Source organism: Zosterops lateralis (assembly GCF_965231275.1).
Source record: "Zosterops lateralis genome assembly, chromosome: 17".
NCBI lineage: Eukaryota > Metazoa > Chordata > Aves > Passeriformes > Zosteropidae > Zosterops > Zosterops lateralis.
This window is the reverse complement of record NC_139777.1, coordinates 9090418-9231050: the sequence shown is the minus strand read 5'-3', so window position 1 is coordinate 9231050 and position 140633 is coordinate 9090418. Positions and strand designations below refer to the sequence as shown.

The window sequence follows — 140633 nt, the reverse complement described above, 5'->3', positions numbered from 1 at the left end:
TCTTCTGTCTCGCCCCAGCCCCTGATGTCAGGTCACTGCTTCCCTCCCTGCCCCTCTGCCAGGGTACAGGGACACCCACCTGTACTAGAGCCACCTCCTGTGGCAGTGCAGGCCTGTCCCCAGTGTCACAGACAAGTTCTGGGCTGTACCTGAGGCTGCACAAACCCTGTGTGGCGCTGGGCACTGCAGGCACTGAGGGTCAGTGGGGAGGGCAATATGGGACAGGCATGGGGTGCAACAGAGGCTGCTTGGGCTTTGACCCATCTGTCAAAGGGTGAGATTCCTTCCCCTCTGTCCCTGCTGCCCTCCCTGCCAGGCCTGTGGTGACAGCGAGGACACTGCACTGTGAGTGTAGTCTTGGGTGAGATGGGCCTGACCCTGAGGCCCCATGGGCAGCAGGAGGTTCTCAGATCACATCAAGGGTTTCCAGCCAATGGAGTCCTAAAACTCAGGCATCGTAGAGGGACTGTGAGATGCCTTTCCATGAAATTTGATGGTCCTTCAGCAACAGCTTCCTCTTGCTGTCTCACACTTTACCCGTGGAAGCAAACAGCCACAAGTGAGGGCCTGGTCCCATTTGGAGATGTTCCCACCCCAGAGGCTGGTGGCCCTGGATGACTCCAGTCAGTCTGCACCTGCTGGCTTCAGACACACACCCAGCCCTCAGCATCCTAGTCTTTGCATGATGCTGCCCAAATTTAACCAAGCCTGATTCCCAGCCATTAGCTGACAGCCATGGTTTCCCAGATGGTCCTTGTGCACAGAGAACTTCTCTTTGCTTAGTCCCTTCTCAAAAGCCCCTGTTCACCAGTGTCTTGCTGCTCTGTGGTGCCCAGGACCGGTGCCCAGGCTCTGGAGAAGCTGCAGGAAGGGGCCTCAGCTGCAGGTGGGTTCCAGAAGCAGGTTCCAAGAGGGCCTAGGACTCCTGGCCATGCAACCTGACCCAGGCCAGGCAGAGGGATTGCCCTCCTCCTCTCAGTGTTCCTGCAGCTGAATGCCAGTGGCAGAGAAGTACTAGTAATGTCTCTGCCCTCTTCCCACCTATTATGGGAGCTGCTTGTGCTGCTGAAATACTCTGCAGACCCTATCCCTTGCTCGCTCTCCCTCAGATGTCACCATCAGGCTCATCCTGCACTGCATCACCAGGAGTGTCTTCCCAAACTGAATTCCCCTCTCTTATTTCCCACCCCATTCCCACTGCATGTCCTTGATCTCTCCTGTGTGATCCCAACCCTGCCAGTTAAATGCAGTTGAGGTTCATGCCTCTGCACATCTAAGAGAGATTAAATTGAGCCAAGGAGCCACCCTGAGCCCTGGCCGTGTCCAGTGGCATTGGCCATTGCCCTTCAGCAAGATCCACAGTCCACAGAAACTCTTTAGGCACAGTTTGTTTAGGCAGTAAGATTTTGGGAATATCATGCCTTGATTTGTTTCATTTCCTCTTTATTATCATTGTTCACTTTACACTGGTGCTTTATCTTATGAATATTGATTCTTTTGCCTCCCTGGTTAGCAATTGTTTATTCCACACTAACGTTTTCTGTTCCTACATTTTCGCACACTCAGGTGATTTATAAAGGTAGTAAAACAAAGATCGCTTGTTGCAGTGAACTCAAAAAGCTTTGCTGTGCCAAAGGGTCTTGGGAATAATAAATTAAATCTACCTTGAGTCAATGTCATCTCTGCTGCATTCACCCTCAGATGGAGTCATCCAGAGCCACACCATCCACCAGACAACTGTCTGCCCAAAGCTGGTGCAAGGAGATTCCCCTCTCTATGTGTGCCATTCATCACCAGCAAAGCCAGAGGCTCCCCAGGGAATGGGCACAGCCCCGAGGCTGCCAGAGCTCCAGGAGCCTTTGGACAGCACTGCCCAGGATGCCCAGGGTGGGACTGTTGGGGGTCTGGGCAGGGCCAGGAGCTGAACAGGATGATCCCTGTGGGTCCCTTTCAACTCAGGATAGTCTGTGATTCTATGATTCTATGAAAGCAGGGTGTGGCTAGACTCCTGGAGAATGGCCTCAGAAACTCCCCCTCCATTTCACCCAATGTGAAAAGGTCCTGCCAGCTCTGAAAAACATCCTTGCAGCATACTTGTCCCCCAGGGCCTGGGAACCAAAGGCTGCTGGAATTGCTGTGCACCTTCAGGTGAAATCCTGTCCTGCTCATAGTTGGAGCTGCTGCCCAGGAAGGAGCCCCTCCAGCACCCACAGCAGGCTCCCGAGGCTCTCTGCTCCCAGTGACTCCACAAGCTGGTTTGGAGTGTGTGCAGACAGCTCCACTCACACTCATTCTCCAGCCAGGGCCATGCTGTGACTGCTGAGAAACAGGAAAACAAATGCAATTGCTGAAGAAACAACCCTGACCACCTGTCACTGCCGCACTGCGTCCTATAAGGTCGCCAGACCTTTGCTTACTGGCTCTGAGGTCCTCCATGCTCAGAAACCTTAATTCCTCTGTCTTTTCCATGTCAGTGGAGCTCTTTATGTCTGTCCAGCCATCAGCTCTGGCAGTCTCTATCAGCACAGAAGGGAACTGTTCTCTTCACCTGTAGGCTGTGTGCTGATGTGAGGAGCCCCAAGCAGGTCTCTGGTCAAAGGGCATCCCAGTCCATTTCCAATGCAGCTGGGTGTAAATGGGGTTTCTGGGTGTAAGCTGAGCCAGGGGATACCCCACTCTGGATCACTGCTGCAAAGAGGGTCTAGAGGAAGGACCCTCCTCACTGGGTCAAACTGAAGCAAGCCACTGCTACTCTGTGGTGGTCCTGGGCCCCTTCCTGCAAAGGCTGTAGGAAGGGTGTCACAGTACCTGGTGGCCACAGGGTACAGGAGGCCACACAGCCACGCCAGGAGTGTTCCTAAAGCCAAAGGATGGTGGAAGGGAGGAGGGGGAGCCCCAAGACACAGCACTTCTTCCAGCTGATCCAGAACAAAGCACACCCAGCAGGCACAGTCACCTCCCAAGGAGATGACAGACAGGGTGACGACAGGTTTTCCACATTCCTGCTGGGCCAGCAGGAAGATAAATCCCTTTATTTCCTTTTCTGTTGCTTTGTGAGAATGGTGACCCAAAGGACCAACCAGCCACCCTTTAGCCCCCAGGTACCCGTATCTGGGTGTCAGTGCTGGAGGATTTAACACAGTGATCAAGAGCAGAAAAAAGCAAACCTGCCTAGAGATTAGTGCAGCTGTGCTGGACAGCACAGTGTGGCTCTTGTCCCAAATCTGCACTCACCCAGTCATACACGTGTAAAGCAGAACTTACTGTATCAGTAAGGGCTGGCTGTCAAAGCTGCCATCCCAGCTGGGACAAGCTGGTGTCTGTGATAAATTAAAGGTGATTCAGGCTGTGCTATCAAAACCTTTTCTCACTGAAACAACTTAGATTTTTGCAAGAAAAATAACCAGAAGAAGGAAACCTACAGTTTCCTTGAAGTGCTGTCACTGCAAAGAGAAAACTCAAGAAAATCATGAGAGTTGAGTGGCTTCTGAAAGTTTTCTGGTGACTTTTTATCTCGCAATCAGGCAATCAGGGAATTCCAACTGTGGACAAAATTTATAATTTCAAAATTTTTTGTCATTGTTTTCACTGATCACAGAGGAGGCAGAGTACATTTGTCCTACTGGCCTCTCTCAATGGATAGCTGGAAATGCAGCAATGCCTCTTTTAAAGAGGGACATCACTCCCAATTTTCAGAGCTGGGAATGACCCCTCTCCACTCTAGGACAGGGACATGGTGCAAGTGTGAGTGCTTGTCTGTTTGAGGACCATCCAGGAGACTCATCTTCATTTCTTCTCTCTTTGTTGAACAGGTTGAGCCCAGTCTTCAGAGTCTGACGTGGGAACTGCCCAGTGCCCACAGTGGCTGAGCACAGTCTCATTCACTGCCAGGCTGCAAAGCTCTTCCTCATTTCCACATCCCATAGGTGGTCCCCTGGATGACGGAGGACAAAGATCAGGGTTATAAATAAAATTCATAAAGCTTTGGCATTTCCATATTGAACCACACCAGCACCTGAAGCAGTGTCTTTCCACACCACCCCCAGGTTTCACTCCTCATGGAAACATAGTCCAAGGGTTCTGTTTCCATTTGGTGCAAACCAGTTGCACAGTCTTTGGAGCTGCCATTAAACAAAGTCACTGATTTCTTTGCCAAGAAACCCACCAGAAGAGACAAGGGGGTTGCCTAGCCTTGCCTGTTCATGCCCCTCTCCCCTCACGCAGAGTCCAAAGGACCTGTAGTACCACAGCAGGTGGAGGTGCTGCTGCCCTAGGACTGAGCAGCCACTGTAAATGATCATTACCTTCAGCGTAGGCTGGGCATGGATCCCACTGAGCCCACACTGCTCCTGCACAGCCCATCTCCTGCTCCAGGTGAACAAACCAGATTAGCTCTGGTATGTCCCTGGCAGGCACACCCTGACACCCCTGAAACAGGGGGTCTCAATTACTGTCACATAATCTCCCTTTGATAGTCATTCTCAGCACATCCCCTGTCCTGCTAAATGCCCCATAGTCTCCTTGCTTATCTGAGCTCCCAGCTTGTAGCTCCTGTCAGCCTCACAAAGGAGGCAAGCCTGGAGGGAGCGGGATGAATACTCATGGTCACTGTGTCTGGAAGGAGAGGAGAGGCTCTCAGCACATCCACAGGTGAGCAAGACGTTCATCAGGAAATTCACGTTCAGGGTCTTATTCCTCTTACAGCTATAAATATTTAACAACAGAAACTTTCAAGTGTCTTCACAATGAATTACAGTGCCAGGAGGGTCAGCTCCAATTGCTAAGCCCAGCTCACCACTAGGATCAGCACTGCCAGCAGGAGAGCCTGGGTGGCCCCGAGTCCTACCAGGACTTCCCAAGCACCTGCAAGGACAAGTGCCAAAGTGAAAAAAGAAACCAAGGGTGTGAATGTTGTAATATGGAGAGAGGCTGCAGGGACAGCACAGATGTCCAAGAAGATTAAAATGGAAGAAAAAAATCCCTGTTGCATTAATATAACAAAATCCATGGTGATAGGAAGATGGGGAATCTGGAAAGAGGACGTGTACCATTTCTCAAGGGCAGCAGTTTGGCAGGCAGGGCAGTGGGAAAGGAGCTGGACCCAGAGATGTGCAGGCAATGCCACAGTCCCCCTTCCACCAGGCACTCTCCTACCTTGAGGGCAAGATGAGGAGAGAGGCAGCTTCCTATGGCTTGAAATACCATCTACAGTTGAACACACACACATATCACAGTACAGCTGGTCTGTAGCTGGACAAGACAAATCTGGCCACAACACAAACCCAATTCAGCTAACCTGGTTCATTCTAGAAAAGAAGTAGAACAAGTCCCTGGGTGAACAACAATAGGATAAATTTGAACTCAGACCCCTCAGCCAGCCCTGCTCAAGCCTAGATGCAGAAACACCACTGGCCAGAGATCTGGGCACAGAGAGATCCCAACCAATCAGCTATCTAAACCTGGGAAATTCAAACCCCCTATAAAAGAGGTGGCCATAATAAACTCAGTTGTGTTTGTTGAGGATGCTCACTGAAGTCATGTCATTTCTGTCTCCAACCAATGACCCCTAATGTAACACATACACAGTGTGTTGCTAATTGTCTCTACCATTCCTCAAGGAAAGCTGAGATCCACAAGGCATATCCAGAGTCCATACACCAAGAAAAAGCATTGACCATCATTCAAGGGAGATAGATTCCCAGGAACATTGGTTGACACCCCAGCAAGAATATAAGAGCAGTTACATCCTTGGATACTGACAAAAAGGAGAAAAAAGGGTCAAATTCAATATATCACTGGATAACTGAAGAAAAACTTGAGGTTTCTTAGCGTAAATTAATGTGTCAAGGCTGAATTTGCAGGGTAACATTCTCCAGTGATATCAGTCCTTGGCAGAGAAGCAGCAAAGCTGATACAGAATTGAATTAATAAAGAATTAAAGGCTAGGAATATTATCAAGGCCAGTCAGAACAATGTTATGGAACACAGCTGCTGCCCAGGAAATCTGTTCTCATTTGCAGGGGAGAGCACCCATGTGGCTGATAGGATAGAGAGCCCAGGCACAATCAGGCTTTACAGATTTGGATCAAAACCAGGTCCAGCCAATGCTGGTAAAGCCCATTTGTAAAGATGCTGAGTGCTGGACAGAAATAGCAGATCTCCAAACAGGCAGGGAATTCTCATTGAATAGGAGTGTGATGGAGGGAATTTTGTGAAGGACAGCTCTAAACACTGGAATCGTCGGGAAGGAGGATTGTTACCCCTGCACTTTGAGGGGTGACAAGTTGCAACATGGGTGTGAACCCTCACAGAGGACAGCAGGCAGCAGCAGCAGGGTCAAACATGGAAGGCTCTTTATTATCTGACTCCGATTCTACTTATATACACTTTGTACACAGGACCGAGATTGGCCCAAGGGGGTCACAACTTCGTGACTCCATTGGTCATTATGACCATCAGTCAAATTCTCTCTCAGAGAACAACTATGCAAAACATACAGATAAATTCTAAGAATACAATATCGTTTACATGAAGCAGCATGGGAACAGTGCTGCAAAGACTCAAACACTTGAAAGCAAGAAAGTCAGGGGCGACAGAGGATGATGAGCGAGAGATGGAGATGGACATGGACATGGACATGGATGTGGAAATGAGATGGAGATGGAGATGATGGAGGTGATGGAGATGGAGATTGGCCAAAGGAGAGCAGTTTGCCTGTTAGACAAAATTTGCAAGGTGCCAAGTAATATCAAGTATGAAGTAGTAAGGGAAAAGATCCAACTCAGAGCCAGCTGGGTCTGTGCAAACAACCCATGCTTGGATGTAGTCAGGTCATAAAATCCAGCATGAGGACAAAGCAGTAGTTGCAGCAAATTCCCAGTGCTGCAGCCTCCCAGCCCAGGTACAGCAATCCCTCCTCTGCCTCCCAGCCTGCAGAAAACCCTGGATAGGCAGGAGCTTTACTTTCCCCAAGTCTACCTGGGTTTCCCCATAGTTTGCTGTTCATAGTTTTCATATTTCTCTTTCAGGGATCAGCAGGTTGATTGTGTGAACACGTGGCCTGGCTTTGCTCTTTGTTAACAATCCTGCTGAAATCCGTGGAATAAAGGCCGCTGAGAGAGAAAATCCTTCTCCCTTGCCCAGATTCACCTCCTGGCAGCAGCTGCCTTGTTTTGCTCTGGTCTCACCCTTTGACAGCACTGGTTGCATATTACTGCTTAATTATCATCTTGTTACACAGCCCTGGCACATTTTACATGGCCTGTGCTCTGCTCGCATCACTGGAGGAGCAAATAACAAATGGCTCTGCATGTCTCACTAATCAGACTAAACCCAGGATCACCATTCTGGTAAGAACCTTGCTGATGAATAGGCATGAACTGCAGCTTCTGGGGATCCCAAATGTTTTTATTTCCCCTCCTGGAGCTCTGGGCACAGCTAGGCTGTTTCAGGAGGACAACAAAGCGTATTTGACATAGAGCAGTCTCTGGGGCACTCAGCAGAATTCACTCTTGACAAACCATCCATGCACGGGAAAACCTGAGCCATCCTTGGAGGAGGACCACAGACAGAGAGGATCTGGATGTCTGTCTTGCATCAAGTCCACAAAACAAGCACCCAGGACAATTCCAGGGCACATAAAATGCAAACAACCAATACTGAAAATAGTAACAATGGTCGAAAAGAAGAACAGCAAAAAGAACAAGAACAAGAATTTCAACAGAAGCAGCCCCTCACTTCCCACTTTTTCACCCTTTCTCCCACCCCACTGTTGCCCTCCTCTTCCTCACCTAAGGAGGTTTGCAGTGTGGGAGTTGATTAAAGCCACATGCCTGCCCCTGCAGGATCATGCCAAGTTCATCCTGTCCACTGTAGTTTATGACTGCACCACACTGAAGTGGATAGACTACAGGAATAAAGCTTTACAAATGTTTTCAGTGAGAAAGTGATCCACATAAAAATACATCAAACTATTGATAGTTCCCCTACAGAAAAAAGCAAGGCTGCTATTGAAAAATGTAAGTAATGTGATTTCTAACACCCAGGCAATGTAAACAGAAATTGAAATTTTGCATAAATGTATATAAAACTTGTATTCATTGATGTGATTGATATTAAACAATAGCAATGCATTTGACAGAGAGATGTCATGATAAAACACCATGGATATGACGGCTCACAGCAGAATTTTATGTTGCAGTTCAATTTTAAACCCCCATCTGTCTCTGCAGATAAGACTTCCACGCTGCCTCGGTGTCTCTAAAGGCTGGCCAAGAGCGTCCTTGACACGGGATCAGTTTTCTCAGCCCTGGCATGGCGTGGAGGCACAGGAAACAGGAGCCTGTTCATGTCCATAAAACACACAACAGGGTGTGTGACATGAGGCTGGAGGATCTGAGCTCCCCTGCTGCATGGGCCACACCACACAGCTCTTCAGCCTCTGCTTAACCTCAGAGAAGTGCTCAGGTCTCACAAAACACCAGGGGTGACAGTGAGCTCTAGGAACTGAATTTTACCTTGGGATGTTCATGGAAGGGTTGATGTGGCTGCTCATGATTGCTGATGCTCCTCTGGCCTTCGCACAAAACCAGTCAAAGCTGATTTTTTTTTTTTTCTAATTCAATTTTCATCCCACAGTTCATCACTCAGGGCCAACTTCCATATAAATGTAGTTCTCTGTCCCCACACAGGCAGCAGCTTGGTGCTGGAGATGTTAATTCTACAGCTGCGTTTGCCCATATACTGTGAAATTGCAGTCAAATAAATGGCTGTGTGATCCAAGTGACAAAGAGCAAAGTCTGTGGGAGTAACACCAGCTCCACTGGGCAGGGATGAGTGCAGATCCTGTTATACAGAGGACCCTAGGAGACAACTCTTCACCCAGCTCTGCTGGAGTGGACTTGGACTCTGAGACCCCTGTGGGTCCCTTCCAGCTCAGGTTATTCTTTGATGAGGGATCTCGATGTGAAGCCATAGGAGGAGCAGCTGAAGAGTGCTTGGGTTTGTCCAGCTGGAGAAGAGGGGATTGAGCTCAGACCACGCAGGCTTCTGCAGCTCTTCCTGAGGGGCAGCTCCAGTCTCTGCTCTGGGACAGGGACAGCACCCAGGGAAGGGCTGGAGCTGGGCCAGGGCAGGCTCAGGCTGGAGATCAGGAAAGGCTCTTCCCCCAGAGGGTGCTGGCACTGCCCAGGCTCCCCAGGGAATGGGCACGGCCCCGAGGCTGCTAGAGCTCCAGGAGCCTTTGGACAGCACTGCCAGGGATGCCCAGGGTGGGATTGTTGGGGGGTCTGGGCAGGGACAGGGGCTGGGCTGGATCATCCCTGTGGGTCCCTCCAGCTCAGGATATTCTGTGTTCTGTGGTTCCATTACTCTGCTAAAACCCCTCTCTCACCCACACAGAGCTGAGTAGGAGATGCTCTGGGGTGGTTGTTCCAGCCTCTTCACCTCTGCAACCTGATTTAATTGACCTTGTCCCTCAATACCTTCTGCCACTCACCATGTAGGGCCCCATAAGTCAACCTTCCATGTTCAATGCATCCCTGCAGTAAGGCAGGAACTGTCAATGAAGAGAGCACATTGCTTTTCATTTTCAGGTAGCTGGTTACATGAGCACAGGGCCTCCTCAGCATGTCACCTTCTCTTCCTCCTCCTCTTCTGATGACAGTCTGAAATTTTCACCTTAGGGCCAGTTTGTGATGATTTCCAAGATCCCAGGGTGGCTGGGGTTTCCTTATCTGAGCTCGCTGTGTGATAAGACCAATCCACTTACTCCAGGTAACATTAGTGGCATGAGGCATGGCAGAGACTTTCACTTTGAACACCCAGCCCAGCCCAGCACTGATAGTTGGGGTGCCAGAAGGAGCTGTGCTTCAGTGCTAATAGCTTTTTAGTGTCCTCAATGTTATGTCATAAACGAATATCCCACAGTGCACCAACAGAGCGATCCTGACTCTTCTCCCTGCTCTCAAAAGGAGCACTGTGATGGGCACAGAGAGGATATGTATGAAAATAGAGACAGGGTGAGGTACCACACCCACATTAACAGACCAAGCAACATTTTGGCCAGCTGCTCTGTACCTAATACAACAAATGCTTAGATCAAATTTGTTTCCTACTCATTCTGGCCAGATCTGTTGTTATCTCAAGCTGTCACTGTCCCACACTGGGCACCAAAGAAGGCTGTTGTGGTTTAGGACTGGTATTCTCCAACTCAGTGTTCCCACTGACACACTCCAAACCACGTGCTGCTTGCTCACTGCCCTCTCCCATTTTCCCTCCCCTTTCCCTCTGCAGGGGAATGGAGCGGAAAATTGGAGACACAAAAGGCAAAGATTACAGTTTGAGATAAGAACAATTTACTGGAAACAGCAATGAGATAAAAAAACAAACAGGAACAGCAACAATCTTAACAAAAATGTGCACAAAAGAGAGAGTGATTCACATGCCGGAATGCTCACCATGGACTCTGAGACAATGAGCAAGGGCAAAAGGCTTCCTCCCTCTGTTTTTTGATTGGAAGCCACTTCCTTCTTCTCAGGAGCCCAAGAGAATCCTTTGCTGGTTTATTTGAAGATTTCTTTGTCAAATCATAAAATACTTTGGGTTGGAAAGGACCTTTAAAAGCCACTTGGACCACTCCCCTTGCAATGACCAAGGATATCTTCAGCTAGACCACATTGCTCAGAGACCATCTGACCTGGCTTTGGAGGTTTCCAGGGAAGCTTTTGAAAGCTACAAGCATGGAAAGTAACAATCTAAGGAGAAAAAATGGGTATGGCCAACTCACCCAGCACAGCTTTCTTAGCAGGTTCACAGGCCCTCCTGCCTGCTGGCCAGGGATTGCTGTCTGGAAAGTTTAAACATTATTTTGTGAGCAATTTTCACCCCATAGACTGCTGCAGACTGTGCTCAGTGCTCCCTGAACTCAGACATGGGGAGGACAAGTCCAGCCGCACATTTCTTCTCCTCTCACATTCCAGCTTGACCTCAGGAGGAAGTATAGAATATGTGTAGGTGTCATGGAATCATAGAATAGTTCAGGTTGGAAAGGACCTTCCAGCCCCCTGTCATGGACAGGGACACCTGCCCTTGGAGTAACCAGCCCCATCCCACCTGGCCTTGGATTCTTTCAGGGATGGGGCAGCCACAGCTTCTCTTGGCAACCTCTGCCAGGGATCAACCACTCTTCTAGTGAAGAATTTCCTCCCAACAATAAATCTCTCCTCTGTCGGTGTGAAGCCATTCCCCCTTGTACCATATGTATGTAGATACAAAGAAATATGTATGTAGAAACTGTAGAATATTCTACAATAAATAGAAATGCATGAAGTTTATGGGACTTCAGGGTTTTCTTCTCAAACATCCTTTAATCTCATGGCCCTATGAATTGTAGCAGTTCTGGCCTGGAGTGTCCTGCATTATTTGTAGGTCAGAGTGGAATCCTTTAGGCAGTTGTGCCTCATCTTCTCCCCATACCAGAGCTGTGGCTGTCTCCCAGCAACCAGAGGTAAAGGAGAAAATCCTTATCCCAGCCTGCTGAGGCAAGCCTGCAAGAGGAGGGAGAATGTGCCATCTCCTGCCATGGGAAGCATCACAACCTAAACACACAGGGGATGAGCCAGAACAGATTGGATCCAGAATGTGGAGGCTTCCCCAACAGCCCAGAATGTGCCAGCAGGATTTCAGTGGTCTTCCTCACCCACCACAGCAAGGATCAGCATCTAGGGATTTTTTTTCACAGGTGTCAACATGCAGGTGCAGTTTATCATGGGGGTTTTATCATGAGCCTTTTGTTGAGGCAGTTCCCTGGGAGCAGAGGCAGGAGTGTGGATACACATCCTCTTCTCCATGATGTGTCACACAGCTGGGCTCCTCCTACTCTTCCCTGCCCTGCACAAAGCCAGTGTGCTCCTGCTCTGGAAGAAGTAAAACAAAGAAGAGAATGGAGCTCTTCATTCATTTGTGATGGCTTCAAGAGGAACAAAAGCCTTGGCTCAAACTCTCAATGCCAAGAGGAGCTGAGCTCTTGGCACGGCAGAGACTTTGGACCCAGCCATAGCTGGAGAAAGAGAGTCAGAATAATGCCTCGAATGATGGGGAGGAAGGGGCCACCTGGTAGCGCATGGGTCGGGCTGAAGAACTGCCAGCTGCTCTTCCCTGGCCCTGCAGGGTCTGTGTGATTGATGGCATTTGGCGTCTTTCATCTGCAGCCATCCAGCCAGGCTGAGCAGAGCTCCCCTCCGCCAGCCCAGCCAATATATCTGCTAAGCAAAGTGACTCACCAGGGTCTGCTAAAGAAAATCCATTTTTCACTGAAGCCCAGAGAGCCTGTAAGGAGCCTGTCTTTGGCAGACGAGCTCAGGGAAGAGTTAAAGCACAGCATCAAGCTTTCAGCAGAGACAAAAAGTTGTTCTGCTTTTTTTTTTTTTTTTTTTCCCTCGCTCTTAAAAAAATGCCTCATTTTCACTTCAGTGAAGCTGGAGAGGCAGGAAATAATACAAAGGCTCTTTACAAAGCCCGGCTTCTTTCTTCTGTGGCATCTGTGCTGAAGTATCTGTGATGGTAACAGCCTCTGCTTTCTCTTCACAGGACTCAGATTCATCAAATATTCCCTCTCTAGAGGCTGTGCGATGGTGGGATTCCCTCTCCCAGCTCCATTGCTTTTCCAGTCACACTCTGAGCTGCTTACAGAGCTCAGGCAGAGAAAAAGGAAAACCTATTCTGTTTGCTGCTCCCAGTGAGAAGAAGGGGCTGTGGCCCCCCTCAGCCTACCCAGCCCCAAGGAAGCTCTCCCATGGGCCAGCCAGATACAGGGGGCTTGGTGACAGCACTGTCACCCCCTCAGATACACTTGTCAAATTACCATTTTCCAGGCATATTTTAATCCGCTTTGGATTGCTCTAATCTAAATAATTGATCAGTGCTGAGTCCTCTCTTCACTTGACAGGAGTGGTGGGAGCTGGTTGTGCTCCCTGTGCAGCACCTGCCCCTGCCAGCCCTGACACAGGCACAGCATCACTGCCACAACCCCTGTTCCCTGTGTCCCCTCAGGACCCCCAGGCCCAGCTGGTCCCAGGACCCCAGCAGATCACTGTGCTTCATTTTGTGGGTTCATCCCAGGGACCATGGGCTGGCGAAGGTGAGGGCTTCCCACCTTTCCCCACCATCCCCAGGACCCCCCACCCTACACCTGGTCAGCAGCTCTGCTCCAGCACAGTGACATCTGTTTGTGTGGCTGGTGTCAGTGACCTGCTCAGAGAGGAGCCATCCCACTGTCCCCTCAGCTCTGCGGGCAGCATGGACCCTGAGGGCATGGCAATTCCTCAGCACATGCCACTGTCTCTATTGTCACTCATGCCCCAGGGAGAGCCTGGGACTCACATGGGCACAGGGCCATTCTGCTCCTGTCCTGCAGCCCCTTCCCCTCTGCAGGGCCTGGAGCTCATCCCCCAGGCCAGTGTGCTTTGGGCACCCCTGGCAGGGACCAGACAAGGACCTAGGGATGAGAGGGGACAGTGTTTGTCCCAAAGTGACCATGCCTCTAACAAATGGGATGCAACACAAGAGTGGGGAGGTGTCACACCCCAGGCACAGGAAGGTGCCAGGAGACCAAGGAACATTCCAGCACCTTTGTTCAGAGTAGGGAAGCAGCCCCAGGGTACCTTCAGGTCCTACATAGCAGCAAGGGCATGAGATGACCTCAACAGCATCTGCTGGACCTGCAGAAGCGCAGGCAGTACTGCAATGTCCTCCTGCTGCCCAGGACATGTAAGCACACACAGGTACACACTGGGAGCCACTGGCTCTGCTCAGGAGTGCAGGAGCTCCCTGACCACTGATCTAGTTAGCATGACCCATGATCTGGTCAGCATGAGCTCTGGGTGCACCCTGTGCAGCTCTTGCCCTCGGGAGATGCTTTCACTCAGGTGTGGCAGAGAAGGCACCAGGCCCAGCTCTGCCCTGGAGGCTGGGCAGTGCTCACAGCAGGATGCTCATGATGATGGGCTGATGCTGCTGGGGGGTTTCCTAATCCCTCCTTTCCCCCTCTGGCCCATCACTACTCTGGGAAGTCTTCTCTCAGCACTGTCACGCTGACCCCAAGCACTCCAGGAGATTGCACTTCTGCTGTTTTTCTTCTAGAGATACCATTTTTGTAATGAAAGTGCTACTGTTTTCACCTCTCCCTGGTGCAGACACACTTTGTTCTCTTTCATGTTTTAATTCTCAAGTTCCTCTCCAGTATTTCCACTGTAAAAATTGACTCAGAAAAGCACATTTCACCTCCTCCCACAGGTCCACACAAGAGCAGTTTCTCTGTCCAGGTGGTGGAGAAGGACACCCCATGAACCACTGGCCAGGCTTCCCACTTTCCAGCAGACCTGGAGCACTGCTCCTGTTCCCAGGCAAGGAGGAGACAAGACATCCTGCCCCAGGGCACCCTGCATATGTATCCAGGGACAACTGCTCCAAGCAGGAAGAACCAGGGGTGGGCCACAGAAATGAAGGATGTCTCAGGAGCCATGTGAAGATGTGAAGAGGGTCCTCACTGGGGTGATGGCAGAAGGGACACATTGGGGGTCAATATGTCCTGTCTTCTGTCTGTAGCTCCTCCCTGCACCTCAGGAGCTCCAGGTGCTGCATTATCCCCATGGAAGTAGCAGCTGGAGCCACAAAAAACATGGATGATGGCTCCAGGCTTGCTGGCCCAGCACCTGCATTCCTGCCTGTGACCACATGGGCTTGGAGGGCCAAAGTGGCTCTGGCACAACATGAGCAAGGAGGCTTTCAGGGTCAAACCAGATGGGAAAAAATGGTGGAAATAGGAGCTTTTGGATCTGCACACCTGCTTCCTTATTTACCCATTCTGCTTGATTTTGAAATGGATAGAGATCAGAAAGCAATTTAGGAAAACAAATAAATGAAAAGCAAAACCAATTTTATTTTTTTCTGAAGAAAAATATCTTGGTTTTTAGCTGTTGTGAAAAAATATTTGGATTTGCGCTCACAGCTTTCCTTTGGGCTCAGTGGGTCTCCTCTGAATGAGAGCAATCAGCCCCAAGGGCAGGCAGACTGGGGAAGGAGCAAGAAGGGTTTCTTCAGAAGATTTCATCTCACAAAAAGAGTAGGGATGGACCCAGTGATGCCCAATCCATGATGAATCCCCAGGAAGATTCCCACACAAGGCAGCACAGTTCTGCCATCCAGGTGGCACAGAGAGATCCTCAGCTGGGTGGAAAAAGTGGCTGCAAAGGGTGCAGCACCTGAGAAGGTGTTTCAGGAGTCCTCCAAGGGTGGGAGCCCACACCCTGGGGAGCAAAAGCAAGAATCAGGCAGCCCCAGCCATGTGCCCAAAAGAAACAGAATCTCAGAGTGCTTCACTCCTGGTTCATCTGTACCACAAGCCATGTCCTCCTGCAATTATCTAACACAGCAACAGCACAAATTATTTACATATTTATGGAGTATTTACCCCAAACCTCATAATACTACAAAAAACTTGATCATACAGCTGGTAATTTAAATGAAAAATTGTTATTCATATATTTTCATTGTAATGTCACATGTCACAAAATATTACAGGTTCACGGGGCAGCCAGGGCTCTGCTAATAATTAGAATACATTACCACTTTGATGAGGCATTTACACAAAACTGCAGAAACGTCTTAGAGCTGCTGAGATGTTCCCAGCACCCCAATTAAAAAAATGTCAGAGGCTTTTATCTACTCTACTGATTGTGCACCATAAATCCCACCTTTTGCCTAATTTCAGACACTTGGCACACAGCAGGACATAGGTGTTGTCACCTCCTGATCCCCCTCAAGTGCCTTGGGGTTCAGGTGCTTTGGGCTCAGCACAGCCAGTGCCTCTGTGGCACCAGGTGTGAAAAAGTCTCAGTGCTCGGAGGGGCTTTAGGGACAAGAGCCGTGGCAGAACCTGTGAGGGACCTTTCTTTGGGAGGTGCAGAGGGACTGGTGTGCCTGCAGACCCAGAGTGGGAGCTCTGCAGGGCAGAGATGGCCCAGAGGATGGCTGGGCAGAGGGCACAGGGTCTGTGGAGTGCAGTATCCTCATGGTTACACACCAGCCCTCTCACCTCAGGCCCCTGCAGAGCCTTACTGCCCCCTCCATCCCATTTCCCAGCCTCTCTACTCTACTCCAAGTACTCAACTCCCTCCTACCTCACCTTCTACAGCTCAGCCCATCCTGCTGGTTCCTTCACATAAACCTTTCACTGGCCATTCCACTTTCTGATCCTCAATCAGTCCCTTCAGCCTCCTTCCAGGTGTATGTCCCCAACCCTTAGTCACTCCAGCTCATCAGGCCCCACAGTCCCACCAGCAGATAGCCCAGGTGCACCTCACCTCAGATACCAGCAAGGGCATCAGGGACAGCTCTCACCCTGCTCCCAGGTGCTGCCATGCCCTCCTGGGCCTCATCTGGGTGCCTTTGGGGAAAGTGGAGATCCAGGAAGGAGAATCCAGTCCTGCCTGAGCCCCTCAGTGCTGGCAGGGGATGCAGTGGGACTTTCCCTGGGGAGCTGAGGGGTGTAGGACACCCATGACACCTCAGCTCTCTGCTGACCAAGCACAACTACCCCACCACAGCAAAGGTGTATGGCCCTCACTGGCCAACACAGGCAAACAGGCCTAGCATCTCTGTTACATATAGGGGTTTAGGTAGAAGAGGAAATACATCTTCCATTCACTCACTCACTCACTTATCCCAAGGCTGAGGGAAGCTCTGTCTCTGCACAGGTTGCTCACTCAACCCAGCTTTTGGGTCAGCCCAGTCAACAACCGTCTGCAGCCCAGCCCCTGAGCAGCCAGCCCAGATTCTCTCAGAAACAGGTGGTCACCCAGCAGCTGCACCACACAGGGAACAGAGACCTTCAGGGAGAAATAGATGGAAGTGTTGTCACACCTGGAAGGAGCAATTACCTTGGCAGGCACGGCAGCAATGAGCCGTGAAGTTATGACAAATCCCCCACAGCGCCGTCCAACAAATAACCAGAAGTTGAGAACACAGCAGGGAAGTCCCAGATGAACAGGGAAAACTCACTCTCATCTCTGGAATCTTTCAGGCCACTGGTGTCTTTAGGGTATTGGTTTTTCCTGATCCCATGGGAAGCCAACACAGGGCCCTTGGGAGCAGCATATCTCTGCTGGCAGCACACAGCTCATGCCAGGCTCACACTCACAAACACCTGGAGGCCCGGGCAGAATAGAGCTGGGTGCAGAGAGAAAGGGATGAACTACAGGTAATTAAAGCAGGAAGGAAATAACCAGCCAGGGCAGGACAGAGTTTAGGGTCCACAGAACTGTGAAATCCCAAAATAGTTTGAGTGAGAAGGGACCTAAAAGCCCATCCAGTCCCACCCCTGCCATAGGCAGGGACACCTTCCACTATCCCAGGCTGCTCCAAGCCCCAGTGTCCAGCCTGGCCTTGGGCACTGCCAGGGATCCAGGGGCAGCCACAGCTTCTCTGTGCACCCTGTGCCAGGCCCTGCCCACCCTCCCAGGGAACAATTCCTGCCCAATATCCCATCCAGCCCTGCCCTCTGGCAAGGTGAAGCCATTCCCCCCTGCCTTGTCAAGGATGTCCAAGGTTGCAAAGCCAAGAGGTTCCCACAGCTGGTCTCAGCTCAGCTGGTGGCTTTACATTGCTGTAAGTGACATCTGCAGGTGTATTATTACCTGCTGGCAGCAGGAACAGCCTGGCAGGAGTGGTGGGAAGGAGAAGGGGGTTCCTCAGGCTGTGCAGAAATGGGCTGAGAGCCTAAAATTCACCTGTGGCTGCTGGGATGGTCAGTGGTGAGCAGCACACCCTGTGCAGCTGCACTCAAAGGGAATGGGTGGTGTTGCTGGAGGGGACTGGGGTGACAGATGAGGACACAAGAAAGCACAATTTGGCAGCAGGAGTGAGGCCCTCCCCATCCACCAGTGCCAGCTTGTGGAATGGTCCTTGTGCCCCTGGCCCTGCACAGCCATCCTTGGCCCAGACCTCAAGCCTGGGAGGGTTTGGAGATAATGCCAAAGGTCCATTGTTCCTTCCATGTCAGGAGAGAGGTGATGCAGCAGCTCCTGGAGGGCTGCCCAGGAGGGTACTGGATGCCAGAGCCACAGTCAGAGAAGGTGACAGCCACTGGCTGTGACCCCATGGGGCATCAGTGACTGGGCAGGACAGAGCTGACAAGGGCTCAGACAGACTGGGCCTCCCTGGATCGTAGCAGGGTTGGGATAAAAATAAACCTTGCAGTAAACATCTGAAGGGAAATGTGAGTTCAGCAGTGTCAGACAGTGAGACTCTGCTGTAGCTAGGGCAGGGACAAGGCTCTTCAAGGGATGAAGCTGCAGATCTGCCCCAGCACACCCAGCTCACCTTGGCCTCTACAGCTTTCTGTGCTCCCCCTGTTCCTCAGCTATGCTCTCGTCCCTCCTCCTGGCTGAAGCTCTTCATCCTGCTGCCTTTGTGCCATAGTCTCAAAGCAGACCACAGAGCATTGTCACTTGGAGTTGTGCCTTCTGCAGAATTTGTTACCCTTTAATTGCACATTGTGAAAGTACACACAGGACTAATCGTATCACAAGGAATTTTGGGTCAGAAAGAAACAATTACATGATTGGCCTCTTAAAAGCAAGATGCCTCTCAAACACCTGAGTAGCACTATAGCAAGAGAAAAAACTTTCCCAGTCATTCAGGTGTAGAAAACCCCATCTTTAGGAAGAGAGAAGTGCTTTATTTTGGATCAAAAAGGATGACCCCAGGGATCCTTACCAAAAGCTGTAAACTACATCATAAAAGTGAAATAACTTTTACCCGGGCTCACAAAAAAAGAAAAGGCCTTCCTTTCAAGAAGATTCTGTGCAGCTTAAAAATGAGTCTTATTAAAATGAATCCATTTCATAAGCATGCTAACATCTTTATTCCTCAAATGTTAAGTAGAACATTTAGAACTGGAGAATGTATTTCTGAACACCTTCCTTACATCTAAATTCATGTTTCTGCATAAAGGTCAAAGCTTTTCTGGATATTTTTTCCTTGATAAGCTCCTTCAGAGGTGTTTATTTACAAATTATCTACTTCCACATGTAAGCCTCATATAATAACTCCCGTTTCTTTTGTTCTGAGTGTGGGAGATGGAGGTGTACAAGTGCAGCAAGGCCATTTGATGTCATAATTGGATCTCAAAGCAGGTACTGTCTGAGTACAGAATGGAGCAGAAGTGGGCCCAGCCCTGATCCAAGCAGAGCTGTGGATGCCTCACCTGGCACACAGACCTGTGGTACCTGGGCTGTCTCCTTTGGGTGGCAAAAGCCCCTCAGCCACCTGTGGCCTTCCCCTGTTGGTCACAGATTCTCTCAAGGGGGACAGTGATGCTGCCCAGTACAAACACAGCAGGACAGGACTCACTCCCAAGGACTTACATTAAAAAGACAATCACAGCATAAATTGGTCTGGCAAAGACCCTTGAGATTGAGTCCAACCTATGACCAACACCGCCATGTCAACCAGACCACGGCACAGAGTGCCACATCCAGTCCTTCCTTAAATACCTCCAGGAACAGTGACTCCACCACCTGCCTGCCCAGCCATTCTGTGAAGAACTTCTTCCTAATGTCCAAATGATGTCTGCAATGAGTGATGATCATTCTGTTTCAAAACTCTCTCTAAAATTTCAGTTTCTCAAAAACAGTAGTCATGAGAACAGAGATTTGTCCATGGCTAAAGCAAAGTGTCAACAGCTTTAAATTCCTGATGGCCTCAAGGGACGTTAGAGAGAGTGGACCAAAGGAGAGAGGTGAACAATGCAGATGCTCTGGGACTCTCCCAGCACAGCAGAAGCCGTCGGGGTGATGTTGCACATGCACAAAGGTGCTCTGTAACCATGAGCAGGTCAAAGCATCCAGCCAGGGAAAGGATGACAGAAATCACCATTTCCTTTGAGCTCACACAGTTTAATTTTTCTGGGTAAGCAGTGGCTAGACAGCTAAAACAGGGAACATGGAAAGGAGTCATGACACCCCCGGGTTTTAATGCCACACAGCACATTATTTCCTCAGCACTGAGAGCAATAGGAGGCTGTCAGTGTTCTGGCAAGGAATCAGAGTTAATGTATTCTCATAATGAATTTAATGGGATAATGAAATGCTGTTGTAATTGAAGGTATTAACATCTTCTCCTGTTAAATACCAACTTGCTTAGACCATGTGTTCCTTGAGAAAAGACATGTGCTAATCTTGGTAAACACAGAGAAATAGTGGGATTTAATGCAGGTTTAGGACTCTGTATCCAGACATTCGGTGGGTTTCAATACTACTCCTTTGAGTGACTTCTTTTAAACAACTTATTTAAATGCTTTCTTTGATTGCATTGGATTTAACTGAGATTAATCAGCTTTACATATGCATATACTATTTAGATTATGTGAGATATGTAAAGAGGATTCTCCAGCCATTGAATTTGGCTATTATGCCTATCTCTAAGCTTTTTTAATTGTGTAAAGTGGTAAGGGGGAGCTCACCAGGAACTCAGGAAATTATGTGCTTTGTCCCTGGATGGCAGAGGACAGAGACCCTCCAGGCACACATGCTCTTGTCCCACACATCTCAATTATCAGCTCCCAGGAGAGCTAATGACTGCAGCCACTGTTTACCATTCCTGTTCTGTCTCCTTTCCTCAATAATTAAAAAGTCATGTTGATTAACTGTGATTGTTGTACCTGCCTCAGCTGTGGTGGATAATGGACCAACTCAATGTCTTGGGATCAGCAGACATTGAGGAACACTCAGCCTCTGGGCATTCAGGTGCCCCTTGGCTAAATTTTGGCCTTTTTTTTAAAGGGAATTATTGCCAGCCAGTCAGGAGATCCCTGTGAGAGCTGGGCTTAGGGCAATGGTCCCAAGAGCATCTACCCATGGGATGAAGGGGAAGCCTTCAGAGGTTGACTTCACTCATCACATCTGCAGCCACACAGAGCTTTGGAGTGTGGGAATGATGCTGGGGGAGGATTTCCACCAATTCTGGGTAGTCCCTTCCTGTGTGTTCCACCTGCATCCTCCCAAGCTACTGGGGAGGTCCATGACCTGCAGGTACAGCCCAGACCTCAGCAGCAGCATGGGGAGAGCAGGAGATACAGGAGTCCTTCCAGCAGCAGATTCAGTTCAAATATTGCCTTTGATGCCACGATCAGAAGGGGCAGTTATTGATGTGCCTGGAAAATAAAAATAAAAATGCATTTTTGTAAAAGAATATAAAAATCAAGACATGCATTTGTCCAGGTCTCACAGGGATATGCTGTGTCCTCATGGGGAGTTTCCAGCAGAGAGATCACAGCAGAATCCCAGGGCAGCATTTCTTCCATCCCCCCCAGCTGGAGCCCAGGAGGAGAGAGAAGGGTTCCTCATTCCAGCATGGAAATTATTCCTTTGGTCTCCCTTGGCCCCTTCCTGCTCAACCACTCCCCTGGCAGCCAGGAGCTGCTGAAGGAACCCAAGGCTAAAGGAGCTGCCTGCACCTCATTTACAGCTCTGTAATTATTTTTTTGGGTGGCAGCAACGTGGGCCATTCTCTAGAGCCCGGGACTGGTCTGTTCCCCACTCTTCAGTTCAACACCACATTCTGCCAAATTGCAGTATTTCTGTAGGTCTGTGCTTAAATAAATCCTAAAAAATGTTGGAGGAATAGAGAGGTGCAGGAAAAAAAGCTACAAAGTTGATTTAAAGACTAGGAAAACATCTTCCATGCAGAGATTTAAAGGCTCCAAGCTAGTTAGCTTTTAAAGAAGACTGAGAAGTGACTTCATCATCACATCTAAACCCCTTCAGGAGGAGAAAATATCTTGCAATAAAGACTCTGTGACTGCAATGCGAAAGGCAAAACAAGAGCTGGGAGCTGAAACCAGCAACATGTGAATTATAAATTAGACACGTTTTTGGAAGGAAAATGTTTATCCACACTGAAAGTAGCCTGAAGAGATCTTTCTGAAAGATGCGTTTCAGTCAAACCCAAGTCACTGGATTCACTGCATGATGAACCTGGTGAAATGTAATGGCCTGTGATTTACAGGAAATCAAGTGTGATGATCTAATGCATCTCTCTGGGTTTAGTCTCTGTGAATCTATTAAATAAAATCATCACACAATCTGCAAGCCAGCAACAAATTCCTTCTTCTTGGCACACATGTGAAGATGAGGAGATGGTTGGAGCTTTCCTGGAGGCACATCCCACTCTGGAAAAAGACAGACAAATCCCTACAATGTCCAGACAGGAGGCTGGGGGTAAAAGCTCTTTTCTACCTTGTGTCAGCTTAGTGCAGTTTGAGATGGGTGAATATATGGCTGAGATCAAAGACCCAGAGAAGCTGTGGCTGCCCCTGAATCCCTGGAAGTGTCCAAGGCCAGGTTGGACAGGGCTTGGAGCAGCCTGGGGTAGTGGAAAGTGTCCCTGCCCATGGCAGGGGTGGCACTGGGTGAGTTTTAAGGTCCTTTCCAACCCACACCAGTGTGGGATTCTGTGATTCTCAGGCTTTGGAGGTTTGATACCCCTGGTGCAGGGGAAGGCAGCGATAAGCTGGGGATGGGCAGCAGCTCAGCAGTGCCCCAGCCCCACTCAGGAGCCTTCCTGTGGGCAGAGATAGTGCAGGGACTCTGATAAGGCACTCAGTGAGACTCTCAGCTCAGGGCTGACCCCTTTCAGGGATGAGGACTCTGGCGACAGCTGAGCATAAATAGGGGTGCACAGCCCCAGTTCCCAGGTGAAGCAAGCACCAGGATCACCACATTTTCACAAACATGACCCACAGTAGTGGCACAGTCTCCTACTAACTCCAGGGCAGTTCCAGAGCCTGGTAAAGACTGAATCCCACTTCCTCTCTCTGCTCTGCACCCCACTAGGAGCACTGAAGAAGAGAAGCTAAGCTAGCAAGCCCTTCCCTGGGTGAGTGGCAGAGGACATTTCTGCTATCCTGTCCTCTGGAAGACTTGGGTTTGCTTAGTATTCACAGCACAGCCCAATTATTTATAACAGTTATTTTTCATTTCGAGTTTCAAGGTATAATAAGGTGGTTATAAAACTGATTTAGGGATAGAAAAGTTTGATTATAAAGGGAAATTATTCGAAGGTTTCAATGGAAGGAATAAGTTGTATGAAATAATGGTGCTGTTGGAGGGAAGAGATGCACAGAATCAAAATCCTTTTAACTGTTCCCTTGCCCCAAGCATGGCCATCCCACAAGCCCTCATGTTCCAAGAGGAGGGCTTACATTTCCCAGGGAAGAAACTCACATTCCCACTGTCTCTGAGCCTATCACAGAGCAGAGACAGCAGGAGGAAATACTCCCAGCAAAGGGAAACCAGCACAGCGGGATCTGGAGTGCAGGTTATCGGGGGGAAGGACAACTGTAGGAGGAACCTTATGATACAACACTTCATCTCAGGAATCGATATATGTGATGGAGTGGAAGCAGGCAGAGGAGCAGACAGAGGGCTCAGCCTCCCTACACACAGGATGGGAAGGAAGGGACTGGGTTGAAAGACAGAAAACCCCTGATTTTTTGCTGTGGTGGGACCTGTTTTTTTCAGTAATAGCACCTCCTGAGGAGCAGAAGAGGCTAAAAAGCCATTCCCACCCCTCCTCATACTGAAGGCCCTCTGCTCATACACAGCTCAGAGCACTGGAATGGGTGGTATAGACTGTCCTAGTCCACGAGGAGATCCCTGCTCTTCCCTGCCCAACTCCCAGCCTGCAGCCTCCCAGACCTCATTCCAGCTGCACCAGTGCTGCTGCAAGGTACTTGGAACGGGGCAGAGCAGGTTTGGTTTACTCTGTAAATCAAACTTTACATATTTGTCATTAAATAAACTTCCATTATAACAAAAAAATGTTGCTTGCCGGCACTGTGGGAGTTGTTGTTTTGCAGTGGCTTCATCCTTCCTGACATGGTCAAAGTTCTGCAGAGAGAACACTTCTGCCCTGCTGCTGAGAGAAGCTCTGCAGGACCCAAAGCCTTCATCTGTAGCACATTCATAAAGTCACAGAATCATGGAATGGTTTGGGTTGGAAGGCACCTGAAAACTCATCTCAATCCATCCTAGGCACAGGCAGGGACATGTTCCATCAGAGCAGGCTGTTCATGTCCATCAGACACTCATCCTGCAAAGCTACAGTGGGAATGTGCAGTTGTATGCCTGCCTTCACCCTTGGCAGTGTGATAAATTTGGGGTAAAAATTTGTGTATGAAATAATAATAATCCGATGTATAATAAGAACAATGTTAATAAAATGTAAAATCCAGTAGGAAGCAAATCGTTCCTCCCCAGCCTGCACAGCTTCAGTTGCGAAACAGGACAAGGATCATCAGACTGGACAAAGACTCTGGCCAACCTTGATAAGAATCACTTCCTCACCAATGCAAGGAGAATTCCTTCTTGACGATGATGCAGATTTCATCAACGCCCTGGCACGATATGCAAACTGAAATCAACATAAGACTGGCCTGTATAATTGGCATAAGAAAGAACCTTCCCGGAATGGAACAACGGGACTTGACAAGATCCGGGAAGGCCATTGAAAAGAAATTCGGACTATTCAGCCCACCCTGGACACCTGGACTGCCTATGGGCAGAAAAATCCTATAAAACGGTAGACTGAGAACTGCACGGCATGGATTTGGGCGTCTTGTACCCTGGTGTGCGGACCCCTATCCACCCGGCGCAGCGCTGATATTTTCCTATTTTGTGGTTTTCTCATCTTGCTGGTGTTCGATATTGTGTTATTAATAAATTGTCTTTTTATTAATCCGATATTTGCCATTGCATTTATAACAGCAGGGAGAGGCAGACCCTGTGTTAAGTCACCCAACAATGCCAAGGGGCTCCCCAGGGTTGGACACAGAGCTGGCTTGAGAGACAAACGTGGGGATGCACCACTGCTCAGGATCCCCAGAGCTGAGCAACCTTTCCTTAGCCAGGGCATTTGCCAGGGACAAAAGCAGCTTGGTTCAGCTCTGCTCCTGAGAAGTCCAGTTCATCCTCCTCCTGTACCTCCTGCTCTCTGCAGGGCAGTCGAGGCCAAATCTGGCCTTCAGGCAGGAGATTGTCTCAGCAGTCTGGGCTCTGGCTGCAGCTTCTGCAGCCACAACAACCTTCCCAAGTGCCAGGATGACACTGAGCAGCAGCAAGAGGTAGGGGGAATGGGAGGTCACAGCAGTGCAGGAGGAGATGGGGAGCATGAAGCTGTGCCAGGGGAGAGTTAGGCTGGAGATCAGGAAAGGCTCTTCCCCCAGAGGGTGCTGGCACTGCCCAGGCTCCCCAGGGAATGGGCACGGCCCCGAGGCTGCCAGAGCTCCAGGAGCCTTTGGACAGCACTGCCAGGGATGCCCAGGGTGGGATTGTTGGGGGGTCTGGGCAGGGACAGGGGTGGGATTGGATGATCCTGGTGGGTCCCTTCCAGCTCCAGATATTCCATGATTCCGTGAGCGAGACAATGAGCAGGACTGAGAGGTTCCAGCCCATCTACAGCCACCTGCTCCATCAAAACAGTCTGGGAGTGAGGTCCAGAGAGTGGAGCAGGAGCAGGCACAGGGCTTGAATACAGACTGGGAAACACCACTTCCAGCAGTGCTCCAGCTCTTTGGGATGCAGATAACCACAGCCAGCAACTTCCCACTCGGAAAGGAGATAGAGGATTCATCAAAGAATACAAGTCAGCATGACTGTTATTAGACAGAGATGATAAAATTGCTAATAATGAGGCAGGGAAGACAGGCACAGAAATATTTATGTGCTGTGTGGAGGGGAGCCTGAGGATGTGCTGGGTCTCCATGAGAGCCAGAGAGAGTTTCCCTTGCTGCTGTGGAGGGTTTAACGCAGCTTCTTACTGGGAAGCACTTCCAAACTAATCACAACAGACAAGGTACCCCAGCACCCTGTGAGCTAACAAGGAGATATTTGGCCTTTATTAATTCTGACTCTATCAGAGACAGCAAGGAGCTGAAGGAGATGGGGAGAACCCTGACATTTTATTTTGCTGAACCCCATGAATAAAGTAGGTCTGTCATCTGAAATCAGTCACAGAAAATAACAGGAAAACCAACACAAGGTTCAGCTGATAAAGAATTAAATTATAGAATTAACACCAACCAGTGTAATTCCAGGCATGCAACTTGTTCCTGGTGGGCTGCATGGGAAAGGGCCGGAGCTGTGTCATTGCTTTGAGATAAAACTGAGGAACAGCACCAGCAACCAGCACAAGGACCTTTTGCTTTTAGAAAACAATGGGGTGAGCCTTGGCTCAGTGAGATCTGACATGCCCTGCAGCTCTGGGGGTGCTTCACACAAGCCCTGGAGCAGCTCCTCACCCTGCCCATGTTGGGGTTGTCCAAGGGCACTGTCCAAGAGCACTGCCTAGGACTGGACAAACAAACATTAAAGATGGCTCTTCATAGTAGAGGGAAATTAAGGATATGATAAATTCATTTTTTAAAACAATCAGATCTCAAATTTCCACTATTAGACGGGATGGGGGAAAAAAGGACATGGGATAATGTGACAGATTGGCCATTTTGGGGAAATTAACACATTTATTTCAACTGCGCTGACAGGCAAAATTCACTTTAAATTACATAACATGGCAATATGTCTTCATCATCCATTACCTGGGAGTGTGTAAGTGAAAAACTGTCACCAGAGAGGCAGCCTACACTTGTCTAAAGGTTCAGGAAACCCGGCTGGTTGGTGCTGCAGACAGGAACGTGCTTGGGGAGGCTGCCCAGTGTCACAGCACGGTGCTGCTCAGAGCAAAGCCCCTGGAGAAGGGGGGAAGCCTCCTGCTCTCCTCCTGCCCCACCGTTTCTTTTGGGCCATCTCCCATATTCACTGGATCCAGGGCATCCTTATTTGAGCATTGGCTTTGCAGGAGCTGCAGCTCTGCTGGAGCCAGCCAGCCACTGTCCCTATGGTGACAAGCTCAGGTGAGCTGTCATGACCAGGAGCTGGTGACATCAGGCATTTCTCCAAAAAGCCACTGTATTCCGAAATTCAGGAAGGTTTTCTTCCACGGTGTGAGTCCCATCTGACAGCGTCTGGACTCTCCTTTTTCCTTCCAGTTACCAAATTCTCCCATCATGGAGGTTTTTTACTTGGAAATTGCGACTATTTTGTCGAGAGCTACAGCTGGGTCTTCCCCTACATCATTTCTCACTCCCTGTCTCCCTGTGTTTCCTCCTTCTCAGATCTCAGTCACAGCTCTGCCTTTTATCAGAGACTCAGCCCTCAAAATTGCAAGATTGACTCTTCTCTCTAGAGCAATCACCAGTAATCCTATGATTTTGCCTTCTTTGTGTGCCCTCTGCTCAAAGGCCTCTCACTCATGGGGTTCATTTTCTGCATGGACTGTGCACCCCCCAGTTTTCTGTGCCACAGCTGGGTGCACTTAGTCTTCAGACAAGTCTTCTGCTTGACTTGTCTGAAAAATGTGAAACTCTTCAAGATCTTCAGAGCAAGCAATTGTCAAGAAAAACTGCCTTCAAACTTTCTTTTTTTTTTCCAATAGCTGCTTCTTGAGGCAGAATGAGCAGGGAAAAATGTCTAAGCATGCTCTCGTTTGAATTTTTTCACAGGTTCATCATTTGGGATGCTCTTAATTGTACATAATTTCTGCATATGCTCCTGATACAACAGGAGATGAAAGATGATGAGCACCAAAAAAAATGAAAGTTCAAAAAAGGTTTGAGCCTGAAGTCCAGCAAAGGCTAAAACATGGTGTTGGAGAAACTTCCTTATAATCTGCAGAGCAGAGCCCTGGAATAGGTGGTCAGAGAAATCCTCCTAACCAGAGGTTTGTTAATGGTCTGTTAGGTGAGCACCCATTGACGTGATTCACTTTGGAGAGGAGATGGACAGATGGGCTGATTTATTCTTCATCCTGGTTTTCTGTATTCCATTTCATCTGGCAACTGAAGTTTATAGGATCCCTGTCAGATATGTGTTCTCAAAGGGAGGGGAGACAGGGAGGTTCTTCAGCTTTACATCAATTTTTATTGAACAAGTTGAAGAACCAAGAACACTGAGGCAAGTCCAAGATCCATGTACCATGTCATGTCCTGTGGCTCTTTCATTTGAGTGATGGGGATGGAGGGTGGTCACATCACTCTCTGTGTGCCAAAACTGGCCGGGGCGGGGGCTAACTTCATTGTAGGGATCAGGAGGGATAATTCACAGATTCACAAAATGGTTTGGCTTGGCAGGGACGTCACAGCTCATCTCACTCCATCTCCCTGCCATGGGCAGGGACACCTCCCACTGTCCCAGGCTGCTCCAAGCCCCAGTGTCCAACCTGGCCTTGGGCACTGCCAGGGATCCAGGGGCAGCCACAGCTGCTCTGGGCACCCTGTGCCAGGGCCTGCCCATCCTGCCAGGGAACAATTCCTGCCCAATATCCCATCCAGCCCTGCCCTCTGGCAGTGGGAAGCCATTCCCTGTGTCCTCCAGCCCTTGTCCCCAGTCCCTCTCCAGCTCTCCTGGAGCCCCTTTAGGCCCTGGCAGGGGCTCTGAGGTGTCCCTGGAGCCTTCTGTTCTCCAGGTGAGCACCCCCAGCTCTCCCAGCCTGGCTCCAGAGCAGAGGGGCTCCAGCCCTGGGAGCAGCTCCGTGGCCCCCTCTGGGCTCCTCCAGCAGTGAATGAACACAGTGGTTGTTCCGTGCTGTGGGAGCTGCGTGAGCAGTCCAGTACTCACAGGTTTTATCCTTGTCCCAAACAACACCTCCCCCTCTACCTGAAATTTGCAGACATCATTTTGCTCCCACACTTTATTTCAGATATGAAAGTAATTAGTGAATTCATCCTCAGAATGTTCCATAATCTAAATTTTCATTTCAAATAAAACTTTATAGCACTGATGTTTGCTGGAGAAACCTGCAGATGTGAATCAGAGGCGGCAATCTCTTCCCCACACCTGAAGGCAGCCTGAAATAATTGTTTCAAAAAAGCTCTCAACTGCCTATTAAAGGGACAAGGCAATAATTTTGAAATCAAATAACATTAATAATTTCCCAGCTGATTTATTGATCACAATATTCAGACTGTGCTATCTCAAAACACACAGGGACAAACACAGATCAGAAAAACATCAAGGGCTTCCTTGTTGCCTTGTGCTCCCAAAAGAAAATTCTGTGATGCTTCCTGCAAAAAAATCCTTTCACTAAGTTGCTTTCCTGCTTCTTTAAATATATTCCAGCAAATATTTCCCAAGTCTGTGCCTTTAACAGCCTTCAATCCAAGAGTCTATAAATGATATTATCTTTGCTCTTTTGGAGACTTTAGAGAATTTTCCTTCTTGCATAACTTTTAATTACGATAACTTCATTTGCACACATAAAACCAGTGTTTCCACCATTCTGAGATGACTCTAATTGAACAAGCAGACATTTTACCTTAACTTTTAAAATTCAACTTCACTACCGCCCCACTAGAGAACTAAAAGAATTATTCCAAAGTTCACAACACCCACCTTCCCATGGCCGGGGAATTAGAGACATCCTGATGTGTTTGAAATTAAATCAGACACCTATTGGAGCATAATGCTTTCAGGTGCCAGCACTAAATACTCTTTCATCATGCTGGTTGTGAAGCCATACCTGCTAGAAAAGCAAAATCAAAGAATAAATAGAAAGGAAGTGGCTCATTGCCTGCATCAGATTAACCAGTGACCTACTTGAGGAAAGCCAGGCCAAACGGGATGTACTGATTTGCTAAAATGCATTGACAGAACTTTTACAAAATCACTCTGGTTCCCCCTGGACCATGATTCAAGATCTGAGCTTAGCTTCTTCCCTCTCCAGGCTGGATTTGTTTACTGAGCACTGGGGGGTACCAGCTTTAAAGAGAAGGGTCTGATCTGCTATTTCCAGCACCTCAGGCTCAGCACCGTGTGCCAATGTCCCTGTCCATGCACTGTCACTAGCTCTGGGGTCCTGGGGGTGCCTTTGAAGTACCTTTTGATACCATTTCTCTGAAGTACAAATGCTGCTTTACCTTGACACTCTTCCTCTTCCAGATCCCACCATCCGGGACTGAGCCAAAACTGTATCCCATTATTTGGGCTCCACGGGATGCTCAGTCTTTACTAAATCCCTACTAAATTCTGAGTCACGAGGTCATAGAATCATAGGATCATAACATGACTAGGTTTAAAGGGACCTTAAGATCATCCAGTGCCAGTCCTGCCATGGGCAGGGACACCTTCCACTGTCCCAGACTGCCCCAATGTCCAATCTGGCCTTGGACACTTCCAGGGATTCAGGGGCAGCCATTGAGGCTCTGGGCACCCTGTGCCAGGGCATCACCACCCTGGATGGAAGAATTAGGAAGAATTTATTCCTAATCTCTAATATCTAATATAAATCTAATCTCCAGTCTCTAATCTAAATATTTTTCAGTTTGAAGCCATTGCCTCTTGTTCTATCACTGCACAACCCAGCACTGCTAGGACCATGCAGCTTTGCCTGAACCACAGCCCTTGCAGTGGTTCATACTGTTTCGACCCTCACCAGTTCTGGACAGGCAGTTACCTTTCCCTAGCCATTCCCTACTGTCTCTGATGGCTCTTTTCCACCTCCCCTCATGGCAGCCCCACCAGCTCTATACTCCCAGAGATGCATTTAAGTCCCCCCACTGAGTTCATTTGGAATAATTTGGAATTGGATGGGGCTTTCATACACTGAGTCGTCCTCCCCTGTTCCATGTTTTGGGGCTCCCAGATTTTGTCCCCTGTATCTGAAGCAATAAAGAGAGAGGACGTTTGGAAATACCCAGGTCCAATCTCCCTGGTTGCTTTCAGCCAAGACAGGCTGAGAAGGTTGTGCAGAGCCAAAAAAAAAAAAAAGGCTTCCTGAGATATTTCAGTCTCTCAGCACCCCAAGCTTTGTTTGGGGCAGCCAAAGAGATAAAATCACCTTTTATAATCATTATGGTTGAAACCCAGCACCATCCTTAACCCAGCACCACTGTGTTCATCACCAAACCATGTCCCCAGGTGCCACATCCAAATATCCTTTGAACATTTCCATGGATGATGACTCTGCCACTGCCCTAGGCAGTTCCAGTGCCTGGCCATCCTTTCTGGGAAGAATTTTTTCCCAATAACTAATCTAAAACTCCTATCTATATTTTAGCTTGGGATCTCCTTCCCCTTCTCAGATCAGCCTGAGAGTGGACAGACGTCCCTGGCCCCCATGTCCCTTTGTCTCAGGCACTACCAGCCCCCTCCCACGACACATCCACAAGGGCCAAGAGTTGCTCTCAGACAGCTCCCATAGCACCCAAATTCACGAGCTTTTGGGCACATTTTCTCTGCCCAGCTGGGGGTTTGGGCATCAGCTGCATCCCCAGTTCTGTCTGCCAAACATGGATGGTCCTTGGCTGCCTCTTAGGAGCACATCCAAAACCAGCCCTGCAGCCTAGCAGGGATTTCCTTGGCACCTGATGCCCCACCTTTAGTGGCCATGCAGCACAAATAAACTCTGAAATGGAGCCAGGGAAGGAACAGAGATACGGGGCTGGTTTAGCAGGAAAGTGGAGGCTACACAGGGATGCAGGAAGGACAACGTTCCCTGGAAGAGGAAGGAGCAATGCCATGGGCTGGCAGGAACAGGGTGAAAAGAGACAGAGGGAACCTCTGGGGAAAGCTGCCTATGAAATGCATTGCTGGTGAATGACAGCTGCAGAATAAAGAACTTTTCAAAATGCATGCAATGTGTGTATCACTGTCAGATCTGCTGTGGGGATTATCCAGTCAGTCATTGAGTCATGCTTTGCCCTTTATTGTCTTCATTGGGTGGATGTAGGTGCACCAGCAAATAAATTAATTTACACATGTGGGGGCCCACAAGTGTGTGTTGACATGAAGGGGCAGGGGCACAACTCTGAAGGAGCAGAAATGCTTTGCCATGAGCTCTGTGATCCTGTCAGACCTGAGAATAAAGGAATTGGCTACATCCAGCAGGCTTTGTTCCATGTGCAGCCGCCTCCTTTCTGTCATAGGTTTCGTTATGATAATGGGATATTGATATGATAATAACACCTGGATGCATTTGGGGCCTTGGGTGTGCCTGATGCTTTGCAGACCCCAAAGGGGACAGTGCCCGAGCAGTTCAACTTGACAAGGAGGCATTGGTGCTGCCGGCTCCCCAGGATGCAGCAGGGTGGCCAGTGCCTGGAGTCATGCAGGGGCAGGAACAAAGCCTGTCCTTTTGAGAAAGACCCATGAAACCCACACAGGACCGGGATGGAGCATTCCAAGGGCACCTCATGGCACACAGATACTGTGCAGCAAACATTACCATGGCAGGGGCAGGCGTGACAGGCACTGGGGAGCACAGGGACAGCAAAGAGCCCCAGCCAAAATGACACAGGAGTAGGGTCATGTGTGGTCATGGAAGTGCTGCTTCCCACTTCACCAGGCACTCTGGAATGCAGCAAAACCATACAGTAACTTAAGCTGCTCAAGGTCTATAGGATCACCCCAACAATTTATCCCACAGCTCAGGTGCATGAAGTAAAGTCAAAATTCATGTTGGGAAGACACAGTACCCATTGCAATCACCCATCAGAGAGAAAACAAGCTCAGCTCCTTCCTCCTACTCTAATCCCTCAGGAGGCAGCAATAAATCCCAGGATTTGGCTTGTCATGTAAGTTTGCAGCATTTTTTTTTCCCTCCTGTATTTTTTTTTAATCTTAGTGAACATCAATGCCAGACATTTGGGATAAACAGCCTTGCCAGTTTCCCAGTTCTAGAATGCCTGTCTTATCTCATTCCAAGTATAGCCTGGACTGTTAAAAACTCAGACATGAGAAAGCTTGGTGGAGACACTGCAGGTGCTGCATGAGCTGCATTTCTGTCCCCTTTTATGGGACACCATGGTTTTGGGACACATCCACACCACCTCTGTCAGCTGTGCAGCTGAGGTCCAGAGCAGACCTGCCCCCCTCCTTGGCTCAAGTCTCAGAGGCTCAGGCAAGACCAGATGAAATCTCCTAAGTGAGCTCCTTTTACCAAAGGAAACAAGTCCAGGGTGCAGCCCCGAGCTGCTGGACACAGCCCAGAGCTGTCTGTGGGGTGCTGGAGCTGCCTGGGCACAGCCTGCACCACAGGCTGGTGAATGCTCCAACTAGATGCTTTCTCCAGAGTCATCTGAAGTCCAAACAGCAGCAGGTGCAGAAGAGCAGGAGGGATCAAACAGTGACACAAGGGGCCAGCACAATCCCCTCACAAGCAGAGACTTTGTCCCTATCAGTTTTTGTGGTGCATCAGGAAGGATTTTGCTGCCCTGTATTTGAAGGTCACTCAAACATCACTAAGCAGAAACCAACACAAACTCTCACAAAAAGCAGCAACCAGGAGCCAAAAATCTGCTTTTGCTGAAAAAGGATGCTCAGACACCAAGGGTGACCCGGCACTGAGCACACTGCAACCCTGGAAGGACTGAGGAAAAGCCTTTAAAGCAGCAGAGAAAACAGGTGCTCTGCTCTGCAAGCCCAAAAACATCCAGCACTGCAGACTTCACTGAAGACACGAGCCACAGCTGCCTCTGTAACTCTGCCTTTAGTTACTTTTAACTGCACCTGTCCCCTCGACCTCTCATTTCAACCCATGCTCTCTGCTTTGGGGTATATGTATTTTTTAGAGTAATACAACTATGTTTTAAGCAGCCTAGGAGACAAGATTAGGAATAATTTAGCTGCTGTCTTTCATACCTCTTTGAACAATGGTAATGTCAGATGCCCCAAGTATGAACCTGAAATTTAACACAGTGGTAGATCATCTGTAAGGGAAAGGCAGTTTACCTTTTGTTGTTTTATTTTTTCCCTTATTCAGTGTCGCAGTCAACATCTAAAGGCATTTCCCATAAATCAAAACCTGAAAAGAAATAGGAAGCCACAAAAAATGAGCGAGATGTGAAAAACCAGCCATGTCTGTGGTTAGAGGGTATTTCATAATTCAGAAGCCCCAGGAAAAGTGAGTTCTTATTACCCAAGCAGTCCTAATTCCAGCATCCCTTGACTTTAGAGGGCTTCACTCTTCAGTCAAGGCAAGCACTTGTGGCCCATACTCTGAACAGAGGACACCTCCAGAGACTGTCAGCTCTCCACAGAGCATCAACCCTCCACAGGAAGAAGCAGGAGGGACTCATGAGCAATTGACTTTGCACCTCAGTCCTCTGGAAGCCAAGGGGTCTGACTTATAGGGTTCATGAAAGGTACCTGATTTATTTCAAAACCATTTATAGTTCATATAAAGCTTTCAGATGGGATCAAGTTTAGTATTGTTTTTATTCCATTTTATCATGTCTGTATACTGTAAATGTAAATGTTAGGCCTGAGCTCAGCGGGTGTAAATCAGGGGAGCCCCCTGGAAGTGAGCGATGCTGCATTGACTTCCACCCACTGAGGATTTAACCAGTTCTCTCTTAATATATGTCCTGATAGGCACGTTTTTATTTATGGTTGTATTAACTGGGGTCTGCCAGGCTGCCAAATAAAGAATTGCTATCCAGGGGGCAGCAAAATGCTGCTCTTGGCAAGGTTGTTTTCTCCCTCAAAACAACCTCACTGGCTATGAGCAAACTTGAGTGTGGACTGGGAGAGGCAGGATGGGAAGGGAGGGTGGAAGAGGAAAATATGAGAGACCATAACAGGGGGAAAGAGAGAGGGAAGAAGGCTGGGCATGGATAGAGGGATGTAGCAGAGCCCAGGAGGGTGTGAAAGAGAAGCCAGGCAGAGCTCAGGCCCACCATGCCCATCTCCCCCCACCAAGCACAGAAGGTCCAAGGCACTGGGGACTGGGGTAAGGCTGAAGGGGACACAGGCACTGTGAAGAAGAATAGAATGTGGAGGCTGCAGAGAGGAGTGTGAGGGCTTCAGACTTAAAAACATGTCAGAAACGTCAAGAGGTGCTTTAAAAGGGGGGTCTCATCAGACCCTGTCCTCCCTGTGCCACAGACACCTTTTTTCCAACCCTCCCTGCTGAGCTTGGGTGCCCATGCCAGGCTCCAGGGAGGGAGCTGTCTGGGGGCAGCAAGAACAGCTTTTTCCTGAGGGAGCTTCAAACTAGCAAAGGGCAGGTTTAGATGACACATTAGGAAGAAATTCTTCCCTGTGAGGGTGGAGAGGCCCTGGCACAGGGTGCCCAGAGCAGCTGTGGCTGCCCCTGGATGCCAAGTGTCCAAGGAAGTGTCCTTGGAAGTGTCCAAGGCCAGGCTGGATGGGGCTTGGAGCAGCCTGGGCTAGTGGAAAGTGTCCCTGCCCATGGCAGGAGTGGCACTGGGTGAGTTTTAAGGTCCCTTCCAACCCAACCATTCTGGGATTCAATGATCGGGTCTTCCTGAAATGAGTCACCAAACTAAAATCTTCTTTGCTTGGCTTGGCTCTCTGGTGACATAAATGCTAGTGGAGCACCTGAAAGGTGTCACCCGCAGCCCTACATACCCATTCCCTGGATGCAGGGATATGCATATTTATATATAAATATATACGCAGGTATATAGATATAGATGGATATAGAAACTTTTATGTACATATATAGACCTTTTCTCCTTTGCAGCCCTGGACACATGTGAGGTGTGACCCACTCAGCAGAGTTCCAGAGTAGACAGAAAGGTGAGCCCTGGCAGAGAAACGACAGTGAGGCAGCACCACGAGCAGTGGCTCAGCCCATGTGTCTTGGCAGGGGTAACCACTGAGAGCCTGAAAAGAGACACAGAGGCTGAGAAGTGACATTTGTTCACCTCCCAGACCTGGGGCAGGATGCAGATGCCTCAGACTCCCTGTTGCCCACAGGACCTGGTGATGCTGTTGTATACAGGCAATGACACAGACTCTGACTTCAGAAGGTTGAAAAGGACTCTTTTATTTTTGGGATGTGTCTCTTTTGTATACTATTTTACACAGACCAGTTTGATTGCTGACAAGAAGACAAACTTCTTTGATTACATTGGTCAGAACAAAGGGACATTAAGAAGTCCCTCCTAGGGAAAAGAACAAAAACATAGGTACAGTTTACAAAAACATGTTTCTTGTTTACAGAGAATTCCCTGGGAAAGGAATTTGAGAAAACCAAAACATTTCAAGCATAAAACCAGGACTACGGACCTGGTTCTTTGGCTAGGCTCTCAAACAGCTGCAGACATTTCTGCCATCTTGATCCTTTTGGGCATCCAGGTCCTGGAGGCCACAGGAAAATCCAGCCCATCTGATCCACTGGAAAATCTCATCAGTAAACATATCCTCTTCTCTTGCTCAGGGAAAGCTGTGGATCTTGATTTGGCAGAAATTTGGAATAATTTGAAATACTGATGTGGAAGGAAAAGGTCTCACATGTGCAGCAGATCCAGCAGAATCCCCACAGGTGGGTTTTTTTGAGATGACTGTGCTGCTGATAAATTCTATAGGCAGCAGCAGAACATGACTAGAACACCAAAACTATTGAAGTGAGCTGGTGTTGCAGCACTGTCCGTGCCAGGACAGAGGTTTCTCTTCTTGGCCCTGACACTGCACCCTGTCCAGGTATTTGGCTGAATAGAAACCGCTGTCCTTCAAATAAAAGCTAAAACAGAAACCTTGGCTCCTCACTGACATCAGAGCAATCAGGATGGTAATGTCTAATCTCAAACTCCTCTCTTTCAGTTTGAAGCCATTCAGCCTTGTTCTGTCACTCCAGACTTCTGTAATCAGTGTGTCTCCATCTTTCTTGGAGGCTTCCTTGAGGTACTGGGCAGCCAGCAGTAGGTAACCACAAGAACAAGCTGGGGAAAGCAGGAACTCACCACCGGAGTTCAGATACAAGCCCTGTCTTGCTCAGGGGTGTCCTGAAGCTGTACATCCCATGATCCAGGAATATTCCAACCCAACAATCTCAGCAGCACGTCGCTTACTGTGGCTGGTGGAGGCTTCTGCTGGGCTGAGCTTTGCAGAGGAGCCCAAAAGACTCAGGCACACAAAACTCACTGCAGCATCAAACAAACAAACAAACAAACAAACAAACAAACAAACACAAACGTGAATTCATGCCTATCACTTCCTGCACCTATTTTCTAGGATTCCTCTCTAATTGAGATCGATCCTCAAACATTTTTCCTTTTCTGGATGTTGGTTTTCTGATCTCTATATACTGTTATTCCCAAACTACAAACATTCTTCTGCCATTTTCCTTTCTCAGCCTGGAAAGCAGGAGGCTCAGTTGTACTATCTGAAAGATTAGGCAAATACAGAGGGTAGGAATATTGACATGGAAGCTGTAGTCCAATCCTGCATGCAGAGGGGCATGGCTCTTCCTGAGCAGGGCTCTGAGGACAGCTGGCACCTCTGCACTGATCTTCCTCACTGGGATGCTCCTCCTACCTTGTACTTCTGGAGAAGCCTCAGCAAGTCCCAAGGATGCAGGATCCATGATGCTCAAACTCCCTTTTGCCTGTGCCAAGGCCCTGCTGATAGGCTGGTGCTCACCTTCCATGCTGCCAGGCTCACAGGAGGGCTGGCAAATTTGCCAGCACTTCTCTTCAGCAGGAAATTCTCTCCTGTAAAACAGTGGTTACAAGAGGAAGCATGTCCCAGCTGGCTGAGATAAGGCTCATGCTCAATAAACCAGGCATTCTGCACACACCAGTGCTGTGCTGGGAGATTCTTGGGCAACTGAACCCACTGCAGCCTCCCACCCCACCAGAATGGTCAGGAGAGGTTGGACAAACACTTCATGGACAACAAGGTGCTGCTCCATGTGTGCAGGGCTGGTCTGGGCAGCCCTGGCTCGGAGGTGATGGATACTTGTGTGCAGATGGCTGCAGGTGTGTGCAGGAGGGAACAGTCATACATGGGAGCAGAGGCAGCACGTGTGTAAATTTCCCATCTGTGTGTGTTTGCAGGTGGAGCAGAAAACAAGCTGAGCACTATAAATGCTAGAAGGAGTTCACACAATTAATGTTTTTCATGAGATGTAATTTATAGACCTCTCCCTTGATGTTCTAGGAGGGTGTAAATATAGGAAAGCAGCCCATAACTTAAAGGCAGGAATGTGCTAATTAAGTGTGGCAAAAGAATGCTAATTAGGAGACGGTGAGTGGGAAGGGCACAGACATGGTCTAATCCCAGGAAGCCTCCCTGAGTCCCTCCATCCTGTCCTGGGGATGCAGTTGCTGCCTGGGGTAGATGCTCCAGCAGGGCTCCAAGGCCACTTCCCTGCAGGGCTGCTCTCATCCTACTGGGGGATAGCCAGGAGGTGATGGGGTGCAAGGCACTGCCACGAGCCTGATCAGTCAGGTCAGCATGGGGGACACTTCTCCCCAGGATTCGTAACAGACAGCCCAGAGATTCCCTCACCAGGGAAGTTCAAAGCCAAATCCATCACTGGGAGTTCAGCTCTTTCCATAGAAGCCCCTTTTCCTAAACACACCCCCAGGTGTTATCCAGGTTTTGGGTAACTCAAAGCTTTAGGGAGCAGGGAAGTTCTGAACTGTGTGCAGCATTTGGAAAGGGTTAAGGTTTGTTGGGGTTGTATTTATCCATATCTGTCCTAAGAAACAAGTTGTTCTTCCAAAGCCTTGTAAGGATGTCCCAGCTTTCTCTTAAGCAGCTACAGATGGACCTCAGCAGGTATCTCTGGGAGCTTCGAGGGAGAGGAGTTTTCTGCCTGAAATACTGAGGAATCCCCACTCTAAAGAGAGTAAGACTTCTCTTGCAAGACACCCGTCCCTGAGTCATCACAGAATCATGGAATGGTTTGGGTTGGAAGGGACCCTAAATCTCATCCCATTCCTGCCCCCTGCTATGGGAGGGACACCGTCCACTAGACCAGGTGCCTCACACCCACATCCAGCCTGGCCTTGGACACTGCCAGGGATGGGTATGCTGTCACCCCTGTCACCCAGCTGGCTTATCAGGAGTACTGACGATTTCAGACCCTTCTCCTACCACAGCAAAGTCCTTGCTAAACAAAGTCACATCAGCAGAGGATGTGACACCGCCTGTGTTCTGTACTTGGTACTGGGGCTTTTCCTTCATTGTGTGCTGGGAGTTTGTCCCTCTGGAAGGGAAGTGGTGGCTGCTCATCCCCACTGCAGCACAAGGAGGAGGTGACACCGCCCCAGCCAGTGGGAGAGATGCGAGTCCAGCGCAGGCACCGCGCCCATCCCGGGCTGCTCCCAGCCCATTGACAGCTGGAATTACTGTCATCCCTGAGCTGTGGGAGCGCCTGGCCATGAGAAGAGCTGCTGCTCCCGTCTGCTGACTAATTACCAAATGAGGCTGCTGACTAATTACCTAATAAGGCTGGTGGCTGTGAGGAGTCGCACGTTGAGCTGCCAGAGCTGGTTGCAGCCCGGCTCTAGGAACACAAAGGAAATCAATGACAGAGGGAGCTGCAATTTCCCAGGATTTCAGAAGGGCTATTTTTCCATCTATTACAACATGTGAACAATGGTCAAGTGTGTTACTTCTCCATCCACAGGCCTCCCAGAAGAAAGGGATTACAATTGTATCATTAATATCACAGTGACCTGGCAGCAAGTTGACAGATTTAATCTGGTGACAAGATGAGTGGCATTGGAATTCTTGAATCTCTCCAGAAAATGAAAAATGGGTTCTGCCTGCTACTAGTAAATATTGCTGCTAAGTGAATAAAAATTCAAAAGGGAAAAAGCAATTTTCCTTCTGTTCATATTGTGCTTAGTTCTCAATACACTTCATGCAAGAGAGTCCCCTGGCTGATGGATTCCTCCTAGATTATATCATGCCTTTGAATTTATATGCCCCAGCTCTTTAAAAGACTGTTTGCCAAGGCCTTAGCATTCCGTGTTAGTCTGGTAACTGCTGACATTTGAAAGATGCTGTTGAAGAAAAATCCAAAAGGTTTTTTTTCCGTAAGAAAAGGAGACAGACCTAGCAGGTAGAGGGAGATTAAAGATTTAGTCAACAGCTGAAATCAAAGTTTTCATGAAGTGGTAATGTCAAAAAAAGTTTACAAGGCCTAATAGAAGGGTTGTGTGTCATGAAAACCCAAATTAAGTTTGGGTTTTTTCCTTCTAGCACTCCAAATGAATTTTTCAAGGCTCTGGCTTCCTTGAAACACAGGAGCAGAAACCCAAACACAGCCCAGTGAGAGCTGGCAGAGGCTCTGCTGGGATCAGGTGTGGTGAGCAGGTGGGAGGAAGACTTTGAACTCCAACCCATTGGCCTCCAAGGAACACAGAGAAGTCCCACAACTGGCCACTGGATTTGTATTAAATATCTGCCATAAAGGCTCTTGTCTGCCATCAAACACCAGAAAATGCAGCGAATTGCCACAGCTTCATCTGCTCTGAGTGAACATTTGTAGCTCAAGGCATCACTTTGGTCTCACAAACCATCTTTTGTGGTGGCCATGGCTGGTGTGGGCTCCAGCGCTGACAGCATGTTATGCTTCACCTCAAGTGGTTTTATGTTAAAGGATGGAAGCAGCAGAGCAGGGCTCTAGACTACTGCCAGCACCTCCAGCCAGCACCATGCCGTAGGGCTGAGAGGGCAGAGGGCAGAGATGGCATCCTCGCCCTGTCACCAGGGGCTGGGGGACGTCACCAGGCACAGCTGGCATGGCCTTGCAGATGGGACAGTGGCATAGACCAAACGCAAGGCAGAGCTGCTGGGTCAGAGCACACGCTGGTCTGGGTGGGCCGAGGGAGTGGCCCAGCTGGTGATGACAGGAAGGAATGGCCACCATCCCAGGGCTGCTGAGGGGAGCTGGGCACTGCTCTCACGGGAGGCAGTGACACTGGCACTGAGGTGTCCCCCTGGACATGCAGCTGCAGGAAGGGTGACATCCTGAAATGCCTGTTCCCAAGAGTGGGTGATGTCCAGCATAGACTGACCCTCCTACACCTTCCTACACCCCCCTGCCATGGGTCAGCCTCACCACCAGCACCAAGAGAGAGCTCTGCCTCACTCCCTGCACAGACCATCTCCACATGTGTCCCCTTTCCTTGAAAACCACCAGCATTTCACCCATCTCCTTAATCCACAGACCATGGTCTTCACCAACCAAACCATGGCCAAGAGGCCCAAACTTGGGCCCATTCCTCACCTCTGCAGCAAAGCTCTGCCCTTCCCAACACCTCGTTCCCTTCCTGGTCTCTCCCTCTCCCATCCCATCCATCTTCCTGACCATACAGCAAGAGGTAACACAAGGGTGAGCACCAGGTGGTCAGTGCCAGGCTGTGCTGTCTTAGGGTTGCCATGGGAGAGGAACTCAGCTCTGTGTCTGCACCTCTCAATTGTTCAACAGAAGATAAAAAAGCAAATCAGATTTTCACATCTGTACCCTGTACACTTAAAATTGCCACCAAAAGGTGCACTTCAAACTCTTGACTAAAAACCTCATCAGCAGCTGTGCTTTACTCCTGTCTTGGCCTGGGCTGTCCCAGGGAAGATGTGAAAAACTTTTCTACTTAAGATAAATGAATCTGCTCCAAAAACTACTATTCAAAGAGCAAGTCCAAATCTGAGTAATGCCTCCTAACCTCCGTAACAAGTTGACCAATTTTAGTCAAACTTTGCAAGAAACATCTAATTAGCTTCCAGAGCATGCTTATGAGTCCTCAGAGCTCTACGGCTGGGTGAAATGTTAAAAATAGGATCTCCATGGAAACCTCTTTAGCACTTACGGTGAGAAGATGTGACACTGGTGTTGCATTGTGTTCTGTGACCTGTAGTATGACACTGGGTGTCATGGGGAAAACTGGAGGGATAGAATATCCTAAAGAGAAGTTTACCTATCACTGGGTCTGGCTGCTCAGCCAAAAGGGCCTGATCCCTGCAAAATCAGGTCCCATTTGACCCCCAGGCATGAATCCCACACATCCCACTGGGCATCCCCTTCTCCAGGGGGAACACTTGCCCTCGTGGATGTGGTATTGCTTCTGATGTGTGCTGAGTTCTCCCCTGGGGCAGTGGGACAACGCGGGCACTGCACCACATGTGCAGCCCCTGCTGCCTATCTTCTCAGCGCAGTCACAGACTCCCTCCCACCTTCCTGCACGGATCCCTCGGGATAATGGATTCACACTCAGAGCAGTTATCACCACCCTGGGTCTTTATTTAAATGCAGAAGATCATGAGAACAGCTCATTGCCAGAGTGGTGACATCAGTGCTGCCTATGCTCTGCAGGAAGGCTTTAGACACTCAGAGTGCTCCTACACAACAGGTGCTGGAAATTGCTCTTAATTTCTATATTCATTTATTGCTATTTTCTTCAGAAGGGAAAATAATTGTGTTACTTGCCCAGAAAGTCGCAGGACAGCAAGCCCATGAGTGCCATGGGCATGAGGTTGCCGCAGCACTGACGAGCAGTGCCTGATTCTAACTGCTTTTAACAAAGCTATTACTTACTAACTCAGCCAGCCTATTCATGTAATTCCCTATTATGCTCAAAGAGTTGACACTGTAAACACTTCCAGGCTTGAATTATGCCCATTGGGGCTGCTGCCTACTCAACACTTGTCTTCCTCAATTATCAGAAGGACAGGGTAGTTTTGGTGAGGCTTTAGGGTGAGCAGCTTCCTCTCCTCACCTTTCTTGACTCTTGGCATCAGTGCCCCTGTGTTCAGGGATGTTCAAGGATATGCAGTGATTCACTGCGAGCTGTGGATGTTAATTCATCACCAGCCTTCCAGCCCCTTGAATCCCTTGTTTCCAGATATCATTTTCCTACTCTCAGTGTGTGTTATTTAAATCCGTGGCAATGCTGATATGGCAATTGTGGAGACCCCAGCAAACGGCTCCAGTGGCCTCTTACCTAAGCACCTTGGGGAACTCCAACTGCAGAGGAACCCCTGTCTTTGATCTCCAGATAAATATCCCCACTGCTGGGAGGAGTGAAGGTGAGCCAGCCCAGCCTCACCAGCATCTCCCTGGTCTGGGAGCCACTTGAAGAGATCCATCTCTCAGAGCAAATCAAGTCAGCAGTGATTGCTCTTGTTGAGACACTCACAGCAGTTTTGTCCCAGTGCCAGGACCATGGCAGGCTTGAACAGCTCAGAATGTTGTTTGGAGGCCTGATCCCATGTGAGAAAATAACTGTGAAAAAAAGGAATGGCAACTGTTCATGCTTTAACATCAGAGATAACAGGTCCTGCAGAAGAGATTGGCCTCTACTGCTGGGAAAAGGTGGAGAGAAGCAGACCCCAAAGAAGAAAACAGCTGAGACAGCCAAGTCAGTGTCACCAAGTGTGCGAAGTGAGGAAGACAAGGCAGCTCCACCTGCCCTCAGCACCCTGCAGGAGGAATCCCTTGGCCAAGCACATGCTAAGCCCAGAGGGCCCCTCACTCCAGTGGAGGTAGAACAGGAGCCCATTGTGGAAACTGACCCCAGCCCCACCAGGTTTGGAAAGGACGAGTTCAGGAGCACTGAGGTTCCAGCAGTATGGAGGGAGGGTGATGTGCAGGCTCTTTCAGAGGGTCTCCTGCTGCTTCCCACAGTCCCTGAACCTCTTCACTGTCCCCAGGAATGAACCATGCTCTCCCTGCCAACCCGAGGGTGTCATGCAGCTGAGTGTGGCTGAGGCTGTGCTGGCCTAATTACTGACAAGAGATTTCTGGCACTGGCTGATTGTTTCTCTGCTGCTGACCCCAAACCTTCTTCTCTGTGTTTCTTTTGGGCTGCTGAATTGGAGCTGCCCCACTGCCATTTCTTTCCTTCTGCAGACGGGTAATTGCCAGCGACACCTTTTAAATCACTTTGGGGAGGTTTGATGAAACAAACTAGATGGAAATCAAATTTCAAGTAACTGGTAGGAAATTGAAAAGAAAAATGTTTATGGAGCAATTTTCTTTGCTTCCTCGAATGGTAGAAATTGTTACTGTCACTCATAAATTATTAATTTCAATTTGCCTTCTTCTCTTTTCAGGTTACAGCTCTCCAGGAGCTTGGGCTCTCACTGAAGGTGGCCCAGAAGTGCTCAGGTGATGGAGGTAGGCAGCACCTCCCTTACGCACCGGGACAGAGTGTCCCTGCCGTTTGGAGGGGGTCAGTCCTCAAATCAGTCCCAAGGGGGCTTTTGTTTGTTCACCCTGGTAGAACCAGTCCCGTGAGAAGTAGGCAAAAACACACTCAAAGCTGGGAACAGGCTGGGGGTTGGACTTGTAGCGGATGGAAATCCACCTCTGGAGTGGTTAACTTGGCTCTGGGATGTTGAGCTGGAAGGTGGGAGGGAAAGTAATTATCAGAGTGAAAGTGGCTCAAGGACTCCTGTAATTGTTGTAGTTGTAGAATTACTGGAATGGGAGCCAGGAGGGACTCTGGAGAAGCAGATAGAATTACACTCCTCCCCAATGCCATGGCAGACAGAGAGACCCACCACCAGAAGTGACTCACTGGGTGTGACAGGAGAACATCCCCAGCAGGTAGGTGAATTGAGAGCAAAACTAATTGGAAAGGACACAACATTGACAGAAAAATAGCAGTGAAAACAAGGATTTTTTTTCTTCGAGGGCAAGAGCCATAATTCCATAATCAAGTAAGAGGACATTTTTGGCCAGATGCTCATCCTCCTCATTAATGAAGTGAAAGCAGATATTAGAAATCAAGGAAAAAAAGCAATATATAACAAAATGGAGTGAAGGGGGAAAAATAGATAACCATTGATTTTGAATTACAAGTTATGAAATACAGAAAATTCATATGAGAAGCTACATTCATCAGTTAAAAAGGCATGATGTAGGGAATGAATGGCAGTAAGGAAGAAACTGAAATGGTCTGTGAACAAAACAAAACAAAAACAAACAAACAAACAAAAAATAGTGCAGAGGAATAGGTGTTTCTGGGCTGCCTTGGTGTCTACACCACAAGAGGATGCTGAAAACTCACCAACATTTTTAAGATCAAGGCAGATGTTAGACAGCACTGAGTGGGACTGGTGACACTGCAGGCAGACCTGGAGAGGAGCATCCCCAGTACATCTCAGACCACTGGGGAAACTGGAGCATCCCAAAGGAGATAGCAGGGTGGGTAAGGCTCCTTCTGAGCACCAGGCATGAGCAAAGACAAAGACAAAGGAAAGGGATCCAGGAGGCAGCTAAAAGGAAGTTGGAAGATTTATGCAAATCAGTTGGGTTTTTTTATGGAAAAGAGGTCTTGTCAGCCTTCATTTCACTCACAGAGGAGATTCCACACGTGGCTGCTGGAAGTGGCTGAACAGATGTGATGTGCTCCAGCCTGTGGAATGTGCCTGACTTGGAGCTGCATGGCTGATTAGAAATGAGCACTTGGCTGCATCTGGGAGACACACGTGAAACAGGGAACCAGGGAAGAGCCCAGGCAGCAGTCCCTAATGGGGAACTCTCATTAAAACTGTGTTTCTCTTAATGTTTTGGAGCAGGAGGTTCAGACTAGTCAATATTTTCATCAGTTATTCAAACAGACATATTAAAAACTCATTCATAGAAAATCTGTGGCTGACACAAATCATGGAGTCATTGATAAATCTCCTGGAGCTCTCAGCAGAGCTGGGGACAGGCTGGGATCTCCCAAGACCCCAAGAGGGATCTCCCTGTCCCAAGTGTGCTACAGCCTAGTGCTTCATCAAGGAGTCCTAAAGGGCTGGACATGAGTTCTCTGATTCCTTGTGAGTGCATGGGCTGGGACAGAGGGAGAAGGGCAGTAATGTCACCTTTGTGTGTGCTGAGCCCAGCCTGGCTGTGCAGAGCCATGGCATTCAGGGGTGAGAGGGATGGGAAAGGAGGGAGTGGAAAGAGCTCCACATGTCTCTCTTGATAAATAGAAAGTCTGTGGGCTGGTTCAATCATCCCACACAAACACCTTCCTGTGGAGGAGACACTTGGTGCTGGAAGGAGCTTTAACTAGCAGGGAAATGTCCCAGTGAGTGGGAAAGGGAAGCAGGAGCTTCCTCAGGTCTCCACCTCTCCTGGGGAGAGATGCTGTCCTGGGGATGCTTGAACTGAAAGCAACTGACACGACTCTGTAGGAGGCCTGAGTGGGTGAAATGCAATAGGCTGTGACTTGCTGGAGACCAGGAAGCCACAAGGATCCTCAACTGAACTTGTGTGTCACTTTTTTCTACTCCCCTGCTGGGAACACTTTGCTTACAAGGGTTCTTGCCCAGCAAAGCCTCACCACCACTCCAGGACTAACTCCTTGGGGAAACTCCCACATCCCTTAAAGAAATGACTATTCACCACAGCTTAGAGGCCAAAGTCCCATTCATAATTGCATTTTTCTCCAAGAAAATAAGGCATCTTGTACAGATGCACTCAGGCAAGCCTACCAGCAAGCTGATGGGCAGCCTTCTCAGGCTGAGGGCAGTGGCAGCTGAGTAGAGGACTTGTCACCCCAAACACCCTCCAGGGATGGGCTGCCCCTGCACTCAGAGCATCTGCAGGTGGGGCCATGCCTCCAGAGCTTGCTGCACCCCAGATGTCAGCAGAAACCTCAGTCAAGTAAATGAATTTGTCATAGGACAGCAAAGCTTAATGCTGCTATCTCTGGATGTGGCATCAATGAGAAACCCCCTCTGGAGCCAGGCTGCATCCCAGAGTGAGAGCCTGGGTCAGAGATCCATTAGATCAGAGGCAGAGGGAGAGGTCTGGAGAGCCTGAGAGCAGCAGGACCTCTGGGACCAGCCCAGCACTCTGTCCTGAAGGCCATCACAGGGGACATGAGCTGGACTAACAGGAGAAACAGCTGAGAGAGGTGAGAGCAGCAGGATTTGTGGTTCTGGGAGCTCTCCTCACAGGCTGGATGATGCTGGAGAAGAATCATTTGAGCAAAGATTGAGCAAGGACTAGAACAAACCTAAGGGGTCTCACAATGGCACACAAACCCCTGTCCACATGTTCTGCATATCTTCCCATGCCCTGGACTCTGTTCTGGACCAGCCTGGCTTTGCATCACAGCAAAGGGACAGTAATAGCTGTCTCTGTCGCCAGACAGACCACTAGAATAGTCCATCAGGAATTGCTGCATCCCAGCTCCTGGCCAGGAGGGTACAGCAAGCTTCCCTCTCTTGTGATTGGAACTTCCCATCTGCTGGGTCAGCTCCAGGCTGGGTTAAGACCAAAACAGATGTGACCTGAGGCCATGGGCTCAAGATTGAAAACAGCTCCAGATGGAGACAACAACCAGAATTCCCCTGACAACCTGGAAAACAATCTCTCCATTACAGACACAGCACACTGGTGGTCTCTTTTCACAGGGAGTCAAATGCACTCACCAAATATTTGCAGAAAGCTCAGCTATCAGAGCACTTCCTGTATTTTTAGCTCCCAGTAGCCTTATCTCCCACAGCAAACAGTGAGCATTCAGCAAAATCCCTCTGCTGCAGCCTCCTTCAGGGAGCAGCGCTGATGTGCCTCAGTTGTCCCTGTTCTCCACAGGCCCAGCTTTCCCAGCAAGGGTGGGAGGCTGGTCCTCACTTCCCTGTGGAGCAGCACCTCCAGCAGCATCCACACTGGAGCTTTGCCTGTAGTCTAAGTCTTGGTTTTGCTCAACAAATCTCTCTGCTCCTCTCAGCAGTATCACCCTGTGACAAACATGGTGCTGCACACAAGCAGCAGCCTCTCCAGGTGTCCTGTCCTGGCCAAGGAGGTCAAGCTTCTCCAGGGATGTTCTAGCTGTGCAAACTGAGCACGACAGTGCACTGATGGGGTTGAAGGGGTGCATGGCCTCGAGACAAACCTACCCAGAAAACAGAGGCCCAAGGACACCTGCCATGAAGGAATCTGCGTGTGATGCCCCTCCATGGTCTGAGGGCAAATGCAGGTGGCTGAAATCTCAGTTTGTGCTGATTATATGGTTTAAACCAGGAAAATGGAGCCACTAGAAGAAAGGGGCAGAGCTGAACTGCTCCTGGAGAATATCAGGCAGAGCTTGGGGCCTGGAGCAGCTCAGCAGTGAAGAGAAGTCAGACAGCCTGTGAGTGCTTCTTGGAGAAGGCACAGGCCAGAGAGGCCCAATGATGTGATAAATGATCTAGAAAAGAGCGACTCATAGCATCTGTTCTCCCTTGCCTCAAAATCCAAGGACACCCAGTGAATCTGGAAAGCAGCAGTTCCCATGGGGGGAGGCAACATCTTCTTGCAGAAGGTGCCTGTGGGCCTCTCAGTAGCTGAAGACACTTTAGTTCAGAATTTAGCAAGACAGAAGCAGATCTTGTAAACCTGCACTGGTAACAAGATTATTCACGTGCTGCTGAGCACAGCAGTGGGGCTGGCAGAGACTCTGCCTAGTACCTTGGGAGGAAGCCAGTCTCCAACTCTCAGAAATCAGAATTATCCCTCACATGCGACCCCTGGTGCTCCATCTTCTCCTGCAGCATCTGGCCGTATCCCCTTCATCCTGGAGGTGAGGGGATCCAGCAGGACGATGAGGGGGGTGGTGACCAGCATCCAACACATTCACCCTTCATGTACAGCACCTACAGAGTCACTGAGGCAAGAAGGGTTCTGAGTGCCCTGGACACACCCAGCCTGCTGCTGGGGCCAGGCTGACCCTGGATTTTGGGTCACAGGCTCCATCCAGCTGGAGGTTTGGAGAGCAGAGTCTTGAAGCAAATTATGACAAAGCTATGTGGCACAAGGGATGAGCCCCTGACAGATTCCTCTGCATTACTTCTCACAGCCAAGCCCAGAAGCTCCAGCAGAACCATGGAGTGTTATGGGTTAGAACGGACCTTTAAAGGCCTAGTGTGACCTCCCTGCCATGGACAGAGACCCCTTCCACTATCCCATGTTGCTCCAACCCCCATCCAACATGACCTGGGACCCCTCCAGGAATGAGGAAGCTGCTCTAGGCAGCTTGTGCCAGGGCCTCCCCACCCTCACAGCAAATCTACAGCAGGAGATCTCTTCAGCCCTGCAGCAGGACTATGTTTCCCACCTTCCCAGAGTGTCCCAAGCTCAGAGGGGCATTTTCTGCCCTCTGATGGGAGATGTCCATCCCCACAACAGGACTGCTCCTGTCCTGGGAAGGTCCATTTCATGGAGCACTCCCTACCCTAATGCTCCTCACTGCTCCTTCCATCACTCAGAAAACACTGCTGAGATACAAAAGTGCTTTTAGACATGAGAGCTCTGCCAGAAAGTGCCACTTTTTAATTAGCCACCACTTGGCTGCCTTCCTCACATGCCTGCAGAGGACATTGTCATCTAACCCCGTCCAGGGACACAGCCTGGTGATGTGGGTGGCAGTCCCCACTCTCCTCACAGCCATCCACAGGCTCTGAGGCTCTGAGGTTTGTTCCAGGCTGGCCAGGAAGAGCAGGAGGAGCAGATCAGCAGCACCACCTGAGCTCTGGATCCCGATCACTGCAGTGATTGATCCCGGACTGTGACAAACAAAACCATAAATTCAAATTAAATGACAAAGCCATGACAAACAGCAGAGTCAGGCAGGGCCAGCATCTCCTCCCACAGGCACCGAGCAGGTTAATGGAGGCTCCCATTCTAATGCCTCCAAATGGCACTGCCCTTCAGAAAGAAAGAGGAGAGCCAAAACCAGTGCACAGGGGATGGAGGACAGAGATGGCATTTGTAGGAGGGGGGTGCTTAAAGCACAGAGCTGGAGAGTGATCACCCTCTTTCCCATTCCATCTCATCCACAGGAACCATGCAGATTCCTTAAAAACTCCTCAGATGAGAAAACAACACTTTATTGCTTCACCTGGACTATCTTTAGCTTAAGGAATAGATTTTGTCACTTCTATCCAAAAATGTTTGTTCTCAGAGCTCACAGAACACTAAGCCTCCAGCAGGACTGGCCAGGCAGATTCTGGAGATGTCTAACTTCCCAATCTGCTCTGTGCCCAAGGTTATACTTGCTCCAGCTGATTTCCAGTTTGAGGAGATCCTGAGCCTTTCAGGACCACTGAGAAGCAGCTGACCTTGTTGGCACAGCTCCAGCTCTAGATAGTTTCCCAGCCAGGCAGGACCATGATGATCCAGAAGCCTCTAGCCCTGTGGGTGACCCATTTGGGACCATTGTTGTGCCCAATCCCATGAAAAAAGAAGTGTTCATTGGAACAGGCTGCTGCCTGTGGCTATGGGTCCCAGGGCCAGGTTTACTGAACAGGTCAAAAACCTTGGCCCCTCCATCTCCCCCACACATTCCCCCCACTCCTTCCTTGCCTCCAGTCCTGCTTCACCTCAACCTCCAGCATCCCTGTCAACTGTCAGTCCCAACTGTCCTCCCTTGTCATTGCTTCTCCTCATCTCTCATGTAGTTCTGGAGCTGCATTTAGACAATTCCATGTTCACAACTATCCTGGCCAGGCAGGTCACAGATGCACCACCAGCAGTACCAAAACCTGTTGGGACCGTGACATACCAATCTGCTGTACAACCTGCTCTTCCAGGTGATTGTGCATCCACTCTTGAGCTGGGGACAGGGTTTTTCCCCAGTTCAGGAAGACCTAAAGGACATTATCCCCCAAGTGTAAGCTCCCTGCTGAATGAAGTCATTAGTGTGCATGCACACAGGCACCTCGCAGCCTGACCTTGCCTTTGCCAGCCCAGTATTTCACTTGCTTCTCCTCGTTTCAAGAACATGGACAGGAATTTGCTTCCAGACCTGGGGGCAGTTCAGGCTACACCTCACCTGAAGCTGCAAAGCCCAAGCCATGGATACATCACCCCCCTGCACCACAGGCCTCTTGCACCCCCTCAGCACCCTGTGAATAATTCATCACATGCCCCAGCTCTCCTCTTTTTCTGTTCTCAAATTATCCATGAGCAGATTGTGGCTTTCTCAAAAGAATTTGTTACTTGGAGTCATTCCTGTGAACATTTCCAAGGCTGTGGCTCATTTGCAAGCAGTAAATAGCTACAACAAGGGCGTCCTTTGCCGGCCCCACCAGGCTCCAGCTCTTTGGAGGGACTTCTTGCCTTCCCACCCATAGGATGCTGTCACAGGAAGTTGCTCCTGTCCCTTGGGCTCAGGGCTGTGTGGGGACTCACCAACACTGGGCTTTCAGCTGGAGGATCACAGGCAGCCCAAAACCATTAATGATCCTCTGAACACCACACTAGCTCCATGAGCCTTCTCAGCCCACTTCCAGGCAGGCACATTCAAGGAAAGAGAATTTATAGGCAAGTAATGAGGTGCCAGTGAATGCCTCAGGATGCAGAGCTGTGGGAAACTGTGTCCTGTGTTGCTGTTTGGTGGAGTCTTTCTTGGGATGTGCCTAAACCCAGCAGATGTTTGAAGAGATCTCAAGTAGGCTCACAGCTGGTGATGTGGGGCTTTGCATTTCCTTCTCTATGTATCATCTGCACCCTTTGCAAAAGTTTGGTGGAAGGAAATACCCACTTGTTGCTTTTGTGTCCAAAGACTGGAACAGAGCTGGGGAAGGGTCTGGAGCCCCAGGAGAGGCTGAGGGAACTGGGAAAGGGGCTCAGCCTGGAGAAAAGGAGTCTCAGGGGGGCCCTTCTGGCTCTGTGTAACTCCCTGACAGGAGGGGACAGCTGGAGGGGTTGAGCTCTGCTCCTGGGGAACAAGGGATAGCATAAGAGGAACAACTGCAAGCTGTTCCAGGGATTAGATTATGTTAGACTGGATATTGGGAAAATTTCTCCACTAAAAGAGTAGTGAGGCACTGGTACAGCTGCCCAGGGCAGTGGTGGAGAGCCCATCCCAGGAGGGATTTACAAGACATATAGATGTGTCATTTGGGGACATGGGTCAGTGGTGAACACAGTGGTGCTAGGTTAATGGTTGGACTCAATGGTTGATCTTAAGGAGCTTTTCCAACCTTAAGGATTGTGTAATGCCATGATTCCAGATCTCTTCGCAAGCAGGTTTTGCTGCCCACCCATGGGGCCCTTGCAGTGGTGTTCTCCAGGGCTGCAGGGGAGGCTCGGGGAGGCTCCCAGCTGTGCAGGCTGGGTAAGGACTCCCTGAGTGGCCACAGCCCTTCTGTTCCACCACTGGGGAATAAAACTAATCTTCTCTTAATACAACACATTCTCATGACAACTCACTAAAGGGGCAAAAACTACTGTCATAATAATGCACTAACCTCTATATTTATTTCCACTATCTGACCTATCAGTGAACTGCTGAATTACTTCTCTAATTAGTTTTCCCATTTGTGAGGGATATGACCTTCCCCTCCAGAGAGAAAAGTATAAATGAGAAGTCATTTCTTGAAGGTAATACCATGAAAGCAGCAGTCATATCAAGGATAAACAAGGATACAAAAATCTGCTATTATAGCACATTTTCCTTCAAGACTTAACAAATCTTCTCCATTTCCAAAATGGGGGGAAAAATAAAAAGGAGTTTGAATATAGGCTGCTCTTACTCCCAGTCTGGGCTGTGTATTAGTTTCAAGAGAGAGTATCTGACTGCAATTTATTTCATGAATGTGGTCCCTAACTCCAAAGAAATTCCCAAATCAAAGCCCCAATTCTGCTTGCCTTTGGGCTCAGAAGTGTTACAGAGCCCTGTTGGCACCAGCATTGTGTTTCCAGCCCTCCGGCTGCTCCTGGCTATGTCATGTGCTGTTGCTGTGAGTGACCTCCAGGGAAAACCAGGAAAACCTTCCCAGCTCAATGGTGCTTTTCTGTTCCTCAGCACTGAATGTTTTCCCTTCAAGGCCTAATGAGCATCCCCACCTCGTGTCACTGAGGCTTCCACACTGCAAATAGGCTGAAACATCTCTTGTGCATGAGAGACACCTGGATGGGATTATTCCCCGGGCCCTGCACTGGCAGCGGTCATTGCCGTAATCAGGGTTCACTACAAGTGACATGGGAGTAGTTCTTTGCCTCCTTCCCTTGAGCCATGCTCATAGGAGACATCATTCTATGCAGGATGGCAAAGTACAGTTGTGGGAATGGCCATCCAGGAGGATGGAGACAAGAGCACCACACCTGCACCCTGGAAATGGTTGAGTATTTTCTACCTTTGGCACAGCTTTATCAAGGAAATTCTGAACAGGCTCCATCCCATTCCTTACTCAAGCTGTTCTGTGGCACAGAGCATCCTTGACCCTGGGGCAGGGAAGAGTTGCCCAGCTGCTGTTTGGGTCCTGCTGTCACACAGCCCCAGGAGCTCAGGGACAGGATGGTTGTAGATGTGCAAAAAGCCTCTGCTCTCACCTGAGGACATGGGCAGGGCTGAGCTGGCTGAGCACAGGCTGAGCACAGGCTGTGGGAGCACAGTCTGCTGGGAGTGAGGAGTGTCCACTCCCTTCTCCACACCGAGGAAATTACTCCTTTTCTGGAAAAAGGAGAGAAAATCACTCTCCGGGCAGATTGTCCCCCACTGCTCCCAGCAAGGTCACCTGAAGCACCCATGGCCTCCAGCAGCAAAAGGCAGCTGCTGCCAGCTCCATGCAGAGCCAGCACCAGGGTGGGAGTGGATTTATACTCCGTGGGGAGTTGGGCACCACAGAAAAAACATCTCTAGAGAAGAGTCAGGAAAAGACTCTCGACAAGCCAGAACAATCTCTTTGCCAAGGCAGGGGGCCAGAGGGGGGTCAGTCAGTGACTTGGGAGGTCTAGTCTCCTGTCCCAGACTGAGGGCTTCATCCTTGAATGGCACAGGGAATTCTCAGTGTTGTGCCTCTTCCAGGAAAGTCTCCATGGCAGCACAATGGGTGCTCACAGCCAGGTCCATCCATTTGGCTTTGAACCACTTCTGCCAGCCAGGAATTTCCTAGGAAGTGAACAGTGTCTTGCCTGACCTTGCAAAGAACTAAAAAGCAACTTTTCCCTGATGCTTCTCTGGATGCAACTGGAACCAGCAGCTGTGACAGTACAGCAAGAGCAGTCCCCCCCTCAGTGTACTGTCACCTGTCTCCCAGCTGCCTCATCAGCTCCCGGCTGACACCCTCTGACTGCTCCAGCATATGGGAGTCATCAGCAAAGCCACATGGCTTCAGCACAACCCCAGAGCAGGGCAGGCTGAATGGGCTGAAAGGACATGGTCACCTGCCTTTGCCTCTCCTGTGCCTGCCCAGTCCCATCCCATGTGGTGTTTTGCTCACAGTGTTTAGATTCCCCCTTTCCAAGGGCTTGCAGGGATGAGAAAGGACACTTGGGTGGGAGGATGTTCCCCAGAGAGAGCTCTGTACTTGGTGTAGTGGAAGAAACTCATGCCTGCTCTCATGTCCTGTCCACCCACATGCCCACATGTCTGGTGCATGTCATATCATGCCATGTCATGTCATCCATGTGTCTCCCATGTCAGGAGCAAAGGCACCGAGGGATCTGTCCCTGGGGCAGTCTGCAGGTGCCTCAGGAGATAAGGACCCTTTCCTATCTGCGAGCCATCAGAGCAATGATCCCAGGGCCCCTCACAGCTTCCCAGACTCTCCTACTCCCCTGGCAGCCCAGGACCACCCAGCTCAGCACTTTGTTTCACCCCTTCCCAGTGAACCCTGGAGATGGCTGAAGGAACCCACACATGAGACCAAGATCCAGAGAGCTGCTGTGTCCCCACTGCTCCTCCTACCCAGAAACCTGAGCACCCCCAGAGCAGCGCAGGAGCAGGAGAATGGAGGGATTCTCCACCCAGCTCTCCAGAGACCAAAACACTGGGTGTGGGCTGAGTAAAGGGCATAGCCCAGGAATCTGAAACTGAACTTGCAGGAAGCAGGAAGAGCAGATTAGCAGCAGCAGCAAAGTGGAGGTGGCTGGGCAGCAGCAGAGCATAGGTGCAGAGGGGATGGTCCAGCCCAACTTGCACAGATCGTGGAGCTCTCATCACTCCTGGAGAGCTTTTTATGAGGTTGTAAATAAAACCATCCGTGCAGCCTGGAGATGCAGCCATTTGGATGCCACCTTTTGACCTGTCTTGGTGACATAGCCTGGCAGCCCCTGTTACTATTGGGAAGGTACCATGCAGACTGGAACATGTTCCAAGCACTGTAATTGCCCAATAAAACCGTGTTTCTTCACTATCCAGTTGAATTAGTGCCTGCAATATGTTTGAAAGCTTTATAGCCCAGTTAATTGTGAGGCAGTAACAGGAAGGGGCATTATGGCTTTAGGAACATAAGTTGCATCTGTATTCAATGATACTAAACCGTAAGAAGCCTCCATTCGAATAAAGCAATGGCTGCTGTAGTGCCTATAAAAGTGATGATGGCTGTGTTCAGCAGACATGCTGAGCTCGAGTGCAGCCAGGAGGAGGGACATGGTGCCTGGGGCAAGGACACTGCCCAGTTCCTGCAGCAATTCCTGGGGCAAGGACACTGCCCAGCTCCTCTGGCCATTCTGGTCCATAGAGCCAAGAGTAGCCACCCTTGCACCCCAAGACCTCTCTATGTGCCTGTTCTGCACACAGGCTGTTATCCCAATCCTCCAGCCAACACTGTCTCGTGTCCCATGTTGTCCTGGGTTGCAGTGTAGGATGTACGCAAAGTATTTATTCTATCACCATCTTCATGAACTGTTGAAACCAGGTGGGCTAGTGTTTTCCCAAGCCCCCTGCCTCTTCTGCTAATGGCCTTTGGAGTGTCTTCTGCTAATGGCCCATTAACGCCTGGCTCATGACTCACAGGTAACTCCCTCCAGGGGTTATCGCTGTTTAATGGGCCATCAAGGACCCACTTCACATTCCTCATCCTATTATGAGATGCTCTGCCCAGGGGGAGGAGCCAAGCATTCCCACCTGGATATAAGCTGGTATGTGGGACAGTGCAAGGGCACTTACCCACTGGATTCCCAGAAGACCAGAGCTCCCAGACCTTTCTACAGGATCACTGCTTCAGGAAGAGCCCCTCACCTGGACTGCTTCCACCATCCTGCTAAAGTTGTATTCTGACTCTGTCAGTGGTCCTTCGTGTTATTGCATTTATTTTATTTTATTTTTACCTTTTTACCTTTCTTCTTATTAAATTATATCTCTGACTTGGAGCCTCTCATTCGTTTTGCTTTCAAACCACAACACATGTCCCTTTGAAGGGAAAAGCCACCACCCCCATTCTGGCCTCTACACAGCTCACAGCTTCCCTGTAGGCTCCCACCACCACCCTACCCATCCAGAAAAGTGGGACTGAGGACCTGCCCATGCATCTTCTCATATGTGGTGTGAATGGAGAAGCTTCTGTGGGTGTAGGAATCCAAGCATGACTGTTCCTAAGTGAGATACACTCTTTGTTTTCATTAGGAGGACATGGATTTGGGGCTGGGGAGGGTCCAGGGCAGCAGAGCACTGACAACAGCCCATGGTGATCCTCATGGACTCAAGGACAAGGTCCTTGCTTGGCACCTGCAAATAGTTCTTCTTGAGAACCTCTCCTTTCTCCAGTCACAGGAGCATCTGGAGTAGCCCCTGGATGGATTAGGGAGGAAGAAGCTGTTGGTGACTGTTCTTCAGCTCACCTTCTGGATCCAGCATCAGGGGAAATTAGACTATTGAGGGGGAGAGACTACACAGCATCTCCCACACCTCAAAGGCTTTTTGGAGAAATATCTGGGCTCATTCTTCTGCTGACAGGATGGAGTTTCAGCTGTGTCATGGATTCTCCCATATCTTGGATCTTACCCCAGAGTCCAGTTCACCAGACAGGACCACTGATCCAGCACAGCTCCTGGTGACAAAGACAGATGGCTAGAAGGACCAAGAGGGGCAGCAGCAGCTCTGGCTGATGGCAGAGGAGCTGTGGTAACTTCACTGGGTCTTAACAGTCCATCCCACTCTCTCCTGTGCACCCTGGGATGTGCAGCCACCTGTACGGGCACTGTGCACCCCAGTGCTTGGACACACAGGGGTACCAGGAGGGCAGCAGAGCCCGAAAGGATTCAAGGCTAGTAGTGGCTATGGACAGAGAGCAACAGTCCCATAGTAAAGCACAGAAAAGAAATCCAAGGACACAGAGAAGGTCTGGGCCAGCAGCACTTCTTGCTTCCTTTAGGGGCTTGGCCATCCCTGGAGCAATCATGGGGTCATGTATACCATCTCTGAGACACCCACACCTGCTAGGGGTGACTATTTGTGACCAGCCTGGCATGACTCATGAGCCTCCAACAGGATCTCAACAAACAGAGGACCAAAAGCCAAGAGCCAAGGTCAGGCCAAGAGCCCTGACTGGATGGAAACCCCTGAGAGCATCCTCCCCTGCAGAGCAAAAACCTTGACCCTGTTCTTTGGGTGGAAAAATGTGAGTATTCAGCACCTGCAGGAGTGAGTGACAGGCAGGTGACAAGCCTGTGACTCCTACATTGTGTTTGCAGCTACATCAACTGTTGAGATCGATTCAACGTGCAGCAGGGAAGTGAGTTGCCAGTGAGTTCATTTAGAATTAGATATGCAATCAACAGAAAATTAATACAATTAAGTTTCAAATTGTCATTTAATAAAACACCTTTTTGCAAATGGAATATTAAGTGGGATGTAAATGCTGCGACACTGCTGGAATGTGCTGCTCTCAGCAAGGGAGGAGTTTGTGCCCAGGAACTGTGCACACAACACCCCCCTCCACCACTATAACTTGTTAGACAGACTCTAATTATATATTTATAGTTTACAGAAGTTTCAGCTAATTGCATGATGGCTCTCAGAAGGTGCTGTAAGGCCCTGCTGCTGTTGTGAGGCGTTGGTTGTTACTGACATACCTGCAGCTGAGAGTGCTCAGCAAATCTGCTGAGGAGCACAAGCCTCAAATCTCCCTGCCTGACACATTAACTGCATGCAGGGATATTTCCATTGATAGTTCAGCCAGAAAAGGAATAGTAAATCCCCCAGTTTTTGGTTTCTCTCATGGATTTGGAGAGAGATTGCCCCAATTTTCCAAAGTGATGTGCACAGGCTAAGCCAGGAGCCCATCCATGAGAAGACAATGATGGGACTCCAAAGGCTGTTCCCAAAACTACTACAAGACCATTCCCAGAGAATTTTCTTGGGCCATGGTCTGAGCACTGTTTTTTTGGGCGAGCAGGCACCACAAGGGATATGCAGGAGGAACTGGAGGTGCACAGGAGCATGTAGCTTCAAAGGGATGAGGATGCAGGCAGAGCCAAGGGAAGATGTGGAGGAAGGATCACAGTCCCAGCAGCCCTCACACACCTCAAACCTGCAGGATTTAGCTCCCACCATCTCTTAGTCCCCCTCTCCACTGACCTCAAAGCACAGTGGGCAGGGACCCAAGGCTCCCTGATCTCCCAGAGTAGATCATCAGTGACACCAAATCTGGTAGGTCCTTAATTAAGCTATTCGGGCACATCTTTTATTTCTGGTCTGACTCATCCTAGTGGCTGTTTGTACTACGGGCTCTTCTCTGTGTGCTGCTCTCACCCAACTTCCTGTCTCCCACCTGCACCACTCTCCCAAAGTGAGGGCTCCTGCTCTGCAGGCAGCTCACTGGAGCACCTGCCCCTCACTGCCCAGGCTGAGGCAGCTTTTCCAGCCACTCTGCCCTTCCTGCAGCTCTCTTCTGTTCATCTCCTACTTCATCAACACTTCTGACAAAGTGGGGATACCGTCCTCAGCCAGAGGATACAGTCACTCACCCAGAGCTGGGAATGGCACCACAGCGACTTGGGACAAAACTGGACCGCTGCAGTGAGGAAGGGAAGGTAATTAACAGCAATTGTTTGCTTGAAAGATGCACTATTGAATTTCACTTGCACAGCCTGTGCAGGGCTCTGTGCTAGCAGGGAGCACCTCAGAGTGCTGGTCCTGCTGGACAGAGATCAGCACTGTAATGCATTCAGCATTTCTGGGAGCAGTAACTCAGAGCCCTCTCAGAACCTGTCTGTGATCACACACCCCAACCTAGTGGGTGCCAGGGGACCACACAGCAGCAGGACCCCAGAACATCAGCATCCTCCAGAACAATAATAAAAATACAAACTGAGACTCAGAGAAGCTTCACCACTGCTGTGGGTTTATTACACAAATCCCAGAAAGAGTTGCAGCTAAACATGTTATTAGGTTAAATAAAAATAAAATGCATTCTAGAAAATGTTTTGAAATTTATCATGTAATTAAGCTATTAATTTAATGGTCTTTCTTACTTGGATTGGAAATTCACACAGGTCCTCATATCACTCCAGTTATTGAAAAGCGCGCTCATCATACGCAGTCATTATGCATTTTCATTAACATTTGATGAACAATAACTGTGAGAAACGTAAAATATTGGTTTTGTCCTTCAGCTGTAATGGCCATATGGAGACAAGCTGTGCATTCAAGTCAGCAGTTGCAGCACATCCTCGTTAATAATAGCACTTGCCATTTTTACTGTTTACAGCACAAGTGCAGCCCTTTAACAGAGGGGAAGAAGGGTTTAATCTGTAAGGCCTTTGCAGTGATTTGTAAGAGAGCTGTTGTGCCCACATTCCTCTGTGATTCAGGGTGAGCTATAATTACTCAGTATTCTGGACAGTTCTCCTACAAGATGTCAATTTATGTATAAGCAGAGCAAGGTGGTGACTGGGGAGAACTCAGGCCTCCCTCCTGCACACACACACAGAGTTTCCTTAGGTTTGCAAGGAAAATATTTTCCAAGGTGATGGAGTGAGGTCCTGCCCTGGAAGCAGAGCTGCTGAGCAAGCACGTCTCCTCAATGGTAGCCACAGTATCCTTGCCACTCCTCACTGGCTTCCACAGGCACCATGTTCTGCTTGTGCTCACCAGCCTGGGGATGGAGCATCTCCTTGACTTCCCCCCACTTCAGCTGCCCGTGCTCATTCCTGCTCTTGCTCTGTGGCTGACAGGGAAAGGACCAAGGTGCTGCATTCAGAAGAGGAGGCTTGGGTGATAACCACCATGCACAAGGTTTGTGTACACACAGAGTGCTCTGGGACAGCTGTCAGCAGCAGGGAGGTGACTCTGGTGGCTCTGGTCTCTGCTGCCAACAGGCTCAGCTCACGTTTGCACTGGGCTGAGCAGACCCACAGGCATGTCCAGCACCAGAGGCTGGATGAGATTGCTCCAGGTACTGCTGCAGCTCCCACTGCCCCAGGAGGTCCCAGCTGTGCCCAAAGACAGGGGCCAGGACACTCGTGCTGCCCATAGCACCCTCCCCTCGGGCTGAATTTTACCACAAGTCTGGAGTGCAGGGCTGGGAGCCTTCCCCAGTCAGTTCCTGTGTCAGCAGTGCCTGCACCTGCCATCCGCAGAAGTGCTTGTAGTCTGAGAAGAGACCACAGCCATCCCTTGGAGGTGATTTTCCTCATGTTCCAGAGCATCCCAGGAACTGAGGCAGAGCAGTTCTGTCCAGCAATCAAGCAGTCATGCACAAAAGACCCCCCTGGACCAAATTCTTCCATTCAGTTCCAAGTCTGAGGAGAGAGGCAGTTTGCATCAGAACTGCTCCACAAATCAGAGGAGGTAGGAGAGTAACCAAAATCACAGCAAAATGTGCCACCCTCCTGTTCCCCCTCCCAAAAACCACCCAGATCTCCTGCCTCAAGGAGGCTCAGGAGCATAAAAATCACACACCAGGAGTCCCAGGCTGCAGCAGGAGTGGGCAGGAGAGCCTGCAAAGTCTGGGGATAAATGTCCCAGGTCTTGGATGCATCTGTCTCACTGTGCAAAGCATTAATGAAGTTTCTCCCAGGGCAGAACACAGATTCAGACACAACACTTCCCCTTCAGCACTGAGTCCTGGGCTAATGTCGGCCCTGCGTGGATTTATGGCTCCCTGTGCTCGTAAATGTCGGCACGGCCATGATGGATGCAAGAGCTGGGAAGCGCTCCCCCAACTTTGGGACATTTCTTTATTTTTTTCTGATCTTTTACAACAGCCATAAAACAGCTGCTGATTAGTGACAGGTCTTAAAACTTTAGGCAAAAGCTGTTGAAATCAGCTTTAAGTGCTTAAGCTTCTCCCAAGCAGAGCAGCTTAGCATTTCCCTTTTGAGGTCATGTATGTGACATGTGGCCCTCTGAGCCACTGCTGTTCCCAGGGCAGGACTGGGCAGGACTGGGCAGGACTGGGCAGCCCTCACAGCCCACTGGGTCAGGGGCCAGCCCTGCCCTCCCTCTTGGCACAAGCAGCAGATGTCCCCAGGTTCACACTTGTGGCCCTGGGTCCCACGTTATCCAGTCTGTGCCAGAGAAAGGGCAGAGTCCACTTTTCTCTCAGGCTTTGGCAGAGATGTGAGGGGCAGGGCAGGACATCTCACAACGATGTGCATTTCCACCTCTGCCAGCAGGGCAGAGTCCCCTCCAGCATCCCTCTGGGCTGGCACAGTACCCATGGGGTCTGGCCATTGCTTCTCAGTCCCGATCCAGTGGTCACAGATGATGGACAGAACCAACAAGGATGTGGAGTGGAGGCAGCTGAAGAACATTCCCAGCAGAACAGACTCCACCGTCTTGAGAGAGTGGCAGGCCTGGTGATGACTTTGTAGCCAGTGGGCTATTGCTATTATGTTTTCTGAGGTATTCATTATGTCTGGATTGCAGAGGCCACAAACTTGCAGAAAAATTTGCACAAAATAACAAAAAACACGGTTTCACACTTTGGGATGGGAAATTGTCTTCTGGTTTTTCTGACTGCCCACAGTTTTCTGGCTTCCTTCCATCTCCCAACCCATGGCTGAATGCTTGTCCCCATCCCAGCCTCCTGCTGACCTTCCCCTGGCTTCTGCTTGGGGCTGCAGGTGTGGCCTCTCCAGGCTTCCACAGCCCCTGCAGATGTGCTTTGGACCATGCATCCCGGCCTCCTTGGCTCCAGGGGTTTTGCAGGATACACAGTGCCTTTTCCCACTTCCCATCATTACAGGCAGCAGATTGTGGTGGATTGGCTCCAGCTGGACACCAGCTGCCCACAAAAGCTTCTCCATCATTGCCCTCCTGAGCTGGAGACAGAGGACAGGAAATATAACAAAAGGCTTCTGGATTAAGATAAGGGCAAGGAGAGATCACTCACCCATTACTATCACGAAACAGACTTGATTGGGGAAAAATTGATTTATTGCCAAACAAATCAAAGTAGGGCAATAAGAAATAAACCCAAATCTTAAACCTTCTACCCACCCCTCCTTTCTTCCTGGACTCAACTTCACTCCTGATTTCTACACCTGTTTCCCCCAGCAGAGCAGGGGAACAGGGTTGTGGTCCCCATCACACGTTGCCTCTGCCACTGCTTCCTCCCCAGGGAGAGGACTCCTCACTCCTCCTCTGCTCCTGTGTGGGTCACCCACAGGGTCACAAGTCCTGCTACCACTGTCACCACTGGGCTCAGCTTTGGCCACTGGCTGGTCCATCCTGAAGCCAGCTGGAATTGGCTCTACTGGACATGAAGGAGGCTTAGAGCAGCTTCTCATAGCAGCCACTGCTGGAGCCTCCCTGCTACCAAAACCTGCCCATGAAAACTCAGTGGATGGATGGATGGATGGATGGATGGATGGAGGGATGGATGGATGGATGGATGGATGGATGGATGGATGGATGGATGGATGGATGGATGGATGGATGCATGGATGCATGGATGCATGCATGGATGGATGCATGGATGAATGAAGGGATGAGCAGACAGACTAACTCTGGTTAGAGAACAAGTGTGGCATTTTGGATACATTTCCTGTGGTGACAACCACTCTTTAACCCACCCCTCCTGCCCTCCCACTCTCCCTTCCCATTACACATTCAGACTCAGACCTCGTAGGTTCCCATCACTCCCTCCAGAAGGAGAGGGCTCCATTTCCCTGTGGGATCACTGCTTGGACCATCTGTCCCACACTGGGCTGGGCACATTCTCTCCCTGCTGCTGCTTCTCTCAGGAAGAGAAGTTAGTGAAGATTTATCATAGCACTAAACCTCAAATTGAGCACATTTGAAAGAAGAACAATTTATTCATCAAAAATATGGCTTCGTTTTATCTGCAATTATTCTCAAGTTAAGGCTCCATTCAGCAAGTATTTGACTAAATAAATAGCAATTTTTTATGCCTAAACCATCCTATTTTGACATTCCACTGCACAAACAAATGCAGGAGGACACAGCCCACCCAAAGATCATCTGGATACTTTTTTTTATTCCAAAGTGCTGTTCTGGGGTGGCAGGGTGGGAACAGCTCTTCCAGCCTCTGATCAGTACGAAAGGACCAGTTGGGTCCTGTGGGGCAGAGCCATCACCAACAGCAGTTCATTGGTTTTGAAATTAAAAGAGAGAATCTAAAAAAAAGATAGATGGCTGCACAAACATGAACAGAACAAACTTAGGGGGATGTTTTTCCATCAGCAACATCCCTCAGGAGGGCATCCCAAGGAAAAAATCAGACATACTGGACTGGGGGAAGTTACTAAAAAAGAGTATATGAGGTGCACAGCAGCTAAACTTCCTGCTGCAGAGGAACCACAGGACAACAGTAAAAGGCCAATATTGCTGAATCAGGAGCACTTTAGTGTCCTGAAAATCAAAAAGGAATCCTATAAAAATGGGAATGAGAGTATAAGGGTGAGTATAAAGGGAAAGCTCAAGCGCACAGGGGCAGAACAAGAAAGGGTAAGGAGCAGAGAGCGTTACAGCCAGTGAGGGGCATAAAAGGCAAGGAAATAAGTTCCAGAAATATGCTGGAAGTGCAATGAAAAGAAAAATGGGTCAGCATTCGTGTCTTGTGATGGAAAGAACCAAAGGGATGACACAGAGACACAAACAGTGACTTCCTCACCATGGCTGCATAGTGCAAGCCTCCAACCAGTGCCCAGAGCCATCACCAGTGGCAAGAGAAGCTCAGTGCATTGAGTAGTCAGGGCTCAAGAGAAATCACCCTGAAAAGTGTAAGCAACCTCTGAACAATTAGCAGCAGATTGTGACAAATTTTGAAGGCTTAGGGAATCCTGGGGAAGTACAGAAAAAACACTTTTTCTGTGAAAAATAAAAATACATAAATGAAGGAAATTAAGAGTTTAGGGAGATACAGATCAGCCAAGCTGGCTTCAGTTCCTTTAAAAATTTTGGAACAAATTATTGAACAATCCATTTTTAAATATCAATACTGTGATAAAAATAAAGGATAAAAACCAACACAACTCTACCAGGGAAAAATTATGTCAGGGTGATCTAATTTCCCTCCCTGAGAGGGTATTTGGTCCAATGGAGGAAGAAACAATGGATGTGATCCATTATGCAAAGCCTCTAGTTCATTCCCAGGAACAGGCAGGGAAGTACAATCTGAGTGAAGGCATGGAAAATGGGTAAAACTGAGAGCAATAGGTGCTCCAAGAAAAGCTGGGGGGTTGAGAGCAGAGGCAAAGGGGATGGCAGGGCTGTTCTCATGGTCGGATCCCTTTTATTTTCCTCCAGCAGGGCTAGTGGGCATGTCCATGACAAAACACAGGGGTGACACCTCTGTGGATCCCCAAGACACCAGGGACTTCCAGCCCCTCACAGACACTCAGTGGTGCCACGTTTCCCTTGGGAAAGAGGATAGAAACTTCTTCAAAACATCTGCAAGTGAAAGCAATTCCTCTTGACTGGACATTTCAAGTGATGGGAGGTGCATGGCTTTTACATGTATCTGCATCTATCTGTACGTGCCATGCACCAATATAGATAATATAGATATAGATGTACATACAGATAGATACAGATACATGTTCAGATGAAAATAATCTATTATTGCTATTTAATTCTGGTTCAGGCACTGCAGCCCCACTCTGAAGCCTCTTGGCTGTTCAGCAATGACCAGCAGCAGTGTCAGCTCTGTCACTCAGGCTGAGGCAGCACGAGGGAGATGCACGAGGGCATCTGCCCTGTTGCAGTGAGAGGGGATGCTGCAGGATGGGGCTACCAGTTCAAACCAGTTTGGAACAGACCACCAGGAACCTCCCTCACCCCAGAGAGGAGAGGGGTGAGCTCCAGCTCCTCCTCCTCCTCCTCCCCAGAGCAGACAGTTCCAGAAAAGCCCCCCCAAACGCTCCTCTCTGGGCAGCTCCAAACAACAAAAAATGTTTGAACCTACCCTATGACCTTTTATTTCCTCCTTTTTTTTCTGCCAAGACCTGAGAAAATACCCCATTTTGAGAACAAAATAGTGCAGAAAACCAAAATGACACAACCTGGGAGTTCAGTGTCATGCACAGCCCCCAGCCTGAAAAGGTTTGACAGTTTGTACTGGGAAGAAGGTGTGATGCTGCAACGTTTCTTCAGAGAGGAAAAAGAGAACGAAAAAAGGATGGCTTTTATTTTTAGAAGTTTTAGCAGCCAAATTGTTGTCAGGCCGTCTGTGCTCTGCTGAGCAACACACAGTGTTGGGCACAGCCAAGAAGAGCTTTCTCACAGAGCAAAATGTCATGATAAAGCCTGGTTTCACCAGAATCCCAACACCCTTCATGGAAAAAATTTGAACAAATTGTATATTGTTTATCATATTTTTTTTTGTTGCCAGCTTCTGCTTATGGGTGGAGAAATACGATACTGGGCCTGAATTGCTGGTTTACTTGGGAACATGCCACATTTCCCTTTGGTGTTCTCCAGTGATGCTGGACAGCTAAAAGAGGTCTGGGATTTTGGTTCTCTTCCATCTTCCACCATCACCCAGCTTTTCCCTTCATTGCTGTTCATCCTCTGCAACTAGAGATGCTTCCAAAAGAAAACAAAACTGGATTCTTATTTCTCTTTGTTTCTCTGGCCTTGGACATTTGTCCATTGTTCCAGGGCTTGACACTCTCAATACCAACTCACAGTTCTCTGAGGTTGGGGAACCTCTGGTCCAGCACCATCCCTGCTCAGGCAGGATCACCTAAAGCTGGATTCTCCATGCTATAGCCCCCAGGCTTTGGGATGTCTCCAAGAGAGGAGAGCACTGCTTCTCACTTGAGTGATTTAACCATTCTCACAGCTCTTCTCTGGATTTGATCCAGTAACCTGCATCAGTCTTGTACTGGGGTGCCACCTCACCTATCTGTAAACCAAACTGCTACCCCAGTAATTCCTGGCACCAGAGAGCCAGGCTCTGAGACACTCGACTGTGATTGCATCCACACCTGTCCAGCTGTGATGTGGGTCAGACTGGCAGATGTGCACATCGCAGGGCGGCCAAGGGGACTCTGGTGTCTGGGAAAGGGCAGCCTTTGCCCCAGCCCAAGGATGGTTCTGTGGGTGCCAGGAGGAAGCAGGGACAGGCAGGGGCTGCTGGAATTTTGCTGAGCCCATCCTTGACACCAACGCATGTCCCAGGGATAATTTGTTGCATCAGGCTCTTCATAAATGCCAAGTCAGTGTGTGATGGATGGGCTGGGAGCTCCTCCCAGGATCTCTCCACAGCAGTTCTCAAGCACAGCAATAAAACTCCATCGCCAGCTGGGCCAGGATGAGGTGTATGTGGGACAATCTGGAAAGAAGCCTTTCTGGGGAGCCCTGCACCAGCCAGGCACCCCTGGGGCAGAGCAGGGACAAGGCTGATGGCCTCACCTTGGTCTTGCTGGGCACTGCTTCATGCACACAATCCTTTCCTCCTTCCACCCGCTGGACATGTGTGTACCCCAATAAACACCCTTCTCTGCCCGGATCTCCCTCCCATGATACACACACACTCTGCACAGCCCTGTGTGTGCCCTGCTCCCCAGCAGCCCCCAGCATCCCACACGGGACTGGCTCTGCTGGGGCTGGATGACAACACGCAGAGAAGAAGCTGCCATGTCCCATAGCACGTGAACAGGGTCCTCAGCCCACCTGGCCCTCTCAGCACCCTGCAGGAGCCCTGGTGCAGGCAGGCAACGAGGGAATAGGTGCAGCCATCCAAGGGCAGCCTCAGTGCCACCCACCTGGGATACCCAGCTTGAAGCTCCTTGGGGGCCTTGTCCAGTCCCTGACACCTTGCAAATTCCACCCCAGTACGGGAGAGCTGAACACCCCTGCCCACTCCTTGCCCTGCTGCCTGAAGAGCCCAGGCTCAGACTGGAGGATACATGCCAGGACACATCAGCTAGAGAACAGCTGGACAACTGGACTTTATTAGAGAACAGCTGGATAACTGGAGTTTTCATGAGAACTGGAGGGCCCCCAGAGCTGTGCTGAGGGAGAGCAGGGCAGAGTCTGGAGAAGCCTGCGGGGCTCAGGCAGGAAAAATTCACGGGAAGCAGCCGCTTCCAGAGTGGGCCAGACCAAGGGCTGTGGATGGAGATTTCCAAGGGAAAGGGGCAGGGACAGCAGGACGAGGCCGCTGTGCCCGGTGGCAGCCGGAGCTCGCGGTGTCCCCGGGAAGGCTCCGGGAGCGGCGCCGCAGCGCCACCGAGCGGCCGAAAGGCGCCACCGCCTCGGCCCCTGCGCGTCCTCCCCGCTCCCGTCACGGAACCCGGGAACGCTTCAGGGACCCGCAAACCCATCCCGTGCCACCCCTGCCGTGGGCAGGGACACCTCCCACTGTCCCAGGCTGCTCCAAGCCCCAATGTCCAGCCTGGCCTTGGGCACTGCCAGGGATCCAGGGGCAGCCACAGCTGCTCTGGGCACCCTGTGCCAGGGCCTGCCCACCCTGCCAGGGAACAATTCCTGCCCAATATCCCATCCAGCCCTGCCCTCTGGCAGTGGGAAGCCATTCCCTGTGTTCTGTCCCTCCATCCCTTGTCCCCAGTCCCTCTCCAGCTCTCCTGGAGCCCCTTTAGGCCCTGGCAGGGGCTCTGAGGTGTCCCTGGAGCCTTCTGTTCTCCAGGTGAGCACCCCCAGCTCTCCCAGCCTGGCTCCAGAGCAGAGGGGCTCCAGCCCTGGGAGTATCTCTGTGTCTTCCTCTGGACTCCGTCCAACAGCTTCACCAGCACATCCAACCCACAGCCAGCTCCAAGCTCACCCTCTTGGCAGCTCCCAGCTGTCCCCTCAGCACAGGACAGCCAGGAACTGCTGCCACCACCATGTGCTCCACCCAAATCACGTCCAAGCTGCACTGCTGTCTCAGGTGGGCAATGTGACCCAAGGAGTGGCAGGAACATCTACTGAGGATCACATCTGCATCATGGTACTTTAAGCACCTCTGCTCTGGGACAAAAGCACATCCATCTCCCCAGGGATGAGCAGCTCCCTCCTGACCACACACAGACCCTTGTGCTTCTTTGGCCTCTCGTCATCCTCTTCATGGAGGAATACAGTCAGCAAAGCATGGAACAAAAGACCTGCACAGGCAGGTTGTTGGAGCTTTATTTCTGTTTCTGGGTAAGAAACACAAATTTGTTCTCTCCAAAATCCAGGGGAAAGGAGATGCCACAGTGCTCCCTGGAGGGAAGGAGAGGACAGCAACCCCACACCAAATTCGGTGATGACTCCTCCAAATTTATGGCAGAGCAGGTTCATCTCTCATTTTCAAATTGGTTTTAACCTTGAACTTGCTGCCTCTCTATTTTTTTGAAAAAAAAAAATTATATATATATATATATATATATATATATATATATATATATATATATATATATACACCCTGAGCATAAAGACATCTTTTTAGTAACACAAAAATGCTTTTAACCCTTGGAATGACCCAGATCTAATCCCCTTGTTTCTCCACAGGTGAATTTTGAGGCCTTTGGCTCAGCACTTGGGGACTTTCTCAGTGACTCAAGGGGTCCCCAAGGAATGCTATGGGGTCCTTCCTTGTGCAGAGCAGCCCAAGACTCAGCATAGCCCATGAAGGTCCTTCTGCAGAACTCCTAAACCTTGCAGGGATGGCTAGGCATCTTCTGGCAAGACCTGAGTGGAAGAATTCACAGGAGGGAGGTGGAGTCAGAGCAGTCTTCAGCATGTCCCTTGTTCGAAGCGTCCTCATGTGCATCCCAGAGCCAGCCAGCAAAGCACAGATCCAAAGTAGCTCTTTGCTTTTGGTTTCCAGAGCTTGCGAGATCCCAGGTCTTCATTTCCATCAGGCGATTTATCTGGGCTGTGTCAGGGTTGTTCTGGCGGTACCACAGATGTGCAATATCTGCTGTGGACAAGCAGCTAGAGGATCAAAGCCTCTGGGTCACCTCCCAGAGTGGGGTGGGCTGACAGGACAGCCATCCCCGCAGGATTTAAGACCACTGCAGTGTCTTCTTCTGAAATATCCACAGTTCCAGAGATTTAAAAATAAATAAATAAATAAACTTAGGGAAAAAAAAAAAAAGAAAAAAAAAACAAAAACTTGGGAAAACCCAAAACCAGTCACATGTGGTGCTGTTAACATCACCTCTTACACTGGCAGAGCCTGACCTGGCTGGAGCAGAGCTGCTCTCCAAAGCACAGAGCAAAAATGTCAGCACAAGGAACACCTTTGCTGGGTCTTTCTGCCAAGTCCCACCTGGATTCTGTCCAACTCTACCCTTTTGGCCTGAAATTTTCCATCCCTGAGTATTTTTCTTTCCAAGTTCCAGTGCAAAGAGCCACAGCCAGAGGGATGAGAAGCAGCCAAACACCCCGAGATCTGCTGGGGGGATGCTGCCCTTCACTGGCAGATGAGGCTTTGGTCAGAGAGCTCACTTTTTCCAGCCATTTCAGCAGCTCTAATGAGAGAAAATTACTTTGGCCTGCCTTAAGAAAAAAAAAATATATATATATATATCTGTCATTCCAGATGACAGTGGAAAGCTGTCATGTTGCCAGCTTGAGGAACAGGGACTTGGGAGTGTTGTCTTCTCCTGTCCCCAGGAAAATCTGTGGACATTTGGCTGATGATGTTGAAAAACCATTTGAGTACTGACAGAGTTCAGGTGTGAGTTCTGGTGACAGCTGCCAGCACTGCTGTCCCAGGCCCAGTGTCCCCTGGCTGTCCCTGGAGGATCATCCTCCAGAGCTCTGGAGGGGCTCTGCCCTGTGGGACAGCAGGAATGGGGCTCAGCAAGGTGAGCCTGTGGATGCCATGGCCTGAATCCCTCTAAGGAGGGATGCTCCCTTTGATAATTCCTGGGCCAAATAACTAAAAAATTATCCATAAAACTTCAACTGAAAGAAACTTTGAATGAGTAAAATGAACCCACACAACCACTGGAGTGAAAGGTTCAGCCTTTAAATAAGTAAAATATAAAGGGTGAAAAAAAAACCTATGAATAGGTCAGCAAGGATCTGCAGCTCATGCAGTGAGCAAGGACTTGTGGGTTTGGATGTGGAGTTCAGGGCTCTCTGAGCACCCCCTGGCCCTGTGGTGCCCATCCCAGCTCTGGGGCAGGGACTGTCTGGGATCACACGACAGAGCCCACAGGGGATGTGGAGGAGGAGGAGGGAGACACAGCAGACATGGAGCCTGGATGGGAGCAGATGAAGATGGAGAGCTGTGTCCAGCTGATCTGTCAAGTGACAGATGGCCTTCACTCTGGCCAGGGAGGGAGGCAGGGCCGGTGCTGGCAGCTAGCCACTGCAGCCACTCTTCCCTTTTTCTCCCAAATTTCTCTCAGAAGGCCCCTGTATACCCCCAGGGGGCTGTGCTCAGCTGCACAGAAGTTGTGGTGCTTGTGGGAGAGTGGAGGACCACAGGGCTCCCGAATACCCTCTCTCCATCTCCAAGACATGACAAGATAGTCCTGACACAAGAACCCAAACTCAGAGAGATGAAACACCCTCAGAAAATAAATCTATTTTCAATTCTATTTTTTTATTCTCTTTTCAGCCTTTTTAGGAACTTTGCATGTCATCTCTGGGGCAGGAGAATTAGGGAAAAGCATGAAGGTTCCCACAAAGTATTTGTCCATATAAAGGAAGAAGGTGGGAAAACAAAACAAAAGAATAAAGAAATAAAGAAGCCAGAACAACTTTTTCCCTTCTTTACAGACCGTCCAGGAGCACTAGGGAGAATGAACATTTTTCTTCACATTTTGTTCCACTGGAAGAGAAGTCCAAGTGCCCCTCAGTGCCACTTGCAATTACATACACAGAAAGTTAAGAAGAAAAACCAAGTGACACAAAAAACAAATATCCATCTGCTGTGAGCTGGGAACCAACCTGAACCAGCCTGAAACCTCCTTTAGCCAGGAGCTGTCTCTGGCAGGGATCATACAGGCTCTGTGGCCACCAGACCCTCACTGGAGCTGCAGCTGCCCTTGAATCAATCAGGTTTTTCTGTGAGACAACCCTGTTTCCAGAGGCTCAGTAATTAAGAGCCTATTTTTAGAGAAATAAGCCACCACATAAATCAATAAGGAGCAGCCAGCTCCTCAAGGGTAAGGGGGGTTGGAGTTGCCCTGCTCCAGCCTCAGGAGCTTGTCCCCAGTCCCATGATGTGTGGTTGCCCTCAGGTGCTGCATGTCTGCCCCATGTCCCCACCTCGCTGGGGTCCCACAGGGCACCTGGGACCTTTGGCCCCATTGGCCTTCCCAGGGATGCTCCTTGCAGGCAAAGGCTGCAAAAAATAGAAGGGGCCCTTAGGAACATCACCTGGGAGAGGTTTGGGAGGATGCCACTAGGCAGCTGGACTAGGAGCAGCTGGTTCAGGTCTCAGCAGCAGCTCCTGGGGGACAGGAGGGACACAGTCATCCCCACCACACACTCCTGCTGTCCCTGCCAGGGCTGTCTTCTGCCTTCCACCATCTATCCACACCCCTGGTCTGCCCAGGAACAAGAGCCAAGCAGTCCCTTTCCTGGGAATGTTCCCCCAGCACGAGGTGTTTAAATCATTTACAAAGGGCTAAAATGGAGCTGGCTCCCTTCCAGGCACTCGGGCATCCAGGCTCTGTAAACAATTCACCCGCCAAGGAAATCAGCTGGGAGAAAAGGCTTTTCATGTCCATTTCCCAGGCCCCGCTTCCACTGAAACCTTCCAGCATGATCCTTTCTCAGCTGTCATGGCAGCAAAATCGTTTCAGGTCTTCACCAATGTTCCTTTTCCCCCAAGCACACTTGTGGACATCTCACATAACTCCCTTCTGCCAGTGGATGGAAAAAGAGAAGGACTCTCTGTAAAAAATATAATTAAATTATGTGCTAAGTCTGATGTGTCTTTCTCTGCCTTGGATAGGTTCCTTTTCAGAGGCTTTTTTTTTTTTTTTTTTTTTTTTAATAGCATTGACTTTTATGGAGACAGGAATTCACTGGGTATTTTCTCATGGCTGCTGAGCAACACCCAGGAACTCGCAGGAAGAATCAAGAGGACACATATTTCTTGGGCTGCAAGTGATTCACCAAAAACATTGGGATGCAAGTGGAAAATGCCAGGGACCAGAACACAGCTCATCTTTCAAAATCCCAACCATGCTGGGAGAGCAAGGTCTAGGCTGGCCAGGAGATCAGCTGCAAGAGGAGCCACCCAGCATCTCTTTCCTCTGCAGGGTCTGTGACAGCTCTCAGCTGCTCTCTCCAGGGCCCCCAACCCAAAGGAACCCCCCAGGAGCTGCATCTCCCACCCTGTGAATCCCCAGGTGACCAGCAAGTTCCCAAAACTCCTACTCTGGTCTCACGGAGGCAGGACACAGAGTGCTGCACCACCACCTGCCTGTGCCACACCTGGATGGGGATCCCCCCTAACCTGCTGGAGCGGCTGAACCTCCTGTGGCCTCTGCAGCACCAAGTGCAAGGGGAAGGATGCAGTTCCCTGGTTTCCCAGCTGAGAAGGAAGGCTGGTTCCTCCACCCTGCTGCCAGAGTGTGGTCCATACTGTGGCACAAGTCAGAGCCACCCCCAGGAGGGTGACCCTGAGGCTGACAGGGTGCTTGCGGGGATCAGAGTGTACCAACTCATTGTCCAAACACACCCCATCCTAAGGCTGGGTGCTCCTGTGCACCCCACAGGGGTTTTATCCCTTCAGAGTGGGCAGTAGTGCGTCTGGAGTTCTCCCTAAGGAGTTGCACAAAGGGAGATGTGTGAAGAAAAATAACCCCCTACAAGATGAGAACCCACACGTGGCTGCAATTTGGGAAGTGCTGTCGCCATCCTCAAGTTCACCTTCTCCTGGGTTTTGCCAGTAGATCCATGTTGGACTCTGACCCACCCAGCTCCTGCCACTCCAGCACCTGCTGCTCCAAGGAGCACCTATGGCAGAGCCAGATGCCAGCTGAGGATCCACCCTGCTTCCACAGGGTGCAGGTGTCCCTCCTGCATGCTGGCCTGTGGCAGGAGTGATTTGGTAGTGCAGGTGCTAGGCACAAGTCAGGCATATGGTCAGTGAGAAACCTGACAGAGGAGGACCTGAGTCAGCACTCTCCAAGGAAACCTCAGAAGAGCAATGCTGGAAGCACAGAGTGCTGAGGCAGCAGGGCTCACAGAGCTGTGGGACAGTGAGTACAGAGCCCCTGCCCTATGGTTGGGGCAGGTTTGCACCTAGCCTGGCACTGGGCTGGAGGAAGAGGAGGGTGAGGAAGGCTGGTCCCACACCAGGGAGCAGAGCCAGCAGCTTCCAGGTCATGTGCCCCAGCCCACTTCTGCCATGAGGCAGAAGTAGCGATCATCCCACAGCTCTTCCCAGGAGTGGCTGCTGTTACTCCTTGCCATCTGTGATGTCTGCGGTGTCAAAGAAGCCTCTGTTGAGGGCTGGCCCATGAAATATGCATGGCGTGGCCTCTCCTTCTAAACTGCATCTCCTCCAGTGCCAAATTCCCTCCTCACCTATTTGTCTCACATTCAAATGTTTGTTCTTTCTGTGGCTTCTCAAGCCATCCATAACAGCTTCTCCTGGATTTATTCCCATCACTGGTGCAGGCAAGAGTGCCCAAGGAAGTGCTTAGATGTGTGTTGTCCAGCCTCGGCCACGTCCCCCACGTGGGATATAGCAGCACAGTTGTGTCTGTGATGTGTGTTCCAGCCATGGGCTGGACTGAGCTTTCCATGCCAGCTGCAGTCACCTTGAAGAGGGACCAGCCCCTCTGTGCCAGCAGCACCTGCCTGGGCATGGTGGAGACAGAGACAGTGGCTTTGAGGGCATAATGTCACAGCTAAGGGGAATTGGGAGATGGGGGGTCAGTGCTCTGCAAGGCCACAGTGACCCACGAGGGCTTGATATGGTCCTCACAGCAGCCTGGAGCATCCCTCGTTGGTCTCCCTGCCACTGACAGGGCTGCCAGCTCCAGAACTTCAGCTGCTTTGGGTACCACCATCCTGAGAGAAACCCCATCAGATTTCCCTTCCATCAAAAAGAGGCTTTTTAACATCTCATCTCTGAGCTTGGGTCTGAGACTAAAGTTTCTTCAGAAACTCAGACTTGGTTTTGCACCCAGCTGGATGGTGCAGGGCTACAGCTCTGCTGGCACAGCAGGCAGCACTTGAAAGCTTTCCCTGCTAAGACCAGACAAGTGTTTCTCAGGGGTGACTGGTGCCATTAGGGCCTTTGAAGGGAATTTCCTCTGTGGCAATTGGCTGAGAAATAAAGTTTGAACTGCGTCCCAAGAATTCACATGTGCAGTCTGATCACGGCAAGGAACTTTGGATGAATTATTATTATCTCTAAATGGCACAAAAAAGTTAGCACATGGAATGTTTTGAAGGAAGTGGATGCTTTTCCAGTGCTTTTTACCCAGCTCTGTCAGAGGCAATGCCACTGTCTGGCTGTCTCCGTGGAAGAACAAGCTGTTCCCAAAGAAAACCTTACAAATGAGCTCAGGGAATCCCCGTGGTTTCACTGCCGGTTACAGCAACGCCACTGTTGGGGAGGGCAGGCAAAAACAATTGGAGTAACTCATTTTCCCATCTCCTCCCTGCGCTGAGCATTCCCAGCACAAGATGTCACTGAGGAGCTGGATTTGGACATCTCTGCATCAGCCGGGACTCATCCTCCGGGAGCCACTGCAAACGGGGCTGGAGAGGTGGGCATGGAGAAGGAACGTGGGCACAGAGAGAAGACGTGGGGATAGAGAAGGGATGAGGGCACAGACAAAGTAGCTGCGATGCTGCTATGAAACAGCCCTGCGCAAAGGAAGGAAAGTACCTGATCTCCCAGGCCAAGACTCTGGAGCACTTCTGGCCAAGAAGGTGCTCGGTGATCTCTGGAGCTCAGCACTGGGTGTATCGGGTAGGAACAGCTCAGGCAAACGCCTGCCAGGAGCAGGAGAGGCACTCACCCTACCTGGGAAGATCCCGAGGTGCCCCAGTCCTCTCCAGGGCTCCACAGAGCAGGTGAAGCCAAACAGCCCCAGACGAGGGAGCCAAGTCTGCTGCCTCAGGCAACCCAAACAACCACGGGCCCCGACCAAATGAGTGAGGATCCAGCTGACACTCCCAAACGTTCATGCACACATCAGGAGGAGCAACTACAGGGGCTTGAAACATCTCTCCCACGACAGGTCCCTCCGTTCTTAGATCCCTTCTCCAAGTGTTTCCAGCTCCACAGGCTGGACATACCACAGCCTGCCCCAGGGATGGCTGTGAGGGAACAAGCACGCTTTGAGGCATCATCCCTTGGTCCTCCCTGGGGCTGCCCTGAGCAGTCAGTAGCCCCTGGCCCTGTAGGGCTGGCCCCGGTCCTCCCCACAGATCCCCCTCAGGGACCACTTCTCTTGGGACCTATATAATTTTCCCAAGGGCTCCTCCAAGGGCATGAGGGCCTCTGCCTCACACCCAGCACTGCTCCAAGGAAGAGAGTTCCCTTCAGGCCCCACCCAGGGCTCCCCTCGAGCGTCAACTGCCCTTCCAGGCCCTTCCTGGGGCTTCTGGGGAGAGAAGTGGCCCGGAGACCGGCTGCTTCAAGGGGATGGGAATGGAAGAGGCGCTGGGCAGGGGGCTGAGGGAGCAGGGTGTGCTGGGCAGAGGCCCCGGTGACCTCGCCAGTCCCGGTTCCCATCCCCGAGCCGGTTCCTATCCCAGTGTCGCTCTTGGTGGCAGCGCCGGTCCCAGTGCCAGTCTCGGTACTGCTGGTGCTCCCTGCCCCCGGCCAGGTCCGAGTCCTAGTGCTGCTTCTGCTTTCGGTTCCAGCGCCCGTCCCATTCCCAGTGCCGCTGCCGGTCCCTGTCTTTGTGCCGGTGCCAGTCCCGGGACCAGCCCCAGCCCCAGCGCCGATCCCGATCCCAGTTCCATCCCCGTGGAGGTGCCGATGCCCGTCTCGGTGTGTCAGTGCCGGTCCCATTCCCGATCCCAGACTCGGTGGCAGTGGCGGCCCCGGTGGCTGTCCCGGTGGCTGTCCCGGTGGCGGTGCCGGGGCAGTGGCGGGAGCGGAGCCGGTTCCGGCGGCAGCGGAGCGGGCCCAAAGGGGGGCGGAGCGGGGCCGTGGGGCCGGGGGCGGTCCCGCCCGGGCCCTACTTAAGGCGGCGGCGGGCGGCGGCCCGGCCGTGCCCATGGCTCTCCGCGGTGCCGCCCGCGCGTTCCGTGCCGCCGTTCGCCGCCGCGACCCCCCGAGCCGCCCGCGCTCGGCGGGACCCCGGGCAGGGCCGCCCCCTCCCCCGCGGGGCGCGGAGCGGGGCCCGCCGCCCGCCGTGGATTTCGGGGACCCGCGCCAGGCGTTCCGCAGCAAGAGCAGCGCGGAGCTGCTGCGGGGGCTGGTGGTGCTGGGGCTGTGCGCCGTGGAGCCGCTGGTGCAGCACAACCGGGAGGTGGGTGGAGGAGGGAAGGGGGCCCGGCCTGGGGGCGCTCCGGGCGGGGCCTGTCCCCGTTCGGGGGTTACCGGCTCTGAACCCGCGGGCTCCTGCTCAGGGGTCCCCCGCTCCAGGAGGTGTCAGTGCCCTTCTGGAGGGAGCTCTTGCTCCGGGAAGTTCTCTTGTGAGACCGCGAGCCCCGGGATGGGGAGCGCCCCTTCCGGAGGTGGCGGGGCGGCGCGGGGGGTCTGTCGCTCCCAACGGGGGGATCTTTCCTTCCGGGAGAGGGCTTGTTTTGCAGCGTGGAGGGGATGCTCTCACTGCGGGGGGTGCCACTCCTGAGCGGGAGGGGCTCTCACCCCAGGGGATGCCCATTTCGGGGGGTTCATTTCGGGGCGTTCATTCATCCCACACATATTTCGGGGACTCTGGATCTGAGGGTGCACGTGTTGGGGGGCTCTCGGACCCGGGCCGGGAGGGTCCCCATTTTGGGTAATGGGGACTTTCCCTCCGGGTGCTGAGCCGCCACTGTCTCACAGCTGCTGCAGTTGTGCCAACGGGTGCTGGGGCAGACGCTGTTCGAGCGGCTGATGAAGATGACGTTCTACGGGCAGTTCGTGGCCGGGGAGGACCAGGAGGCCATCAAGCCGCTGCTCCGGCGGAACCAGGCGTTCGGCGTGGGCGCCGTGCTGGATTACAGCGTGGAGGAGGACCTGGCCCAGGGGCGGTGAGTGCGGGCGGGGCGGGGGCGGGCCCTGGCCGCGCTGCCATTGGCTGCGCCCGCCCAGCCTCCCGCTCCCATTGGCTGGGAGGCCGCTGCGTCACGGCCTCGCCCCCCCCGTGCCACCGCCCTTGGCCCCGCGCCCGGGAATGGCAATGGCACAGACCCCGGGAATGGCCGTGCCCCCGGGAATGGCACAGCGCCCGGGAATGGCACACCACCCGGGAATGGCAGTGCCCCGCACACGGCAGGGGGCTGTGGCCCGCACACGGCGGGGGCCGTGTCCTGCACACCGCAGTGCTGGGCCCCCCCCGGGCTGTACCGCTCCCCCGCCCCTCTGCACATACGGGTTGCTGCACCCCCTCTGTCCCCATCTATTCTGCACACACCGGGGTGCAGCCCGTCCCTGGTGGTGTCGTACACCCAGAACCCTCCTGCATACCCTGAGGGGGTTCCTACCTCTGTTCTCCATCCCCTATGGAATGCTGACCCACTCCACTCCATCTTCTCTCTTGTGTGCTGCCAGCCACATCCCATTTCCCCTAACCCCCTCCGGCGCTGTTTCCCCTCTGCACACAAACAAGACAACACACAGCGCTGCTGTCACGCCTCAAGTCCCCCTTCCCCCGTCACCAGTGGGATGCTGCCCCCACCCCCATTCCTGACCCCTCCACCCCCTCATACAAACACTGGGGTGCCGCCTCCCACATTTTGGTGGACTCAATGATCTTGGAGCTCTTTTCCACTCTTAACAATTCCATGATTTCCACAAGCTGGGGTGGTGCCCCCCTTCCCGCGCTGCCCCAGTCCCGGGCAGCCTTCACCGCCTCCCGGCCTCTGCCAAGAGCTGGCACCAGCCCAAAGCTGCCGGTAACTTTCCATTATTCAGGCCCCAGTTCCGGTCAGCCGCGCTCTCCGGATGGATGGGCCGCTGGCCGGCGCCCCACGGGCCCGGGGGTGAGCGGTGTGCCCCCACCCAGGACACTGCTTGGGGATGAGCCGTCCCCCGGGCAGGGCAGTCCCTGCTGGCAGCCGGGGACACCGGCCGGCTGCCGTGTGCTTGTCACGTGGTGTTAAAAACAGCGCCAGCAGCTTTTCAGGGTGGTTTGAGAGCAGAGCGTGAGTCAGGGTGGTGATGCGGATGCTGCCGCTGGGAGTCTTAATCTCTGATCCACACCCAGGCACTGCTTATCAGGAACCCACTACCCCTCGCTGCTGCTGCTGCTGCCGGACGTCCCCGGGAGGGAGGTCTGTGTGTCTGTGATGGGAGCAGGCAGGAGGGTGGGTATTTTGAAGGTGTGTGGCCAGGTGTTTCTCCTCTGGACACACAGCCGTGGTCCGGGCAGTGTTTAGCACTCCCACAGGGCTGAGCCAGCAGCACCGGTGCTGCCAGGCTGGCACTGCTTCCCTCCATGCCTGGTTGTGCCTGGGCTAAGGGTTTTCCTATGGTGACTATAGACTTTCAGACAGGCCCTCCCTGTACCTGTATCCCTCCTGCCGATGGGTGCCAGTGGTTTCTGAGCTATCTGGGCTTTGATGCTCCCCCCCGCTACAGATTTGGGGTTTGCACGTGTGGTACTCCTGGCTAGTTGAGTTCTGCCTGTGCTGTGTGGGACATTCGCACCCAAGAGAGTTCTCAATGCGTCCCTGTCTAAGCCCCAGTGGGATTTGCCTGGATATTAGGAGAAGAGTACTCACCAGAGGATGGCTGGGCACTGAACAGGCTCTCCAGGGAGTGGTCATGGTCCAAAGGCTGCCAGAGCTCAAGAAATGTTTGGACAATCAGGCACAGGGTGAGATTATTGTCCTCTGCAAGGCTAGGGGTGGAAGTTGATGTCCTCAACTTCCTGCTTTCCACCTCAGGATGTATCATTCTATGAATGGGACCAAGCCCAGGGTGGCTTTGGCAGGGTTATGTTGGATGCTGTCCTTTGCCAACCATGACTCTGGGTCCTCCCTGGCTCTCTTTGGGGTAAAATCCCAAATTCTCAGTGCCTCTGTCAGGGCTGATGCTGAGTTGGGCTGCACATGGTTGAGAGGGGTGGGCAGTCCTGGGTTCATTGCTGCTGGACTCCAGAGCTGTGTCCTTGCCTTTGGTGAATGCTTTGGGATTGTGCTGCTGCTAGCCAGGAAGTGGGGTTACAAACCACAGCAGTCAGTGGGTGTTTTGGCCTCTTGTTGCCATCTCCTGTTGTTCTTCTGGAGCAAGCCCAACATAATGGCAGGGAAATGCCCTTTCCACCCCAGCAATGAGCTGTGGCACCTCTTCCACAGCATTTCCAGCTGGGAACAACAATGCAACGTGGACAAGAACCAGCTTATCCTGCCTGCTGCAGGCCCCTGCCTGCCCTGCTCAGGCTGATATCCAGGACTCTGCCAGCTTGTCCAGGAGGCCTCAGCCACGTGCTGAAGGCTGCTGCCAGGTCATAGTGACACAGCTGGAAAATAAGTGTCCTGCAGGCAGCAGCGGGCCATGGGCTTCAGCATGGCTGGCTGCAGGCCTGGGTGGGGGGTGGAAAGGCAGCACTGTGCAGGGGCTTCTGGTACCTGTGGGGTGAAACAACCGGCCCCCTATAGTGGAGGTGGTTGTAGTCCCCTGGCAGCCTTGGGGCCATTGCTGGGCCATGGGCATCGCAAGAGTGCAGATGGGTTGAGGTTGTGCTGGCAGAGGGGAGGGGCAATCCTGCCCCTGGCATTGTCAGATGCTCTTCAGGCTCTGCCATGCAGAGCATGGGCTTGGCATCCTCTAGAAATTTCTTGTGTGGATATCTTGACACTTGCCCCAGTGTGGGATCACTGTCCCCAGCCTGGCCAATGCTGCTGCCAGAGCTGTTGCCTCCCCTTCTCCTCCTGTTCCCAGTGCTGCTGCCACTCCTGCCCTATGATCTGTCAGCATGTGCCTGGGATCATAGGGCAGCTTCTGTTTAGCTTGAAGCTCTCCAAGGCGGTCCTGTGTTGGTCCTGGGCTGGTGTGTGCAGACAACTCTTGCATGGAGCAGGCTGAAGGTCTATTCTGCTAAGAGCTTTGCTTTATTCCTACCTGTGGGATTTTAAGCACCATCCATAGCTCTAAAATGGACTTAAAGTAACCATGAGTCTTTTCCTCTTTGGATGTAGTAATTCAAGGACCGCTTCTCCCCGATCCCTCACCCCCTTTGCCAGACCCATTTGCTGCTGAGCGAAGCAAACACACTTTGCTGCTGGGCACCCTCCAGGTAACCTCCAGGGCCAAAGGGATTATTTCTGACAGTGAGACCTTTGTGCTGTTCCTGAGCTGGTTTACTTAGCCTGATCCAAAACTTCCTGAAAGCCCCATCTGCTATGTCAGCTGAATTACCCTTCACAGCCATCCAGCAAGTCCTCACAATCTGCTTTAGGCAAGTGTGAGCTCCCAGGCCCTGAGCTCAACCTTGAGGTTGTTCCTGTCTGGAGACAGCCTGCCAGGGGCATCTGGACAGCGCCTGGAGATGGGATCTGCTCTGGGGCACTTGTGGGTTTGCAATGAGAGAGATGGTCAGGTATAAGCCAGGTTTTGTGGCACTTGGTGAGTGAAGCAATCTGGCCAAGATTAATATTGCAAAGTGAGCAGCTGATATCCAGGACAAAATTATTTCTTCAGCTGGAAGGAGCTTCCTTTATTTTGCTTGATGCAGAAGAACAACGCGAGCACCATGGCACTGCTTTGAATGCTCCCCTAGAGGATGAAGGAACAGCTGCTGCAGTCATGCAGCAGAAATGCTGCTGGGAAGGGTGTGTTTATTTTCAGGAACATAAAACATTCTAACTCCAAGGGTGCTGTTTCTATTTGAGCCTGTATGCCTTTGCTCCAGCCACTTGTCCTCAGTGCCTTGGATGGTGTGCCCAAGGTGTGCCGTGGCCTCAGAGCTGTCCCCAGCCTAGAGAACCCATGTCTCTGTGTGCCCTCATGTCACAGCAGTATTCAGCTGAAGCTGTCACCTGTGCCATGCTGCCTGCTCCAAAGGGGCTTCCACATAGCAAAGGCTTTGCTGACAAATCCCATTTCTGAGTGTATGGAGGCCTTTCCTCCACCCTCTGTACTCAGGGACAGAAAGCTGCTTTCCCTGTCCTCAGGCAAGTAAAATCAGGAAGCAGAGCCCACTAGGTAAGGTGCCTGCTGCTTCCCATGAGCTCCAGCTGCTCCTGCCCTGGCTCGTGCCAGGCTTTGTGGCACTTTGAGGCATGTGGGGCTGTTCCTGACTCCAGGGGGGCAGAGGAGTGGCTTATTTCTGGTTGTTTATGCTTCCAGAAGCCCCTAATCCCTGTCACAGGGTTTCCATATGGGAGAAAATGTCCTGGGACCATGCCATGTGCCTCTCTGCTCTTTTGTCCAGGCCTGCTGGCTCTGGATGTGTGGGTTTGCTGCTTCCCTCACACTGTGCTTCTTCCCCAATGAGCATGGCCAGCTTGGGCACAGGGATGCCAAGGCACAGATCTCCTGGAGGAGATGGCTCTGCTGCCACCCCGGGCTGCTCTCCAGGGTCTGCAGCTGTGTTTAGGGTGTCAGCAAGAAGGCTTAGCTACTCAAGCTCAGGTAACTGCAACTTGGCCGGCATCCCTCAGTCTGTCAGAACCCTGTTATCTTCATGGCAGAGAGTTTGAGCTTAAAATGACATCTGAGGTCAGCTGGAGTTGAAAATGAGGTGTTGTTTGTGAGTTGTTGGCTGAAGCCATCGCACAGAGGAGCATGAGGCAGCAGGGTACCCTTGGCTTGATGTGCTCAGGGTTTACACTAAGCTCCATGCTTTGTGGTCTGGCTGCTGGTGAGGAGGCAGTGGGTTAAGGCTTGGTGTCACCACAGCAAGGACCATGAGCAGGTTGGAGATGGAGCATGCCAGCCCCACTGAACTGACCTTGTCCTTGCCATGGGGTGGGCTTTTGGAGAGCAGCTCTGAACCCTGGGACAGGGCATCCTCACTGTGCTGCCTCAGGGCTCCCAGGTCTTCCCTGGATAGATGGTGAAGCCTTGTTCCCTTCCACAGGTGGGTTTCAGGCATCTGAACTGTCTGTTGGATTCCATCAGCGATGGGATGGCAAGGGAATAGCAGGGTCCAGCACCAGGATGGCAGCACAGGAGCCTCAGAGCTCCCTGTCCATCAGCATAGGGTTGCAGGGGGTTGCTGACCTGGCCCTTATCTCTCCTGTTTCTCTTCTTAGCTCCAGCACCTCTGCAGCCGAGAAGGAGATGGGAGGTGAGTGACAGGAGATAGCCTGGAGGTCTGGGCACTACAGGCCTGGTGTTGTGGGGGAAGGACCCAGATACCACAGCCTCAAAAAATGAGCTGGATGAAGAACAACGTGGTTCTTGCCTCAGTCTTGCCCCTCAGCAAAGACTCAGCCTCTGCTTGGGCGCAGAGCAAGCAGGGTCCCTGTCAATGCTGGGGGCTCTTCTGAGATCCAACCCAGAGCCTCTCTCCCCTTCACCCACACTGGAAGCTCCTGGGGAGGCCATAGGAGCTTGGTGGGGCATGGCCCATCTCCATCCTCTTCCACCACAGGAGCAGAAAAACAGGAGAAGCAATACAGAGCCCATCAGGGATTTGGGAATCACCATGGTGGAGTCACTGGTGCCCACACCTATTTCTATGCTGATGAAGCCAAGTGTGACCAACACATGGAGATTTTCCTCCGCTGTATTGATGCCTCAAGTGAGTGCTCCAAGTGTCCTGGACAGCCCCACTGTTCTGGGGACTGCAAGGATCTCTCAGTCCAACCACCACCATATCTCTTCTGCCCGAGGGCTGACAGTCAAGTTGACTCTGTCCTTGTGGTTCCATCCAGGTGGCAGCTCAGTGGACGGCTTCTCTGCCATCAAGCTAACAGCACTGGCCAGACCCCAGTTCCTGGTGGGTGCCAGAGCTGTGACAGAGTGTGGTGGGGCAGAGCCAGGGATGAAGCCACAGATGATGCTTCTGCTGGGGCAGGTGCCAGGTGGCATCTCTAATGGTAGTGGGGAGTGGGCACCAACAGCCTGTCCCCTGGGAGCCCAAGACCCCTAGAGACCCTGCTCCAACTTTTGAGGAGGCACAAAGAGCTTAGAACTTTAAAGGTCCTAACATGAATGGGGATGTGTGGAGTCTGTACTGCTCGGCTCAGCCAAGGTGCCCTGCTCTGGGGTCAGTATCTGCCTGGGGCTGGGTGTGATCTTCCAAAGACCTGGCAGGACAGGAGGCTCCAGCCTGGGTGTCTCACCTGGAGCCCTGTGCCCACAGGTGCGGTTCTCAGAGGTGTTGGTGAAGTGGCGGAGCTTCTTCCACCAAATGGCAGCAGAGCAGGGCCAAGCTGGGCGGGCAGTGCTGGACACAAAGCTGGAGGTGGAGAAGCTGCAGGTGAGGCAGGTGATGCCTGCAGGAGGAGGCTGTGCTGCAGGGATGCACTGCTGGAGGCGGCCATGGACACAGAGGTGCCAGAGCAGCCCTGGGCTGTGACACCCCAAGCAGACAGACCCCTGTAGCCCCTGACGCTTCTTTTGGTGGCAGGAAGCACTGGCCAACCTCGGCATTGCAAGCAAGGCAGAGAGCCAAGAGTGGTTCATAGGCGGGAACCTGAGCACAAGCGGGTAAGCTGCCTGGGAGCTGGGAGTGCTGCAGGGCAGGGACACTGGGGGACTTCGTCCCTGGGGCAGCAGCAAGGGGAGATCTCCAAAGGCCAGCTCTGGCTCAGCTCAGCAATGGAGCATAGAGGAAGTTTGGGTGGAGGTGACAAGACAGGACAGGGTGGCACATGTGTGTCCTTTCTGCTGGTGGGGGTTGGGAGATGATAGAGAGCCTCCTGCCTTTGCAAGAGACCAGCAAAGACCTTGCTCTCTGCACCCAGCACTGTGGACCTGCTGGACTGGAACAGCCTGTTCGACAGCCGCACCAAGCTCTCCAGGCCTCTGCTCATCCCCAACAGGATGGTGGGTACCCACCTTTGCTACCCCCAGAGTGGTCCCACAGAGTGTTTGTGGGAGCAGGACAAGGGTCTTGTGCTCTTTCCAGTAGGTGCTGGTAGCTGCAAAGCTCAGCCGTGCTGTTAGCACAGTGTGCAACCACCAGGCTGGCAGGGTGTCACACTGTGCTGGCTGCTGAGGGCTGGGGAGCTGGGGTGGGGCAGCAGTCCTCGGGATGGGTTCCCTCCAGGGGTATTTGTGTCCCCTATGGGTAGAGCTGGGTGCAGGCAGGGTGCCACAAAGCTGTTCTTGTTTCAGACTGGGCAGCTGGAGCCTCTGCTGTCATGCTTCGGTGAGGAGGAGGAGCTGCAGATGAAGCGGGTGCTGCAACGTATGGATGTCCTGGCAAAGGTGAGGGGCAGGGGGAGCCACAGGGGGGGACACACGGAGCAGGCAGCCCTATGAACCCAGCCTGTGTGTCATTCACCCCCAGAGAGCCATGGAGAAGGGCGTGAGGCTGATGGTAGATGCAGAGCAGAGCTACTTCCAGCCAGCCATCAGCCGCATCACCGTGGACACGCAGCGCCGCTTCAACAGGAGCCAGCCCATCATCTACAACACTTATCAGTGCTACCTGAAGGTGAGGCCAGCATGTCCCAGTGCATTGGTGCAGATAGATGGAGACTCATCTCCTGAAGCCATGGCAGTGCAGTGGCACAGTTGCTGAGGCAGTCAAAGGTGGCAGTGGAGCAATGACCTTGTGCCATCTCTTCCACTTGGTCACAGGAGGCTTACAACAATGTGACAGGGAACATGGAGCTGTCGCGCCGGGAGGGCTGGCACTTTGGCGCCAAGCTGGTGCGTGGTGCCTACATGGAGCAGGAGAGGGAGCGGGCGGCTCAGATGGGCTATGAGGATCCCATCCAGCCAACCTATGAGAAGACCAATGAGATGTACTACAGGTAGGGGACACTCCAGGCACAGTGCTGCCTGTTGCCCAAGTGGGAAGAGGCCTCACCAGAGGCCTGCCTTGCCTTACAGGTGCCTGGACTATATCCTGGAGGAGATCACGCGTAGCCGAAAAGCCAGTGTGATGGTGGCATCTCACAATGAGGACACGGTGAAGTTCACCCTGCGCAGGTGGGTGCTGGGCAGGAAGTGTGGTGAGGCAGGGACAAGGGGCTTGAGGAAAGTGAGGGCTCAGCAGAGATGCTGGGAGATGTGCTGTGGATTTTCAGATCCCCCCTGAGCTCAACAGGTGGGATCCTGGCTCCCACCTGGTGCTCAAGGTTTTAGATGGGGCTTGGAGCTGTGGTAGAGCATAGTGGTCCCACTGCCTGCAGAACTGGCCCCATCACCTACTCAGAGGCTGTTGTAAAAACAAATCCCTCAAGCTCTATCTTCCAGCATACATCTGGGATGTGGTCAGTGCCATGCTGTCCTATTTGGAGATGATGCCCAATCCTCTTGTGGGACACACTGCCCTGGTGAGCTCTGCTGTATCTGCTCTCCCTCTATGCTGAGGCTTGTTTTGCAGGATGAGGGAGCTGGGGATCCATCCCTCAGACAAGAAGGTGTGCTTCGGGCAGCTGCTGGGCATGTGTGACCAGATCACCTTCCCCCTGGGTGAGTGATGGGAGTAGGGGGGGCTTGGCAGAGGTGCTCCAGCCCCACCAGACCCCTCAACAGCAGCTGAGAGGTCTAGGGGAAGGAAGGAAGGAAGGAAGGAAGGCCTGTCATAGAGCACTGGCTGGGCACAGTGCCTTGCCATGGGGAGTGCTGTGACCCCTGCATGGGGTTTGAGGAAGATGTAGATGAGAATATAAGTGAAGAGTCATATCTCTCTCCTGGAGTTCCATGAGCCTATAGTGGCTGGGCAGGGACATTCCCACTTTGGAGTCTGAGCAGAAACTGGGGTGTCCCAGGGTGGGGCAGAGACTGGTCCTGGCAGACAGAAACCCTGTCCTGTACCTCCTCAGCCTGCGGGTATCCCTTGGCTCCATGGAAGGTGCACAATGCATCCTGGGCTCTCTGCTAACAGGATGACACCAGCCTCTTGTGTGACCTTGTCCTCAGCCGCCAGCCCAGGCAGTGGAGCAGCACTGCCAGGGGCCTGGACAGAATGACACACAAAGGTCCAGCTGCCCAGCCCAGGTCAGGGATTGATCCCCCTGCTCACACCAGTGTCCAGAGCAGAGTCCCAAGGCCAGCAGAGCAACAGGAAGCAAACTGGGCAGTTGTCCAGTGCAGATGCTGCTCTGTCCTGGAGTTCTCTTGGCCGCCCATCTGCAGCCTCCTCCAGTCATGCTGGAAAAATGTGTTAACTTGATGTTTCTGGTTGAACGCTCCTTGAGCTGGCCCAGCCCCGGCTGCCGACATTCCCAGGGCTCCTGGTGACCTCGGCCCGCTCCCTCTGGCACTTTCCCAAGCTCCCAGTGCTGAGCCGGGAGAGATGCACTGCTGTTACCCCACCTGACTCCACCGCTGCCAGGATCCCCCTCCCAGTGCTCAGCCACAGCCTCCTGCACATCCATCCCTGCTCCATAGGCACAGCCTCAGGGCACGGGAGGGCAGGCAGAGAAGGGCATGTGGCTTTTTTTTCTTCCCCTCTTTTTTTTATTTGCTCCCCTGTTTTTTCTTCTGCCTCATCTTTTCTTCACTCCCTGTTTTTTCTTCACTACTTTTATCCTCACCCCTCTTTATTCACCCTTTTTTCCCATCTTCTCTGCCTTTTTTCTCCCCATTCCTCCCCCTTCCTATCCCTTCCTCCCTTTCCCCCCCTCTTTTCCTCCTTGCCCCCTTTTTCCTCTTTTCATGTATCTTCCTCCTATTTTCCCTTTTCACATTTTTTCACTTTTTTCCTCCATTTTTAACCTTCTTTTTCCTTTTTGCACATTTTTTCTCTCTCTCAGCACTTCCCTGACCCACAGCCTCTCTCTCTGCAGGCCAGGCTGGCTTCCCCGTGTACAAGTACGTGCCCTATGGGCCGGTGAACGAGGTGCTGCCTTACCTGTCCCGCCGGGCCCAGGAGAACAGGGGGTTCATGCAGCGGGCGAACCGCGAGCGGGACCTGCTCTGGAGAGAGGTCAAGAGACGTCTCCTCGCAGGAAACCTCTTCAGCCACTGACCCCAGCCTCAACCTTGGGGCTCTCGTACCTTTAGCCTGAACCACTGTCACCATTCCCCATCCCAGTTCTGCTGCAGCTCCCCCAGCCCCCTTCTCCCTGGGAGAGAAGTGTCCTTATTGCTGTTGAACCACTCACACCTTCCAGAGGCTTCTGGGATCGCCCCAGCTAGCACTGCCCCAGGGATGTCCCTCTGCCATCCCATGGCCTCTTGAGCTGTCCCAGGGGGTATGCTGGGGCTCTACTGCCTGTGCCTTGATGAACACTGTCCCGGGTTTCTTCCCCTGGCAGGATTGCACAGGGTTGATTTGTCCACTTGCCTTGTGCCCGTGGGCTCAGATCCAGGTGGGGTGGGTGACTTGAGGACAAGCTGGCCTCAGCCAGAAGCTCCTCCAGCCTCTGCCAGGGTTGGAGCTCCACCAGACCTTTGAAGAGGTGGGATCAGCCCCTGTTGCCTGTCCCAGACAGCTGCCTGCCTGCTCACTGGCTCTGCACTGACCAGAGGCTGGGCAGGTCCAGGCTCTCCCCCATCCCACTGGGATATGCTGCCTGGAGTTGTCCATCTTCAGGCACACATCCGATGGAACAGAAGGAGTGAGGGGAGTGGGCTGGCCCCAACCCTGTACATTCCTGCCCTGCCCACAGTCCCTGGTTCTAAAGATGGACCAGGGGCAGTGGGAGCACCAGGAGCTGGACAGCTCGTCTCTGCTGTACACTGGATTTGTAGAGAATGGAAATGATTAAATCACAACTGTTCCTGCTCCCGTCTCTCTCTCTCTGTTATTGGGCAGCCACGTGTCCCCAGGCACTGCCATGGTCTCAAAGGGAATTAGTGCTGCACTCTTTGGCCTGAGCCAGAGCTTGGGAAAAGGACTGAGGCCAAACTTCCTGGGACAGGGAGTAGAGGAGCTGTGGAGACTCCTCTGTTGGGTTTGGGGGAGCTGGGAGCCCTGGGACATCCCTCTATCTCCAGAGGAGGGGCTGGCAGCATGAGAAAGCCTCTCCCCACCCTCAGACCTGCTTCTGAGAGACATGGACTCTGCAGGCCTTCACACCTCACATTAGGGGCACTTTTTCCTAGGCTCTGCAAGACCACAGGCATCTCTGGGATTCCCTGCCTGGAGCTGTGGCAGTGTGTCCTTTTTTCCTGGGTCAGTCACCCACACCAAAGGGGTGATGTTTTGACTGTCCAGAACTGTTCATCTCCTGCATTTTCTCTAGCTGAGACTCTTCTCCCTTAAAAAAAGTGGAGCGGAGCAGGGAGCCTTGCCTGGAGCATGGGACTGTAATAGCAGTGGTGCAGGCAGCAGCTGGACTTCTGGAATTAAAGGGAAGATGGGAGATGTTCTAGGCCCTCAGCTGTTTTCCAGGCCATGCAGGATGCTGTGACAGTGGCACAGAGTACCATGGTGCCTCAGGGGCTGAGCTCTGCTGCTGCAGCTGCACCCAGGGCTGGCTGATGCAGCTGATACAGGAGGAGCTGTTACCTACTGTGAACTTCTGCAAAGACCCCCAGACACTTGTGTAGTAGGGCAGGAGAAGCCCCTCTTGACCCTCTTTTGTGCAGATAATCCCCTCCCCAGCCCTCTTCCTAGGATAGAACAGCTTCACAGCCTGAGTCTGGTGTTGTGTGTGCCTGTGTGCTGGGGCTGTGTAGGGCTGCAGGTGCTGCCTCCTGAACACACAAGGCACAGGATGTCCTTGAAATCCCAAAATCCCTGGTTATCCACAACCTTTCACAGAATGTCCTCAGCTGGAAGGGTGCCACAAGGATCTCGGGGCCATGCCCATTCCCTGGGCAGCCTGGGCAATGCCTAGAAAGGGAGAAGAACCTTTCCCTGATATCCTACCTAGCTGTCCCCTGGCACAGCTGTATCCATACTCAGCCAGAAAATAGGAACTGCTGCTCTTATTTCTGGGTGCACTCACCCAACCAACCCTCCCCTATCCCAGGCATTCCCCACCCTGCTCAGTTTTAGCTTATGCTGCTCTTTTCTACTTGTTCTGAGGGAAGAGGAGGCATGGAAAGGCAGTGTGTGTGTGTGTGTGTGTGTGTGTGTGTGTGTGTAGGACCCTGTGCTGCAGCCTTGCTGCTTGCAGGGCTGCTGCTGCAGCAGGGAGGAGCTGGAAGGGGAAAGAGTCATATCCTTGCAGCAAACCATCCTGAGAGCCTGGGCACAGTGAGGATGGTAACAAGTACCTCATATTGTAAATCTCCCCATGCCCTGCTGTGCAGTCCTGCTCACCAAAGCAGCCATGAGGATTTTTGAACCATTGACAAAACAGCATCTTTTTACTTAGTTTTGTGTTCAGAAATACTATAGTGCTGGGGTTTCTTTCTTTCATGTTGTTTTCCAAAACACAGAAAGACAGGAGACAGGCACCTGGCAGGGTCTGAAATAGGAACTGCAAATAATGGTGTGATGGAAAGCCTGGGCCAAGCTCTGCATGGACAACAGCCTGGCTGGGACAAGTGGGAGAGGAGGGAGGGGAGTGGGTGCTACCTGTGGGCTGTGCAGTGCCCTAGGCCCTGGCAGCACCAGCCAGCCCAGAGCACTGTGAAACCTCCCTTTGCCTTTTCCCTGCAGCATCCTCAGCTTCTCCAGCCTCTTATCCCAGCTGACAGCATCTTCTGAGGGAACAGCTTATCTCCCTGGATACAGCCCAGTCCCTGCCCTGCCGTGGGTTACGTGGGTAGAAACAGAGCAGTCGAGATGCATTGCCTGCTGGCCAAGAGAAAAAGAAGTTAAATTCATGGAAGTAAAAATAATTACAAAAGCTGACACATCCTCACACAAAGCACCAGCACAATGAAGGTGAGACAGTGTGATCCTGCCCTGGCTCATTGTGACTGGGACAGCGGAGCACAAGGGCTCCTCAGCACAATACAGGGGGATGAAGAGAGCAGGATACAAAGGAAATCCTAGCTGCAGAAACACCCTGAGTGAGACTACAGCTCGAGGTGGGCGCAGCTGCCAGGGGAGACACCACCATCAAACACAAATGTCTGCCTAACTTGGGAGCTGACCCTCCCCATCCCACTTTCCCCAGCAGAAAGGGATGCCGAGCTCAGCCTGAGGCTGAGTCATCCCAAGGAAGCAATTTATGCCTCTATGGTCTTCACATTCCTGCACCTGTGAGCAGGATAGGGCAGGGGTGGGAAGAGGGGTGGGGAGGGCAGGGATGTGGAGGCGGGGGAAGATGGGCAAAGGATGTTACTTCCTGGGGCTACTGCCAAACACATGGAATGTGCCAGGGAAAAAAGGAGGGGGGAGAGGGCGTGCTACCCAACGGTCACATTCCCACTTGGCAAGACCACCAGAGACTTTCCACTAGGAGTCACCTGTCTGAACAGGAGAGAAGCCTTCATGCGCATCAGTACTGCCAATACTGAAGATGGAGAAAACCCTCCAAATGCCTTTACTCTCTTCTTGGTGCAAGGATCACAAGGTACTCAGAACTTCCCGATCCTCTCCAGAAAGATGCTGCCCAACTCATGCCTACAGGGATGAAGGCTCCACATCCACAAGAGATCCCTGGAGGCGTGTGGCAGCCAGAGGCGGCTCTTTGGGAGATGGACTGTCTGTACACCTTCCCCAGCAGTGTGCAAGCCATCACCATCCTCAGGAGATACATGCAACTGTTCAGCTGCATTTGCGCTACCTTAAGGGAGATGGCCGGGGTGTCCCCATCCACACTTCCCCCATACTGTTATAAGGTGTCCTCGGAGCTCAGAGAAGCTTGAGGCATCTTTTGCAGTGACGATTAAGCTGAAAATCCAGCTGGCACAGAATGGTGGCCAAGGAAGCCCTGGCCCGTTCAGTGCTGCTGCACTGTCAGGCTGAGGAGGTTTATTGACAGGGCTGCCCCACCATGCCAGAGGTGTGGGACTCGTGCAGATGCCCAGGGTTTCCCCCTGATTCATGGCTGTGTCCTGCTGCTCTGAAGCCTTTCTGTCCCTGTAGAGGGTCCTTGGCTCAGCTGCTGCAGGCACCACTTGGCTCCCACGGGTCCTACACAGATCCCAACAGACTGGTCCAGGCTGCCAGACAAATGGAGATGCCAGATCGCTGGCATCTGACACCTTTTAGACCTGCAGGACAGCTGGACACTGGGGCTGTCATATACCTGAGGATAGCAGACCTTTGGCAAAGGCAGATCCTGGGGCTGTCGGGCATCTGGAGCTGCTGGATCTCTGGGTCAGGTGGATATTGGGGCTTTCGGGCTCCTGAGGGCAGCCAGACCGCCAGGACAGACCGGCCCTCGGGTCTTTGGGCACCCAGGACTGTGGGACCCCTGGCACTACCGGCACCACAGGTCAGACAGACACCAGGGCTGTTGTGCATCTGGGGCTGCCGAACCCCAGATACAGCCAGAGCCTGGGACTGCCAGAGCCCCGGGACAGTCAAAACCCGGAGCTCCTGGACACCCACAGCTGCCGAACCCCTGGAGCTGCTGGATCCTGGGACAGCCAGACTCCGAGGGCCATCAGACTCCTGGGGACTCCCGCGGTTCTGGAGCTTCCAAAGCACCGCGACAGCCGATCCCCGGTGCCAGCGGTCCGCGGGCCATCCACACCCCGAGCCTCGGGACTCCCGGGACTCCGGGAGCTGCTGGACCCCCGGGCTGCACTGGGAGCCAGGACTCCGCATCCTCCCGTTCCCCCTGGGGGACCCTCCCCGATTTCGGCGGCGCTGCCCGCCCCGCGAAGCCTCTCGGGGCCGTCGGGGCGGCGCTGCCCGGGGCCGGGGCGGCGGCGGCGGCGGCCCCCGGAGCCTGGCCCGCCGTCAGGGGAACCAATGCGGAATTTCCTGGCTGGCGGCGGAGCCCCTCCCGCCGCTGCAGAGAGGGGAGCGGGGGAGGCGGCGGCGAAGCGATCGCAGCGCGGCTTCCGCCCGCCGAGCGGCAGCGGGGACCGGCGGGGAGCGGGAGCGGCGGAGCCGGGCCGAGGGGGCAGCGCCCGGCCCGGGATGGGCCGTGCCGAGTCCGCCTGGGCCCCGCCGCTGATGGCGGCCCGTGGGCTGCGGCCGGCCCGGCCCGGGGCCGCGCTGCTGCTGCTGCTGCTGCTGCTGCCGGTGCTGAGGCGCGGAGCCGCCCAGGAGCTGAGCCCCCGCGGCAGGAACGTCTGCAGGGCCGGCGGGTAGGAGCGGGGCCGGGCAGGTGTGCGGGGCGGGACGGAACGGGACCCGCAGCGCCGGGACGGGCCGCGGGACGGGACGGGACGGGACGGGACGGGACGGGACGGGCTCCCCGGTCCATCCCCCATCCCGGGCGGCCGCGGCGCTGGGTGCCTTCCAAGACAAAGTCCGTTCTGTGCGCGGCTGAAGCGGGGGGAGCCAGCGGCGGGGAGAGCGTGAAGAGCTGAGTCCGAGCGGGGCCGGGGACGTGAGGGCCGGTCCCGATCCGCGGGATGCTGCGGGGAACCCGTTCTGGATGCCTCCGGAGCCGGTCCCGAATGGCCGGGGACGGTTCTGCTGCAGGGACCTGGGATGGGGTGTCTTTGGGAATGGAGACGTGAGAAGGACAGAGGGCAATCCCGCATCCCTGAGGCGGGATCTGCGCTGGGGAGCCGGTCCTGGACGTCCCCGGGGATCGGGTTGCACTGCCGACCCTTGGCTGGTGGGATACAGGATGTTCTGGGTATCGTGGTGAATCTGCCCCAGGCTGCCGGGGATTGTGGAGTTGGCAGCCCCAGGACCCTCGTGTTTGGCTTCAGAAAGTGGGTGCCTAGCTGTCCCAGGGGTCATATCCTGCCCGCCTGGCTGGGGGCAGCGTCTCAGGACGTGGCACTGGCTTGTCCCTGCTCCCAGTGCTCTCCGTGTCCCACGGGTCCCTTTGCAGAGTGTCACCTCAGCCGAGCAGCGCTCAGGCTCTGTCTGCCCAGGCTCCTGGGCCAGGCTGGCCCCAGCAAAAGGGAAGAGAGCCCACAGCCGCTGCCTCCCCTCTGGGAGAGCTGGATCCCCGGCGCTTGATGGGGGGCCCAGGCCATAAATGCACCTTTACATCTCGCCTGTGAGGTCAGACGAGTCCACAAGAAAAACATGTGCTTGGAGCGAGAGGGGCCGCATAATGGCTCCATTCACTAGGGCCACAGGGCGCTGGTGCCCCCTCCTCAAATTACAGCCGGAGTTTCCTAAGGAGGCATTTCACGAGCCAGAGCGGCCGCAGCTCCCACCGGTGCCGTTGCTTGACAGGGAGTCGTCCCTCCTCGGCTGCCCGTGACTTGCACAGCAGAGCTGCTGCTACATCTTGGGGTGGCAGAGGGAACTTGAGTAGTGTCCCTACTCTGTTCCTTGCATCCTCCCCCACGTGCTGGGGATGAGGTGCCTGGGTTCTCCCCCGTGCAGAAGGACCCCCTCATCCCCCCCGGATGAAGGTGGGGGAGGTACTGTACCAGAACTACAGGGCTCAGACTCGCTCACTGGGCCACCTGTGGGTGCCGTGGGGTATGCAAGAGGCAATGGCTGCTGAGTGGGACACGCTGGTTGTGTCCATCCTCCGGCAGGATTGGGGCCTGAAGGCAGCCTAGGAGGTGGGGATGGTGGGGCAGGGACAGTCCCTAGGAAGCTCAGATGATGTTTGCATCTTTTTCTATCCCTCACCCTTCTGCAAACCCTTCTTCCCTCTCCATGAACTCACTTGGCACCCACCCCCATCATTGCTGTGTACAATGGATGTGGAAGACCCCCCATATGTTACCATCCAAACCCATTCCAGTGGGCCCAAGGCCCTGGTGCTGCAGGTCCTGGGGCCAGGGGCAGTGGGACTGGAGGTGGCTTTGGGAGGAGGTCCCATTGTCCTCCGCCCAAGGCTGTTGGAGCTTGTTGCACCTTTGGCTCTGCAAAGCCCATCCAGACATCCTGTGGAGATGCCATTACAGGTTTCAGAGGGCTCAGGATTGTGAGACTTCTTGAGACCTGGCTCCTGGTAGAATCCAAGGAATCATTTAAGGCAGAAGAAAAGGGCATATTTGGGGCTCTTTGGGGTTTTGTGTTCTAAATTGAACTTGTTCTTAAATTTTAAGTTCTTTTATAACTGGTTTCCTTGTTGGTATGACCAAAGGTGCCAGTGGTGACAGCCTGGGCACTGCTTTAGCCCTGTCCTGCTCTCTTGCTAACACTCTCTTTTCCAATCTTTGGTCTTCAATTTTCTTTCTCTGCCTGAAGGGTTTCTATTTATTCCCATGATCCTATTCCTGCCTCCCCTGGGATGTCTGTTTGTCTGTCTGTCTGCACCCTGAGGCTGGGGTCAGAGAGCTGCAGCTGGCATCAGCTGGGGAGTGCCAGCGCCTGGGACCCAGTGGTCCCAAGAGCACTGTGTGCCAGCTGGGTGGCACAAAGTGATGGGTGACACAGAGAAAGATTAGCTCTCGGGTGATGCTTGGAAGGAGCATCAGGGAAGGGTGAAGAAGGACTGGGGACAGGAAGGGTACCAATGGCTCTCTGGGCACCAGGGATATGCTGGATGTCTGCAGGGCTCCTTTGCATCTCCATTCACTGGGTTGAGCTGGGTAGTTTCACATGGGACACAGGCAGAAGCTCCCAGCTGGGCCCCAGAGTCTTGTTCCTACTTCCAGGAACCTCCTTGTTCAGGGCTCCTCGTTGTTCAGGGCAGCCTGTGCTGGTCTGATTGAGGAGCCACCCCTCCTGCCTCAGAGCCCTCTCTATAGCTATTGGTAAAGTGATTTCCAGGAGCAGTGTAGGATACTAATCCACAAGAAAAATATTCTACCTCTGTGAAAAGCCTGGGATCATTTGCTGAGATCCCAGTGATGCTCAGCATGAGCAGGACATGGCTGTGGGCCAGGGGAAGGGCTGGCATGGAGGACTTATCCCTGCAGGTGGCAGCTCCAGCTCTGCCCACATCCCAGTCCTTTTCCTCCTCATCAGCTGAGGTCTCAAGCCCTGGTCACAGCTCAGAGGCAGCTTTTCATTGTTTTTTTCCCAGCATTTGTAGTGCTTTGAAGGAAAGAAAGTATTTGCATAGTGGATGGCTGCAGTGCCATGTCCGTGTGCATCAGGAGCAAGCTTTTAAACACATCTCTCAGTTATCCTTTCCCAGTGGTCAGGGGGCATATGGAGAAAGCCTTCTGTCAAGGAGCTGAGGCCATGAAACACCTTTTAGCCCCACACCCTGATAAGTGCTGGTGACCTGCAGCCAGCACTGACCCTCCGTGGGCTGGCTGTGCTCTGGGACCAGTCCACGAACCCCACTGGGAGCAGTGGTTTGCCAGTGTCGCATCCTGTCTTCTTGCCACAGGACCAAGCTTATTTGCTGTCAAAGCTGCTGATAAATGAGGTGGGGGCTGAGCAGGGTATGGGAGGCCATCAGCAGGCACAGGGAAGGAGAGATTAGCTATCAGAGAACAGATAAGCCTAAATCCTGTGAGGCAGTGGGCTGGGTCCCAGCTGAGGGTGGTCATGGTGTTTGTTCATCTCCTCCAGCTCATGCAGAAGTTTTTCCCCACTTCCACCGTGTTCCAGTGTCTCCCAGCTCCCCACCATCAGCTTGGAGTTTTCATCACAAAGGATACTTTTTGGTATATTTCCCATGATGCCTGTTTTGGTGGCTAGGCTGGGCTGTTGGAGGCAGGTTTCCCAAGTGGAAGGGTTTCCTCTTGCAAACCTGTGATGGTTTCATGCTAAAAGCCACCAAAATTAATTTCTAAAGGGTGGAGTGGCTGCAACAGTGAGGCTTTGGCCATGCCATGGGAGGGCAAGAGCACCATGGATCCTTCTCCACCTCTGCCTGAGTATCCCAGCACAGCTGGCAAGGTTTTTTGGGGGACACAGCCTGAAGCCTCTTGCAGAGAAGGACCTTGACTCCAGCCCACCCAATCGTCAGGGAGGTGATTTGGTGGTTGTCCCCCCTTTGCCATTTAACCTGTGGATTCTGTGGGAGCAGAGCCCCGCATTGAGCCCTGGGGTCCCCGTGGTGGGTGTTTGTGCCCCTGCCATCGCAGCATCTTGCGGCTGCTTCCACAGGCTGCATAGATGGAGCTATTTTGGGCTCCGGCTGCAAGGCATTTTTTCCAGGCCTTGAATCATTTTTGTGGTTCTTTTCTGCCTCCTTTCCAACTTTTCACTGTCTGCCACAAAAAGAGGGACGCGGTGCTCCTGGCTGGGCCTTGCGGGTGCCGCCTGCCGAGGGGCTGGGGTGGGAGCTGTGGCCCCAGGACCCCACTTTGGCAGAGGGGCTGCTGGCAGCTCCCTCCCCAGCCCCAGGATGAGGCAGTCTGGCAGCCAGACATGGTCCTGTGACTGTGCTGGGTTTCGAGCGAATACTTCCTCGCTGTCTCCTCCTCTTCTGCATTTGTTACATATAAAGAGGAAGAAGGAAAAAAAAAAAAAAAAAAAAAAAAAAAAAAAGAAGCCAAATGCATTCCAGGCTGCACTGCCAGACCAGCCCGGGTGAAGTTTTCCTTGACTGCAGCATCCGCCTGGGCTGTTTGTGACCCTCCAGCACTGCTCCCTTGCCTGTGGGACCAGGCAGTCTGGGTCACCCCAAGGATGAGTGGGTGGCATCAGGGATGAGCAGGGATCTGCAAACAGGGATTTCTGAGGGGTCATGGGGAGTGTAGTCTCCACGCCCAATTGCAGCATCCTGTGCCCCTAAACATTTGCTTTGGGGGGTTCTTTCACAAAGTTTGTGTGAGGTGCCGCCATGTGTCACTTCCCAGCAGAGAGCTGAGCATCCCTGGCTGAGCCTCTGAGTGGGTCTGAGCCCCCATCCTGGTTAAGCTTATGTCAAAAATGTCCAGCCTGATGATCCGGTGCCTGGTACTCCCTGGAGGTGGTGGCACTCCAGGACTCTCAAGAGCTCAGGGACACATTCCAGCTGCCTGCAGTTGGCATCCCCCTGCTTGTACATAGGGACATTCCCTGGGAGCTGGCTGTGTTCCAGCTATTCCAGGCTGGTGATTCCAACCTGCCTTTGGGGTTCCATCCCCAGGCCACAAAGCACCAAGCCTGGGATTCAAGTCATGTTTTCCCCTGGGACATTTAGAACATTACCTTTTTTTCTCAGCCTTTTGCAGGGGAATCTTTGGAATTTTTTTTTTTTTTTTTTTTTTTTTTTTTTTTTTTTTAGAGGTTGCAAACATGACTTTTGCTTTTTTCATCACACTTTATTAATGGGAAAAGCTGGTCCTATTCTTACTCCTGGCATCACCTTAATGGCTGGTGGAGCATCCATGGGGTCCCCCAGCAGATCCATTTACTCACTCTGTGCTGGAGGAGGAGCCAAGAGCTCTCCTTCCCTTTGGTGGTGTAAAAACCCCCAACAGGACCTCTCACCATCATGGCTTCAGTGCTTCTGGTGGGTTTTTGGGAAGGACCAGGACTTTCTGAGGGTTGTAACTATTTGTGATGCTTTTTTTATCCCTGCAGCTCCTCGGTTCTCACGTGCTGCCAGGGATGGAGGCAACAAGGGAGCGAGTGTTTAATAGGTAATGTGTCCTGTGGCTGGGACTCCCTGTCCTGAGGACCTGCAGCTGGAGTCCTGCCTCCCTGCAGTGCTCCAAGCCAGCACCGTGTGGATGGAAAGGATGCTCAGCCCCAGTGTCAGGGGTCACAGAGTTGTGGGGGTTTCCTTCCTTACCAGCTAGCTCTGGGTCTAAGGACTTGGAGATGCTGCTCAGGGTCCTAAAGGACAGTGAATCTTCCCCTAGAGTGAAGGTGCAGCTGCAGGGATGGGACTGAGATTCCCCACAGATACTGCAGCAGCATGGGGATCTGAGCCAGAGCCACTGGTGAAGCTGAAGCTGCCCAGACCAGGCACGTGGTCTGTCTTGGCTTCACTGGGGAGAGGCTTCTGGAGCTTCCAAAGACCACTGAGCTTGGACTGGGGCTGTACAAGGTGTCACAGCTCTTTACTGGGGGCCACAGTGAGCCCGGCATGGATGCTCAGCATGAAACTCTGAGAGCATCATTCCCCGCACTGCCACCACAATGAAGACAGCTGCTTTGGGGCTTCCCCACAATTTCGGCTGGCCACAGGGCTCACCATACCCCAGGAGAGCTGGAGGTGGCACTTTGCAGCTGGGACCAAAGCCCACATAACCAACTAACCCACTGTGTATGAGCCCTGTAACCTTTCACTGCATGCGTTGGGAATGGGATGTGGCCTGTTTGGGAGGAGGACAGGATCTGCCAGGACAGTGGGGGGAGGATGTTCCCACAGTGACCTGTTCCCATCTCCTGCCTCCCCAACCTGCTCTAACCTTTAGACTCACTGCTCCTAACCTGTGTAATCTGTCTATTTTAGGGGTTTCTATAATATCCATCACCGTAGGTCTAACAACTCCCAGGTAAGGTGGCTGGGGTGGGTGGTTGTCTCTCTTCCTCCCAGTGCCTAAGGAAGCTTGTCCAAGGTGGTGCTGGATCTGCAAGTGCTGCCTGTCCCGGCTGCCTGCCCCATGTCTTGCGCTTGCCTGGCTCCAGGCATCAGCCTCAGCATGTGGTCCCCTCAGCAGGAGATGGGCTGCTGGCCTTTGGGGACAAGTGGCCACGTGGGAGAGGCAGTGCTGGGATGGCAGTGCCCACAATCGCTTGTCTCCATGTCCCCTTCTCCCCACTAGCAATGTGGAGCTGAGTAAGAGTCAACACCATTGGGTGCAGCCTCTAGCAGGGACCTGGCTTGGTTGGGTGGCAAGAGGCTGGTGGCCAGGATGGGTGGCATTCTATGTGGGTAGCAGAGATGGAGCTGAGCTAGGTGACAGAAGGCTGGTGGAACTTTTTGGAAAGGGTCCCATCCAGCCCAGGCAGCTGCTTGACAGGATGGTCACAGTGCCACAGCTCAGCAGCACTCAGAGAGTCACTGTACAGCCCTTTTTCTGCTCTGGGGGAGTCTGGGGGGCTTTAGGGAGCAAGCACTGGTACTCATGCCTGTTGTCTGTACATCTGTCCAGCTGTGTGCGAGGGGAACTTCACCTGCAAGGAGAATGAGGTGTGCGTCAGGCCTGGAGAGTGCCGCTGCCGCCACGGCTACTTTGGTGCCAACTGCGACACCAGTGAGTACTGGCGGGTGCCTTTGTGTTCTCAGGGGTTCACCAAGGTGGACCTGGCTCATCCTGGGGTGACTTTTCAGAGCAGATCATCAGGGATGGAGCTGCGAATGCTCTTGCTCTGCCCTTGCTTGTCCCCTACTCTGTTTCCCAGGGTATTGTCCCCTTGTCAGGGTCCCTTCTTAGATCCAGTGCACTGGGGGGAGGAGAGGAAGGACTGTGGTCAAGAGCTTCTGTTGCAACTGGGGGTCTCCATTGATGCCTGGTAGTGGGGTTGTCCCTGTGGACAGTACTGAGGCTGATGGCTCTCCCCACAGAGTGTCCCCGGCAGTTCTGGGGTCCTGACTGCAAGGAAATGTGCACCTGCCATCCCAATGGGCAGTGCGAGGACGTGACGGGCCAGTGCACCTGCAACCTCAACCGCTGGGGCCCCAAGTGCGAGAACATCTGCCTCTGCAAGCATGGCAAGTGTGACCAGAAGACAGGCAAATGCACCTGTGAGCCCAACTGGTGGGGCCCACAGTGCTCCAGCTCCTGCTATTGCAGCCACAATTCCCAATGTGACCAGCAGACAGGTAACTGCCTGTGCCAGCCTGGCTGGTGGGGCCGTGGCTGCAACAACCAATGCACCTGCAACAACTCACCCTGCGAGCAGTTCACGGGGCGCTGCCAGTGCCGGGAGAGGACCTTCGGGCCTCGCTGCGACCGCTACTGCCAGTGCTACAAGGGCAAGTGCAACCAGGTGGACGGGACCTGCACCTGCGAGCCAGGCTACCGGGGCAAGTACTGCCGCGAGCCGTGCCCAGCCGGCTTCTACGGCCAAGGCTGCAGGAGGCGGTGAGTGGCCAGCCCTGCTGGCTCTGATCTGGCACCAGTGGGAGGTGGCAGCAGAAGGATTTGGGGTGTGCTGGATGATGAGTTCCCTCCTTGTAGGTGTGGGCAGTGCAAGAGCCTGCAGCCATGCACCGTGGCCGATGGGCGCTGCCTGACGTGTGAGGCGGGCTGGAATGGCACCAAGTGTGACCAGCCCTGCTTGCCTGGCTTCTACGGAGAGGGCTGCGAGAAGCTCTGTCCTCCCTGCAAGGATGGCCACACCTGCAATCACATCAATGGCAAATGCTCCCACTGCAACCCGGGCTGGATCGGAGACCGGTGAGTGCAGCTGAGTGCAGCATTGGGTTCGGAGAGAGCAGTGCCTGGCTTCCCTGATTCTCCCAGGGAACAGGGTCACTGAAGGGTTGTGTAGCCCTGGAACCAATCCTGAGCACAAGAGTTTGTGGGAGAGCATGCCAGCTTGAGAGGTGAGCCCCACTGCAAGCATCCAGGGTCTGAAGGGTATAGGGCAGGGGTCTCACAGGCTGCCTTCAGTTCCATGGCCGTGTCAGTGGGCTCAGTCCATCCCTGTACCTTTCTCCTGGCTTCAGAAACCACAAGCCACCATGGTGATATACAGCCCTGTCTCCGTGCATGTGGGGGGATGCTAGAGGTCCCTAAGTGTCATGGGTGCTCCAGCCACTTGCCCTCATCCCTCCCAGGTGTGAAACCAAGTGCCGGAACGGGACATACGGGGAGAACTGCGCCTTCGTCTGCAGCGACTGCGTCAACGGCCAGTGCCACTTTGAGACTGGGCAGTGCCTCTGCCACCCCGGCTCCCATGGCACATAGTAAGTGAGGCAATGGTGAGCACACCTGGGGGCACCTCAGGGCATGATGCTTAGGCACCTCCTGCCCCCTTGTGTCCTACCCTGTTGCCAGCTGAGAGGTTTTCTGCAGTGGAAGTACTCATGGGCAATCGTTCAAATGATTTGGTGAGCACAGAGGGAAGGACAAGCTCACAGAGCAGCAAGGGGTGTTGCGCTTTAGAAAAGGCCTGTTTGGCAAAAACAAATCAACAAAGTGGTGGTTTGTTATGGGTTTTTAACTCCAGGGTGGAATTTCTATCCAAAAACAGAGAGAAAACCACATCCCAGAATAACAAACAGCCTCACTGGCATGGCATCCATGGGGGGCCCCTGCTTAAAGCTCTGCCTCTGGCTGGGGTGAGCCCCAGCTCCTTTCCCCCACTCCAAGGGCATGAGAACCATCAAGGGTCTGCTCACATTCCTGGGTAATTTTCCCCAGCATGGGACTGAAATGTTTTTTGAAAAGATGAGGAAAGCATTTTCACCCAGATGGGACATGCAGATAGATCCCCCACGTCCTGCCACATGGTGCTCAGGTTTTCCCAGCAATTAACTGAGGGTGACTGTAAGGACAGGGATTTGGAGCTGGCATCTTCCCCATGCTGGCATTTCACTCAGGGCATAAAAACAGGGAGCATTTGCATTTTTGGGGGGGATATTTTGGGGCTTTGCCAACCACTTGTGGTGCTGGAAGTTTCCAGGCACTGGCACCAGTTCAGGATGCCTGGGCATCATGGCCACCTTTGGTAGCAAAGGCAGAGGTGAGAGGGTCTGAATGCTCCTCAGGAGGGTGTGGTGATGCTTTCAGCACAGTGCCAGAGGACAGTGTGGATTAACCTGTTCTGAGATCTAGCACAGCACTGGGAAGGTGGAGATGGGGGATGCTTGGGATGCAGGCTTGGTGCTGTGCCAGGCAGTGCAGTCAGGCATGCTCAGGAACGTTATGGGTGCTCAGGCAGATCCCTGTGACTATAATCAAACCAGTGGTTTTGTCAGCAGGGTACAATTTTGCTAAAAAGGCGATTTCTGCAATGAAGGCAGAAGCAACGTCCTTGCCATGCAGTATGTCCTCTCAGCTCTGTGTCAGGAGGAGGATAAAGGAGCAGCTGCTAAAATATTTATGTGTGCACGAAGTGATTTATCTTCTCTATCTTTCCCAGAAGTGTCAGTACTCTCCTGGGAAAACATCACCCTCCTCTGCTCCCCCCAGATCTCAGCCTGGGGCAGAAATGTGAGACCAAGTGGTGGGGTGAGAGGTTTTGGCTTGCTGGGGGACTATCCCTGCTCCTGTTCTGCTGCATTACATGCCTGGTGCAGCAGAGCAGACGCAGAAGCTCAGCACCCATCCTGGCAGGCACAGGTTGGGCACACCACTGGCACATGACAAGCACACAGCAGGCACAAGGTTTGGCCCAGGTGGCACTTTGCAAGTTGTTGGAATGTGAAATGGGCTGAGCCACCTTAGGGCACAGCACTGAGGGCTAGGGGCAGCTGTGTCCCCAGGGGAGTGGGTTTGGGCTGAGGCCCACTAGCTCCTCCCAGCTGCAGCCACTCCAGCTGGGATGCAGCTGGCAGAGGGTTTGGTGCCCAGCAGTGCTGCCAACATCTCCCAGCTCCAGCTGGGTCCTGCTCTGCGGTGCCTGGCCCATGGCTGGGGAGGAAAGTTGGGTTGGACTCACTGACACCATGTTTTCCATGCTCAAGCCCTTGAGACTTATGGATTGGTGTCCATGTATGCATGTCCCCATTATCTCTGTGACACCATCAGGAGGTCATTTTACCAGCAGTGGAGATTTGGCACCAAGCATAACCAAGCTGGGAGAGTCTTAGCGCTGCTCTGTTGTTTTTCTTTCTTGGAGGCAAAAAAAGTCAATCTGGGCACCTTCCCAGCTTGTGGCCACTGTGACTCTGCCTGGCCTGGTGGGGGATGGGGCTTGGGGTGCCATGGCCACATCACCACTGAGATGTGCTGGAATGAATCCCTGTATGTGACATCAGGGTGTCTTTAGATGTGACTGCTGGGTTAATGGCCTTTCCTAATTACTGTGTCTAATGGTGAAGTCTCATGCAGAGAGCAGTAAGAGTGTCTGAGATCCAGCCGGGCCAAATACCCTGACCAATGGGCAAAGCCACTGTGTGGGTGATGGGCTCCTGATCCCTTAATGTGGATTAAGGGTTTCCCCAGGGTGTGGAGGAGCTGTGGAGGAGCAAGCTGGAGGAGTGGTCCCTGAAACATGGAGGGTTTGGGAGAAGGTGGCAGCCAAGTGGTTCCCACTGCTGTGCCTGGGATGGGGGATGCACCACTCTCATCCAGCCCTTCTCTCCAGCTGTAACCTGACTTGCCCTCCTGGACGCTACGGAGCTAACTGTGCCAACGTCTGCAGCTGCCACGACGGCGCCTGTGACCCCCTGACAGGCGCCTGCCACATGGGTGAGTGCCAGGGGCCGAGGGCTGGGCTCTGCCACAGGGCTGGCCCTAGGCTAAGCTGCTGGTCTGCCTTGCAGAGGCCAACCAGAGGATGGGGGTGATCGGGGCAGGGGCCCTCCTGGCGCTGCTGCTCATCCTCCTGCTCTCCCTGCTCTGCTGCTGCTGCATCTGCCGCAAGAAAGACGAAGCCAGCGGGTAAGTGCCAGGGCCAGGAGGGATCTCACCAGGTTGGGAATGCGGAAGATCAGTGGGTTCTGGGATTGAAGGAGGGATGCAGAGACCAGGCTGGGACAGCAATTCTGCAGGGAAACTGAGGCAGAACCGTGCTGCCCACATGACACCATGTGGGTGCCTAGGTCTGAGCAGTCCTGCTGCATTATCAGGGCTGATGGAGGTATTCAAGTTGAGCCTTTCCAGGGAAACCCCTTCCTGCTCTCCATGACTTTGTTTCTCTCTTGTGGGCCATCATTTCATGAAGACCTGCCAAGTCCCCTCCAATCTCTAGGGTCTGGAGCTGATCTGCAAAGGGGGCCCTGAAATGCAGCGAGGGCGTCACGACACAGCCAAAACCCTCAGAACAAACCCCTGGGCAAAGGGATGAGGTGTCGGGGACAGGGGGGATGCTGACTGTCCCACATGGGGATGGATAATCAGGGCTGGGAGGGTGGGTTGCTGCAGAAAGGTCAGGCTGATGACAGCATTTTAGCAGCACCAGGTTAACATCCTACCAAGAGAATAGGAGTAGGGACAGACCCAAGGCAGGGGGAAAGGTTTGTGCTGCTCAGCAAGGGATGAGAGGGCTATTGCTGTTGGAGCTCCTCCAGATATAGAGAAAACCACCTCATGCCACCAGCCACTGCACAGAAATTTTGCAGAAGCCTCCCCTTGCAGCCCTGCAAGCTCAATCCCAGCCAGGTACAGCTGGCTTGGAGAGCCTGTGGGCTGCAGGTAATTATTCTGCAGATAAAGCACAAACCCATTAGGTGAGGAATGGCTCGGGGAGAGGGGGAATGGCTCCAGACAGTTTCCTTTCTCCCAGAGTGCCCAGACCACAGTGACTGCTGGGTGACCCATGTTGCTGTCCCAGCACGGTCACTTGCAGGGGATTGTGGTATGGCATAGGTTCCCTTGAGTCAACTCACAAAGCCACTCACTCCTGCAGCTGTGGAAAATTACTGAAAACATGGCCCCAGGAGGCTTCAAAACCAGAGAGTAAATAAAGAGAAGCCACATGTTTGGCTTTGAGTTGGGATGATTTTTTTTTTTTTTTAAGATTGGGGGTCTTGACCAGGCATTGCAGGTATTTTGGGGCTGCACTGCCAATGGCCATGGTTGGATCCCACCATTCCCTGGCACTGCTCTACATCCTGGTGTGGCACAAGCTGGTGTCTGGGGCTGGCAGCAGCCTCTGTGAGTCCTCAACTCCCTCAGCCTGGGCATGCCCCTGCTTTTCATCCACCCCATTATCACTCCAAAATCCCTTTGCGCTTGCAGCATCCTTGAGCTCCTGCCTCCCTCTGTTGCCCTTGAAGGCTGTCCCCACCAAAGGAGAGGAACAGTGCCTCTGATAGTGCCATTACCTTCTCTGCAGCTCCAGCCAGGACCCAGCAGTAGCCAAGAAGCCTCCAAGGCGTTTGTGTGGGCGGTTCAGTCGGATTGGGATGAAGCTCCCACGCATCCCCCTGCGCCGCCAGAAGTTGCCGAAGGTCATGGGTAAGGAGCTGGGTTTTGGGGAGGGTGCAGAGAGCCAGGTTTTACTCCTATCAGGGCAGCATGTGTGGCTCAGCACTCTTTGCAGCCCCAAAGCAGGGCAGTGAGCATAGCAAGGCAGTGACAGGGAGGCACAGATACCTAGGAGCATTTCAGTGGTTGGTATAAGCTGCCTGGCTTGCAGGAGCTCAGGCATTTCTGTATGCAGCTTCTGGATCTCCACGGTCGATTTGCTTTGTGAGGATGCAAAGGTTGTACCTGGTTCTGGAGCTCTGCTGAGTAGTTTTGGGTTTACTCTCCTGAGGTTCCCCTGGAGAATAATGGTCCCTGTCACTCAACAAGATGCCTTGTCAGTGCTTTTGATCCAGAAGCAACCCCAGGAGCCAGAGCATCTGGGCAGATGCCCACCCTCCTGCCTCTGTGCAGCAGAGTTGAGGATGGAGGGGTACAGATTTGGATTGAGCTTCCCACTCTGCCCAGGCACAGAATTGGCTTGTAGGGAGCTGCTCACACCTGGCAAACCCCCTGACTTGGCAATGTCAGGGCTGTTGGGGACCCCCTGCATCCCAGCAGCTGGAGAATGCTGTCCCCTGCACTCTCTGAACTCTTCTTGCACCTCTTCCCAGCATGGGGAGCTGGGTATCCTGCTGCAACCTCATTGACTAAACTTTGTGTGAAGGCAGCAATCCCCACCGCGTGCTGGGATGTGTTTCAGCCTCAGCCCTCTTCCTAAGCCCAGCACCTCCCTGAGCATGCCATGCTGGTGAAACCCCCAGAGCAGCCACATCCTGGCACAGCGTGACTCAGCATGATGCTAAATCCCTCATCCCAGGCAGGACACAGAGGTGACCTCCATCCCTGCACACCATGCATAATTTTCAGCATCCAAGCTGGGGAGATAACCCCTCACCACATGGAGAACAGCAAAACCCTGCCTGGAGCAGGGTGTGCCAGGGCCCAAGAAATGTTCCTGCTGCAAGGATAACAGAGGATCATAGAGGCTGTGTTTGTGGAAGTGGCCACGAAAGGGCCTGGGGAGGACAGAGGGTGCCTGTGTGCAGTGAGGGCAGGGGGGCTGCCTGCAGGCAGCTAGCGCCAGTCCAGCTGCTCTGTGTACACAGGGCAGCAGCGGCCCTGGGAAAGGCTGAGGGTGCTCAGGATGGTCTCAGGTCCCAGCAGGGCTGGGGCTGTTCCTGGAGTCTGTCACAGGGCTGAGGGTTGTCATCTCCCTGGAGGGAAAGGCTTTGGTCAGGGCTTGCCTTGTGTTATCCGGCACAGTGGAGTCCATGTGGGTTCCAGCAGCTCCCAGTCCCACTGACATGTGGTCTGGCAGTGCCTCCAGCCCCCACTGGGTCTGGGGACCTCAGGGTGACAGAGACCTCTTGGGTTGCCTGTAGTAGCTGCATCCCTGATGCCGAGAGACCAGGGTGCCACGTCATGACCACACCTGGTGCTGTAGAAGCCACAGTAGCCAGTGAGCATTGGCAGAGGCCATTTGGTCCCCACATTGGTCCTGTCTGAGCAGGGGGGTCCCAGGGTTGCTGAACTGCCCCATCTCAAGGGTCAAGTCAGTGCTGGAGGTGCTCAGGACCTTGTGCGGATGCCACAGTGAAACTGGTGCTGGCTGATGCCCGGGCAGTGGTTGCTCTAGATATGCCCAGTCCTGGCCATGTGTTTACTGACACCAGATGGGTTTTCTTCTCTAGGCTCAAACACTGGTGAGTGCAAGCCTACTTATGGTAGAACATTCCCAGGTTGGTCTTGAAGCCCCACTAAAGCTCATCAGGTGCCTGGAGCCTCTGGTTCCTCCCTCAAAAGCTGCTCCTCAGCCTCGACACCAGCTTTGCATCCATAGCCTCTCCCCAGGAATCACACCTGGGCTGGCAGCCTGCAAGGCCACACTCTGGGCTCACAACAGCAGCCATAGGGCCAGCATTTGGGCACCCCTGTGTGTGGGATTTGCTTGTCAGGTGTCAGTGGTACCAGTGGGTCTGGGTCATATCACTCTGAAGATTCAGGGATAAGCTGAGCCCTGCACGCCACCATGTGTCCTCTCCAAGCAGCAAAGCTCAACCAGCCCCAAGGATGATTCCAATCGTGAGGAGCTTGGGATGAGTGGGAGGGGGTAGCCAGGAGGACTCTGGGATCCCTCTCTCGTGGTTCTTCTGCTGCTCTTCTCTGCCTCATCCTGGTCTTGAGACCAACTGGCCACTGTGCAGGCAGGGCTGGGGTTGTCACCCTGATGCTGTGGCATCTCCCCGGGAGATTTTGGGAAGCAGTGACAGGTAGGGATATGTGGGAAGCATCCACATTTCTCTCAGCCCCAAGAGCCATGAAAGAAAAATTGCTGGAAACCATGCTTGAGTCCTCAGTCCTCCCAAAGCTTCCAGGTGCACTATATAGTCTCATTTTATAATCTGGCTCTGTCCTGGGTCTCACTGGAGTCCCGGAGTCGCCTCGTGGCTGTGAGTCCCAGCCACTAGTCACGCCTCCTCTCAGGAAGCATCTCCCTTCATCCACTTCCAGACGGCTGCTTTTAATTTTCTCTTTTTGGTTTTTATTACAAGGAAAGCCATGTTGGAACTGCCACTTCCCCCTCTCTGGGCCATTTGCTCTTTAAAATCTCTGCTTGGGTCTTTTTTTCCTTGCTCCAAGAAGCCAAACTATGCAGGGGTGAGTGTACAGCACTGCTGTCATTTTAGCAGCCCTACATGTCTGAAGCCAGATTCCCTAATAATGGATAAACATTCCAGTGGGCATCCTAATAACACTAAAAGTTATTTTATTGTAAATCAGGGATGTCCTTCGAGGATCAAACAGTTCAGGCAATTGCAGCATGACTGGGATGCAGTTGGGATGTTCAGTCAAAGATTAAAAGTACCTGGAAATACCCATGTACAGCTGAGACCCTCTCTGTGCATAGGGTTTTCATGGAATCAGAGAGCTGGGAGGGACCCACAGGGGATCATCAGTCCAGCTCCTGGCCCTGCACAGACACCCCAACAACCCTACCCTGTGTCTGAGAGCATTGTCCGAAGGCTCCTGGAGCTCTGGCAGCCTCGGGGCCATGCTTATTCCCTTGGGAGCCTGGGCAGTGCCCAGCACCCTCTGGGACCACCCTTTTGCAGCCCTTCATCCAAAGCAAGGCTGGAGGCAGCTTGTCACTCTCCCAGGGGGCAAAAGCCAGTGGAAGGGGATGGGGACAAATGCATCTACTGGTGCATGGCTCTCTGGGAGGGTCAGTCCTTCCTACCAGCTGGGTGCTCCCGCAGTTCTGTGGGTACCCAAGGAGGATGCTGAAGCTGTGGGCACCTGGGGAAGCCCCTCAGGATGTGTTGGGACATGAGTTTATCCAGAAAAAAAGCCTTAAAAATTATCAAGCTGAAAAAAGTCACTTCAGCCCAGACAACTCTTCTTCTCTATTTTGTTTTATTAACACCATTTTTCCTGTGGTAGTTTTTCGCTTCTACTTGGTTTCTCTGTGGGTGGCCCCTTGGCAGAGGAGCAGTGCCACAGCATGAAGGGAGGGATGCTCTTACTCGGCTTCAGAATGGAAGAAGCTGGCAAAGGAATTGAAAAGTGGCAAAATTGGGAAAATGTACATCCCCCTGCTGCAGGCTTCCTTTGATTATCCTTCTGCATCCATGTGCAAAAGCACATGAAAAAGGAAAATGCAGTCAGTGATGCTGAAGTGGGAGATAGTGGAATTAAAGTCAGCAGCTAATTTTCTCCCTAGGAAGGGGACAGTCACAATGCCAGGACCCTCTTTGCAGGGTGGCTGTGCCAGGACACTCACCACGTCCTCATGGGACCCACAGTTTGGGTGGCTTGTCCCTTCACCATGTGCATCCTCAGTTTGGGCAGCTGGAGACAGGGATAGATGGAAGTGTGAGGCTTGAACAGACTCTGCTGCCCACAACATGGGGCCTACTGGTCACTGCCACTGCTGGCTGATGGCTTCTGTGGCCACTTGGCTGAGGGACCTCGTGGGACTGTGCAGCAAGAGGTGTCCCCATGCCTTGGATGCTGTCACTGTCCCTGACACCCAGCAGGACGCTGGGCAGTGGGGAGCTGTGCAGCATCCTACCCTCCTGGCTGGCAGCTGGGACTGGGGGGATATGGCAGAACAGGCACTGACAACAGTTCCTTGCCCTCACAGTGGCCCACCATGACCTGGAAAACACCCTGAACTGCAGCTTCATCGAGCCACCCTCTGTGGTGGAGCAGCCTTCCCCATCCTGGTCATCCCGTGGCTCCTTCTCCTCCTTTGACACCACAGATGAGGGGCCTGTGTACTGTGTCCCCCATGAAGGTGAGCAGGGAACAGGGTGCATCCCCAAGGGACTTCAGGGACAATACCCAGGGCCTGCTCCATGGAGGGGTGTCACTCTTGTATGGTGGCCACCGTGTCATCCTGGTTCCTTATGACCCAGGAAGGAGTGCAGGTTCCAGTCATGCCTCCCACGCAGTTTCAGAGCTCTGTTCTCCAGCATTTGCTGCTCCAGGGTTAAGAACCAGGAGATCTCTGACTGGGAGCCTAACTGGGAGGACACTGTCCTGCGGGAGCATCTCAGTCTTTCTCCTCCTCAGGCACATCCCTCCTGACACCGTTGTCCTCTGTTTCCACAGAGAGCATGGGTGACAGCAGGGACAGAGGGACACCTGCCAGCGCCGGAGACAAGCTGGTGGCCCCGATCAGCGGGGAGGAAGCAGGCGAATACACATTCCTGAAGGAGACAGGTTCTGTCAGAGCTTTCCCGACCGACAGCAGTGAGACCCCCCTGCTCAAGTCCTCGGACAGCGAACGCTCCTCCTGCGGCTCAGGATCGGCCGGCGCCGCGCTCTACGCCAGGGTCGCTCGCCTCTCCAAGCAGTCCAAGGAGGAGGAGGATGCCACTGCAGAGCCCCGCAGCCCCGGGAAGCCGCCATCCCCAGAAAGGACCAAGCCCCGTCCTCCAGACCCAGCCACAAAGCCTAAAGTCTCTTGGATCCATGGCAGGTACAACTCTGGCCAGTCCAACTCGTTGCCGGCACCCAGCCAGTCCCCAGAGCAAGTGGCCGCCCGTTCCGGCAGCCCCGAGCAAGGCCAGGGCTTGGCCAAGAGGAAGAGGAGTCCGAGCGAGACATCGGCCAACGTGCAGGGCAGAGCGGAGGAGAAGGGCGGCACCCGGGGCAAGGAGAAAGCGCAGAAGCAACCAAAGGAGCCCGGTGTCCCCGAGGGCAAATCCAGCCTCTGCGGGGAGCCCCAGTCACCCTCCAAACCCAAGCAGAGGAGCAAAGCCGGCTTGGAGCCAATGGAGACCATCAACGGGGCAGTGCAGAACGCCTTCCGAAAGATGGGTGCCTTCCAGCCAGAACGGCGGGCTGGGGACACCAGGGATGCTCCTTGTAGCCCCGGCACCAGCAAACCCCGCTCTGAGCCGCTGCATCCCCAACTGGCCTCCGAGCTGGCCGCCCAACTGAAGGAAAAGACTCAGAGCCTCAATAAGGGTGACGGAGGCATCCGGGTGAATGGGGTCGGTGCCCAGCGGGAGAAGCCCACCCCTCCACAGAAAGCCAAACGCTCGGCGGCCGCCGGCGGCCAGAAGACCAGCAAACCCTTGCTGCCCACCTCTCCCCATCTGCAAAAACTGATCCCTGCGGTGGCCGAGACGGCAGCCGGGGAGCCCAAGTGGGTGGAGAAGCCATGTGCCGGCAGCGGCCAGGATCAGACTCTCCCCACTGAGCAGGCAGCCAAGAAAACCCCCATTAAGAAGCCTCCCAGGAAGAAGAGCCGGGAAGCGAGCCTGGAGCCACCCAGGGCAGCTGCTGTCCCTGCTCAGGCAGTGCAGTGACCAGGAACCGGGCACCGGCCCTGCACCGGCCACACACCGGGAAGAAGGACATTTGCCAGCACAAACCGTGAACGTGGGAGCCTGGACTGGGCTGGGGGCACTGGAAGAGCCTTGATCCTCTCTGTATCCCCCTCCACCTCTCTCATCCCACTTTTTGCCTTAGTCCCCCCCACCCCGCCATAGGACCCGGTCCCTTCATATGCCCTGCTCCTGCTCTCTGCCCAGGTCTCAGCTCGCCCTCCCTCCCTGCGCAGGCAGGATCGCAAGGAGCCGGCCCAGGGGGCTCCATGTGTGGCGTATCCCGCCCCCTCCCCCCCCCGACTTCCCCCACTTTTTTTTTTTTTGTAGCAGTATTATCGACCACATAAGCAGCGCTTGTTGTACTAGACGTGCCCACGGTATATTTTGCAGTAACCGAGCCGCTCGCTTCCCGCGCTCCACTCCGGTCTGCCGGGGTCGTGGAGCATGGGAGAGGGAGGAAGCTGCTGCTCAGTGCCCAGGGCAGTGGCAGAGATGTGCCCCACATCCATCGCTGGCAGCAGCTCCCCTGCCCCGGCGCCCTCCAGGCACAGCTCTCCACTGCCGGTGCATGCCGGAGTGGGGTCGAGCTGGTTTCGACCGATGCCATTCTCCCTCCCCTCCGACCCGGCGCTGCTCCTGGCCAGGAGGAAGCACTATTTATGGATGGAGCTGGACGCCCTTAGGGCTCCTGCATCCCATCCAGTGGAGTTGGAGGGATTAGTTTGGTATGAGAGAGCCTGGCACCTCTGCAGAGCGCTTTCCTAATAAAAATGTATTTCTTCCATAGCTGGGTGCCATCTATCCCTGCCCCGGCCTTCCTGTGGGTGGGCAACTTGCTTGGGTGCCACCTGGTCCTGAGAGGCATGCAGTGGGGAGATGGATGACCTTACAGCAGTACAGCCAGGTTGTAACAAGCAGCAGACAGGGTGGGGAGCATGTCCCCACTGGAGCTGCTGCTACATGTGCTTACCTGGCATCAGAGATGAGCCCTGAGGACAAGATGAGGAGCTTCTCTTTCCCCAGTATCCAGCATTGTCCCAATGGCTGACCAGTCCCATGTTCAGGCACTCCTCAGTGTAGCCTGGACCAGACCCTGAGGTTCAAGACAAACACAGCCCACCCCTGGGTGCTCAAGGTGCTGGGAAAACAATGTGGGGGGCATGGGGGTGAAAGCTCTGAGCCCAGCTTTCTAGCCCCCTGCCCAGGGGCTGCCAGCCCTGTCAGCATTTGGGGTCTTCAAACAGCCCCAGGCACGATGCTGCCAGAGGACAAGGCTGGGTCAAGCCCAGGGGCAGCCCAGAGGCTGAGGCTTCTCCCACACAGCTTCTGCCCAAGATTCCTAAGCAGGACTCTCTCTGGCATTAGAATTGGGGCTGTCTGCTTCCAGGGAAGCCGGGAGCATAAGTGCCCACCACTGAGCCATCCTGAGCTGTTCCCACCATGGGGGATGATGTCCCAGAAGATCACCATACCAAAGGGTCAACCACAGCAATCTCGGGTGATGGAGGCAGCTGGCGAACACCAGAATTGGATGACACCACATGGAAGCAGGACTGCAACCAGCTCAGCACTGCACTAAGGAGGGGATGGGGCTCTGGCCCGCACCTGCGCATGGCTCAGCATTGTGTAGCTGGAGCCAGTACCGTCCCAGACACTGGCTGGAGAAGCATCATCACATAACACAGAGTTGAAGAATGACATCACAGCATTGCTTCACGGGCTTCTGGTCACCTTTCAGAGTTCCTTCGCTCTCCCTTCCCCTTTCCTTCGGATTTTATTTGGGAAGATGAAAGACAATGGCTGAAACTAGTCCTGGGACATCACACAGTGCAGAAAAAGGAGTGGATGAATGAGCTCAATGTCACCAGATACAAAACAGAAAATCAATTAGAAAATGGGGACAATGAATCTGAGACTTGGGATGGCATCTAAGCCCCTCTCTCCACCACAGAGGCTGTTGTTGGACAAACTGAAGAGGTTTCCAAGACACTCAGATTAATAACTACTCATAGGTTAGTAAAAGAGAAGTAAAGGAGTTGATTCCAGGCAATAAAAGTGCAAAACTAAATACAATTTAAGAGGCAAGGTTTGTCACAGACATCACATGGTCCTTATACACATCTCTTCATGTCAGTGCCAAAGGGCACTCAGGGGAGCCACCTGTGGTGCTATAATGGTGGCCCAGCAAGGTGAATTTGGGAATTGCCCCAGCCTCCTTTGGATCACTTTCTCATTCATGCAGGCAGCAAAGCTGGGGCTGGTGCCTCAGGAAAGTTGGACACTCCCTGGTCCCCAGGCTATCCTGGGACAGCAGAGGATCACCCAGGCATAAACCCATCCACAGGCTCCAATCACAGTCCCAGCCAGATAGAGGAGAGCCTGCAAGTGAGCAGCCTATGGAGAAATGCAAAAATCCCAAGTCACAGACAGGCAGGCAGGTCACCAGAGGCTCCAGCCCAACCATCACATCAGGGTGGCCATTGCAATATCAGACTAAGTCTTGGGATTCTCCAAGGGTGGAAATGCCCCAGCTCCCTTTGACTGTTCCAGGATCACTCTCCTGGGGAGGAATTTTATTTCAAGATTCAACTTGAATCTTTCAAGCTTCAGGTGGCAACTGTTTTACCCCATCATGTCATCCAGCACACCAAGAAGGGTTCAACTTCATCATGAAGCTCTGTTAGGGGAGATGTAAACTGATTATCAGGGAAAGGTTCTTCCCCCAGAGGGTGCTGGCACTGCCCAGGCTCCCCAGGGAATGGGCACGGCCCCGAGGCTGCCAGAGCTCCAGGAGCCTTTGGACAGCACTGCCAGGGGTGCCCAGGGTGGGATTGTTGGGGTGTCTGTGCAGGGACAGGGGCTGCACTGGATGGTCCTTGTGGGCCCTTCCAACTCAGAATATTCTGTGATTCTGTGACCTTAGTCACTGTTCTCAGAATCCTTCCTCCAGCCCAGCCCTGCCCCCTCCTCCTAGTGCAATGTGAGCCAGCTCCGCGACCATGTTGATATCCCTCTCCAATTTTTTCACAACCCTCTTGAACTAGGAGACCACATCGGGACACTTCCTTCAGACATCTGCCTGTGCCCTTCCTAGCAGCTCCCACTGTGGGCTTTGCCTTACTCTGAGGAAAAACAACAAACTGATGTTCGCCCTGAGGTTCTCTATTGCTTCCAGGGTCTTTTCAACAGGGTCCTTCTAGCTCAGACAGCTAATAAACTTCCAGTAATGTCCCGTGATGCCATGGGCTGTGAGGGACATAGATGAGGCATTGCTATACCTCAGTATCATGAAGGACTGATGAATCTCTTTTCCACACATTCTGCAGGCTTTCTTCCCACCCACTGCATGTTTAATATCTCTGACCAACAGCTCCCCACGATACACACCAGTGAGGAGGTCTTGTCCAGGGCCTCACAAATCAGCAGAGGCTGAAAACCATCAAACAATTTCCCTGCAGCTCAGAGTTCCCTCAGGAAATGATACATGTTCTGAGCTGCTTCCCAGGGCTGTTTTGGGCAGGCAAAAAACTTTGACCTCCAGGAAAAACCAGCTGAACTCAGTCATAATGTGGAGAAACCAGGTGTCCTGCTCCCCTGAGACAGAGTAGGATCCACCTTTCCTGATAGACAGGGCTTTTGGTGGCAATGTGGTGGTCATGACTGAGGAGAAGTGGGAGTGGCTATGATGGAGCCACCAGCCCTCTGTTCCACCAGCGCATCATCCATGGCATCAGAGGAGCACGGTGACACTTCTGGTTCATCCTCTCCTCCACCAACACTGCAACACTGATCTTCCTCCCATTTCCTCCTGATTTCCCAAAGCAAAGCAGGAGTCATTGGGTTGGCCAACAGCACAGTTTTTTGGCTTGGCCAGCAAACAACAATAAAAGCCAGCCTGCTGCCAACAATTCATTTCCTGTTGCAGGCCATACCAAAAATAAACTCAGAAGGGAAGCTCCAATGAGAACGAAACACATGGGAGACAACTCAGAGCTCTCAAAACTATATAGGAAATTTCTCTCAGTGTTCACTAAGAGGGGTGATGGCAGTGCCAGAGGGAATTTCATGCTGCATGGGGGGATTGTGAAGGGGTTTGGGTAGCTCCATCAGGATTATAGGGATATAAATATATATGCAGCTGGCACTTCTTGTGGCTACATTACATGTGGGGAAATGGCCATTTCTTTCTTTGCCTTACAAAGTGGATGCAGGACTGCCTTCCCCAGGACACTTGGCTCCAGGGACAGCCAGGCTGGGGACACTGCAATGTCCCCAGGCCATATGGGTGATGTCCTCATGCAGCCACCATCCAGCTGGCACTGGGCTCTCCACTGCCATGCTGTGTGGATCACCCCAGCTGGAACCCTAAAGAGGTGTAGTCACTGCAACACCACCAGAATCATTTCCCATTCCTCACCACAGTCATTGGCGACCTCATCAATATCTCTTGGGGATAGTTGGTGTTTGAGGAGGGCTCTGGTGCTGGTTTAGTGGCAAGAAATAGAAGCCTTTTGCAGGCCATCAGCTGCTGCTTGTGTGCTCTCCCAGTGCCCACCAGCTCCACTCCATGCAGGCAGCACCAAATCCACTGAGCCAAAGATGGGCACTGTGCTCCTGTGGGATAGCAGCTCCAGCATCAGCCCCCAGCAGGAAGGAGAAAGCTGTGCCCCAGGGGTCCCTGTGAGCATGGGTGGTGGCTCTGGGACCCTGCACCACCAGCCCTGGTATGGCATGAACACCTTGATCCAGCACCCGCAGCTTTCCCTTGGAATGGTGGAGCCTCTGAGTGGGTGTTTGCAGCCTTTTCCTTCATGAGGAAATGGGGCAGGGGGGTGGGGAGTGGTTTGTCTCTGCATCCTGTGCCCGAGATGCCACAAAACACAGGACACTGATAAAATACATACTCCAGGACTATATGCACCCACACAAAAATATGTGTGTATATTATACACATAAGTTTTAGAAGTCAATATACATTTCATATATATATAATTTATTCCTGGAATGTATGGGAGTGTATATTATATATAATTTATAAATATATATAAATAAGTTATATATATATATATATAAGTTTTATATAAGTTTTTCTATTTCTATATTTATTTTCGTATATAGACACCTACACTCTCCCATATACTCCGGAGTACATGGTACATATAGTTCCAAACATATAATGTAGATTTATACACTTCTTTAATTTTATGTATACATTGCAATTTTATATATATATACACACTGTATATATATACACACACACAAACACTTATATAGCCACCCATTTTTCTAAGCTCCAGGAGCTGAAGGTGAGGACATTGAGGTCAGGCTCAGCCTGCCCACAGCATCCAGGTGTGGGGAACCAGGCCTCTGAGGGTGCTGCAGCCCTGTGGCCTCATGGCAGTGTCACCCTCTCAACACCATGCCGACAGACCGCGTTTTGTGACGCTGAATCCAGCAAGTGCTGTGCTGGGTATTTCCCTGAGGATCTAGGCTTCAGGGGGCTCCAGCATGGTTTTACAGGGAAGCGGGGCAGCAGGATGTCTGGAAGGGACTTGACCTCCCAGCACCATCCCAGCAGCAGCTCCAGGCTCTGCAAGCAGGACCTGGCACCCCTCTAAAGCCATTTTGTCCCCACGGATGGGCACTCATGGCAAAGCCACAGTCACCTCCTCTGCCCTGTCCTGTGGTCCAATGTGCAGGACAAAAGTAGGGATGCACCTTCAACTCATCGAGACCTCCAGGGCACCTCTGCAGCCCCCACCCGTCTGGCCTGAAGGATGAGCTTCCCATGAATGTGCCTTTAGTGGGGCACAGGGCAGAGTCCTGAGCTCTGTGCAGGGGAGGAGCTGCAGCCGGACCCCCGCTCGCAGGGTGCACACCCACTTTGGCTCCATTTTAAGGTTCTCCCTCACCCCATGGTCTAGTGGAAGTGTTTCCATGCAGAACGCAAATTAATCCTTGGCCGTAATTAACTGCACAGAGCAAAGGGACTTCTAACACACGGAGTCTCCCATTGCTGGGCAAATCCAAGAGCCTGAGCCTTTATTTCAGCCTCTGCAAGCATCATTTGGGAAAAATTCATATTTTTGCAGGAAGAGAACGAGGGCACTCTATCAAAGTGTTTTGAGCGGGAGAGGAGGAATACCCAGGTGGAAGTCAGGCAGAGGCTCTGGGTATCTGATGCATCCCCAGCCTGTGCTCCCGGCCGCATCGCGCCCGCCCGTGTTTAGTCTGTGTGGGAGCACAAATCACTGCGCAATGTCATCGCTCTGCCCGGATCTGGATTTCATTAGGAGCCACATGATCGGCCCTAGCTGCTGCCGGGGGCTGGCCGCGCTCCCCCCGAGGAGCTGCGGAGGATGCAGGGCGGGGGTCGGGGCGTGGGGCTGAATGAGCCCCTTGTCTGCAGCAGAGGAGCCGCAGCCGCCTGGTTGGGATGGGTGTTTTGTCCCTCTGAGGGGCTTGGAGACCCTGAAAATATCCTGAGGGGAAGGGAGTAGAGCCTGCAGTTGTCCCCTGCTCAGTTGGTGACAGTCGGGGCACAGCAAGGGGGACCCCAGAACCCACGAGCTGGGGTCCCTGCCCCTGCCCAAAGTCAGGCTGCTGACACAGAGGGACACGGATGCCAACTGGGCAGCCCCAGCTAAGGGATAGAAGGGGCTGGTTCCAGGCTGCTGCAACCCCTGCCTATACTTTACATCTCTTGCATCCCTTGGATCCTTTACATCCCATTGCAACCCTTACATCCCTTTGCACTCTGAATCCCTTGCAGCCTCATTGCACATCTTGCATTCTTAATAGGCTAAGAGCATTTTCAGCATCCTTTACATTCCTTACATCTCTTGCACCCTTCTCATCTCACTGAATCCCTTATGTCCCACTGCATCTTTTGTGTCCCCTGCAGCCTGCTGTGTCACTTGCATCCCATACACCCTTTGTCCTCACCCCTTGCAGCCCGTAGCTGCTGCACACACCTCTGTCTCATCCGAGGTCATTTTTGGTTATGAAGCCCCTTGCAGCATCCTGGGAGCATCTGCACCAGTCAGCCGGGAGCCTCTCCAGCAGGTCCAGGGGAAGCAGCTCCTGCCCCTTGCCAAGGCTATCCAGGCAGGGTGTTGTCCATGGGATGATACAGATCTGTCACCTCACTTCAAACAGACCTGACACCCTTCTCTCTGCAGGTGGTAAAGACATGAGATGCTCCTGGGCTGCTGAGCCACAATCCATATGAATTTGCCCTGGCTGACCATCCATGTCCCATCCCAGGAGTGATATGCACTCAGCACACATGGCTGCAGCATGTCTTCTGAGTCTCCATGGAGTTTGGCCCAGACAACCAAAGCCTGGACATGTTTTCCAACATGTTTTTAATGATGCATGCTGTCCTTCCAGCCCAGTAGCCCTTGGTCTCCTATCTACACCAGCAGCCAGCCCACAAGAGTGTGCAGGCTTCACCCAGCACCACCGAGAGCCAGTAACCACCTCGATCCAGGTCTTATTTTAGCTGCAGCTCAGGGGTGAAATTCCCGTTCAGATATTCAGCTCCAGAGGCCAGAGCAGGGGAAACACTTTTACTCTGCAGTGTTTAAATTGGAATAAATCCGGTGAGCCTGAGGCTCTGGCAGTTCCAGCCATGCCCTCCCCTTGCCTGAGGGATGAGGTGAGGGCTCACAAAAGGTTAAAGTGGCCTGAAAAAGGAGGGGGCCAGGCTGGAGACAGGTGGCAAAAAGTCACTGCAGTGGGTGACCATGCAGCCAGTGCAGGGTGGAGTCAGAGTGCTGCTGCTGGAGCCCCTACCCCAGAGGGCTGGTGCAGCTCTTGGAGGGTCCAGAGAGGAGTGGAGGAGACTTGAGGAAACCATCCAAGCCAAGCTGGCTGAGGACGGACAGATCCAGCCTTGAGGAGAGGAGCCCCCCCAGAGCTGGTCCTGTGGGGAAGCTGCTGCTTCAGGAAAACTCTGGCTCTAACTCTGGCTCAGACGCCAGCCAGGGACTAACTGCAGGTACTGTGGCTTGGGCTGAGCTGCTGTCCAGTCACTGGCCCTGGGCATCTTGTCCATACCAATGCCATGGACAGAAGAGCCACTGCTGGCATGCTCACCAGCTCTCAGTCCAAGCACCAGATGATGCTGACCTGTCCCTGTCTCCACAATAAAGGCAGCAAAGCCTTGTTTGGTGCAGAATTGGCCAACCATTGGCCTCTTTCAGTGACAGCTGGCTGCCCGGTGACACCACACTCACCAAAGGTTGGGAAGCCACTCCTGGCCCTGGAGTGGTGACTCAGGTAACATGGCAGCTCTCCTAGGGACTTCAGGCTTGGACAGACATCTCCTGCAGGAGGGTGTGTACTCGGGGTTCTCAGGGATTATTCCCCATGGCAATATGCCCCCATGCATTATGCTCCACAGACACCCCACTTCTGTTGTATTTCTTGTCCCCCTGCTTTCACCCATCCTCCTCTGCACCAGCAGCATGGGGAAAGCCCTGCAGCTGCTTTGGGGGCTCAAGAAGTAGCAGCAGGACAAGATCAGCCACAGATTCCCCTGTGCCAAGGCAAGGAACATCCCACTCTCCCAATGCAGAGGTCCCATGGCCATGAGCGCCCAAATGTGGCCTCATCCTGCCCAGCAGGAAGAGTCCCACTGGGCTCTTCCCCAGCCACTCTCACTCTGTGGTGGGGCTGACAGGGTGAGGAAGGACAGGGGAGATTTCTCAGGTCTCTCTGTCCCTTCATAGTTCAATCCAAGCTTAGTTAAGGCTCTTCCTGGGTATCACAACCCAACTGCAGGTTTGTTTCTGCTCTCAAGCCCCTGGTTCCAGCTGCTGTCCTTTTGTCCTTGGTGCTGGCATGCTCTAGGGAGGTCAGGAAGGACCTGTGCTTGCTCTAGTCATGCTGTGTCACCTAAGCTGCTTGTGGCACCACTGCAAACACTACCCCAGCCTGAAGCCAGCCTCCAGAAGCCTCCTGCAAATCCAAACGTACCCTGATGTACTGCCTGCCTGGGCATACAGAGCATGGGACATCCCATGTCACTGTGCTCTCCAGCCCTGGTCCCCACATGTGCCACCCACCACCTCCCCTATATTCCCAGACCCAGCCTGGGGATGCAGATTGTCCCCAACAACTGACCCAGCTGAAGTCCAGCTCACTGAGCTCCTTCCTCCAACCCAAACACCATGTCCCTCTGTCCCCATGGTGCTTGTGCAGGTCCCAGCAGAGGACCCTGTCCCAGCTCCATCCCCACAGAGATCTGCCCTCCTCACCAGCATCCTGGCCCAGCAATGGTCTCAGGGCAAAGCAGGGCCAGGTACCTCATGCAGCACACACCAGCTCAGATCCCTGCCCCAGGAGCCTCAAAATCCCAGCATTTGTGTCGCCAGCCCTGCAGGCTGCAGAGGCAGTGCCCAGAGCTGCTGGACTAATGAGAAATGCATGGGACCCACATCTGGTAGTAATTGAGCCTGGAGCAATGCTGGGAAGGGAGGAAGCACAGATTTCCTTCAGCACAAAGGAAGGGAGAGGAATGTCCGTGGCAGAGCAGAGGCCCTGGCTGCCCCCTCCCTCCACCTTCACAGGGGTGCACAGGCACCAGATGGTGCTTGCTCCCTTGCTGGCACTGTTGGAGTTTCTCTGAGCATATGCTCTCCTCTTCCCTGGGCTGAGCCTCTCAGCTGCCTAGCCACCTCCCTTTCCACCCACAGGGATGCACAGGCACCCCATGGCCACTGACCACAGCCATGGCCACTCAGTGCCAGGGCTTCCTGCGTGGCCTCTTCCCTCCAGCCCACTGCTGCTCAGGGTCCCCACAGCCAGACACCTCCAGGCTTGAAAGCCCCTCAAAACAGCCTTGGGCAAGGAGCAGAACCCCAGTGAAGCCATGAGAGGAGAAAGTCAAGGCAGAGGCTGCACTGTGCCGTGCCCATGAGGCTGTGACACTTGGAGGGGACAAGGCAGGTGGCATTTATGTCCTCACCGGTGCAGGCAGCTGTATCAGGGGAGGCAGCTGGTCTGGTCATGTTTCAGATGAAGTCTTTATCACCATACCTGAGCATCACTGGTTATCAATGGTATTTGGGGTTGTGATGCTGGGGGTATTCCCCAGGACAGCAAAACTCTGTGACAGCAGGTGACACACAGAACAGGACATTTAGCAAAAGCTGCCATCAAATCTTCATGGAGGAGTACAGCAAAGTGTTGAGGATGCTTTCATCCTGATCCAGGATATTGACCCAGTTGAAGCTGGGCAGCACAGCACATAGCTCTGCTTTAAAGGCCTCTTTTTTCCCCATTACCCAGTAGCTCAGAAGAGGCTGCAGCACTCAGCTTCTGACTGCTCCAGCACACCAAAACCTTGTGGTAGTTCTTGACGAAATCATTTGATGGAGGTGTTGCTATCAGGCTGGGGGAAGGATAGGCAGGGGACGGGTTGGACAGATGGACATGGCAGGGTTAGTTCCGTAAGGTCTAAGCAACCCAGGCATAGTGAAATCTGCAGTCAACACACTCAAAGCCTTCCAGCACTGGGGATTTGGAGATCCTTGAATGGAAATTTGAGGCATTGAACTGAGAGAAAAAAGTCATTTCCATTCAGGGATGTTTTTAGGATACCCTATTTTGCTGGAGATGCTCTGTGTTCTCTCTGCCATTTCCAGTCCCCTTGAACAGCAGTGCAGCTTCTGTAGGCTTTGAAGTCCTATTAAATCCAGTATTTTTAAGGCATTTTTAACCCATTTCAATGAACCTTTCCTCTTACTCATTCAAGACAGGAGCCTTTTCCTGTGCTCTGCTGCCATGAAAGCACACTCATCCTGCTCCAGTTCTCATCTCCCATACCCCAGCACGCATAGGAAGGACCCATCACCATCCCAGCATGTGGATGTGTGATGTGTGTTCTCAGGGACTGGAAGGGATCTGGGCAGCTGTGCGGCCTCATCCTCTCCAGGGCACCCACAAACATTGCCCAGCACGACCCTGGCGCAGGGTCCATAGGGGATGTTTCCCACTTCACAGGCTGGAATTACTTCACAGAGCACAATCCCATCACTGCTGGTGATGCACCACATTTTTGCCCGTGGTTGAAGTCATCCTGTCACCCACTTTTGACTCATCCCCTCCAAAGCAGACAATTTACGTCTGAAACCCTTCTGATAAGTCATTTAAAACATCTATAGCTACACTCAAGCTGGAGCAGGGGCACACTTCGAGATTCCTCCCCGTGCATCCCACGGGATGGGCTGGGGCGGAACCGCGTGGAAAGGTCCGGCTTGGGCCCGGGGGGGACGGGCGTGAGGGGCCCGGGGGGGCTGCCGGGCGTGAGGGGCCCGGAGTTGCCGGGCGGGCGTGAGGGGCGCGGGGGGCTACCGGGCGTGAGGGGCTGCCGGGCGTGAAGGGCGGGCGGCCGTGAGGGGCCCGGGGCTGCCGGGTGTGAGGGGCCCGGGGGGGCGGGAGCTGCAAGGGACGGGGATGTGGGTAATGGGCGTGGTCACGGGGAGGGGGCTGCGCCGGGATTGGCCGGTTCGGGGGCGGGGCTTGTGAAGGCCGGAGGGGCGAGGCTTGAGCCGCTCAGGGGCGGGGCGGGATGACGGCGGCGTGCGGCCGTTCCGCGCATGCGGAAGTTGCGGCAGGAGGGTGAGGTCGCGCGGCTCTGCGCAGGCGCAGGTCGCAAGAGGACGGTGAGGGAGCTGGGCGGGGGCAATGGCGCGGCCCGGCGGGTTCGAGACAGCCGAGCAACAGCAGCAGCAGCAGGTGCTGTCCCGGCAGCAGGAGCGGCACTACCGGCTGCTGGCCGAGTTGCAGGCGCTTGTCAAGGCGCTGCCCAGGTGAGCAGAGCCCGAGGGAGGCCAGGGGCCGCTGCTGGTGTCGGCGCTGACCCGGTTTGTGCCCACAGTTCGTGCCAGCAGCGCCTCTCGTACACGACGTTGTCCGAGCTGGCGCTAGCGCTGCTGGACGGGACCGTGTTCGAGATCGTGCAAGGGCTGCTGGAGATCCAACACCTCACCGAGAAGAACCTGTACAGCCAGCGGCGGCAGCTGCACAGCGAGCACCGCGGTACTGGGGCCACTGTGGGAGTAGTCCTGGGCCACTGGGGGCACCGCAGAGGGGAACACAGGGGCGAGGGGCGCAAGGGTGACGGCACTGCAGGGGACACAGGGGGTGGATAGCTCCGGAGAAATGGGGGTAGCGCTCCAGGGAAGTGATGGGCACCCTGCAGTGGGGAGACAGGCCTGGGGCGTCTCTGGGGTGGGGGAAAGGTTCGGGGGATACTGGGGTGGGACGGTGTGGGGACACCAGGGAGACAGCTTGGGGAGGGCAGTGGGGGCTTGGGGGTGGCACTGGAGGGGAACAGGGGTGAGTTGTGTGGAGACTAGGGGGACAGTGAGGGGCCAGGGGGTGACTTTGAGGAGGCCGATTGTGGGACAGTGGAGGACACTGGGGGTGACACTAGAGGGCACCGGGGGCTGGGATGACGCTGAGAGGGATTGGTTGGGGTTCTTGGGGGTGGTACTGGAAAAGCAGGTTTAGGGGCCCCTGTGGGTGAGGGCATAACGGAGCTATAGGGAATGGCATTGCAGGTTGTGAGGAGGGCACTGAGGGGAGGGAGGGGTGGCACTGATGGCACTCGTGGCACCTGCCCTCCTGAGCCCCCTGTGCCCATGGCAGGGCTGAAGCAGGAGCTGTTCCACCGACACAAGGAGGCCCAGCAGTGCTGCAGGCCCCACAACCTGCCACTGCTCCGTGCAGCCCAGCAGCGCGAGATGGAGGTGAGGGGGGCTGGACTGGAGATGGAGCGGGGCAGGGAGGGATGTTGCAGAGCTGTGTCTCTTCCCAGGGCTCTTACAGCCCCGTTGCTGCAGGAGCACTGCAGCATCTCCAGAGGGTTTGGCAATTCCTGCCTTGCAGCCTCAGAAGACACCAGCTGTCCTGGCTGGCCTTGACAGACCTAGGTTCCCCACCCCAATCTAGAGGCTTCTTCCTCTTGCTCTACATTTTGTCTTCTCTAAAGTAGGGATACAGGCTCTTGGCATCCCAGGTGTGATCTGAGAATTTTGGAAGCTCAGGAGCCTGTTCCAAAGGCAATGATCTCCACAGTACTTAATGATCCATCGTTACCTGATGGGCTGAAGCCTGTACAGGATAGGGAGCAAGTGATAGAAAACATGCAAGAAGGCACCTGAGATCTGCCATGGTATTGTAACAAATTAAAAGTACACGATACTCAAAACAGTCACATTTTACTGAGTGCCACTGATAAGGAGGAAACGCCTTGAGTTTCATAATTTCAGTAATAGTTTCTGAGAGCATCCCAAGGCATTTCAAAAAGATTCAGTCCCAGAGGACTTTTCTGTCACCTCTTAGTGTTAGATAGAGGCAGTTTGGTAATGTAAGAAAATGGCAAGTAGCTGGTTATGTTAATCAGTGGGGTTGAAATGTGGGGGAAGCTACTTTGATCCACATTAGGTGAATGAGAACTGTTTCCTGTCTTGGCCCAGGGCAAGCACCATGTCAGTTCTTGCCATTGTTGGATTATTTGGTGTTTCCACATTCCTCATTTTCTGTCAAGGTGACTAAAGCCAAGCTGGACCTCTGGTACCTGTCATTGTAATCTGTCTCTGAGTAACTTAGACTTGCAGCAGTAATCTCTACTGCCTGTTTTAAATGCTTCTAGTATTTCATTAAATTGCCTAAGTATGTCTCACTTCTCCTTGTCTTACATGCTGTGCAACTTTCTCCTACCTGCCCTCTGCCTTTCTTCTGTTTTCCTCTCTCAGGAGCTAATAGAGTCACTTCTTCCTGTCTTCTGACAATTATGCTGTAGAGCATTTTGGGAAAAGATTGATCATCTCTCTTATATCTGATATGTGTCTAATTGGAACTGCCTTCTGTGGTTAAAGGTTTCCGTGACCAGCTCCCATGAGATAGCTTGGGATTGGGCTCCTAGGACAGGTAATGCAAGGTGTGCATTTTAGATGTTTGGCTTCTCAGTGCAACCCATGGCATTTAGAAAGGCTTAGCCCATCATGCAGGGTCTGTGGTCACCAGGGCTGAAGCAGAACTTGTGTGCCTCACATTTGTCCAATATATGGCACTTTCCTCTAACCCAGAATTAGATCCCAACACTAAACAATGTGAGGCACTTGAATTTGGGTGGTTTTTTCAAGCCCAAAGAAAGTCAGTCCTCCAGCACAGTAAGTGAAGGAGACAACGGCACACTGAGGTGGGGGGGAGGAAGGAGAATCTGGGGAACGAGGGATTTTAATCAGTTGTATCTCCCACAAAGGGTGTGAACCCCTGGACTGAAGAAAGTGTGAGGACAGAGCTTGCTTAGGTTCATTCCTCAGCATCTGTTGGTGCAGGAGCAGTCATCACTCTGCCTTGCCTTCTCTTGGGGCTGGAGTTGTCTTGAGTTTCTTCCCATTTATTGCCATGAGATCCTGCCCTGAATGTTTTCTCTGGAGAAGCTTTTGTATGGTCACCTTCTAGTGGATCCAAGTTCTGCATCCTCCTTAATTGCAGGTGGTTTTGTGAAGGTTTCTCACTGTGACGTCCTACTTGTGGGCTCTTCATCCATGAGAGGTTCCAAAAGGTAGCTCCTACCCCACATAAGTGATAACTGCTCTTTGTTGGGTCACACCTTTTGCAGAGAGCCATGGATACCCTTGCTGCAGACATGTCAGCCCTTTCCCAGACTGTTCATGGCCAAGAGTTCTGTCACACAAATTCTGAATTTTCACCAGGAATTGTGGCAAGGTGTTCAGCTCCCCTCCAGAGCCTTTTTAACCACCAGCCAGTGGTGTCAGAAATCCTGAGGTTTGTGACTTCTGCCTTTCTGTGCAGTGGGGATAGTTTAACCACACTGATGTTTCCAGCTGAACATGTGCCTGTATTCTCTGTTACAAGGGGACAGCATTGCATGAATGAAATGCTGAAACTTGTGGCATTTCACAGAATCACAGCATAAGCTGAGTTGGAAGAAACCTACAAGGGCCATCCAGTCCCACTCCTGGCCCTGCACAGACACCCCACCAATCCCACCCTGGGCACCCCTGGCAGTGCTGTCCAAAGGCTCCTGGAGCTCTGGCAGCCTCGTGGCCATGCACATTCCCTGGGGAGCCTGGGCAGTGCCAGCACCCTCTTGGGGAAGAACTTTTCCCTGATCTCCTGCCTAACCCTCCCTGACACAACTTCAAGTCATTCCCACAGGTCCTATCACTGATCACCACAGAGAAGAGATTAGTGTCTGCCACTCCTCTTCTCCTTTCAAGGAAGTTGTCATTTCAGTGAGTCTCCCCTCAGTCTCCTCCAGTTGAACAGACCAGGTATCCTAAGCTGCTCGTCACATGGTTTCCCCTCAGAGCCCTTCACCATGTTCATTCCCTTCCTTTGGATGCTCTCTAATGGTTTATTTATTTCTTCTTGCAAGAAAAGCACAGAATCATGGGATGGTTTGCATTGAAAGGGACCTTCAAGTTCATCCAGTCCCACACCCTGCCGTGGGCAGGGACACCTGCCACTATCTCAGGTTGCTCCAAGCCCCATCCAACCTGGTCTTGGACACTTTCAGGGATGAGGCAGTCCCAGCTTCTCTGGGCAACCTTTTCAGTGTGTCACCATCCTCACAGGGAAGAATTCCCTCTTAACATCTAATCTAATCCTGCCCTTTTCTTTTTAAACCATTGCCCCTTGTTGTATCATTATATTCCTTGTCCCAGGTCCCTCTCCAGCTCTCTTGGAGCCTCTTGAGGCACTGGAAGGGGTTCTAAGGTGACACAGAGGTTTCAGCCCTTGGAATATCTCCGTGGCCTCCTCTGGACTCTCTCCAGCAGCTCCATGTCCTTCCTGTGCTGGGCCCCCAGAGCTGGAGGCAGCTCTGCTGGTGGTGTCTCACCTGAGCAGAGGGGCAGAATCTGCCCCCTCACTCTGCTGCCCACCCTACAAAAATGAGCCTGTCATTGTTTTTTGATGGGATTTGATGATTCCTGGTGTTCCCTGTGGCTTGTAAAGGAAGTCTGCTGTTCAGTGCAGCCTGATGAGGTTGTATCACCTCTGCACACATGGAGCTCTTTTCTTGATCTGTGCTCTGCTTATCCCCTGCAATCCTGTTCTCTGCTTCCGCTCCTGGTTACGGGCATGCCTTTGTCATCCACATGTTTGCTGGGCTCCATTTCTTCTCTGGAGACAACACAGAGACTCTCTGAAGTTTGGGCAAATGTTAGCAAGGCAGGAGTGGCCATGTCCTCCTGGTTGGAGCTATTCTGGCAAAGTCCTTCTTTCATAATGTTGTCAGTCTGTCAAAAATAGAGCCCAGCATTCAGATCCTTTCACAAATAAATAGGATCTGTATAGGGTATATAGCTCCAGTTCCATATTTGTGTCCAAGGAGCTGTCTTGGTGAGCTTCAGTTGTAGTGGCCTACAGCTGGCATGGAGGCCTCAGAGTTATAAATAATTCCAACTTTATAACTGAAATGTGGTTGATTATATAAATAGCTTGATTATGTAACTTGACCAGTAAGGCCCCTATGAGAGCAGGCCTGGGCCATTGAGGATTCAGGCTGCTGTTGTCTGGATGGCAACTGGCTTCACCAAAGAGGATTGACTGCACATATATATAGATACTGCAGAAGAGGTCTCAATAGCTGTTGCTGCATGATCTTCATGTGTGTGTGTCACTTCCTTGCCTCCGACACATCATTGCAACATTCAGTGGCCTAAGTTATTCCTCCAAGGCTTCCTTCAGCCTCACCTGAGAGGGACACATACTTCTTGGGCCGAGCTCAGCCATAGCTCAGGTGGTGGCTCATCAGGTAAAGTGATTTGGACACTAATTGATGCCTTGTGGTCTTTGCTTGCCTCCAAACACTCAAAGAGTAGTCTGTTCCCATGGCTTCCCTGCATTTTCTTGTGTGGCAGCTTTGCAGGGGGAGGTATTAAAACCTGGGCTGTGCTGGTTGCCCACTACTATCCTTGGGCTCATCGGGAGAGATTCAGGGCCTGCTTGCTCTTGGGTTCTAGTAAAAGTCTTAGAGATGATAAAAAAGCTGTGAAGAAAGTAGATATTTCACTTTCCCATCGACTTTTATGTTTTCCAGGCTATGGAGCAACAGATCCGAGAGGAACAGCGAATGATGGATGAAAAGATAGTCTTGGAATTGGACCAAAAAGTAATTGACCAGCAGAGCACCCTAGAGAAGGCCGGGGTGTCTGGCTTCTACATCACCACCAACCCCCAGGTTGGTGTTTGGGCACAGCAGCCAAGGTGTTTTGACAAGAGCCTGGAGTGGTAGGACAAAAGAGAATGGTTTTCCACTGACAGAGGGCAGGGAGGGATGGGATACTGGGGAGAAATTCTTCTCTGGAAGGCTGGTAGGGCACAGGTTACCCAGAGCAGCTGTGGCTGTCCCATCCCTGGAAGTGTCCAAAGCCAGGTTGGACAGGGCTTGGAGCAGCCTGGGATAGTGGAAGGTGTCTCTGCCCATGGTGGCAGGTGGGAATGGATGACCTTTAAAATTCCCTTCCATCTCAAACCATTCTATGATTTTTTAACAGTGCTCTTGGGTTAACATCTTTAATTAAAAAAAAAATACTGCTGTAGATAAATGGGGGATGGATGTGTCAGAACAGTCTGTCCTTTGCCTCCCACCTGGTGGGTGGTGTGCACTGGACAGACCTTGTACTCAGTTCATAACAAAAGAGCAGAAACCCAGGTACCACTTGGCAGCATTCTGAACTTCCTGCAGTATTTTTTTCCATTGTGGAGGGAAAAAAAACCTGTGCCAACAGCCTGCAGTCCTGTGACTCTCAAAGGGTCTGAAAAGCACTAAAATAATCCTTTTACTGCATTTATATTCAGCTTAGCTATAAAAACTGACTTCAAGACTGTTTATTAGGCAACTTGTTAATTCTTGCATGTGACTTGCTGGAGCTGATGATATCAGGCTGTGATTAAAGAATTGTTCCCAGTTTGCCCAGGGCATTTGCTCTTAAAATGTCTGAGGAGTCACCTGAGTTTGTCCACATTGTCTGTATGCCACTGCAGGAATGAAAAAACTCAGAATTCCTAAATCATGTTGTAAAGCCATACAAGTTTGCAGGGAACACAGAGACAGGCTGTTCTTAACTGTTTTTTCAGCTGATTAAATGTCACTTTGATGAAGACCTTCTGCTCAGAAAAGACGGCTTAAATGAAGTTAAACAGGCATTTTCTAACACTCACCCACATGATTCCTAGTTGTGGAGCCTTGAATAAGCCTCATTTTTTCAGTGTTGCTATTCCCTGGCTGTATAATGCAGAGAGCCTGTTCTCTCCCTCCTGGCCTGCACTTTATGTTGTTTTTGTAAGTAATAACCCTTATTAGGGTTTCTCTTTGCTGGGTTTGTGTATGTTTGCCTTTAGGATAGGTGCCAAGTCAAACCCGGATCTTGGCTTGTGCCTGTGAGTGCCACCAAGAAATCCCTGCTGGAATCTGTTCATGCAGTTCCCATCAGCTGATGTGTTCCCCTTCCAGTCTGTATGAAATGCCTCCTTGTGCAGGGGATATATTTTTACAAAAATAGATTTTTATTTCCATGGCTCTGTATCTGCTGGGCTGAGTAACAGACCTATGCTCACAAATTATTGGCTCCACCATGTTGTCTCTCAGCTAAATGTAGCTAAAGAACAAGCAGGTGGCAAGGGAACCATGAGCTAAATGTTGATGTCTCCACTTGATTGTGGTCCTGAAAAGGGGAGTTTTCCAGGAATAGGGAATGAAATGCCTGCAGGGAATTTGATGCACCAGCACAGCCATGTGTTGCACCTGCCTTGGATCCCACTTAGAGGGTTCCCAAAGCAATCCCTCCTCTTCCTGCCCTGCTATGCTGGGGACGGGTCAGGGAGTTGGAGATGCTGTGAGGGATATGCAAAGGGGCCTGGAGAACCTCCTCTGGGGCTGCTGCCCCTCCTCAGCTTGCAGAACTGGTTAGCCCTCATAGGCCCTAGCACGTTTATCATGGTCAAGATGAAAGAGTCTCTCTGGATCTTAAGGAATCTTCAAGCACTGGGATTCCTAAGACAGCCACAGTTTGCAGCAGGTCTGGTAAAAGGTCACTGCTCCATGTATTAGAGAAATATCTGAACAAAATGAAGCATTTGGGTTTTAGCTGCCTGGTGATTTTTATTTTTTTTATTCCCTAAGAACAAGAAGCTCTTGAGGAGATGGTACAGGCCAGTCCTTCCTGCTTCCTGCAGCAGGGAATGGGATCATCTACTTGCACAAACATCTTTCTCCCTTTGCAGGAGCTGACTCTACAGATGAATTTGCTGGAGTTGATTCGGAAGCTGCAGCAGAAGGAAGCTGAGGCGGAGAAGAAATTCTCCTGAAAGAGCAAATCTGCTGTTCACTTCCCAGAGTTTTTCCTCTGACTTCCCGCTAAACAACAGACCGTCCGTGCGTTTGCTTTGTATTGTGTCAGGAAGAGTCTACAGGAGTAGAAGAAATTGCTAAGGCACTTAGAATATATCTGGGGCAGGCAGAGCCCAGTGCAGGGGGTGGCTGGGAGCCTGGGGATGGTTCTCTGATCCTCAGAGCAGCATCAGCTGCATCTGGCTCAGCTGGAAGCTGATGGAGTGTGGTCACCTGCCAGGAATGTTCTGCAGTGAGGCCATGATGGAGCTAAGGCTGGGCTGAGCACTGAGGCAGCACACAGAGCCCCGCTGTGTGTTTAGGTTATATGACTGAGGGGGAAACAATTTCAAGGATGCTTCTGTGTGCTGTTGAGGCAGAAACCACCTCTTAGACAGGCAGACCCTTCCCAGAGCCTTCTCCAGGCTGGTACCAGCATTGTCTGTATTAGTTTACCTGTATGCTGGCCAGCATTATCTGTATTAAAGGATGATTTCAGGACTCAGCCCAGAGTTAGTGGACTGGTGTTTGCAGTGTTCCCACTGACTTGGAAAGCAGAGCTTTTGCTTTGTTCTTTTAAACCAGTTTCTAAATTAAGGGAAATAAAACACTCTTCTTCTGGGGCTGCAGCTCTGAATGCCAGTGGTTGTGTTTTTCCTGTCCTCAATTGATGAGTGTGGGGCTTGTGGTGCATTAGATGGAAACTGGAGAGGAACCTGAAGTGTTTCTGAGATCATTCAAGGTGTTGGAAGAACTTGGGGGTGGCCTTACGGTGGGGAGAACTGGTGCTGGAGGATACAAACACAAGATCAAAGCCACAAGGACCAAGGAGGTTTTGCAAATTCAGGACTGAGGCTCCCTCTCATTTCCACCATGTGTGGGCGTCCCCATGGAGATGATTCCGCTGTGGTTCAATAGCTGGAGACAAGACCTACTGCTTGTGTGGAGTCTTCACCTCCTGGATGAAAGTCCCCATCTGGAAAGCAGGCTGGTATGGGACCTGCACAACTGCAGGGTCCCCACAGAGCTGTGTTGCCACTGGACCCTCAGGTGGGAGCTCTGTTGTACACTGCTGAGCAATGGTAAGAGGCAAGGTTGACAACATTCTCCTCTGGAGACCCCTTTATCCTCCTGAGAGAGCACAGGGTAGCTACTGGTGCGGACTGGGTGAAGTCAGCATCTGTGGTCAGGTTTTTGACCAGAGTGACTGGCAAGGAAATTGCTTCCCAAGGTGAGGATAGGGAAGGCAGGAGTGAACAATGGGTTCTATTGCAAGAAAGGATGTCCATGTACTGGGGGCTGGGGGTCACACTGCCTACCAGAAGCTTCCCCTTCCTCTATACAAGCTCTCTGGAATGGCTGTAGTAACAGCAGAGTGAGGGTGTGGCTGGAGGAGCTGGGATCGAGGTTACTACCCATGGGTTCAGCCCCACTGTGCTGCCCTGTGGGGTGAGGAATGGAGTCCTCCTTGGTCCAGAGCCCCTGTGATCCAGGATTGCTGCTGTGTCTCCAAGGAGAGCCAGTGCCAGGGATCACAGGAGCTGTTCTGGTACTGCCATGACAACAGCAGCTCTCGGGCTTTCTGCTTCCTCCATCTGTTTGCAGATGGCTCTGCTAGGCTGCTGATTGGATCCAAGCTGAAATTTTCCATGCCTGTGGTCAGGCTGCGTTTCAGACAGGCCAAGGCAGAGAGCTGCAGGGGGTCAGATGTGGATAGCCGGTGGGAAAAGTTATCCTAAGGGAGCAAAGCCCCGGGGATGGCTTGTAATCAGATCAGCGTGATTTCAGCATAGGAACACTTGCTCAGCTCCTGAAGCTGGACCCTACAATGTGGAGGATACTGGCACTTTTCCAAGCAAGTGTCATTGTGTCACCAGAGGGAGACACCATCCCACAGCATTGCTGTGCCCCAGCCACTGCAGCTGCTGTACCTCCGGTAACGGGGCAGACCTGGGGAGAGTGACCCGAGGGGGCTGAAAGTTCTGCTGGGCTTTGGCTGTCTCAGCTCGTTGGTTCAGTGACCTGTGCAGCTCCCAAACTCTCAGCCAGTGTCCCGAACATGTGTTCAGCTTTAGCCATCCACAGATCTGGACCAGAAGTGCCTGCCCAGAGCTCTATTTGTGCCAGAAGTGACATGGAGAGGGGATGCAACCCGTGGATCAAGTTCCCAGTTCAGGTGCAAGATGACTAACAGGAGAGCTATGGCTCTATGCCAGCCATATGTTCACCCAGGAGGTGGTGGAAGGTGAGTGATGGGTGGCAGGAAGGGGAAAGTCCTGTTTGTTCTTTCCTTTTCCTATATTTTGGGGTGTTGCAGAGAAGAGCAAGGTCCCCTCCACAAAAAGAAGTTGATCCCATGTGGATAAAGGTGAATGTGTTCAGGTGGGAGCCCTCAAGGGTTGCACTGTGGGCTCTGAGTTGTGGGTGCAACTTGAGGTTGATGTTTGGGGTAATGACTGATGGGTCCATGAAAATGGTCAGCTTAAGTACCCAGGAGCCATTAGAAAATTAGATGAGACATGAGAAGGTGATCGGAGAACAAAATTAAAAACATGCTGCTGTGAAGCACCTAAATAAATGCAAATCCCTTCACCCTGACAAAGGCACTGTAGGGATGGAACAAGCTCTGCAAAGGCCTTGGGGACACCAGGGATCTGGAACACCTTCCAGCTGAGCTGGACTCCTTTATTTTTGACAAAGGACACAAGAGGGGACAGGGTGGAGATAAAATTATGAGTGAACAGAGAGTGACTTCACTCTCTAGAAATACAGGAGCAGCGGCCTTGCAGGGCACCTGTAACAGGCAGGTTTGTGTGGGACAGGTGACTGCTTGGGAAACTCCTGCCCCAGGGGGCTGCAGGGGCAGACAGTTTATGGTGGTTCAAGAGGAGGTGAAGCACTTCTGGAAAAGAAACAGCTTTTGACTTAGATGTGGAGAGAGGTGATTCCCCTTCACTGCCCTACAGAGCCAGGTGGAAGCACCACAGGCTTTTGCTCATGTTTTGTGCTCCTAGCCAGGCAGGAGGACTGTGAACTGAAGGGGCCTGTTCAGGAGCCACAGCTTTCCCCACACCTCAGTTTCTCCGTAACAAATACCTGAGCACACAGGATGTGCCTGCCCCTCAGGCAGCAGCTCCAGAGTAGACTGAGTAGAAGCAGAGGAGCAGAGTCTCAGCCTCTTGCTCCATCCAGAACTCCATCCAGTGGATAGGATTTGGGATAACTGCTCCATCACAGAATCACAAAGTAGTTTGGGTTAGAAAAGACTTTGGATTAGAAGCTCATGAGCAGAAATACCTTCCACTGTCCCAGGTTCCTCCAAGCCCTGTCCAGCCTGGCCTTGGACACTTCCAGGGATCCAGGGGCAGCCTCAGCTTCTCCGGGCAACCTGTGCCAGGGCCTGCCCACCCTCATAGCCAAGAATTCCTTCCCACTATCCCACCTATCCCTGCCCCCTGGCAGTGGGAAGCCATTCCCCCTTGTCACTCCAGGTCCTTATCCCAAGTCCTTCTCCAGGTCTTTCGCAACCCCTTTAGGCATAAGAAGGGGCTCTGAGGTCTTCCTGGAGCCTTCTCTTCTCCAGGTGAGCACCCTCAGCTCTCCCAGCCTGGCTCCAGAGCAGCCCAGGGCTCCAGCCTTTGGAGCATCTCCATGACCACCCTTTTTCCCGTTTCCGTGCGGTTCCAGCTGCAAAAATACTCGCGGGTGGATGCCCATTCTGGGGTCGTGGGGGGTCCCAGGGGCTGCAGGTGCAGCCCCAGTACCCCCCCCCAACCTGTGCTCCCCGCTCCGAGGCGACACCCCCGGGGATGAGGCTGGAGGCCCCCGCCCGGCCCCCGCCCGGTCCCCGCCCTTCCGCCGGGCCCGGGAGGCGGAGCCGGGCGGCGGCGGCGGCGGCGCGGAGCAGGTGAGTCCGGGGCCGGTGCGGGGCCCTCGGCCGCCCTCGCAGGTGAGCGACAACCCCCGGGACCGGGAGCCGGGCTGGGACCGGCGCTCTGGGGAGCGTCCCGGGGGAGCGCGGCCGGGATCGGGGCCGGAGCTCGGCACCGCCCGGAACCGGCATCGCGGTGGGGCTGAGCAGGGGCGAAACTATCGCCTCTACCCGCCCAGGATGAATCCGAGCCCCTACACAGCCTCCTCGGCCCGGGGATTCCCCACCCTCGGCCACCCCCCGAACTTGGGGGATGCTGTGTGCTCGGTCGGCATCCTCCCAGCTGCGCATCCTCCCGGCTGCGCCTGTTGCGTTTGTTGGGTTTGGAGACTCCAGTAGTACTCGCTGGGACCTGGATGTGCAGGGATGAGAGTCTCAGACAGCACGGATTGTGCACGTTGTCCTCATGGGCCATCATCTGCCCTGTCATTCCATCATTTCCCAGTGGGCTTTCCAGGATCTCCTCTGAGAGGTGCGGGGCTGCACCACCACCCCGAGCAGGACCTGTTGTTTACATAGGTGCGGGGCTTCTGGCACAGGAAGGAGGGCAACTGGGAGGGGAGAGTGTCGAAGGTCACCAGTCACTCTATGGAGCAGCTGGGAAGCAGTACCTGATGGTCCTCTCGCTGTCATGGTGCCAGCGTGGCTGGTCCCTGGCACTGGCTGTTTCTTAGTCTGGCTGAGGACTCCATGGGAGCTGCTCTGGACTTCTGCTGCAGCTTCTACATCATGCCTGAGCTTTCCCTGGGGAAGGAGCAGGGAGATGCTGCATGCTTTCATGGTGGGGTCCTAGCACAGCAGGGTGAAGTTCAGGTAGATGTTGGATAAGGTGGAGAGGAGGTAGCAAGGAAACCTTAATCAGGGTCAGAGCAGGCTGATTTGGGCTTTAATGAGGAATGCTGTGGTTTGTTTGCCACCTGGCATACTGGCACATGTCCCTGTTGTGTGCCACCCCTGGAGGAGGACACACTCTGTGCTGAGCTCCATACTGGCTGAGGAACCAGGGACACCTGGAATGTGCCCTGGTGGCTTTTCCACCCTGTCCCCAGCACCTGATACCTCACTACCAAGGGAATGTTCACCCCTTCCTGCCCTTCTACCAGGTCTCCAGGCAGAATCTCACTGCCAAGGACCCCTCACTCTGCTGAGGGCAGGGCCCACTGCCTCCAGGATGGCGAGATGGCTGCCCCGCTCTACCGACCTGACCCGCTTCTGCCAGAAGCTCAACCGAGTGAAGACCCTGGAGGATGACATGATGGAGACATCCTTTAACAGATGCCTTTCCACCATCGACTTGACACTGCTGGGCATCGGGGGCATGGTGGGCTCTGGGCTGTATGTCCTCACAGGCACTGTGGCCAAGGAGATCGCCGGTCCCGCTGTCATCGTCTCCTTCATCATTGCTGGCTTTGCCTCGCTCCTGGCTGCTCTCTGCTACGCTGAGTTTGGAGCCCGTGTGCCCAAGACAGGCTCTGCCTACATGTTCACCTATGTGTCTGTGGGTGAAATCTGGGCTTTCCTCATTGGCTGGAATGTGCTGCTGGAGTACATGATTGGGGGGGCCGCGGTGGCCAGGGCCTGGAGTGGCTATCTGGACTCCATCTTTAACCACAAGATCAAGAACTTCACCGAGACTCATGTGGGTGCCTGGCAGGTACCGTTCCTGGCCCGCTATCCAGACTTCCTGGCGGCTGCCATCCTACTGGTAGCCACTGCCTTCATCTCCTTTGGGGCCAAAGTGTCTTCCTGGCTCAACCACGTCTTCTCGGCCATCAGCATGGGGATCATCCTCTTCATCCTCATTATGGGCTTTGTCCTTGCACAGCCCAAGAACTGGAGCACCCAGGAGGGTGGCTTTGCCCCATACGGGCTGTCGGGCATCATGGCTGGCACAGCCACCTGCTTCTATGCCTTTGTGGGCTTTGATGTCATTGCAGCCTCCAGTGAAGAGGCCAGGAACCCACAGAGGGCTGTCCCCAGGGCCATCGCTTTCTCCTTGGGTCTGGCCACGGGTGCCTACATCCTGGTGTCGGTTGTGCTGACGCTGATGGTGCCCTGGCACACGCTGGATCCTGACTCTGCCCTGGCCGATGCGTTCTACAGGAGGGGCTATGCCTGGGCAGGGTTTCTGGTGGCTGCTGGCTCCATCTGTGGTGAGTACAGGCAGTGGTGGGAGGGAGCTGCCCACCGCCCTGCCTTGGGGACTGGGAACAATCCCCAGTTTGGGTTTGGGATTGATGGGATCTTCCTTCTTCTACCCATCCCTCAGCAATGAACACAGTTCTGTTGAGCAACCTCTTCTCCCTGCCACGCATCGTCTATGCTATGGCCGAGGATGGGCTCTTCTTTCAGGTCTTCTCTCGAGTGCATCCCCGCACACAGGTGCCTGTCGTCGGCATCGTGGTCTTCGGGCTGCTTATGGCCCTGCTGGCCCTCATCTTTGACCTAGAGGCCCTGGTGCAGTTCCTGTCCATCGGCACACTGCTGGCCTACACCTTTGTGGCTGCCAGCATCATCGTCCTGCGCTTTCAGCAGCAGAAGGGGGATGTCCCTGCACCAGTGCGCAGTGGCCAGCCCAACCCCGAGCCCCATGAGGGCCCATCTGGGGGCGAGCTGAAGGAGTACGAGTCCTTCTCTGACAAGCTGCAGCTGGTGGACAGGGACAAGAGCAAAGAGCAGCGGGAGCCAGGGCAGCTGAAGGCAGCATTTGAGCCCTACCTGGAGTTTCTCAGCGACTTCTACCCAGGTGAGGTGGTCACAGTGGCTGTGGTGACCCTGATGGTGTCTGCCATATGCCTATGCTCCATCTTAGTGTTTGGCAACACCCATCTCCACCTGCCCACCTGGAGCTACTCCTTGCTGTTGGTCCTCTTCAGTCTGGGCTTCCTGCTTAGCCTCTTCCTCATCTGGGCACATGAGCAGCAGCACAACACCCAGACATTCCAGGTATGCCCAGGATCCAGACAGGGAATCCTGCAGGGTTGAGGGGAGGTGGGAGCAGCTCTGATGATCCCAGGCACAGCACTTTGTTGAAAGCACCACAACTGCTGAAGGAGGACGAGGGTGGGGAGGAGGAAGAGGGTGTTTGTAGACACTGAGTGTGGGTACTGTTGGTGTCTCTGCAGTTAGTTACTCTCTGTGGCCACTGGTCCCCAGGAGGGGACATCCCCAGCAGTTCTGTGTCCGTCCCGTGGGATGGGGATCAATCTCATGGCGCCCAGGGATCGCTCCTGTTCACCTTGGGCTCCATTCTCTACAACCCCACAATTCCTCTGCTCCTCTCCTGCCTCAGCTCCTTACTTTGGCTGCCCTTCAGCTATGTGATGGAGCTATTTTTCAGCCTCCAAACCACTTCTATGCCTCTTGTGTTCCCCCTCTCCTGTTTTCAGTCCACCTGAGCCCTGATGTAGTAATTGCAGCTTCATAACACCAGTGGTGATACCACTTCCCTGCCATGCCCCTGCCCTGGCTCCTCCAGCAAGGACCACATTGGCTCAAGATCATGTCAGGAGATTGTTTGGTCCTCATGATGATGCCTGTGCCCACCCTGCCAGCCTGGCTCCCAGCTCCTGGCTCCGTTGTTCCTTTTCCTTAAAAAAAAGTGCCACTTCTAGAAATCCCAAGGTGACAGTCCCTATGTCCCACACATTTGCCAATGCTGTCTTTTGTCCCTATGATTTTAAAGATGAAGAATGTAGTCCTGCAGGTGTCACTCCCACCAGCTCCTTTTCTCCTGCAGATCCCCCTGGTACCCCTATCCCCAGCACTGAGCATCATCCTCAACATCTACCTGATGCTGAAGCTCAGCTACATGACATGGCTCCGCTTTGCTGTCTGGCTTCTCTTAGGTGAGTTCTCCCACAGCTGCTCCAGGAAGGGGGAGCAGGGTTTGTCTTGGCACTCTCCGGCTGCTTTGGCAGCTCTTCTCCTCCACTTAGGGGTCTATAGAGCATGTCCTACCCCTTTCTGCCTCCAGTTCCCCTTTGGAGATGCAAGCCAAAGTCTCCAAGTATCTCCTGAGCCTCTTGTTTCCCAGAGTGTCACACCTTGTTCCTGTTAAAGTTCAGATCCTCCTTAAAGCCTTGGGTCAGAACCACCCCCTGCTCCTGAGACAGCTCCCGGGGGCTCAGGAAGTCCTTTCCTTTTCCCAAGGACTGAGGGTGCTCCCCTTGTTCTTAACATGTTGCAGGACCCTTTTCCTCCTGCAAGCAGCTCAGTTAAGCCCCCCTGGTGCTTTAGTGTTTTTCTCCACTGGGTTGCTGGCCACATCCATGCCACATTCCACTGTGATGCCAGCCATGACATGCCAGCAGCCAGGCTGTGCTGGAGCCCCTGCTGTCCCTGTCCCCACTGCAGGCCTACTCGTCTACTTTGGCTATGGCATCTGGCACAGCAAGGAGAACCTGCGGGAGCCACGGCCCCAGCGTGTCAGCGCCCGCTACGTGGTGTTCCCAGGTGGCAGCCTGGAGGAGAGGGTGCAGGCAGTCCAGCCCAGCTCCCAGCCTGCCACCGGACTGCCAGACACTGACACCGATGACTGCAAGAGATGACACCCTTGGCAACGGAGGCACCTGGAGATGGGAGCGTCGGAATCTCCTCCCACAGTGAGGCCAGAGACCCACTCCCCTCCTCCTGGTCCCTCTGACAGCAGAGCTACTGGGGCTCCACCTGGAGAGGATGAGGATGCTCACCCTTCCCCACACACTTCTGACAGTGTGGAGGGGCCAGCTGCCTCCCACCCCATCCCCTGCACTCAGGAGCTGGGTCCCACCCCAGTGCCTGCCCTGCTCAGGAGGGGCCTTGTCCTTGTCACCTCTCCCCAAGCACACCCTGGCATTGTGCAGCACATCTCCTGTCTGCCAGCACATCCGTGCAGCAGGGATGCAGAGGTTCCCCAGGGACAAGGACAGGCAGCCCAGTGCTGCCCATCCAAACTCTTGTCCTGAGTGCAGCCCCTCTGCCTCCTACAGAGTCCCCTTTGGAAGGAGGCAGGGGCCAATCATGCATCCCCACAGGCACCCCTGCCATGCCTTTCCCCAGGGCTGCTCTCCTCAAAGGCTGGGGCTGAGGGAACTGAGGGGCAGCTAGAGCCATGACATGGAGAAGGGATAGGGCCAGAGTGGGTGGCTGGGCAGGCACCCAGGAAAGCCAGTGGAGGCTGGCACAGAAAAAGCCCAGCTGCATCTTCCCAGCTTCTGGAATTGGCTGTCTGAGGGGTGGACTGCAGGCCATGCCTGCTGGAAGATAATGCCAGGCTCCTTCCCCAGCCTTGAGTGGGGTATGGGTGCTCAGGACTCCAGGTACATTGCCTTGTCCCTGGGAGGTCCCCAGCAGCATCCCTGGGCTGGTCTGCCTGGAGCCAGCTCCCCAGTTCTGCACCCCAGCAGCAAGCACCACCTGCTCCACCATGGGGACTCAGTCCCCACCCGATGCTCCTTCCAGGCTCTCTGGGGCTTGGGACAGGCTCAGCAGGTGCTTTTCAGTATTGCCCCCTCCCCAGCAATCATCCCCATGTTCTGGGGTCACCCCAGCTGCAACGGTGTCATGGGGGTGGGGATCCCCAGCCACACTGCTGCAGCCACCCCTGGGTGTTTTGCCCATGGGCAGCCTAAAGTGGAAGAGAAGAGAGTTTCAGCATGTTTTGGAAGTCAGTCAAGTGTGAGGTTGCCAACTTGACAGGCCTTGCAGCATGGACAGCCTACTCCATCCTCATCCTCTGCATGCTGCAAGGAGCTGGGGACAGTGGGCAAGCTGTTTCTTTTTGCTGGCCAGTCCCTGGAGGGCCTTAGAGAGGCTGTGGGGATCCTCAGTAGGATACGCTGACTCTGGTGAACCCCTCTGTCTGCCAGCACTGTTCCATGTCTCGCCTTGTCCCCGCGCTGCCACCACTGGAGCTGTGGCCCTGCTTGGCACCTGTGTGTCGTCACTTGTGAGCAACAGGCTGATTTGGTTATCCTCATAAACACTGTTTTTGTGATGGCTCTGGCTGGTTGTGATCTCTGTGTCCCCAAGACTCAAGGTGGAAAGCTGCTTCGCAGTCAATGCTCAGGAAAGCCCCCCAGAAAGTGGGGAAAGGGAGGGTTGTGCTGCCCACTGCCACCCTGCTGCCACCAGGGTTCTAGTCACGAGGACAAGCTCCAGCCAGACCTACAGAAACCAGGACCCCACGGGGCTGAGGTAGGCTGGGACTTGAGCCTTACAGTACACAAATACCCTGATATTGACCCAGATAAGACTGAACCCCACTGTGAACAGTGAGGACGGTGCTGAGCCAGCACCAGGGCAGGGTCACTAAAGCTGCCCAAAGTTGTGAGCCAAAGGATGTGAGAATTTGTGCAATTAATGGGAATTTAATTATAACCCACAGTTACCCTCATCCCAGCGCTGCTGTTTTCTAGGGAGATGAAATAACAGAGTCCTTCTTCATTAAAAAGCAAGTGTTCAACAGGCACCTAGGGAGGCATAGGCTGAACCCTCCTTAGTGACTCTGCTTTAATCTTGGTAATAAATCCATTGTCAGCAGGACAAAGGCAAGTAAAAAGATCCTCACAGACACAGGAGGAGAAGGGAGTCCAGCACCGGGCTGGGGAGGGGCAGGA

General features: G+C 52.8%; 4 protein-coding genes across 8 annotated transcripts; all 4 read left to right on the top strand.

The window, feature by feature from the left end:
* Positions 1-76205: 76205 nt before the first annotated feature.
* PRODH (proline dehydrogenase 1) lies at positions 76206-87803 on the top strand. 4 transcript variants are annotated; one of them, XM_083874276.1, is made up of 14 exons: positions 76206-76326; positions 76848-77035; positions 82205-82239; positions 82546-82695; positions 82829-82978; positions 83260-83376; positions 83527-83606; positions 83832-83945; positions 84237-84329; positions 84412-84558; positions 84705-84880; positions 84960-85058; positions 85456-85544; positions 86864-87803. In XM_083874276.1, the coding sequence occupies exons 2-14, from the start codon at positions 76899-76901 to the stop codon at positions 87043-87045; spliced, it is 1569 nt and encodes a 522-aa protein (XP_083730402.1). In that variant the 5' UTR covers positions 76206-76326; positions 76848-76898; the 3' UTR covers positions 87046-87803. The 4 variants fall into 4 exon arrangements, with proteins under 4 accessions (XP_083730402.1, XP_083730403.1, XP_083730401.1 ...); XM_083874277.1 differs by having other exon boundaries at positions 76208-76326; positions 82829-82893; positions 83864-83945; XM_083874275.1 differs by lacking the exon at positions 82829-82978 and having other exon boundaries at positions 76220-76326.
* Positions 87804-91842: 4039 nt separating this feature from the next.
* On the top strand, positions 91843-111824 carry SCARF2 (scavenger receptor class F member 2; the record flags this gene model as incomplete). The annotated part of the gene is given in 13 exon segments (XM_083873951.1): positions 91843-91966; positions 91969-92036; positions 92038-92183; positions 97432-97490; positions 98952-99053; positions 99365-99884; positions 99981-100199; positions 100583-100711; positions 103057-103160; positions 103235-103352; positions 104749-104870; positions 109027-109179; positions 109497-111824. Coding segments are annotated over 13 exon segments (3069 nt in total). The 3' UTR covers positions 110702-111824.
* Positions 111825-122361: 10537 nt separating this feature from the next.
* Positions 122362-130732, top strand: LOC310916531 (protein DGCR6). The gene is made up of 5 exons (XM_083874130.1): positions 122362-122541; positions 122610-122770; positions 123383-123483; positions 127812-127952; positions 129998-130732. Exons 1-5 carry the CDS (start codon positions 122417-122419, stop codon positions 130079-130081), a joined length of 612 nt encoding a protein of 203 aa, XP_083730256.1. The 5' UTR covers positions 122362-122416; the 3' UTR covers positions 130082-130732.
* Positions 130733-133974: 3242 nt separating this feature from the next.
* Positions 133975-140361, top strand: SLC7A4 (solute carrier family 7 member 4). Of its 2 annotated transcripts, none has more exons than XM_083873646.1 (5): positions 133975-134010; positions 135138-136187; positions 136304-136980; positions 137774-137882; positions 138391-140361. In XM_083873646.1, the coding sequence occupies exons 2-5, from the start codon at positions 135206-135208 to the stop codon at positions 138582-138584; spliced, it is 1962 nt and encodes a 653-aa protein (XP_083729772.1). In that variant the 5' UTR covers positions 133975-134010; positions 135138-135205; the 3' UTR covers positions 138585-140361. The 2 variants fall into 2 exon arrangements, with proteins under 2 accessions (XP_083729772.1, XP_083729771.1); XM_083873645.1 differs by having other exon boundaries at positions 134000-134052.
* The last annotated feature ends 272 nt before the right edge of the window (positions 140362-140633 follow it).

Bases quoted from the DNA above. Each gene is read 5' to 3' on its own strand.
- SLC7A4 (XM_083873646.1), top strand. From the start codon at position 135,206: ATGGCGAGATGGCTGCCCCGCTCTACCGACCTGACCCGCTTCTGCCAG. The intron at 136,981-137,773 runs GTATGCCCAGGA...TTTCTCCTGCAG, and splicing joins ACAACACCCAGACATTCCAG to ATCCCCCTGGTACCCCTATC. The intron at 137,883-138,390 runs GTGAGTTCTCCC...TCCCCACTGCAG, and splicing joins TGCTGTCTGGCTTCTCTTAG to GCCTACTCGTCTACTTTGGC.
- PRODH (XM_083874276.1), top strand. From the start codon at position 76,899: ATGAAGATGACGTTCTACGGGCAGTTCGTGGCCGGGGAGGACCAGGAG. The intron at 82,240-82,545 runs GTGAGTGACAGG...CTTCCACCACAG, and splicing joins AGCCGAGAAGGAGATGGGAG to GAGCAGAAAAACAGGAGAAG. The intron at 83,946-84,236 runs GTGGGTACCCAC...TTCTTGTTTCAG, and splicing joins TGCTCATCCCCAACAGGATG to ACTGGGCAGCTGGAGCCTCT.
- LOC310916531 (XM_083874130.1), top strand. From the start codon at position 122,417: ATGGCGCGGCCCGGCGGGTTCGAGACAGCCGAGCAACAGCAGCAGCAG. The intron at 122,542-122,609 runs GTGAGCAGAGCC...TTGTGCCCACAG, and splicing joins CTTGTCAAGGCGCTGCCCAG to TTCGTGCCAGCAGCGCCTCT. The intron at 122,771-123,382 runs GTACTGGGGCCA...TGCCCATGGCAG, and splicing joins GCTGCACAGCGAGCACCGCG to GGCTGAAGCAGGAGCTGTTC.